Source organism: Cryptomeria japonica, chromosome 2 (genome assembly GCF_030272615.1).
Source record: "Cryptomeria japonica chromosome 2, Sugi_1.0, whole genome shotgun sequence".
Classification (NCBI taxonomy): Eukaryota; Viridiplantae; Streptophyta; class Pinopsida; order Cupressales; family Cupressaceae; genus Cryptomeria; species Cryptomeria japonica.
This window is the reverse complement of record NC_081406.1, coordinates 661,866,330-662,010,508: the sequence shown is the minus strand read 5'-3', so window position 1 is coordinate 662,010,508 and position 144,179 is coordinate 661,866,330. Positions and strand designations below refer to the sequence as shown.

The following is a 144,179-nucleotide window of genomic DNA, read 5'->3' as shown; positions in this document are numbered from 1 at the left end:
CATGTATTGCAAATCAACAAAATTAACTTTTAATCCAAACAAGTGTAGATTCATAATACCTTAAGGTATTCTTCTTGACCAAGATGTGTGTAAAGTTGAGCTATAGATAGACCCTAACGAAATAAGGGTAATTGTACAAATGGAATCACGAAGCAATTTGATTGGAATAAAGTAATTATTAGACCACATTGACTACTACAAACGTTTTATCAAGAAGTTTGTTATTTTATCCTTTAGGTGTTTTAACTATGACAAGGAACTCATTTGTCTAGTCTAACAAACAAGAGAACGCTTTCAAATAAATTAGTTCACTTATTCTTATATACTCAAATTGAGATAAAGAATCTCATGTACAAATTGATACCTCTCGTCTCATCATTGGAGATACCCTAACTTAAGTAGGAGCTTAAGAACTAGGTCACCTTATATTTTTTGCAAGGCAATTTTATCCAAAACAAGCAATAATCGAAGCACCATTGAACAAGAGGCTCTTGGCATGATGCATGCCATCTAGAATTTCAACACTACCTACCTGCAACATCATTAAGCTTTTCATTAACCAACAAAATTTATTGTAACTCATGAATAAACCCATCATTCAAGGCTAAATAAGGAAATGGTTGATGTTTCTACAATGGTTTAATTTTAAAATTGTTGTGAGGCTAAGGAAGAGGCATGCAATACTTGGTCAAATGCCTTAGATTAAGTTGGGAGAACCACTTGAGGGTGCAAACAAGGATTTTCTTGATGCTCATTTGTTTGAAATATGCATCTTACCTTCCTAGTATATAAATATTGGTGAATGTCTATATAAGGAATCATTTCCAATAGATATGAAAGATACCAAATAAAGAACGATAGCATTGAAGGCATGAACATTCCAATCAATAAAGGGGTTGAAGTACAAGATAAGACTTGTTCATGTGTTACCTCAATGTGTTATGATGAAGGAGATTTGAGATGTACTCTATGAATCATATGAGGGTTTGGCAAGGTGTTATGACCAAGCCATACACCTAGGACATTGGCCAAGTGAACAATTTCTTTTTTGAAAGAACTACACGCAAATGACTCATCACTCACAATACAACATTGACAAGTTGCATTTCATGCTAATGCATAAACAAGTGGCATATTAAGCACAATGATACAAGGACACTTACAACTTGAACAACCTCATCATTGCTCCAAGCAAGGTGGCACAAGTAGAAGACTTTCCAATCGTGAGACAAAGTAACCATGGTGAGCCTATGACAAAGTGGGACTACACCACAATAAAAATCAACTTCTAACCCAGATCACATTCTCTCACAAACACAACACAATGATATAATGAGAGAGTCATCTATCTCAAATTCATCCTCTACATACATTTTACATCATTCATGACATAAAGGAAAAACCTAAGAGGTGGGTCAACTAGGAGATATCACATCTCTATTAGCTCCGATGATCGCCATTTTTTTGGATATTAGACAAATTTACCAGAGCAAAGGCACCTTATTGGTGATTATGTGATTTATGTTGCTGGTGTGAATGATGGGGAATTGTTTGGTTGCTCATTAAAACAAAATTGAAAAATTTATGCTAATATTTTTCCATTGCATATACAATCTAGCAATATTGAACAATAATACTTGTATTCAGGGATCCTACTAATTCTATTTGTATACGTATATGAATAGAAATCCTATGGATATAAAGCATGGTTGTTCTCCTTCCCACACTTATTGAATACATTAATGATTATTACTCATTAAATTTAACCTCCTTGTGTACCTTTCATCATTTCATTTTATGAGGAGATCCTATTCTTTTCTTCATGGTCATTAATCTGAAGGTATTCGCATTGATCTAGACAATTAGTATAACATATGCATAGAAGAATTTGAAATAATTGAAAACTTAGCTCAGACAATTATGTACATATAGGTGTTTTTCTAAACATAACCAAGGGCATTCTAATGGACACTTTAGGGAGTATTGTCTTTCCTCTAGACACTTTGAAAGCTATATTGGACACTATCAAGGACATTTGTTATGACTATAAGAATAAAGAACATTAACTAAATGTTTTTTATGAACACAAAAATTGAATTTATTAATTATACCAATGAATCTACAAAAAGGAACCAATAAAAAATGCCAAATAAGGAGTAGTTCAAGCCCTCTGCATTGCCTCTTAATGCTCCTAAGACAGAAACCAACTCTTGTTATTTACCAACAAAGCAAGAGAAAGATACTTTCTTCTTACATATATTGTTAGAACTGATCAACGTAGAGCTATAGGTTTCATCCTCATATTTCACCCCTCTTATCCTTCATTTCATAAACTTAGTGGCCTAAACCATATTTTCCATATCAATGAATTCTTGGGTTGAGGATCTCTTATTATTTTCATAGACATCCAACAATGGGTTGTTAAAACTAACCAAACCTTTGAGAACCTTAAATATTTAATTTCTTTATCCAATACCATGAAGCTATTCTTAGTGCCATGAACAATACCAATAGAATGAAACCAATGGAATACTTTAGAGTATAGCATTAGGATACCAAGGTTCACTTACAATTATGTAATGTTTGCAGGACTCTTGCATCTATTGAGCCAACGAATATATGGTCATTAGTTTTTTAGATCTAGACACCTAATTAAACTAAGTTATATAAAATGCTTTCACGTTCATAAGCATAATTTAAGTATATCAAATATACTTGGGATTTCACACTCATAGGGTTGGTCTTTGAGTCATTTTAACAAGGTTGCTTGGTATTATATTTTTAGGAATCAAGTTACATTATAAGTCTATGTCTTGTGAGGATTGTGAACACAGGTTGTAAACCATAGCAAGGTTTTGTCAAGTAGGTTTTTGTCCATGATTTGATGTCTCCATTTAATTTGTAACCATTCAAGAGATCCTTTGAGCCTAGCTACCAAACTTCTCTTGCCGCATTTTCTAGCATAGTGTATTTATTATTAGAGAAATGTGATATCCTTGCAATAGATTACAAAGATTTTGTGATGATTATCTTTCCTTGTATATGGTATGTCATTATCTTGAGATGGATATTTGAAGTAGGTTTAGTTGTGTGATGTCTTTATTCTTTCTATTTGCATTTGTATGCACAACTCAATATTCTTGGTTATATTACAAGTGTGTTTCTTTTCCCTTCATTATCTTTGACTATATTGCCCAAAGGAATATAAACCGGTTTGATTGGTAAGAACATGTAATTTTCAATCAAAGGTTCTCTCAAGCTCTTATGATTTAGAGATAGTTTTGAGTCTTAGATGTTGTCTTTCTTAAAACATGGATATATAAAACCAAGTGGATTCATTTACCAGGAAGCAATAACATCTTAGGGTGCATATGTAATGTTTCTCTTTTTACTAAAGTACTAATAAGGTTTTTTTCAACCAATGTTAAGGGTATGTGCACAAAGATGGTGGTCAGAAAAGTGGACACCACCCAAAAAAAACATGAAAAAACACGCAGCGCATACGCGGTTCTAAATTTTGAAATGACCGCATACGCGCTTAAGTTTGTTGTTCTCGAGCCTAGAGAAGGTAGCGCGTACACGTTGCTTTTAAGGAAAGTAGTGCGTACGCGCTACCTCTAGGAAAATAAGCGCGTACGCACTACTTATAAGAAAATGAGCGCATATGCACTACTTATAGGAAAATGAGCACGTATGCGCTAATAATCCCAAAAGAACCGCGTACGCGGTGCCTGTCAAAAAAAGTTTTTTAAAAAAAACTGGGTCTTATTTTCCCGTGAATAGTGCATTTTTAGTTTGTTTTTTCTTCATTTTCTCTCCTAAATCGTGAATGGGGTGCTAGATTTCTCCTCTAGACACTATGGATCAAGGTTAGTTTTTGTTTATTTTTGTCTTTCTTTCCCGTTTGTTCAATTTGTTTTACATTTTAAATTTAATTTCATTAATTTTGATTAAGTTTTTTTATTTTTTGTTTCAAAAACCAGATTCTTCTAATCCACAACAAGAACAACCAAATGCACCTCCTAAAACCTACCCGATACACCCCCAATTCCTCTTTTTGACCGCACACTTGAAACACATGAGCAATTAATTAATCAGTTAGGACAAAATACGTCTAAAATCAATAGACTGATTGTTAAATTGAAAACATCCGAACTTGAGCATCATCAATCCCTCGCCACTAGCCTAGAAACATTAGCTAGTGGTGCCATAGTTGTTTCCACACAAATTACCAAATGGGGAAGCTTTAGGGATAGGTGTCGTCAATTCTATGTTGATGGGCTATCATACGAGGGAGTAAAAAACAAAAATATTAGTAAACAACAAATAAGTGCCCTTTTCATTGATCCCAAAATTGGTTAGTCATTACCTCTTAACGCAAAGAGGTTTCTCATACATTGGTGTACCAATGTGCAGATGAAGAATCTTTTTTGGCAGAGGTGGTGGATGGTCTTTGATGATCCATCTTGTAATAATTATGAGGTGCCATTATATTTTTTGAGAAAAGTATATTGTGAGTTTGTTCTCAATGTGCACCCAAACTATTCTGACATGAGAGAATTTCATGGTAGAGGTGGTGGCTCTGCTCAAAATAGACCTGGAGCCCGTAGGTGATTACCCGTAGAGAGTCGCCACCCCCTAGCACCCAAACCCAAGGTGCAAAGTTGTCCCAATAGAGTTGAAAGAGTTGATGGAGCTATAGACTCTTCAGGCGGCCATAGTGTTGATTGGTGCCATCATCCAGCATGGGACGTCGTTAGCACATCCTATTGTATTGGATGATGAGCCATTAGTTGCTCCAGGTGGCGACAAAGAGCCCATCCAGCATATGTGTGTCAGTTGCTCGGGGATATGCTCGGGGATAGATGATGCAGTCGGTGCAGATGGATCCACATCTTATCCATGCACGATTTGCGGGAGTAGATGTCAGGCCCGCACAACTGAGGATTTCATGCTGACAGATGAGTTGATGGACATGGTGTTTGCCCATGAGCAACAGACACGGGTGTGTTGATTTGAATTCATAGCATTTTATTTATCAGTCACTTTAAATTTGTAATTACATAAATGAGTTTTCATTTATACATCAATTTAAATTGAGACAAATAATATGTATTTCAGGATGCAGCAGCGGTATCCCATACTCCTCCCCCGGTTACTACAGCTGCAACTTCGATGCCTGAGGTATAAATTTTGTAACATGTTAAAATATAATAGTACACTTTGAATTAAAAAAAATACAAGATATACTAACTATCTTTAATGCTTGGTCCAATTTTTGGTTTGTAGGTGTTGACAGGGGACCAAATGTCCCAGATTGATGACATCACACTCTCAACGATCGATTTTGGCCTACAAGGCTATACGGTATCATATTTTGTACAACCCTTTTTATGTATTGTTTTGATGGAATATACAAGTCATTTCATTTTATATTTTTTAAATTATGTTTAATTTCTTATCTATACTAATATCTCATGTTAATTTTGTTTTTTTAGGGTACCCCCTCCGCATCTAGGGCTCGTCCTAAGAAAAAGAATTCCTCGAAGACGCCAAAACGTGGGAAGAAGGTAATTGAACACATTTTCAATTGTACAATTGTTTGAAAATGTTGAAATCAAGTATTAGTTGGGGTTTGTAGATTGATTCGTGTTTTTTGTCTATTTTACATGTACAACAACCATTGAGCTATGTGGATTTGTTGAATGCACCTGATTCGCTCATGGATCAAGAGAGAGCGAAGGTATGTATCTCTACTTTATTTTCTTGATTTCATGATTATATGCACGTGTACATGTGAACTTGTGATATATTATAATCTTATATTTTTTTCATACAAGAAATATCCATACCTATTTCATCAATGGTGAACCCTCCTCCGTGCACTGGAGAAGCATCTCAGGATCCGGTACACTTTTGTTTGATATATAAAATTAATTGTTTTTAACCTACAATACTTATCATTATATTAATTGTATTTAATCTTTGAACATTTTTTGTATAGGTAATAGCGACAGCTTCTCCATCGATGGTGAGCCATCCTCAGTCCATTGGAGAAGCATCTTAGGCACAGGTATGTCATTGTTCTGTATATTATAGCTTTTAAGTGTTTTTGATATATTTATATTAGTACATTGTATTAATTATACATTTAATCTACAATAGACCCCTTCGCGGTACGTCCATAACATGGATCCATTTAAGTATATCTTCAAGAAAACTCCTAAGAGTGACAAGGAGAGGAGAGCAAAGACATTAGCTCCTAGATCAGCCAATGAGGTAATCTACATTTCAATTGTAAAAAAATTATAGTTAAATGCATAGTTATGTTGTTAATTGTAAACTATTTTCTACAAAAGAATTCTAACTTGGCTTTTGAATTGTGGTTTTGCAGTCATCTACAAAGTCACGTACTGCATCGAAGAGGCTTGATTTTGATGATCCACCACAAGTTTAGGATCATATCGTGTTAGTTTTGGCATGTGGTTCACGATTTGTAGACCCAATTCGCCTTCTAACAACATCTCTTTGGTTGAGCGAAACTCTTGTGTTGTCATGCCAAAAAAATTTAATTAATGTTCTTGGTGCATCAACAACAACCTTGTCTTTGCGTGGTAGTCTACTCGAGAATGCTCAAAGAGAATTATTGTTAGGTTCCTCTATTTTTTCCCGCCTCTTTAATGCTTTACTTAATGTTGTTCTACTAACGTTTAATGACTTACTTGTTTTGTTTATCAAACGATCTTTTTTTATTTTCTTGCTCATTATGGTTGATGTAATGACACATTGAGTAGCATTAGAATCTTTAGTACGTGATTTTAAACTAATAGCTTGATATGCATCAAATAGATTTCTCACAATAGTTCTTTCACTGTTACTTTCAGATGATCTTAGGCCTAGAATTTTCATTCTCTCTAAAATTCAAATTTTTAATCATTTGAACAATTAATTGACATTTTGCGGTTTAATTTAAGTTTTCAAAATAGTTTTGCCATATTCTTTTAACCATTCTCCTACAAGTTCATTCATTTATTTTATTGAGCTTTAGCTTCAATATATTCTCATCAATGTCAATTAGATATTTGGTTTCCTACGAATGATTCTAGGAGGTGTTAACATCGGTGCATTATGTACATTCAATTCATCAAATAGAGAAGGTGTAAATTCATCATTTAATTGATTATTCAATGCGGTATCTTCTTCAATTGCGTTAGGTTCATACAGTAAATCAAATGTCTCTTCTTCAATTGCATTAGGTGCATTATGTTCATTTGGTAAATCGAATTGAGATGTTGAGGATGACATACCTTCTTCTTCCATTGTTCTTATGTCACGTAATTTCTTCATACGCTGCATTTATCTTTCCTTTTCAACCTCTCATTGTTCCATCGGTCCTCACTTGTTCTTTCCCATGGTTGATATCGGTTGTCCTAAATATAATCATATTACATATATATGTAAACAAAAGTTCATAAACAAACAAATAACCATAAATATGCATCTTATCACTATTTTTTGGAATCAAACTATTAAACAATCACAATACTATTGACAAAACTAATAAGAACAACAATTCAATCATTTGAAATCATGCAAAAACAAAAATTCACTTAGTTCTATGTATAAAACAATGATAGAAATGCAGACAGTTCCAGTGGGGCCTTCAACGACCTCAAAAACTTCTTTTGAGGCCGTTGAGGCTCTTGGGCAACTAAAACTATGTCTATGTACTACGTACGCACTACATTAATAACTGTGTGCACGTTGTTTGTCCATAAAATGTTGGCAAGCCCAATGGTATTTTTTTCCCATTTTGTACTAATAAGTAGCGTGTGCGCGCTCCTAAGCTTAAAAAATGTTATCGCAAGGTAGCGAATAATGGGCTCAGTACCTTGTATGCGCTTACAAGTAATAAGTACCGTGTATGCACTCCTACGCCTTAAAAAAGTTATGGCAAGGCAGTGAACTAATAGGTTAAGTGCCCTGTACACGCTATTGGCAGTAGAAAAAATGTGAATGAAAAGGGAGAGAGAGAGAGAGAGAGAGAGGAGAGAGAGAGAGAGAGAGAGAGAGAGAGAGAGAGAGAGAGAGAAGGGGGGGGGGAGAGTAGGGGGAGGGAGAGAGGAGTGGGGGCGGAAGGGAAGGAGGGAGAGAGGGAGAGAAGAAGGAGGGGGGATGGAGAGGAGAGGGGGGAGGGAGGGGGGGAGAGAGGGGAGAGAGAGGGGGGGGGGAGGAGGGAGAGGGAGAGAGAAAGGATGGAAGGAGGGAAAGAGAGAGAGAGAGAGAGAGAGAGAGAGAGGGGGGGGGGAAGGGAAGGTAGAGAGAGGGAGAGAAGAGGGGGGAAGGAGAGAAGAAGGGGTATGGAGGAAGGGAGAGGGAGAGAGAAGGAGGGAGATGGGAGATGGAGAGGGAGAGAGAGAGAGAGAGAGAGAGAGAGAGAGAGAGAGAGAGAGAGAGAGAGAGAAGGGAGAGAGGGAGAGAGGTAGAGGGGGAGAAGAGGAGAGAGGGAGAGAAGAAGGGGTATGGAGGAAGGGAGAGGGAGAGTAGGGGGAGGGGGAAGGAGAGAGAGAGAGAGGTATGGAGGAAGGGAGAAGGAGGAGAAGGAGAGAGAGAGAGGGGGGGGGAGGGAGGGGGGAGAGGTAGAGGGAGGGAGAGAAAGAGAGATCGAATCCAGGACACAAGATGACCCTTAGAACACAATTATGACCCTTGACAACATCTAAGGGGTCATAGGGTGTCCTAAGGGGTGATATGACACTATTATTCCTTAGCACACCATAGGACCTATAACGACACCAAATAGTGTCCTAATGGGTCATAGAACACCATATGACCCTTTAGAACACCATATGGTGTTGTTATGGGTCATTGGTGTCTCGAGGGGTCATATGACATCTTATGACCCCTTAGGACACCATATGGTGTTATTATGGGTCGTATGGTGTCTTAAGGGGTCATATGGTGTCCTAAGGGGTCACAGGGCACCATATGACCTCCTAGGAAACAATATGACCTCTAATGACACCTAAGGGGTCATATGGTGGGCTAATAAAATGATATATTAAATTTAAAGTTATGAATAGAACATCAGTAGTTTAGTTTTGATATAGCTAAGTTAGACCATTGTCAGCATAAGAGAGAGTCCAAGCAAACAAACAATGAGACTTTGCTAAAAAGCAAGTGTAAGAGCTTGACCTAACCCTAAGAGTACTGCCTAAGTTCTAAAACATATGATGCTATTAAATTTGCAAGGTTATAGGACTGATCTTGATTGTGACTATAGGAATTACAAAAGAAGAGAAAGAGGGAGGGAGAGAAGAAGAGAAAGAGGGATGGGGTATGGAGGAAGGGAGAAGGGAAGAGAGAGAGAGAGAGAGAGAGAGAGAGAGAGAGAGAGAGAGAGAGAGAGAGAGAGAGAGAAGAAGAAGAAGAACGGGGGGAGGGAGAGGAAGAGAGATCGAATCCAGGACACAATATGACCCTTAGAACACAATATGACCCCTAACAACATCTAAGGGGTCATAGGGTGTCCTAAGGGGTCATATGACACTATATTATCCCTTAGCACACCATAGGACCTATAACGACACCAAATTGTGTCCTAAGGGGTCATAGAACACCATATGACCCTTTAGGACAACATATGGTGTTGTTATGGGTCATATGGTATCTTAAGGGGTCATATGGTGTCCTAAGGGGTCACAAGACACCATATGACCTCTTAGGAAACAATATGACCTTTAATGACACCTAAGGGGTCATATGGTGGGCTAATAAAAGGACATATTAAATTTAAAGTTATGAATATAACATCATACAATAGAACATCAGTAGTTTAGTTTTGATATATCTAAGTTAGACCATTGTCAGCATAACAGAGACTCCAAGCGAACAAACAATAAGGCTTCGCTAAAAAGCAAGTGTAAGAGCTTGACCTAACCCTAAGAGTATTCCCTAAGTTCTAAAACATATGATGCTATTAAATTTGCAAGGTTATAAGATTGATCTGGATTGTGACTATAGGAATTACACACTTGATTTCTTTCATGGGTTGTACCATTCCAAGTCGTTTGACAAGTGATGATCACCATATACTACCACTGCCATGCATACAACAAACTTTAATTTCTTTAGGTGACAGGCATTGTGTAACAACATGGAAACTCTCGCATACCCACCACTATCATTCTCCGGGACATCATCTGTGTTACTCTCCCTCTTTCTCTTCCTACCGGTTGTTTCCTTCTGAAAAACATATTGCAGGTACTCTGACTCATCATGTTGCTTTGTTGACACTATTTTCCACATCTGCTCTGCTCATTAAAAACACATTCGAGAAGAATATTGCTGCAGGTTTCCTTGTTTGTCACGGTAATGCACCCGTGGTTCAATTTCAAACCTTATTCCTCCTATTCAATATACACACACAAATTTATCAGTCAATTTTCTTAGGAGAGCATACATGATAAAAATCAAAGAGGAAGTTGCAGACAAGAAATAAATTCACTTACTTCTATAGAAGTGCAGAGGCAGTTGCAGTGGGGTATGGAGGGAGGGAGAGAGAGAAGAAGAGAAAGAGGGATGGGGTATGGAGGAAGGAAGAAGGGGAGAGAGTGATAGAGAGAGGGATGGGGTATGGAGGAAGGGAGAAGGGGAGAGAGGGAGGGAGAGAGGGATGGGGTACGGAGGAAGGGAGAAGGGGGAGAGAGGGAGAGAGAGAGACCTTGTATGCGTTTGAGAGGGGGAGACAATACATTTATATGTGTATATATATACTTAATATATTATATATTATTATATACATATACATATACATATACATACATATATATATACACATACATATATATATATACATATATATATATATAGCGAGTACGCGTTGTTTATAGTAAAATGACCGTGTACGCGCTTCTTACACCATAAGTACCCTACATGCGCTTTTTATACTATAAGTACCCCGTACACGCTTTTGACTGTTTAGGCTTGGAAATAGACATGGATGACAAAGCTACGGTTTGGAAGTTTGATTTCCCTCCATTTCTCTCATTTTTGACGTGTTTTATTTTATCAACTTGGTTTATCGACTTTGTCATCATGAGGTTTACACTTCATCAAGTGGGTATTTCTAAAATTGCCACCATATTTTCAGCCATCTTCTGAGCTTTCTAACCATATAATTTTTTAAAAATTTGAACAACAATAACATATTATTATTGAATTTCTTTTACCAGTGTCTTCATAGTTCTCACAGACATAGGTACACCATTTTTTTAATAATTTTTGATATACTTATCCAAATTTAAAAAACTTTATATATTATTGTAGTGCATTTGATTTTTTACAATTTTTTTTTTTTAATGTATTTTCGATTTGTTTAGTGCAACTTATGCTTCACACACGAACAGGTACCTAATTTCCAAGATGTGCTCGATTGGAAAAATCATTAAAAAAAATTGTTCAACAAAAAATTACAAAAAAATACACATCTTCTAGTGCTCACTCTTAACTATCTTTCTGTCAAAGTGTTTGTCAAAATACTAAATCTAACTATGACTTTTTTGATGCGCACGTCAAACACTATGTTATGTTTTTCAGAAAAAATCAGGGTCTTTTTTTCATGCGTGAAGGATTTGACCCCCTTAATCTTATCCAATTTTGAAAAAATTTAGTAGTTTGGAAATTAGATTCAGAGCACTACAATATTTGTTGTTTGATTATCTTCATATCTTGAGTGGGTGACTTTCAAATTTTGCCTCCAAGTTCAGGTTCACCTGATTAAAGAAATTTTAAAAAAAAGTGTCCACTTATACCCCCCTTTTTGACCACCATCTTTGTACACTTACCCTCAACATGAGTTTAGTGACAACCTTAGGGATTGATAACAATGTTGGTATAACTATTAGTATCTAATATTTATCATTTATTTCTCTTAAATATCTTATATTGGAAATGCTAAGAAAATTCTCCTTAGCTTAGCATATGTTAAAGATGATGTTGATTTTACCCACACAAAAATTGGTCCAACCATACCACTATTTGATCAATAGTCCAATAGTTTAGTCTTTGGTGATAATCCTTGATATTAGGTTTTGGTACATTACCTTTAGGTTTTATGGAGTTACATGTTTGAAAGGCAACATAATTGGTACCATCGTTGGGGGATATTCAAAGGTTGTGTTAATCCTCATACTTCAAAACATAAAGATTCTATTAATAAGAAAACTCAAGACCAATATAGCAGCTTGAAGATCAATGTGCTTCAAGAATTTTATCTTTCAAAGAGGTTATAAATATGTTGTTGGAAATTAAGTTTATGATATTTTTATAAGGCTTACTAAAGTGAATCAAAGATGCAATCAAGTGGTTTAGAAATTGGTGGTTAAGGTACATATGTTTTATCTTCTCTATTAGTGATGTAAAGTTTATTTCATAATATAAAAACATACATTTATAAAAGAGGCATAGTTCAATCCTACAATGGTAGAATGTTGTAGTCGTGGTGGGTCTTGGTATGCGAATGATCATTCTAAGGTTTATCCCTCACATGCATCTTCTTGTGGTTCAATTGATAGATAGTGTGGTAAGGAATATAATCCTAATCATCATAGTAATTCCTCTTCCTAACATCCAACTAGCCATACATCTTATACAAATCTTTCCCAAAGCTTACATGTATCCAATAATGAATACCATGAACTCATAATAAAACAAGATGATCTCATAAGATAGAAAAACTAATTTGATAATCAAATCAAATACTCAGGTCTAGATTACAATTCAAAGCCTAACTTGCAACTACAAAGTTCCAAGAGATTAGGCTTCACTTAATATTCCCATTGTTGATGTATATGAGAAGTTAGATTTGTTGCAAATGTGAAGTAGATTGATGTATCAGTATGGTTGTCATTGATGTCAATGTGTTGATTCTATTTCAGTGTTTGGTTTTTTCTCTAGATGTTTTGACTTATTGTAGATATATTCTTGTTATGTTGGCATGTTGTTGGATATTACTTTGAGATTCTTCTTTTGTGGAAGTTGTGCTCTGGAAGTCTATGCAATGATGATAAAGATTATTTGGCAAAGTTTGTAGAGCTCCGCATCTTCAGTTCTCATGTTGCGTTTTTGACTTTATGCTTCTCATGCATATATCTTTATTATTCTAATCCGACATGTGTTGATGTGCTCCGGAATTGTGTTTTTGGCCATGTTCTTACCTGGTACATTTAACCCCAGATGTTCTATATTTTGGTTCGATGATTGTGGTGTTTCAATAGCATGTTGTTGCATTGTGGTGTGGTCCACTTCTCATTCCTTTCCATCACGAGAATGCTTAGTGAAGACCTATTTTGTATTATGTTTCATTATCTCCTTGGCCGACTTGGAAAATCTATTTTGGAGATCAATATATAAGGAATGGTTGTAATGAAATATCACAAGGAAGGATTCATAGAAGGAAGTTGATTGTAAAGGAAGATCTATTTTTTATGCGAAGTGGTTGATTAGTGTGGTTGTTTGCTGATGTTGTTTGGTACCAGTGGCAGTGAGCCTAAGGTTTCTTTCGGCATTGAAGTTGTTTGGCAGTTGTGCCTTTGTGGTGAATTCTTTCTTTCTTCCTCTGAGCAATGAGCCCTCACTTTTCTGGCTATTTTAGCCAAGCAGTGAGCCTACCTGCATTGAGCAATTCTGGCAGTGAGTCATCTTTGTAAAAATCAACTTAATAGGTGTCACCCTAACAAGTGTTTTCATATTGAGAACTAACATTCTCCATGGTTTTTCCCTTCACGAGTTTTCCACGTTCATATCAGGTGTTTCATGTGTGTGTTCTTTCATGCTCATATCTGTTTATGGTTATGTAATCTTTGTTGTGGGAAAAGCAATATATTTGAATAATACAACTGATTCACCCACCTCTCTCCCTCTCAAATGTTTAGAATATTCATCAAGATTTATGATGGGCGACTTATGATTTTGAATATATGAAAAAACTAATTTGATAGTCAAATCAATATACTCGAATATAGATCACAATTCAAAACCTAGCTTGCAACTACAAAGTTTGAAAATATTAGGCTTCATATTATTCCAATTGTTGATGTACATGAGAAGTTAGATTTATGATAGGTGACTTATGATTTTTAATATATGGAAAATGAAGTCTACAATCAATTTCCTACTTTTGGTATTCAAAATTCTTCATAAAAGGAAGCGTATGTGTAGGTTTTTCTAATTTTATGAATTAATTTAGTTTGAATATGTAGATGAGTTTCTTTACTAGGTCTCTTAATGGGAAATAAAAGATTTGTTAAAAGGTGTAGTCACACAAATCTGTCCAACTTAATTAAATAAATATTTGTTATTTATTTGATTAAAAATTCACTAGCCATCAATTAATTAAATTAATATTTAATTAATTTATCTCCAAACATTCTCCTATTTAATTAAATAAATTATTCAATTTATTTTAATTAATTCATCAAATAAAATTTCAATCAATTAAATAAATAAAATCTATTTATTTAATTAAATCCCCCTATTCCTCTTTTAAATAAATTAAATAAAACATTTATTTAAATCATTAACCCCCCCACTTGCATTTTCCTACAAATGCAACTTGCACACATTTATTGAAATAAATAAATTTTTATTTTTAATAAAATCCTATTTTTCCTCACCCACCAAATCCACTTGCAAAATCTAATCCCCTTCTAGATTCTTCTAACCCCTTCCTAATTAGCCTAATCCATTCCCTAATTATTGTCACATTCCTAAGCAAAATGGAGTCGCTTCTCAAAGACTCCAAAGTCTTTGAAAAGCATTTAATGCTTTGTGTGTTCAACAAATTAACCCCCAAAGTCTTCCAAGACCACTAATGGCTCTTACATGACCATTTATGGCTCTTACATAACCATTTATGGTTATTTCAAACTTGTCTCCCCAAACATTTATTGTTTTAACCATATTCATCCATTTCACATTTGCACAAGAGTTTATCCATTGGATAAAAACTTTATTCTTTGAATAAAGAGTTTATTCATTCAACCAACCTTGACTTTAACTCTCAAGGTCATGTCAAGCATTTAATGCTTATTCCCCCTCCTCTCAACCTGTCTCACATTGACACTTGTCATCCTGGGATTGGGTCGAAAGCCCTTACATGGATTTGAAATCATTCAATCCTGACCCTTGTTGAGTTTACTCAATCTCAACCATCCATTGCTCCATTTTTCCTATAAATAGAGCCCATTTCTTCATAATCCAGATCCTAAAAACTTGTATGCATTTAAGCTATAGGCATTTTAAGAGAGCATTTAGCATAACAAACTCATGTATTGTCATTTTGGTTAAAATAAATCATTTTAGCATCAATAGCTTAATATTAGCTTTTCATTTTACATTTAGAGCAATATTATAATCTCAATCCTCCATAAGCATCCATAGTGCAAAAAGCTGCTGAGAGCTACACTATTTTGGAATTTGGAGAGGAGAAGAACAAGGGAGAAAGAGCTAAAGGCATGGTAGGAGGTATTTGGAGATGTCTCATCATATTTGCTTCTTTAGTTAAATATACTTTCATGTTTTTAGTGTCTCTCTTGATATGCCTGTTTAGAATAGTTTTTGATTAACTAACACTAATGATTTTCTTGTGTCTTGTGTGTTGTGTATCATTGACTAACCTTGTCCATTTTGCAGGGCATCAAAAGGTTCCTTAAACTATCATTTATCTTCTTAGGAAATTCATGCCATTTCCTTTGGTAAATGGTAGACGTATGTCATTAATCATTCTCTTCTTTTACAAGAGCTGGCAAACATTAGAAAGCATGTGGGGGGCAGGGGGGTCATTCCTTGTTTTGCAATGTAATATAATCTTGATTTTTAATTAATTATATGCATAATGTTTCCACATGTGTTGACTACTTTTGTGAAGCACTTGCAATTGGTACAAGCTTGTTGCCAAGTGTGTTTCCCTTAAAAGATAATGCCTACACAATATATCTAGCATTATTTTTGATTTAATTTCATTTAAAAAAAATTATTGTTCTGAATTTAATATGAAAATTCATCAACATACTTGGCTATCTTTTTTATAGTTTATTTGATAGAATAAAAAAGAACAATTTATGTTTAACCTTTATTGATATACAGTGATTCTATATTAAAAAAAGGTGTGTTTTACCAAATCTTAGTCTTAAGTTATAATCTAATTAGTGTGAGTCCAAATTTACCTAGGTAGAGTTTATGAGTTAAGATCCACCAATGGTGGTATGATTGTGCTAGGACAAGTTTTGGAAATTTTACCTATTCTTTGAAACAATATATAATCACTTTGTAGCAATTAGATTTGTTTATAAATCTATCAAATTTTCCCATGCTTAAAAAGAAGATATTATTTGCATTTCACATCCTCTACAAAAAAATTTCATATCTTGTATTTTGTATATACATATTAATTTTATGTAAAATAAAGCAATCCCATTATATAAAACTAGGTAATTTAACTAAATGAAGTCAATTGGCATGCTATCTTGATATGTTTTAACGTTAGATTCCACACTCTTATATCCTTAAGAGACAAAGGGATAGATTCTATTACTAATTGTAAAAAACACCAACATAGATCTTATACCTTGTGCTTAAAATTTGTGTTAATTTCTATGCAATGCCCTATAACGCCTATGACAGTTGCAAAATGAATGATCATTGTATGCTTAAGGAAGTGGTTAACTAGTATCTGATAGACAAATGAGAGGAAGTGTAAGCAAATTAACACTCATGTAACTTCAAAGTAGATTAGCAATAGATTATTGAAGCAAGTAGTAAACTTCCAAAAAAATTAGTTTGAATGAAGGAAAATAAGAAGTAGCAACTTGGTTTATATAATTGAAAATCCAAACTTAAAGAGATTACATGATAACAAGTTGGATTTTATAATAGATTATTGAAGCAAGTAGTAAACTTCCAAAAAAATTAGTTTGAATGAAGGAAAATAAGAAGTAGCAACTTGGTTTATATAATTGAAAATCCAAACTTAAAGAGATTACATGATAACAAGTTGGATTTTATAGTTTTAACATGTGCATACAAATCCATGAAATAAATTTAACTATTTAAATGCACAATGTCTTGTATTGGTTTAAGAATTTTCTTAATAAATATGCTTTTCAACTCCAAATTAGGTAACAAGTTGATCAATTTATAGCATAATAATTGAAATTAATAACATAATCGCTAATATATTCATTGGACCCTTGGGAAGAATTAAATATATAAACCTACAATTGCTACTCAAAGACCCTGTTATTTTTAGATTACTTTAGGAAAACTTAATTAAGATTATAAAATGAATGTATATACCCTCGAGGAAGCAAGATAAATCACTTAATAGCATAATCTTTCCAAAGTGCATAGATATAACTTTGTTGAAAATTTATCCTCATAAAGAAATTCTACACATGTAACAATTTATGATCTAAGATGATTGTTAGGTTGATCTTTTCCATCATATATTAAAGTTTGAAGTGTAGCAAAAATCATAAGAAATAACTATGTCACAATATCAAAAGACAGTGGTGGGTGTATAACATCTTTACATTCATCACTATGTTGTCCATTTGTTTTGCATCCACACTCTTTTATACTTTTATCTACTTTGTGAAATGGTGCATCTAGGTTAGAGGAAGGGATGACAACTAGTGAGGATTGAGAACCACTATGAGGTGTGTGCGTATATGTATGAGATGTACGAGGGTGGATGAAGTGATGACTTGGGACAATGTGATGAAAGGGGAGAGGTACTTAAGGGCATTCAAGTTACATAAAATAGTATTGGGTGTACAAGTAGATTGACAAGTGGGATAATAATAGGCTTCATGGTGGTAAATGAAAGATAAATGTAGGCATGATACATCATTTGGATGATAAGTATCTCATGAGGTATATATTTGGGAGTGGGACTATAAAGGGGAGAATAAATGAAAAAGTGGGTAGTATTAAAGGGTGAGAGAGTAGTAGCCATTGTAAAAAGGGGACGGGAAGTGGTGGAAGTGGTATAATATGGAACTATAGTAGAGGTCGAAGCATGAGTAAACACACTAGTCACAATATACAAAGTAAGCTTAGCATAAATCACTTCCAAAGTCTTACATCCATGTAGTTTTTAATGAATATGTGCATCATAATATATATTTGCTACTTGTTTATGATTTTTCACAATAGCCAAATTAATTGGACTCATTTGTAAATTCTCAAGTGTTCACACAAGATTTATCATCACACTCCTCATTATTCTTAGGTATTATGAATGCCAAAATAGACTTTAGTTTCATTGGTTTGAGAAATCTTAGGGTTTAGATGAGCATTCATTTGTAATGTATCTCAAGGAGCTTATTGCATGAACACAAGATAAGAAAATGCAATTCAAAAGCACTTTAAATTAAAAAAAAATTAGAAAATCAATATCACATCAAATCTAAGAGTGAAATCCTAATATGACGATCAAGGGTCTAGAAAAATGATGGCTCCATAAAGCTCAAAGCATTAGTAGAAATATATGTAACAAAGTAAAAACAACTAAACAAAATGATGTAAAGGATTCCAAATCTAAATATGAGATGTAAATACCATAAAAGTTAGTAGAAATATATGTAACAAAGTAAAAACAACTAAACAAAATGATGTAAAGGATTCCAAATCTAAATATGAGATGTAAATACCATAAAAGTGCATATCTAAAAACCCCAACGTGGATAATTAATCTTAGAAGAAGACAAGGTCATGTAATATTGAAGGCATTCAACGAAAAAAATGTAATTGGAAAATATGCTTTCCTTATATTAGATTAGATTAACTAAATTTTAGATTGAATTACTAAGTTTGATAATTGCAACAACTAAATTAAGAAAGTAAATGCAAGAGGACGTAGTACGTAGCTCTATGACTAAATAGTTTGTGCTCATATTGAAGATTCTAGAATTGGAATAATGTATGCCTAGAAATCAATGCTTCTTAGAAGAATATCATAGATTTTTCACAAGTCCTCTATTCTCATAAGGGTCCTACCTAATGGTTTGGATTAGATTTATAATTACAAACTTGTCCTATAATTCCAAATTTCACCTTATTTGATGTAATATTGTACTCTTTTGTTCATTTGATATATATTTGTTTTCCATGACCTCCTTGTTAATCTAAGGACCTGTAGTATTGAAAAATGCCTTGGATGGGTGGTTGTTTTGTAGCAAGTACATAGGTTCTCCTAGGTAAACCCTTGAAAATGTGCACAAAATTTGAAAGGCAGCATGTAAGGGCCCCAAACATGCATATTCTTCACTCTCATTTTAAAGCATTAAAGTTAAGTGCATCACTATTGATTAATCCCTCAATGCTCTACGATGAGCGAAAATGCTTGAGAGATGATGGATATGAAATGACTCTAAGTAAATGTCTTTAAATACTAGCACATAGCAATAATTTGTAACAAATGTGTATTTAGTTGTCTTTGGGTGGTAGGAAAATTAAGGGATTGACCAACCAATTTAAAATTTGAATTTTGAAAAGGATGAGGCGAAGTTTGGAACCATGGGGTCAACCGCATGATTGTAGAAATTTTCTTAAGTGATTAAATGGTTAGATCTAAGCGACTACAAACTATATGAAGATAGGTGCAAGGACAAATGTTATAAATGTACAAGTAAAGGGAAGATCTAGGAGTATGTGCATGTGAGAATAATGTAAGTCTAACTGTATGGGTATGTATGCATAAATGGATAAGATGAGTAAAAAGTTAGGGGAATGACTCCAAATTTTCATATTATTGAATTTTATTTATTTATTTTTTGATCGGTAAACTACAAGATGAAGGCTCACTCCTTTATAAAAAAAATATCAAATAAAGAAAAGCTTCAAACCTCAAAACATGGAGGGATGGCGTCCACGCTGGTGCATGCAAAAGCCAAGCTAGGGTTTCGCGGCCCTAGCTCGCAAGCAGCACTGGTGTGGCTTTGTGCGGGAGGGAAGTGTTGTGAGAGGGGGGTAAATGATGGTGGAAGGGCTGGAGGGCTCGGGGGTGGCTGCAGGGTGGTCGTCGGGGGGTGTGAAGGCTGCATGGGGGCGGGGTCTTTGCTGCTACGACCGAGGATATCCCAGGAGCTTGGGATTGTAGGTGGGCCGATCTTTGGTGGTACGGGTGAGGGGAGGGGCCCTGGGTGTCGAGCCCCCATGGGGAGACCTTTGGGGTGTGGGCCCTCGACCAACGTCCTTGTTTTTTCTCTTTTTTAATTCTTTGTGAGCCCCGATGGTGACTTTGGGTGGGGAAGCCTCGCAGGCGGTCCCAGCTATGGATTTTCGTGCTGTGATGGGCTCAAAACCCCCATTTCAGAATGTGAAGACATTTAACAATAACCTATTCTCTTCTGACTCGGGATTTGGGAGTGCTGGTAGCGCTCGCATGGTGAAAATTAATGGGTGTTTGGAGAGATGCAGTGAAAGGCCGAAGCTGATCATCCCTCCTGAGATAATAGCCGAAGACATTGAATATTTTTCAAATTACTCGTTGTATTGCAAGTTTTTAGGAATGAGGGTTTCGGTGCAGTTTTTGAAAAATTGGGTGCAGCGGACATGGGCACCGGAAGGGGAAATGGAGATTATGCTTTTGGAAAATAACTATTTCATGGTCATGTTCAACTGCATGGAGGATCACAATAGGGTCTTTGAAGGAGGTCCGTATTTTTACAACCAGGTGGGATTATTCATCAAGCCATGGCATGCGGGGTTTAATCCTTTAGAGGAGCTCCCAAATAGGGTTCCCACCATGTCTTCCAGTGGAATGCTGTCGGGAGGATGTGCTACGGATGCTTGCTACTCTGCTTGGGAGGCCAGTGGGATCCTTGTCGCAAACTCTGGGGAGAAAGGTAATGACCTTTGCACGTATCTGTGTTGAAATAGATCTTAGTAAACCCTTGCCAGATGTTATAGATATATGTGCAGGCTCTTATTCATGGGTTCAACAACTAGATTATGAGACTCTACCATTTCGTTGCCATCTGTGTCATGAGTATGGTCATTTACAGCGGAAGTGTCCTAGATACAAACCGGTAGTGCGACAACCTCAGCAGCCAGAACTGAGCCTTGATAGGGCTGAGAAAGGGAAAGCTCCCATGTCGGGTGTGGTAGAGGGTGCTGATGGTTTTGTCTCAGTAAAGACAAAGAACAGGAACAAAGGACAGGAGAGACGTGAGGAGGATACCTTCAACAAATTTGAGGCCTTGGATGACCTGAGCCATCAGGAAGTAAATCTGGGGTTAACCCCTCTAGATCAGGGTGCATCTGGAGGGGTGTTGGAAAGTGTAATGGAGGAATCTTCCCAAGCCCTGCTAGTGGTTGGAAGCCAATAGATGGAGATGGACCAGATAGTAGGGGTTCAGTTGGGTCTGGCTCTTGGGATGGAGGTGAACCTGGTTGAGGGGGAGGGTTCCCCCATAGCTTCAAAATTGGAACCGGGTGGGGCTAAAAGTAATAAGTCAGCCGTTCACTTGGGTCTACATCAGAGAGATATTAAGAAAAGCGCTTCAGAGAAGAGCTCAAAGGACAGCAGGAAGAAGGATCTGGATAAGATCAAATTGATTGGGGAGAATTTGGTTGAGTCAGGATCAGTGAAGACTTTGGATTCACACTTCTCCAACCCTCCTAAATGATTGTGCTTTCATGGAATGTAAGGGGCTTGAACAACGGCCCTAGACAAAAAGTTGTTCGGGATTTGATCAGGAATCATTCACCTGATGTCCTTTTCTTGCAAGAAACTAAACTTTCAGTGGAGAGTATGATGGGTCTCGTGCCAAAGCTGTGGGGGTGAGGCGAGTGTCAGTGTGTTGGGGCAGCTGGTTCCTCGGGAGGGGTGGCCTGCCTTTAGAACCCTTTAAGGTTTTGCCCTGTCTGGTGGGTTGCTTCCAGATCCTCATTATCCGAGGTGCTATCTAGTCTTGAGACTAGGGAATTCATGTTGTTTTCGAATATCTATGCTCCCACTGATTTTCAGGGTAAGCAAGGCTTATGGTCTCATGTTTCAGGTATGCGAAGGTTGGCCCCCTTTCACCCTTAGATTATGGCGGGAGACTTCAATGCCATCCTGGAGTTGAGTGAAAAGAAGGGGGGTGTAATGCGGTTGGAACCTTCTTCTTTCCTTTTCTAGAATAGTATCTCCCTGCTGCAGCTAGTTGACATCAAGCCTAGCAATGGTTTGTTCACTTGGAACAACAGGAGGGTGGGAGAGAATTGGATTGCTGAGCGACTGGATCATTTTCTGGTTTCCTGTTTTTGGATCAGTGGGGGGTGGTCCACAAGTTCTAAGATTCTCGACTGGAGAGGGTCGGATCACTGGCCCATCAAGCTGGTTTCATCTTCGGCTCAGGTTGCTTGTTCGCCTTCATTCAAATTCCAACTTATGTGGCTTCGGGACCCTTCTATGCAGGTCCTTGTTGCGGACTAGTGGAGGAAAGGGAGGCCGGCCTTTGGCACTGCCATGTACTCTTTTGCCAAGCAGCTGCAATTTGTAAAGCTTCAGCTTAAACTGTGGAACCGACAAGGCTTCGGTAACATTTTTCATGAGAAGAAAGATGCTCAAATTGCACTAAATGAGATCACCAGGGAAATTAGGGAGCATCGGTTGTTTGAGGATTTGCTTAGAGAGGAAGATAGGGTTGTCAAGGTGGTAGAGGAATGGGAGCTTCGGGAGGAAATATATTGGAAGCAAAGAGCTCGTATTGACTGGCTGAAGGAGGGGGACAAGAACACTGCTTTCTTCTTCAACTCAGTGAAAGCAAGAAGACACATAAATTCCATTCCTGTTCTGGTTAATGACAGAGGGGAGCAGTGCTTATCCATGTAGGAGATGTCTAGGGAGTCTCTCCAGTTTTTCCAGTCCCTCTTTAGGGAGGATTCTCAGGGGGAAACAGTGGAGGAGAATCTGGTTCTGGATTGCATCCCTTCTCTTGTCTTGAGGGAGATGAATGAGCAGCTTTTGTATCCTATTTTGCTGGAGGAACTTGAGAGGATAGTCTTCCACATGAGGAAAGGAAAGGCTCCTGGACCGGATGGGTTCCCCGTTGAATTCTTTCAAGAGTTTTGGGATATAATTAAGCTGGATTTATTGGAAGTAGTCCAGGCGTCCCAGAGGAATAAACAGATGCTTAGGGCATTGAATGCAACCTTCATTGCTCTAATCCCCAAGTGTGCAGGGGCTGACCGGTTAGGCCAGTTCCACCCAATTTCCCTCTGCAATGTGATTTATAAGATCATCTCGAAGTTGATAGCAAATAGATTGAAGAAGTGTTTGGGGAGTGTTATTTCTGAGGAGCAGAGTGGGTTTGTGGAAGGGTGCCAAATTCTAGATGGGGTGGTCATTGCTATAGAGACCATTTATTCTATGGCAACCTCCGAGGAAAAAGATATGTTTATCAAGCTGGATATGGCAAAGGCGTACGATAGAGTCCATTGGTCCTTCCTTCAGAAGATCCTCAAGGTTTTTGGTTTTGCAGACAAGTGGATCCAGTGGGTCATGAGTTGTGTTACGTCCACCTCTTTCTCTGTGCTTATCAATGGAGACCATACCGAGCTGTTTGGTGCCTCTAGGGGTCTTCGCTAGGGAGATCCCCTCTCCCCTTATTTATTCATTCTGCTTGCCAAGGGTCTGGGGAGGCTGATTAAGCACAATGTGGGCCGGGGTTCTATTCAGGGTTGCAGATGGGGTAATGAATTGCAACCGCAGTCTCACTTGCAGTTTGTGGATGATACAACCCTTATGGGGCTAGCGCGGATCAATGAAGCTACGAATCTGCGAAAGGTTCTGGATGTTTATCTTGTAGCTTCAGGCTAGATGATCAACGAGGATAAATCTTCTATCCTCTTTTTCAACACTTCTGAGTCTATCCAGAGGAGGATTGCTCTTATCTTGAGATTCCAAGTTGGCTCTCTGCCCTTGACGTATTTGGGTATCCCTATTTCTCCTGGCAATCCCCCTAGGGAGTCGTGGCAAGGGATCTTGGATAAATTCCACTCCAAGGTTGAACACTGGACTCATAGATGGTTATCCTTTGTGGGGAGGGTTCTACTGATTCAGTCGGTGGTCCAGGCTCTTCCGATCTATCGATGTATGCTTCAGGTGGCTCCTAAGTGGTTCTTGAAGGGGTTGGACTCTCTGGCTAGGAAATTTTTATGGGCAGGTAATCTCACCTCTTCCAAATGGAGCCTGGTCAATTGGGACCTGGTTTGTACCTCGAAGCAGTCCGAAGGGCTTGGGTTGAGGCAGTCTATTCTTTTTGGGGAGGCTCTTGCAGCTAAATTGTACTAGAGGTGGTGTGTTGAGCAGGACCGAGGCTGTGCCAAGATTTTGGCCAACAAATATATGCAGAAGATCTCGATGGAGGAAATCCCTAGATATCCGCTAGAAGGGAAGGGCTCATCGATCTGGTACACTCTCAAGAGGGGAGCTTCTCTCATTAAGGCAGGGCTTTTTTGGATCTGCAGAAGGGGGGAAAAGGTTCTTTTCTGGAATGATTCTTGGGATGGGTACCCTCCCATCCTTGATCAGTTCCCTAACCTTGGAAACCTGGGCCAGAGGTTCTTGGAAGCTGGATGGTCAAGGGTGAGTGACTTTAAGGCTGTCTATAGGTGCGGTCAGCTGGATCTGGAGCGGTGGAAGACTCCTAATGAATGGTCGGTTGTTGGGCTGGAGGAAGAGTGTGCAGAGTTGGAGGGCATTTTGATGAATAGACACTGTAGCTCCCTTAAGGGTAGGGATGGACTGGCGTGGTCTCCAAATCCTATGGGCGTTTTTTCTTTGGCTAGTGGTTACCGGGAACTGTTGAGACAAAGACTTGAGAGAGGAGAAGTGAACTGGTGGAAACAGGTGTGGAATAATGCTTCTTGGCCAAAGTGTAACTGCTTTGTCTGGACTGTGGCTTGGAATAGGTGTCTAACTTGGGACAATATCCACGAGCGGGGATTCTTGGGGCCTTCTATTTGTGTTTTGTGTGGTAACGAAGAGGAAGACGCCTCACACCTATTCTTCAGATGCCCCTTCTCTATGCTTATCTGGCACTATTGGTGGGGGGTGTGGAAGCATCCTTGTGTCCATGTAGACTCTCTGGTTGAGTTTTGGAGCAGTTTGGGCAGACCTCCTATTACATCCTCATTCCTCCAAACGGTCTGGTATATTGGGCCTATCTTCATTCTGTGGCAGATCTGGCTTGAAAGGAATAAAAGGATTTTCAGGGAGGCCAAACTGTTTGTTCAACAAGTTTGGAATAGGATCACTATTATGATTCAGGAGACTATGGAAGCTAAATGTGAGGTAAACTTCCCGTTGGATAGAGATGAGGCAGATTTCGTGAGTAGGCTTGGCTTGTAGGAGCTATCTCCTACCTCTGCTTGTGTCAGGAAAGGTAGACGAGCTGTGAAGAAGGTGCACAGGATTGGAAGGTGGGCACCCCCTCAGGATGGGTATATCAAGATCAACACTGATGGCTCTTCTAGAGGTAACCCAGGCCCTGCTGGGATAGGGGGTGTTGGCAGGAATAGCAGGGGGAGGTTGTTTTCTTCTTTTCGGTGCATAAAGGGTGTCAGTCTAATAATTTTATGGAGGGTTTTGCGACTCTTTATGCACTTGAGCGGGCTTTGGAGTGGGGTTTTAGGATGGTGATTTGTGAATTGGATTCACAAATTGTTGTTAATTTGTTGTCTAATCAGAAGGTGAGTGGGATTCAGTGGCAGTTGGCCGGGATTGTTCAGTAGATTCTCCAAATTAGCTCCTTGATGGAGCAGGTGTCCTTCATTCATATTCCTCGCGAATGGAATGGAGTGGCTGACTGTTTGGCCAAGTGGGCCTCAGATCATGATAGTGAGTGGAAAGTGGAAGGCTGGGAGCATCTCTCTGGGGATTACTATCAGGAATTGCAGAAGATTATCACTGAGGACACTTATGGCTTTGAAGCTGGTTGATTTTTCTCTGGGGCCTTAGGCCTCTAATTTTTTTTTGTAATGCTTGTTTCTGATTCTCATAAAGTTTTTACCCTTTCTCCAAAAAAAAAACCTCAAAACATAGAGAAAAAGAGAAAAGAACATGAGACAAATAGGAGCCCATGAAACAGAAAATACTGCCATGAAAGTACCAAGGAGGAAAGGAGACTAAAACCCATAAGAAGTTTTTGATAAAATGAGAGCTACAAGAATCAATCTGATCTTGACCAGTAGTTCAATTTTACTAAGCTTGATGCTGCCATGTGAGAACCCTCCTCCATAGGTTCATTGCCTTCAATATGAAGTTTCTCAGCTTCAAATTTGCGCTCCTTCTTTGGTTTGGATTTGTTGCTTGTTATTTGGGCAATCAAACAGTTCCTGGAAGGAGCTAGCACTATATCATGATCAAAGAATTTAGGGGACACATCATCCAAGTCCTCCATGAATGGAAAGGTGCCCTATGAATCTAAGTTGTCTTCCTCCACCACAGGAAGAACCTGAAAGATGCACAGGGTCTAGCGTAAAATCTGGTTGGGAATCTAGGAACTTGCCATAATTGTGCCATATGAGGTCAGCATCAGGAGACCTAGGCTTTTCGACCCATTTCTTGAGACTGTTATTCATTGATCTAGACAATCTTTAGAAGTGTAGGTCATGACTTTGTGACCCCCCATATTGCAGTGAAAGTATCTAAACGAAAGGCCTTCAAAGTTTAATAATCGAGTCCGGGTGCCAGAAGAGGAATGAACCCTAACCGAATTGGGATGCGTGATTTGTTCCTTGTAGAATTCACTACAAAAATGGTGAGGGTTTGACTTGTTTTTGCAAGCCAGTAGGGCAAAATAATCTTTTTGAGGGAGAGCCGCCCTAGGAGAAGAGAGGTGAGCCTGTCAGAGGCAAACCACCCAAGGCCATCTCGAGAGGATCAAATGCCGCTTGCGTGCCCTATGACGCCAATGGGATAAATGAAGAAGTGGTTCGCATGTAATAGCATTTTATGCCCTTTCGAAGGACCGTCACCATTGTCTGATGAAGGCCTGAAACCCTCGCAAATCTTCCTCGCACCAATGCCCTTCTGCGCCACAGCTCCATTGCCTTTTTCATGCCCTCGCCTCTCACTCCTTGCCCGCGCACAAATGCAACTAATATTTGAAGACCCGTAATTTTTTTTTTTCTCATGTGGTAAGAATTGCCTTGGACCCTTGCCTTCTAGCGTGATTGTTCCATTTATTGATAAAAAATAAAAATAAAAAATGACATGGGTATAAGAATTTTACCGTTGAAATATTGAAAGACACGACAATCGATGCAAGTTCAAAGTTTCTTCTGGTTAAATAGAGCTGGTTTATCCAGCCACATCTAGGTGGAATATGTGGGTTATCCTAAGACTTAGAGGATTAGTCTCGCCTTATAAAAGTCGAGGAATATCTATGAGATAATTAAAAAAAAAAACAATTTCACCACTACACATGCTACAATAGTCTTATAAATATAATTTATAAATAAATTTATTTGAATATATTAATAAAACATTTAAATAATTTGACTTGTTATCTTTATAAAATAAAATAGAAAATAGTTAATATTTTAAATATTTTATACAACATTTAAATGTTTGACCTCTTTCTACTCATCAAATTTATTGGTGAGTAAAATAGAAAGTACTTTAATCTCAATCACGAGGGAATACAAACACAAAGGGAGAAAAGAGGTAATTGAGATAAATTTAACATTCAAATCAGTATATTTTTGAATAATATTTAAGACTTAAATTAAATATTTGATTTTATAAATAATCAATTTTTTAACCTTATCTTGTTTTGAAAAAAAAGAAAAAATAAAAATAACTTTATAAAATTTGTAATGGTCTTATGAAATTTCTCCTTTTATTTGATACAATCTTCATTGATGATAGTTTATGTTTTCATTGATTAAGGTTTATGTTTCAGAAAAAAAATGGCCATCAGATTTAGGCCCTGAATTGGTAGAAGAAGAAGATGAAATTTTATCGTCCACAAGGCCAAACATAACCTATGGGACACTCCACCCAGTCAAACCAATTCTACAATTCAATCATTTTCCTATGCAAGGTGATGATGGGCACCCCCAACTTCTCAACATACCCCCTGGTTACTAAATAAATTATACCAAGAGTTAGCTATCAAGATATTTTCATACTTGTCCTTGAAGGCATCACACCCTAAATGAAATGTTTTTTCTGTTTCCATTTTCCCATAAGTGCAAAAATACACTCTTTCTTCCCAAGCTTCTTTTGGTCTTTTTCAATGACCGGTTTCACAATGGAGTTGATGATAGTTAGATATTATATGAGCAATAAGAATATTAGCTTTCCACAAAATATTAGTGCCTATGTATATATTTTTTAAGATGATCACAAGTGGGATAAAACTCATTGATAAAATTTTTCTCTCTCCTTAGCTCTTCACCCCAAATACACCTGTGAAACTTGTCCATAACAAAAGCCTTTATCGCTTTACTATTTTTGAGGCATTTATTTAAGTAAATATTCCATTTACTCATCGATTTGATGTTTTGCTACATCCAAGTCATTTTTCTCTTGCACAATATGTCATTGAAAATAACCTTAGGCTATTTGCCTTCTTCCATTTGCTCAATTCTTTTTAGATATCTTAAGAGACACACCATAACAATTGCTTCAATAGGAGTAACCCTGATTTCACTTACCATGATATCATAAGAAACCGTGTTTTTAATTTTGAATTTGCTTGTGATCAAACATTTTTTAATTTGTTCAATTTGATTCCACTATGAATCTAAGGTATTGCAGACCCACAATTGACATCCATAAAGTATAATCAAAAGCATTAAAAGACCAAAAAGACTTTGGATAGTTTTCCAATCCCATAGCTTTGCCTCTCTACATATATTCTTAAGGGCATAAAATGCTTTCCAACCTCCTAAATTTCTCTTCTTTGTAATATGTAACTTCTTCAAGAATATTGCCTTCCAAGTAGAACTTATGTTGCTTTTGTTTTCTTCTATTAGAGAAAACCATGACTTTTGTCTTGCTGATATTGACTTGCATCCTCACCATCTTGCAAAAATCTTCAAGGGCATATAAGTGCTTTTGCAAACCAAGAGCCATTTTAGTCATGAGGTCATCTACATAAAGAAGAAGCCTTATCACAAATTCACCCATGTGGACACCATCACCATCATGTAGATTTGACCTCTCTTCAAGCTTGTCAATATATAAGCCAAAAAGGGTAGGAGATAGGGGCACTTTTATTTGACCCCAATATCACTCCTAAAGCTTTCTGAAATCCCTATTAAGGTTCCAATTTTAACTTTAACCTCTTCATAGAGCCTTTGGATAACCGCTCTAAGACGCACAATAATTTCAAATTCTTTCATTTTGTGCCAAAACTTATCCGTAGGGATCATCTCAAAAGCCTTTTTGAAATCAACAAAGCAATAAAAGCCTTATTCGTTTTTCTCTCAAACTTTTTCAATGATGTGCCTCAAAGTAATACCATGATCAATTGTAAAATGCTTAGACCCGAAACAAACTTGCTCTTTTGCACATTTCTTCTACCCACTTGCCAATTCTATTTTCTATCATGTTGTCAAATAATTTTACAAACAAATAATTTATCATTATGATCTTGTAATTAAAGGGACTATTCAAGGCTAATTGTCCAATCTATGGAAAACCTTATTGATTAATATTTTCATAATATGCAATGCAAGAGTTTTCATACTCAATTTTAAATATATCCGAATTTTCTAACAACCAAATTCTTAACACCTATCCCGGTCTCTTACTCAATAAAATTTCATGTGTCAGATAGAGGAAGGAAATTTTCGAGGTAAAAAATACGTACTTTATTGTACTTCAGGTCTAAAAACATGGAAATACTGTCATATAGCCATGAAATTTATTCCTGTAAGGTGTTCGTCAGGTTTATTGCAGAGCTATTAATTCCTCAGAATTCTGACGCTCTGTAATAAATCGTTGGAGTCGTCTGCTTGCCGGGAAAATGTTGATGGCGCAGTTCTCAACACAAGTTGCCCATACTTTAAGCAGTTTACTCTTCTTGCCGACTTCCCGAATCCCGATATGAAGCAAAACTGCCCAATATTGTTCTCTGCAAAATAAAAGCGAATGTTCCAGTCCGCGCTTCACCTTGTCTGGAAGACTGAACCCACCGTGGCCCTCCCTTTAAACTGTGGCTCGCAAAACTACTACGAAAAGCGAATAAAATCAGACGAGCTGGAGAAATTTTGAATTTTTTGTATGAAGAAGAATGTAGCTCCTTTGTTCCTCTTATATTTTACAGAGTAGAAGATTACGGAACCGAGGAGAATAATATTGGAGTGAACGTAATCCTTTCACTCTGCAGAACAGAGGAGGTTCAATTATCGATGGTGGACACCTGATTTCTTCAAGGCTGCTGCCCCTACCCTGTTATATAGGTAGGGCTTCATAGGCCTTTAGATACTAGTTTAACTACTACCTACCCCAGAATTCAGAGAACAGAACTATTTACCGTCTTTAGTCCTCCAGATTCAAATCCATCCGTACGCCGAAAATACCGCGGGTGGCTTACTTCTTCGGAGCTGTCCTTCATCAAGGTTTATACGAGTGGTCTGCCATTTAATCCGTTGGCGGTAACAACTCAGAGCTCCACAGACACTTAAATGTGTCTGAGAATAATCCTTTCTCATAGCCAAAAGCTGCTTCTACGTGTAATTTTAGGCAGAAAGGGTTCAAATATTCAGCAAAATATGAGAGTTTGTAGCCACAACCTTCTTCTGTAGAAGAGGCGGAAAGCAAGGCTTGAGACTTCGCCAGTTCACACTGGAAATAGGCTACTGACAAGATATAAGGTGAGACACATTAACTCCAAATTTCTTAAAATATGAGTGCCTATAGACTACTGACATTTGAGCTGCCAAGATGAGGCACGTTGACTCCAGAGCTCTTTAAAATATTGGTGCCTTTAATGTGTTTAAGATATGAACCCTTCTGTGCAGAGGATTTGCGGACAGTTGGACCTAAACCCTAGTTAAATAAGGCTTGCTTAAAAGAATCTTAGATTACCTGTTCTTAAAAGTCAAGGGTTATGGTTGGGAACGCCTTACCTTGAGAGCGTTGGGTGGTTTACCTGAAAACTTTCATATGTATGCTATTCTACCCCATCTGCTTTCGCTCCATGTTCGATATCCGTTTCTTGCGGGTTTTGGTGCCGTTCATCCGTTTATTTATTTTTGTCGTGGATTTTTCTATTCCATTAAATGAAGTTTAATCTTTATTCAATGATGTAGTTCGAACTTCCCATCTGATCGCAAAAGTCTGCACGTAATATTGTCGTTGTGTGTATTCCCGGCCCTTGTTCATTCTCCTTCCACACATCTGTTTCTGGTATGATATAAGGTCGAGGGATCAAACCTTATAAGGAAAAATGCTGTATATTAACTGTAATGCTGTAGCATGAGAATTGTGAAGCGTTTTGTCTGACTGAAAATAAAATTTGTTAATACATCATAATATCTGCAACTAAGCTTCTGGAGTAACAAGATTTGGGCTTGTAAAATTAGGAAAGAAGATGGAGTCTGGGCTAGAACGCGGAGAGCGCTTTTCAGTGGCGTGTGCGGACTGCATGTCGGACACGTGTATCGGCCAATCGTGCTCTGGAACGAATCGGATGCTGGTCCGTTTCCTGTATATGGCCATTTTCCTTGTCAACACCCTGATTGCGTGGATGGTGCGAGATTTTGGTCAAAATGCTTTCGCTCATCTCCGTTGTAAGTTTCTTTTATTTCTTCTTTCCTGCTCTTAAAACTGCGTCACATGGTTGGGCTGCCAAGTTGTTATGTCTTTTTGATGCATCAATTCTTCTCTGTTACTCAGTTTTAAATTAAGAAGAAAAAATCAAGAATAAAGATGCGCTTCTTATCATTTATTTACAAACATGGCAAGACAATTGTGTTCTCGTTTAAGGTGATTTAAATTAGATTTTGACGCCTTCTAATTTTCCTTAATCTAGTGTTTTCTCTCAAATCGAAGGCCAACATACCGCCAAAAATCGATCAAATCAAACAGAGTATGAATGATTAAGAAATTTAGTATAAAGTACCATTGACAGTGATGCTCTAGGATAACTTTTAAAAAGTAGTCTCGAGTTGACATTTCATGGTGGCAATGGTATCTAGGAACGTTATATAAGCAGTGGTGTGGAGGGTGGGGGCTTGATTTTGTGGCATATTGTAAGGAACTCGTAGGCGCGTGTACTCCATTAATGGAGATTACATGTTCAGAAGATGGCAAGCTTTTTAGTTTGAAAATAATATAAATTTAATGGAAGAACTAATGCTCTTGTGGAACTCTTGAAATAGGGGATATGTAACAATTCGGTTTGACAATAATCTAAAAGTAAAGTTTACTTTTGTTTAATGTTTTATCTATCGTTATAAATAAAGTAAAGCATTCGTATCAATACTTAAATATGTCATTAAAGATTGATTATGGGTGGTGTTGTCATTGTGCCTGCCCACCCAAATTCAAGCCCCTGCTAGATTGTTGAGTACATAGACTTTATATCCGTACTGGATTGATGTGCTTGTAAATTAGATCTGCTGGTTATTAAGATGAAAACTTGTCCCATCAACTAAACCGGGTTAATGTCTAAAATGATATTGAAGGTCCATTTCAACCTTTAATAATTCATATGTATATATAATATCTTTTTAATAATATATATAAATATATATATATATATATATAATATCTTTTTTATTATAATTCAGTTAGGTTGGGGTTCATGGATGGAGACTTCTTCAAAAATTTCATTAAGTGCTGTTGAGGTTTTTAAAGAATATTTTATAGCTGGTGGTCTCATAAATTTAAGAGCTGTGAATGACTGTAAATACAGATATAAAAATAAATAAAGATCATTTTTTCTAAATTTGTTTTTCTGGTGGGAATCTAAAATTTCAGATGATTGATAAGTGTCAAAAAAAATAAAAATTCCTGATCTGATGGAATAATTTCCAGTCCTACCAATCAAATCTATATCTTAAAATATAAAAACTACTATTATTCAAAAAAAAAAAAAAATAGATTGTAATTAATCCTGTAACATTTTGAAACCCCTGTTCCTTGAAAATAAAAACTGAAACCCCATAAAATCCCATCCTAAATATCCTTGAGATTACCTATTAATAGCTTCGTGTCCTGCGAAACCGTTTAGAGTACCTTTGAGAAACTCGTTTGTAGCCCCACAAAGTGAAACCATTGAATGCCTTGAACGAAGCTGAACGTCCGTTTCAACCTTCAACTTCCCGATAAAAAGAACAGAAATACAAAACCTTTTTTAATGTGGTTTAATAAAGATACTTAAATTAGGCACGAACGAAGCTTGTCATGGCTTGTTCCGTGGTTCCTTGGATGAATAATTCAATATCTCAACAAATAGATCATATCAAAATGGCGTGCTTAAAGATACTCAGAGTCGTCCATCTGTAAAGAACTTTGAATGTCAGTTTTGTCCTATGATAATAAGCTTTAAACGGTAGAGGCTTGGTTCACTTAATAACTTACTGGCTCATGTAATTATCAAGTACTGCCGAGAAAACGACAAAGTTTTATTGGAAAATGGCTCTATAATTAATTATTATTATTTTTAGGTTTCCTTTGTAAGGGTTTTGGGAATCGCCGTGAATAACTGTCATTAAATATTTTGTAAGAAAGTGGGCGAAAATATTTAAAATAAATTCAGCTACCAGGTGGCAAACATACTTCTTACAAGCTCTTGAAATGGGTGTTACAAATTCTTTGCGTCAAACCACCATGATATGCTGGAAATTTCTGGCTAAACATGTTGGGTTTCATAATTTACGCAGGAGATTCGGCATGTTGTATGGGGCCTTAAATCAATCGAAATTAACCTAAGATTAATGAAAGATATTGAAAGTCATCAAACTGTTTTTATCCAACACAAACACGGGAAACAATCTTTCAAATTATGGACAATGAATACGAAATATGTATATTGATTTTTCCTGAATGAAAATTGCAAAACATGTCAAAGACTGTATAGAAGCCTCTATAAGACACATATTAAAACCATTCCACGGGACAACAACTGTCGATTTATTAATAAAGTCCAAAACAAAACTTTAAAGAGAACTTAAAATCTAAGGAAAGGTGTGTCTCGCTAAGGAGAAGTATTGTTTAACAAAATGTATTAAAAAATATAATAAATAATTTGGATTAGAAGATTTAACATTTTCTCTTTGATCTATTTGTATTAGGAGATTTAACTTTTTTTCTTTGATGTAAAGGGGAAATAATATGAAGATTTGGACAATTTGAAGTAACTCCACAAATTCAGTTTTCTGTCATTGTTTTTGGGCAATTTGAGCTTTTCATCTTGACACAGTCATGTTAAATTATCAATAATTCAATTGACCATCTACACCGTACATGTAGCCGTACTTATTCGAACATAGTAACCTTGTTTCATTGATCAATCTACAACTATAATAATTGAGTAACATCCACCTAAGATTAACATCTACCAAATATTACTTGGCTCCCTTTGTTCCTTATTCTTTTGTGAGCAATTGCTATCAATCTGTTCCAATCGCCATGAATGATTGTTCACCTAAACCTCTCCTCAGTAATTGTTGGGAAGAAAATATAACATGTACTGCACCTTCGCTCCTTATAATCAAAGTTCAAAAACTAGAGACAAAAATGGAAATACACAACACTGGAATGCCAAAATTGAAGCGTATACACGAAAACTCTCTTAAGTAGTGTACCCAATCTCTGAACAAGAAGTTAACTGGAAATGATAACGATCCTCCATCCTTTGATGGGTTTTCTAACCTCCTCCCTACCGCCTCTGTGAAAATTCTATTGCAGTTACTGATTATTAACCTCCTATCTTTAATAGATTATTTGATCAACAAATATTGGAAAATAACACAATTACAACTTCACAAATAAAAATAGGCGGAAAGAAATATGTAACACAATGACACGATATTTCCGGACAATTGTCCCTAGAAAAACCCCGAAGGGAAAACTAGTACTGCAGATGAGAAATATATTAACTTCAACAAATTAAGATATACAAAATTCCTTGCCTCTCACTGGCAGAACTCCGACAATCTCCCAATTTCTCTCGCTAATATTCCTGCACTGCTATCCCCAACGCTATCACTGTGCCCCTTGCTATCACCGCAAGACTAATTGCAAACTCTGCAAATGATTCACAAACTTCATGTTTTCCAAATGACCCATGACCCCTTTTTATACTACTCTGTTGGAAAACCAACGACCGAGATTAATTCAAATCAACGGCTGAGATTAAGAGAACTCAATAACCAATAACTAATTTTGGCTATGAGGTGTCACCTAAAAAGAGCCACTATTAAATAACAATTGTTTTTATCCTAACAATAGGATCTGACAAAAACAACCATTTTCTAATTTCTCGGTTAGGACGAACAACTGTCCAAGCTACCCATAATTAACACTCCCTCTTAGCGAGGAAGCTATTTTGCACGACACCCAACTTATCTCTGAAGAAGATGAATTTCGCCGTCCCCAATGCCTTTGTTAGAATGTCTGCTACCTGCTCCTTTGTAGGTATGTACTGTGGCTGAACAATCCCCCTCTGTACACAATCCCTGATGAAGTGATACCTGATGTCTATATGTTTCGATCTATCATGAAACACTGGATTCTCAGTCAACTTGATGCAACTCTGATTGTCGGAGTGTATCACCGTAGTCTTAACGTTCTGACCAAACAAGGCTACTAGCAACTTCCAAGCCATATAGCTTCACATGTCGCCATGCTAGCTGCTATGTGTTCTGACTCTGCTGAACTCAAAGCCACAGACTTCTGCTTCCTGCTGAACCAAGAGACAACCCCTGATCCCAAACTGAAACAACACCCTGAAGTGCTTCTCTTGTCTGTTGTACTGCCTGCCCAATCTGCATCAGTATAGCCCATCAACCTGATTCCTTCACCTCGAGCATATCTAATCCCATACTCGATTGTACCTCGCAAATAACACAGCACATGCTTTGCCGCTGTCCAATGCACTCCCTTTGGCTCAACCATGAACTGACTAAGAGAGTTAACTACAAATGTTATATCTAGCCTGGTATTGACCAAATACATGAGAGAACCAATCAACTGCTTGTATAAGGTGGGATCTACATCCTTCTCTCTGGATGTGTCTACCTTCCTCCAATTTGTGATCGTAGGTGTAGACATGGCTTTGCAATCTTCCATCTTGAACCTCTTCAAGATTTCGATGCAATATTTCCCTTGCCCAAGGAAAATATCTCCATCTGTCTGCCATACCTCCATGCCTAGAAAGTAGTAGATAAGTCCCAAATCTTTCATCTCGAACTGCGCTGCAAGGTCCCTCTTGCACTCCTCTATGAGCCTTAGTGAACTAGTTAGAAACAAGTCATCCACATACAGGACAAGATTGAGATCTCACCCCCAACCACCAAGTAGTAGAGGTTAGCATCCGCCTCACTCTTCACAAAGCCCATTTCCTGCAAGTAACTATCAATGCGCTCATACCACGCTCTGGGAGCCCGCTTGAGTCCGTACAAAGCTTTCTTTAATCTACACACGTGGGTCTCTTTACTGTGTGCTACAAAGTGCTCTGGTTGTTCTATGTATACCTCCTCTTTCAACTCGCCATTTAGGAACGCTATCTTGACATCCATTTGATGGATCTGCCATCCCATCTGTGCTAAAACTGATATTACATCTCGTATAGAAGTATACCTGGCCACTGGAGCAAATGTCTCCTCATAGTCTATTCCCTCCTTCTGAGAGAACCCCTTTGCCACAAACCTTGCCTTGTATTTCTCGATGCTACCATCTGCACCGTGCTTGATCTTATAGATCCAACGTGATCCAACCACAACCCTATCCATTGGTCTAGGAACTTCCCACACATCGTTCTGCATTATTGAGGTATACTCCTCAACCATTGCATCTTGCCACACCTGATGTTGTGCAGCCTCCTGATAGCTAGAAGGTTCACTATCTACCAACTGACCAACTAATGCTACATAGTCATCATACCTGGCTGGTTGTTTCCGTTGTCTACTACTCCTCCTAGGAGTACCCACTAACTCCTGAGTATTCTTTTGTGTCGGCTGAACCTCATGATTCCTACTGCCAACTGTAGAGGATGAAACATCAACCTCCATGTCTTCTTGATGCATCTCCTGCTGCACCAGTTGCTCCATACTCTGCGAACTCTCACTACCTGAGCCTATGCTTGTACTAGTAACTGTACTTGAGCTTTGTTGCCCTTGACTCGATTGAACTATCCTTGGAGCTTCTATCGGTTGCTCACTCTGATCATCTGCTGGCAAATCTTTGGACCTTCTAAATGCCTTGTCCTCCATGAACTTGACATCACGCTTGACTATAATCCTCCTGGTCCCTGGAATAAATATTCGATATGCCTTTGAGGTTTCACTGTACCCCACAAAGTACCCCTTTTCTGCAGTCTGATCTAACTTGGTACGTGTATCCTTAGGAATGTGGCAATATGCCAAACTTCCAAAGATCTTGAAGTGACTGACATCTGGCTTCTTCCCAGTGAATGCTTCCTCTGGTGTCATCTTCTCCAGTACCTTATGTGGAACTCTATTTTGTATGTATATTGTTGTACTGCATGCCTCTGCCCACAGATAACGAGGCATATCCTGGTCATGCAACATAGCTCTTGCTGCCTCCGATATAGACCGATTCTTCCTCTCAGCAACTCCATTTTGTTGCGGATTGTAAGGAACAATCCACTCTCTCTTGATTCCTTCGTTGGTGCAGAACTCCTGGAACTCATTTCATTTGTACTCGCCTCCATTATTTGACCGAAGAACCTTTATCTTCTTTCCTGTCAAATTCTCCACAAGAGCTTTGAACTCTTGGAAGCGACTGAAAACCTCATCCTTGGTCTTCAAGAAGTATATCCAAGTCTTCCTGGAGAAATCATCAATAAAAGTAACAAAGTACTCATACCCTCTGAGAGACTTCGTCGACATAGGTCCACATACATCTGAATGTAGTAGATCAAGAACACCCTCAGATCTTGTCACTTCTTGGAAAAGATGCTTTCGCAAACTTCCCCAACACACATCCCTTACATATATCATCATGCTCTGTGCTCACCTCTGGAACACTTGTCACAGTTTCATGAAGCAATTTAAGTGCTCCATGATGTATATGGCCCATTCTCCTATGCCATAGCTCTCCAAGATCTCTAGGATTACTACTGCTCAGGAGTGCCTTAGGAGTATCAAACTGCAACCTATAAAGTCGACCACTCCTAACTCCAATTGCTATGGGTGATTTCCAATCCTTATGCTTGATCAACACATGAGCCCCTCTAAAGAGTACATTGTAACCTTTATCCTGAAGGACAGATACGGAAATCAGATTCATACCTAAGCCTGGAACATGTAATACATCATGAATGGAAATCATCTTGCCATTCTCCCTCTGAAACTGAATAGTCCCTTTCCCAACTGGGTTGAGTTTGGACAAGTTCCCCATAGAGATCTGGATTCTGGTGTTCTCCTCCTTGTAGCTGGAGAAGTACTCTCTAACTCCTGTCATATGAAATGACGCCCCACTGTCTATATACCAGACACTCTGTGAGGTTGAGCTAATCATAAAAGCTATGAGTGCAAACTCATCCTCCAATCTACCAGAGAGCTTCTCTGCACTTGTTGAAGCTGCCACTTGGTTCTTGCCCTTCTTATCTTTCTTCCTTTGTGGGCAATCGCTGACATAGTGGCCAAACTCGTGACATCCAAAGCATTTGATCTTAGACAGAGCCTTCTTCTTCTTCTCACCTTGTGGATTTGATCCTTTACTAGATCACTTCTTTGCTTTCCCTTTACTCGCTAGGGCAATGTTTTTCTATTCCACCTCACTTTTCTGACTCTTATTGTTGGCTCCATTGACAAGGCTTAGTCTAAACTCCTCTTGAGTGAAATCACTCCAAAGTCGATCCCAACTTGGTAAGGTGTCTCGTCCATTAATAACTTGAACAAAGATATCCCACTGCTTAGAAAACCCATTTAGGGCTATTCTTACTAGCTTGTCATCATCTAGTTTATCTCCAACAACTGCTAACTCATCCTTGACAAGTCTAAGCCTGGTGAGGTAACATGTAACGTCTTCTCCCTTGTTCATCCGAGTATTCCTCAACGTTTCTCTGAGAATCAGCTTTCGGTTGGTGGTTGCATTTTGGTATAGATTCAGGATGGCATCCCACATTGCTTTCCCTTTATCCAAATCTGAGATATGAGGAACTATGTGATCCTTAACACCATCAAGGATTATCCTCCTCGCTTTGGCATCATCCTTCTTATATGCTGCAAGAAGGGTTGCATCTGTAGGTACAGTCAAAACAGTGGTAACATATTCCTTGATACCATTCTCTTCTAGCAATAAAGAAATTTTGGCTTTCCAGACAACAAAATTTGAGGCTCCATCTAATCTATCCTGATCTCTTAAACCTGCTGAGGCCATCTCAAGGGATAAAAGAAATAATAATTCTAAAGAAGTCAATCTAGATTTTATAACCCTTCAATTTCTTTCCTTGCCTAGGGTCAACCTTTTCTACCCTCAACTTAGCTCCGATACCATGTGAAAATTCTATTGCAGTTACTGATTATTAACCTCCTATCTTTAATAGATTATTTGATCAACAAATATTGGAAAATAACACAACTACAACTTCACAAATAAAAATAGGCGGAAAGAAATATGTAACACAATGACACGATATTTCCGGACAATTGTCCCTAGAAAAACTCCGAAGGGAAAAAGTACTGCAGATGAGAAATATATTAACTTTAACAAATTAAGAGATACAAAATTCCTTGCCTCTCACTGGCAGAACTCCGACAATCTCCCAATTTCTCTCGCTGATATTCCTGCACTGCTATCCCCAATGCTATCACTGTGCCCCTTGCTAACACCGCAAGACTATTTGCTAACTTTGCAAATAATACACAAACTTCATGTTTTCCAAATGACCCATGACCCCTTTTTATACTACTATGTTGGAAAACCAACGATCGAGATTAATTCAAACCAACGGCTGAGATTAAGACAAGTCAATAACCAATAACTAATTTTGGCTATGAGGTGTCACCTATAAAGAGCCACTATTAAATAACAATTGTTTTTATCCTAACAATAGGATCTGACAAAAACAACCATTTTCTAATTTCTAGGTCAGGACGAACAGCTGTCCAAACTACCCATACCTAATGCTGTTATTTCTGGGTCAGGACGAACAGCTGTCCAAGCTACCCATAATTAACAGCCTCGCTCCCTGCCGTTTGCTCCCCTGCCTTTCCCCCATTTGCTATTTAAAATGCATATTTTACTTTTATCTTGTATGTGGGGTTCATCTTCAACAAAACAAGTTCCATTCTTTTGTGAAGGAGAAATATAACACCCAAATGTTTTCCATTTTATTTTCTTTCTCGAGGTACATGATATATCATAAACTCTTATTTTTCCACATATAAAACACTTGATTGGCTTATTGTCCATCTACCTAATTAGGAGGACTTTCATCATCAGTGCTAGAGGTGGAAGAAGAAAAATCTGTAAGATCATCACGATAAGTATGATGATAAACTTCCGTATTTTGGCTATTTATGTTTTTGGAGTTTTGTGTTGTGGGGCTACGACATAATCTCCTTCGGTTTTTTAAGAATTCTTTTTCTTAGCAAACTGCCACTCCTGTTGAATGAGAAGTTCGAATCAATGTTTAAAGTTGCCTCTTTTAGATTTTCTATGACCAGGAGCATTTTCAAAAACTTTGTGTAATTTGAATTGGGACAATTAAGGATGATAGAAATGAGCATGCCATTTTAGGGATTCCCACTTGTTGCACAATATGCCTGCTAACTTGCTAAGTGTTTTTAAACCTAGACGCAGTGTTTGTAACATCCTTTCTGTCGCCCAATTTTGTGTTAAGAAGTTGCAGAATAAATCCATTTTCCAATGGGCAGATTGTTTATCATAAAGATCAAGCACTGTTTTTTTTTTCCAAGTTTTTGATTTCAGGGCTTCATTGTGTATTACAAATTGGGCTGAACATGTAGATTTTATTAAGGTCAAAGCTTGTCTATCCTTTTTGTTAAACTGTACTAACTTCATAGCATCATAAGAGGGTGTCTCAACCATTTCTCCAAGATCATTACATATTGGAGTGTTTTCCATTTTCTTTATAATTTCTTGTAATTAGTTTACTTGTACCGGAAATTAAACTTTCTTTGCCATTTCTTTGTAGCATCCTTTCCCTCACCCAATTTTGTGTTAAGAAGTTGCAGAATAAATCCATTTTCTAATGGGAAGATTGTTTATCATAAAGATCAAGCACTGTTTTCCATTTTTTCCAAGTTTTTGATTTCAGGGCTTCGTTGTGTATTACAAATTGGGCTGAACATGTAGATTTTATTAAGGTCAAAGCTTGCTATCCTTTTTGTTAAACTCTACTAACTTCGTACCATTTCTCAAAGATCATTACATATTGGAGTGTTTTCCATATTCTCTATTATTTCTCGTAGTTAGTTTATTTGTATCGTAAATTAAACTTTATTTGCCATTACAAAAGATATCGACTAGAACTCTCTTATGCAATTCCCTTTTTATTTTTGAAGAAAACTATCAATAAGGAAAGCAAAGCAAAAAGAAATCAATCAAATGTTTTGCCAATCAACATCCCTTCTAGAATTCAATTTAGCGCCACGTGTGAAGAACAAAACAAACAATGAGGGTGCATGTCGATTTTTAGCCCCTATGCTTTTTTAATATTTGTAAAGGGCACAGATCTGCCAAAAATAAAAAACGCTGCACGTATGGAGCGCATGTTTATAACCTTTATGCCTTGCTTGCTAACATAGTTGGCACTTGTAATCAAGGTGATGAGGGATAGCAGAGAGCCAAGGAAGAGAGAAGATTAGGGCAAGTTAATGTTATCAGATTTCCACAATCCATGCTAATATTTCATTTAGTTGCTTCCTGGATTTGATTGTGTAACCAGAAACAACTAAATGATATTAGGGCAAATTGCTGGGTTCTCTAGGCATTGGGAGATGTCATGTGAAGTTACAGCAAACTAAAGAGAAGAAAAGATGCTAGGTTAGACGAGATGAATATTGACCAAATTGATGAGAGATATAAATATGCTATAAGTTTTGAGACTGAGATTACAAATGATGTATTGTAAGTGTCAACACACAAACATGCATGTATAAATCTAGGAAAGGAAGGATGATTAGAAAACTTGAGAGAGATCAAGACAAAGATAGCCCTCCAATGATCAGATCAAGAATTAAACTCTTCTCCTTAGACAATATTAAAGAAGGAATTCGAAAACTTGCGGTGGCTAAAGCTCGAGACATAGATGGCATACAAGCAGAACATTTAAGATGGGGATTAGAAATCCTCACGCCTCACATCAAAAGAATATTCAATGGAGTCATCCAAAATGGATTTCTAACAAATTGGTCAACTAGTGTGGTCATCCCCTTGCTCAAAAGTGGTGATATCAATAACCCCTCAAATTACTGTACTATAATGATCAATCCTCTCTTCGGTAAACTTTTTGGGAGCATGATAGAAAGGTGAATCAGTATTTGGGCTGAAAAGGAGGGAAAGAAAGCAAAATGGCAAGCGGGCTTTAGACCAAAGTATTCTACCATTGACCATTGCATAACACTTAAGACATTTGATTGAGAAGGCATGGGATAAACAAGGAGGGGAAGTCTTTTGTTGTTTTGTGGATTTCAAAAAAGCTTTTGACATGGTACCGAGAGGCAAATTGTGGAGTAGAATGGAAGAGTTGGAAATTCCAGTACAATATAGAGCTGTTGTTCATAGATTGTATGACCAAGTTTGGGCTAAGATACGAATAAAACAAGGATTATCAGAATGTTTTAGAAGTGACATATGTTGTAAAATGTGGATCAAAGAATAATGACAGCGATTTTGGAAGATTGATTGCCGTGAGTAATTGATCGTCCCCACCATTGAATCCGGTTTATATATAAGAGGAAAGGTTGCCTACGTAGGGACATGTCCATACGTGGCAGTTGCCACGTGAGGCAACCGTTCATAACAATATGTTTGTTTAATGTTTAATTTGCTGAACTACATGCTCCGTTAGTTTAGTATAATGCGATCGATAATCAGTTATCGTGCCCACTGTGATTACATTACAGTGCATACTGCAATGTAATCACAGTGGCACTATAGATATCGTGCTCACTGTTATAATCATCGCAGTGTATACAATGTTACTGTCCATTTGCATACCGGGACTATGTGTTAATATATCACTCTCCAGAATGACTTTCAGGCATCGAACTAATAACCACATATATATAACAATCGATTTGCCATCAGTTAGATTCACGAGGGCTATATCTTAACAACATTGGGGTCAAGTAGGGCTGCCCATTATCTCCTACCCTATTTGGGTTATACAATGACAAGTTAGAGGAATGGATAGACAAGTTTGGGGGTGGGGGAGTTCATCTGACCAACTATGTAATCAAGCTGCTTTTATATGTTGATGACCTTATTTTAATGGCAAAAACAACACAAGATTTGAAAGAACCCTTGATGGCTCTAAAACGTTTTTGCTAAGAGGTGGGGATGTGGGTGAACACTAGCAAAACCAAGGTTATGATCTTTACCTTGAAAAGAAAGAAGGTCCATAGAGAATTTGTCTTTGAGGGAAACATCTTACAAGTGGTCGATGAATATAAGTACCTTGGCCTAGATTTCCACAATAAACTCAGTTGGGAAACATGTAGAACAAAAAGGATCCAAGGAGGATAGAAAGCCTTATACTCACTCCAAAATAGATGTAGAAGAGCAGAATTATGGGATTGGAAAAATAAGAAAACTCTTTTTGGGTTTCTTGTGGTTCTGATGGTATTATACGGATGTGAGGTTTGGGGCAGTAGCACTTCAACAAGGAAACAGAGGCAAATAGAGAGATTACAAAAACATTTAATTACAACCAGTCTCAAGATTAAATCATCTATCCCATATGAGATTGTCCTAGCGGAGGCGGGGACTTTCCCTATTGAGGCATCAGCTATGTTCCAACTGCTAAGTTACTTAAGGAGGTTAGAAAACATGGAGACTCATCATTGGCCAAAAATGGCAGCAAGTGAGAAGTTAGACAGAAGGAAGAGCACATGGACTGTAAAAATCCTCAACTAATGTGTTTGTTGATAAATGAAGTTCTCAGAGTATGTAAGGATGTGCTTGGAAAAAAAATTAAATATTGTTTCATTGGAACTCAAACATTAATATTTCACAGTTCTGTAACTTTAAATTGATCAATTCATAAGGTTTAATTCTGTATAAATTTTACAGTAGGCATACATTGTCTTTATACTTATTGCACATTAGGAATTTGTACATTTAAATTAAGCATTCGAATAGTTAATTGAAAGGTTCATGGTGCACCTAGTAAATAAACCGTGGTTGCCAATTATAGATTAGATGTTGGTGCCAAAATTTGTTGCAGAACTCAACAATAGGGGCGTCATATATTCTTCAACGAACTTGATAGAGGAAAACACCCACAGTTGCAGACAGATTACCTGGTGAGGGAACTACACCTAGTAGCACTCTCCAGAACCTCCACACGATGACTGCAGCCTCCAAGTCACTTCACGACATTACCATTTCAGATCAAGCTTCAATTTTTACATGCTATAATTTCAATATCGGGTTAGGACACACGGTTTGTGTTGAGTGCCAAGTCCGGTTCATAAACCTAGGTCTTCGACGGTATTATATCTAGTCTCGCGGTGTAGACAAATGCACATACCCGCACCACAACACATAGGAGTCATTCTTCCAAGAACTAGTATGCGTTGCTTTAGTGAATATTAATTCCGCTCTAGTCAAGGATGAAATCATACGGACCACTAGGCTAGTCTTCCAATTGATGAAAGGCAAATTAGACTAAACGTGTATCCTTACACGCAAGCTTCTATTTGCAGATATCATCCCCAAATCTTCAGTCTGTCAACCTCCCGTGAAAGACCTTCCTAAATCCAACCCAAAAGGTAGTTCGAAGAAACCTATTTCCGAACCGAATAGAACTAAATCGAACCAACCAATAAATCCAATTCCATTATTTAAAACTATCGATAAACTATCGAATAGTTTAGGAATTAATTAATTTATATTAACAAATGGACAATTAATATAAAGTAATTAATATTACAAAAATCATTTATTAATTAATTTATATTTGTAAATTGAAAACTAATATAAAAGAATTAATATGCTAGTCTAGTCTAGACTTAGACTAGGAATTTATTAGGGAATATTACATGGACGAAACAAAACATTAAATGGATGAATAAATTGAGTATTAACCTACAAGACTGCCCAAATAACAAGGGAGAAATAAAAAAATACATACAAGAAAAATTCAAAGAAAGCATGTTAGATAGATGTAATTAAGATATCTATGCTAGTAATGTTTCACTTATTGTCAATTTCAAGAATGATCTTAATATGCGCTATGACATGTGGTGCTTGGTGATGAACATTCAAATCACTTCGGCCTTAGCATCCATTTGTTTCATCTAATCAATTTTGTGATAATCTCTTGTAGCATAAATTTGAGGGAGCGGATAACACAAGGTGTCCAAAGATGTGTGAATAAAACTCCTTGACCAATAAACCATTTTTTCTACAATTTTTGGTGTTTTTTGTTATGACTTGAATAATATTTTGATGCCCTATTTTCTCAATGACTATCATGAGGATATTAGCAATAAATGAATCATCCTTCACCTTTGCCTTAGTCTATTGCTATTGCTCTTAAAGATATTGCCCCCTTGGGGGACATTGCAACGACATTGATCAATGGCCAAATTTTTGCTTCCATCCATAAAATATGGTCACCCTTGTTCGCCCACAAATCTCTTACGGGCTTTAATGAATCCTCTACAATCTTTACCTTGCCATTGTTGTCAATATGGTGAGTGAACAACATTGGAAGCCAAACCATTTGCATAGATACATCTTACAATGTGTTGATCAACATTTTCTCAAGACAAAGATCATAGGTTGTTCTTCAGGTGTTGACAAAAATGGGTGGTTCTCTACCACAAGATTAGGATTAGATAGAGAACGGGGCATCATTCCATGAGATCCTTTTTTTGCCAAAGAGTGATTTGATTTATGGATTGTTACTTCATTTACTTTCTCCCTCTAACAAATACATGCTGTGGCTTGCTTTGGTGGAATGGATACACCATAATTTTTTGGGCAAGCTTTGATGTTGTGGCCAAGATGCCACACACGTGGACTTTCACTTGACTAGATGAGCTTAAATACTTGATGCCACATTGGTTTCAAAACCAAGCACAATCCCCACCACTTGGAATTGGCTATGTTGTGAAGCTAGAATTGGTTGCCCTTGTAATTCCTGTGGCAACCAATTTGAGAAACAACACATTTGAAACAAATGGAAAAAAAATGTAGAACCTAACTCATAATTTTTTTAAACATATGCCTGAAACTTATAGAAGAATGAAACAAAACAAGAGATTTCATTTCCCAAAAAAATATGGAAAAAAAAGGAAACCATTAAAACTTATCTCTTTTTGATGCAGTCAAGATTGAGGGGTCTTATCAAACTACCAAATCTTACAGCCTTAACTTTTCATCCAACCTATTATATGGAAGCAAAACCTTAAACATATTTTTATTGCAACTGTCGTGTGCATTCATACAAAAAATACTTCAAAAACAATTGCATATGTTGAGAATTTCAACAAGAAACATAATTCAGAAATTTTACAGGAGTTATAGTCACATCATGCCTTCTTATCTTCAATCTCTCTTGCCTTAAACTTTCTTGGCTGCACTCCTCGTTGAAAATATTTTTTTCCCTTCATCCTACAGCTCTCATGGCTGCCTTACACACCACTAACACACCTGTAAATTCATTCTTCTTGCATCTGTTCTTCTCCTCTTGGCAAACTGTTTTCCTATGCTTTTCTCATCCAATCCACTAGAGCAACCTGCAAGTTCTTTTCTCCAACCTTGCTGCTGTTGATTGCTGTCTCTTAACACCATTAAAGGCTACATTTTATAGAGGTTAAAACCTCTGTGAGGCATTAGAAAGAGGCACCCAAATCTGTTTTTTCATTTCCCTCCAGTTGTCTTTTGAAATTCCTTTGTATATGCTTGAAATTCTTCATTAAATGCTTCCAAATATGAAACTCAATTTTGCTGCACCACATCCCACAACTTTTTGCTGTATATACGTTTAAATAATGAATAAAAACATAAACCAAATTGGACTCCTTTTAATTTGAAGAGTCATTAATAATTTTTCCAAAAATCACTAGCTTTTTCCTCCATTTCAGGCACCTAAAATGAAAGGATAGAACAAGAATGGGATGCCAAAGGTCACTTTCCTTATGAACACTTATCTAAGCATCCAAATTGAATAAATCAGTTAATTTTCAATCTATAATATTCCAATTTATAATAATGTAGAACTTGAAAATAAAAAAGAAATTAATTTTTTTGTGATGCAGGATTTGCTTGTGAGCCCAAATGCTCCTGCATCACGTTTTGCAAAAATACTCCTCTACCATTTCCTTGGTAGTGAATAGGTCCTTTCATGTGCTTAGGAATAAGTTAATACCAAACCAACCACTAAGGAATTGTCACCAAGTAATCTTCAACTCTATTCGTGCGATGGCAAGCAAGACTATATATTTTTATGTTTTGCATTCACAATGAGGTAAACTAGTCTGTTTTAGTGTTTCAAATGCTTTAGAAGTCGCTTTTTAGGGTTAGGGGTTTGTTTTTATTGGTCCAACTCAAAATCAAATGCCAAAAAAACTAAAATAATAAAAAGAGGCCAAATCATTTGCATTTTGTTCGAGTCCATGGAGTTCGAGTTGGGTTCACTTGGGTTTGTTTGAAATTTGTTATTGACCCATAGCAAAAGGTTGCCTTTTGGATGATTCCTAATTAAACAACATTGGCTCAACAATTGAATGTGGATCTGACCTAGATCTAGAAGGCTAAGCAAAGAATCAATAACATAGGTTTTGGTGGAAGATTCTAGTGTTTAGAGGCAAGTGATGTGGGTGTTGGAGCTGTTGGGTTTATTAGACTAGATTCTAGTGCGCGAAGTTATATTCCGAAAACACATGGAGAGAAAGGTGGTTGGTGTTGTGATGTTTTCACACATCACCCCATTGCATATGGGGACCCCCACTTTTTCGCTTTCTTGGTTAGTTGTCTTAGCTTAGCTTTCGGTAGTTATCGAGTCTTTGCTATTAACCTTTGTGTTGAAGAAGCCAGTGGGTCAAAAGTTAATCAAGTTACGTCTCTCTCTTTTGGATGGAGTAAAGACAGCCAGTTATCAAGACTTTTGGAATGGATGACTCATCTTTTGCTTGCAGGGCTAGAAATGAAATGAATGACTAAGGCATTGATTGCCTTCCTTTGCCCTTCTTGTGAGATGTGAAATGAAGCGATGTGAGATGAGGTGTCAATTAGAGAGGGTTAATTGCACTTTGTTGAAAGGCAAGTCGCATAGGGAAAAATTTGTGTAAGTATGGGAAAATTTCCATTGCCCTCTGACGGGAACGATTTCCATTGCTTAGACATTGGAGCGATTTTCTTGCTTTGCCTTTGAAAAGGGTTGCTTGCACTTTATCAAGAGGTAGGTCGCATGAAAGAAATTGGGCTGAGTTTGATGCGACTTCCATTGCTCATGCTTTGAAGCGGACTGCACTTCCATTGCCTAGGTCTTGAAGCGAACTTTTGATGTACTTCCATTGCTCCTCCAAAGGAGCAACTTCCATTGCCTATCCATAGGAGCGAACTTCTTAGTTTGCCCATGAAGTTGTCCAAATTCCTCCTTATGATCACGCTAAGCAAAGCAATAGGAATGAACATTTTGGTGATTTCAAGCAACTTCCATTGCCTATCCTTAGGAGCGAACTTTTAATGCATTTCCTTTGCTCCTTAGAGGAAGTCAACTTCCTTTGCCACTTTGAAGGAGCAAATTTCTGTAATGTCCCCACTTTGAAATAAAATTCAATAATAAATGATAATAATAAAATTAAAATATTTAAAATTAAATTAAAATATAAAATAAAATAATTAAATATGATTAAATATGATTAATTAAAAATTAATTAAGTTAATGAAAAGTCAAAAGAAATGAAAGGAAAAGTTGTGACTCCCTCAACAATGAGATATAAAAGGGAGAAGAGAACCTCATTTGAGAGGGGGAATAATTTGGAAATGAGAAGTGCAGATCTGATTTAAATGATAAGTGCAGATCTGATTATGAGAGGTTGTGTCCCTTTCAAAGGGCAGAAATAATGAAGAGTTGCACTCTTTCAAAGGGTGCTAATGGTGAAAGGGTGTGTCTCTTGCCAAAGGGTATACATGATGAAGAGGCGTGACCTCTCCCTCACATTAAGAGATATAAAGGAAAGGAATCAAAAGCATCTAGTAAGATCACCATTGATCAGATTAGATCAGAATTGTTATCAAGTTAAAGGCAGTAACATTTGTGTTCTTGGTGGTATGCATCGGGATGTGCTTAATAAGTATGCTTAATATATGAAGCCCAATAATGTTCTTATGCAGAATTAATAGTAATGCTAATATGGACTGCAATATGTATGACAATCATACTTAATTTCATATATATATTCATAATACATAAGAAATATATATACTTATAGTCTAAATCATGTTATTACTTTCCGTATTTAAGAAGATGGGATTGAGATGTTCTAAAGAGGGGCAGTCTAAATCCAAGCAATAGGTTAAGTCCTAAGATAGGGTTAGGATCAGTGACCCATAAGCCTTGAGGGTATAGACCCAAGATAGGTAAGGGCTTGGATCTATAAACTTTGAGGGAACCTACTGTAGTTGGTCTCTAAGCACTTTGGTAACATATGTAAACCCTTCTCCCTTAAAACTGAAGTAGTAGCAAGGTTTGATATCTATATCAAGAACTATGAATAATGAAATTAATCAGCTAATGAGGAAAATAGACAAGCACTTGTTAATAACTTATTGAAGAAAATCTATCAATTTTAGTATATTTAAATAGATCAGGTAGGGGACATTACAATTTCCTTTTTTGCTCATTGAAAGAGATCAATTGATACAGAACTTGATGAAAACTGCTGGAGATAACAATTTGAAGTCACTTCCTTTGCTCCCTCCTAGGAGCGAAGTGTACTTCCTTTGCTCCTTCTCAGGAGTGAATTTCCTCCCCAAGCCTTCTATGACATCTAAAACACCCTGTGGTCATCATATGCTGCCTTTGTCAAAAGATGAATTCAATTCTCGACTAGCAACCTTGAATTTGACTAAGTATGAGGTCACTTCCTTTGCCTCCTCTCAGGAGTGAACTTGACTTCCTTTGCCTCCTCTTAGGAGCAAACTTGACTTCCTTTGCTCTTTCCTAGGAGCGAATCTGGCTTCCTTTGCATACTTAATGGTGATTTGATGAATTTCAACTAATGCAACCTCGTTTTGATCATTGAAGGGGTCAAATTCATCACGATTTTGATAAGGAACAGGTGGAAGATGGTGAATTGATTTCACTTCCTTTGCTCCTCAATTGGAGTGAACCTGCCTTTCTTTGCTCTTTCATGAGAGCGAAATATCTTCCAAGGCCTTCCTTGAAGGTAATTTGATGCATTCTTAGTTGATGAAAAGAGGGCAAATTGATGAAACCTAGCTAAGTGGCGAATTGAGGTCACTTCCTTTGCTCCTTCTTAGGAGCGATATTCACTTCCATTGCTCCTTAATTGGAGCGAACTTCTCTTCCTTTGATCCTTCATGAGAGCGAAAGGGCTTCCAAGACATGTTTTGAAGATGATTTGAAGCATTTCCACGCAAGAAGGATGAGAAACTTAAGCTATGAATTGGTGACAAGAGACTAATTGATGAATGGATGGCTAGAAGTAAGCTAGATGGTTGGCGAAATTCATTTCCTTTGCTCCCCTTTAGGAGCGAATTTCCTAACTACGCCCAACAACACACACAAACACATTTGGTGCCAAAAGTCGAATTCAAAAAGGGAAAATGTATTAAGTGATTGACAAGTTGGCCACCTTGGAAAAATGATTTTAATTTTATTCAACAAAATTAGGTCGGCCTTTAGCCCAAAAGACACATCCTTTCCTCCAAGAACATATAAATGCTAAGTCAATTCATTCATTTGGTCACAAATTCTAAACATTTTCCTCTCAAACAGTGAATTAAAGTGCAGAGCAGCAAATTCTAAGAGCAGAAGTAGCAATCATAATCAACAGGGAAGCAAACTTACTCAGCAAAGGAGCAAATTCAGTCATCCAAAAGGGCGAATTTCATCAAGTGTAAGGCAAATTCATTCATCTACCTCCAACATCAGCGAAATTCCTAAGCACTATCAGACATATCTTTGGATCAGGCGCATCAATTCAGGGTTAAAATCGTCCTAATCAAACAAAGTCAGAATACAAGGAATAAAAGAGGGTGTGTAAAGTTTATATATTATGTGTGTTTGATACTTGTTTGTTTGTTTTGCAGGTGGTAAAGGAGGAAATTAAAGGGACCAGGTTGGAGGAAGACCGAAACAAGTATCCCAAGGAGGAAATTTCAACATCAAGGTCAAGATACAAGGAAGATGTCTTCAAGAGGAAAGATTTCATTGACAAGCATAAGGGTATCATGGAAGGTGCTTTCACAAGAAGGATTTTGAGGTATTTGTTGTCCTCATTTTTGTTTCCAAAAATGAAGGACCACTATAATAAATTTTTTGTGAAAAAATGAAAAAATTTACTCTATGGCAAGTTTCCCGAGGCAGAATTTTGATGAATCCTTGGACTGGCTTAATCATCAGTCTATCCTCGAACTACGTTTTGAATTTCGTCAAATTCTGGGTTCGTTTGCTATGCCTTTCCTTCAAAATTGGGTTTTAAAACCCCGATTGCAAGTGGAGAATTTTCTTCAAACTACAAGTTTTAATGATATTCATTGTTTTGGTTATTGTAGGGGAATTTTTAGCTTATTACATGTGCATCTTTATCAAAAGATGTTACTTGCAATTTGTTTTAAATTTCCCTTTCTTGTTTTTGTCTTTTTTATTGTTTTTTGGTATTTTTTAGTTAAAATAGGGATATTTTGACTCAATTACAAGTAAACTTGCAGTTTGGTCAAAAAACCCCTACTTTAATGTTTTTTGCATGTAATAGGGATTTTAAATCCCCATTGCATATGTGCAAGCATTTCTAACTACTTGTAGGGATTTATTTCCCTTTTACAAGTAATTAAAACTTGCATTTCTCTCCAAAAAACCTGATTTTATGCACAAAGTGCATTTTTGACATTTTTAAAACTTGCTATTTGGTTCAAAAAACCCAAATTTGCCTTGTAAGTGAAAAAGTAAAAAATAAAACTTGCTATTTGGTTCAAAAAACCCGATTTTGGCCTAGTGAGTGAAAAAGTGAATTTTAGAACTTGTCATTTGTTCTAAAAACCCAATTTTTATTCCCTTATGCATTTCGAACTTGTCTTTTTCTTCCAAAAACCCGATTTGCAAGAAAATCATTTGTTGAACTTTTCAAAGCAAATTTTGTGGAAGATTTGTTGGAGGAGGAAGGCATTTTTGTTTCTACCCTATTTTCATGCATTCTTGGACACTTTTCACGCCACATGGAGGTTGTATTGACTGGTTTTTTGCCCCAAATCAGCAAAAACGTGTTTCCAAAATGCCACATTTTGGGGGATTTGAACTTAATGAAGCTGCATTCTTCTAAATCGTTTTGAACTATCCTACCTAGGCATGGAGTTTAGGATAAGTTTCAAGCTATTTAATGGGCCATCAAAGATGCAATAGTTGCCACATTTTTTCCACGTGATTCCTTTGGCTGCATATTGGAAGGGTTTGATGCCACGAATCTTCAACAATATGAATCGTTTTTGCATCTTATACTAAGGCGTTGAGAATAGATGAGGATTCTTTAGATTTTCATGCCACTTCTTTGGGGTTTGCTACCACGTTTTTATGCAAAAGGTGTTTTTCCCAAAAACGTGGCAAGGGTTTTTGCATTGCGGTTTGTCTTATTTTATTGGTGTGTCTTCTCCATTCCAAAGATTGTTGCATTTTTTGGAGAAGTATTTTCAGTTTCAAGAAAGGTATGTCCTCTTTCTTTTCTTTCCTTCATTTTGTTATTTTCTTGCTTTCTTAGTTTTCTTTCTTAGTTGCATTTTTGGATATGTGTTGTTCTTCCCCCAAAAAATCGGTTTTTGTGAGAGAAATTTCCCCCTTGGTATGCAATTTTTGAATTGCATTGTTCTTCCCAAAATTCCCTCTTTACTTGTATTAGGGATTTTTAATCTCGATTACAAGTTCGCTGGAAATGCTTGTTCTTCCCCTACGGTTAAGGAATTTAACCATTTTTGGTTGAAATTCCAAGTTGAAAAGTGTGAAATACCCCTCCCTTGCAAATTCGGGTTTTGAAAACCGGATTACATGTTGAAGAGTTCTTCCCATTTTCATGAAAATGACTTTCTCGGATTTTCCCATTTCTATCCATTCATGTTCCCTATATCCGTACTTTCCATTTCCATCATTTCCCGCAAGTCAAAATCTCATTTGTCGTCCATTTCTCCATTTTTGAATTTACAAGTGTACTTGTATTCGGGTTTTAAAACCTCGATTGCATGTATGTCCTTTTCAACTTGTATACTTGCGAAAATTCTCCCAAGATCCGAAATTGGTCAAAGTCAAGATTTTCCCATTTCTACATATTTCTCCTCTTCCTTTCACAAAATCGTGAAATTCAAGAATCAAAGTTTTACCCATTTGAAGAAGGAAGAATGATATTTGCAGCTGACTATGATGTTGCCTTAACTCTTTTAAGTCTTCATCACAACATTCCAGATTCACAATCAATGTCAGATTTGTCGGCATCTCCAACTCCAAAGAAAATGAAATACAAATATGACAAATATCAGAATGAGGTTGCATCTTCCCAAGTTTCTTCTCCTTTGGATCGCATCAGAGACACAGAGATAGGGCACGTTGATATGGTAGAATTCATCAACAAGGTAGAAGATCCATAGGATAATAACTTGCAGCGGCTGTTGGACAGCCATATCCATCATGCATCTCCCTTCCTAGTGGCTGCCCTAGAACCTGAGTTCGTTCTTGCATGCGCCCATCATTTTGACAAGGAATCAGGAGTCAACAAAAATGATGATGGTGAAGCTATAATTCGTCTTGATGCGGATACAATCGAGAAGGTCTTCAGAATACCTCCTGGAAATCACCAAAGAAAGTGCAGCAGAGTATTATGTGAAAAGGGAAAAAGATTGCAAGCGACACATCAATAGGTGGATCCAAGAGCCACGACCTTCCTTCTCAAGGTGGGCAAAGTTGTACCATTGTGATTTCAAATGGGAGATAGGAGACACCATCACTCTTCTCAGCAGGATGATGGGCCTTGAACATTCTAATGTCTTTGAGCCATGGATGTATCAGTTCATTATGTTCATACGGCAGTCACATCACATTTCATGGGGGGAAGTCATCAGCGATGCCTTGTGCAAACAACTTGCAGCAGTTCCTACCACTATGACCTTCTTCATGAATTCTTATTTGGTATATTTAGCAGCATCATTTAGACACTTTCCAGGTCTTTCTACCAAGGGTTATCGCTCGCTTATACCAGTTTGGGAATATTATGACCAGTTGCCATCGAAACCCAGCAAATTGCATTTTAGAAGGGTCCAAGATGCATTCTTCGGATATTTCATGTGTCAGTTTGACATGGATCTCAGGAACAAAAGAGTATCAGATGAGGCATGGGTCAAGGTGTCTGAGTATGGGTGTTTGTTCCTTCAATTTCCCACCTTCACTTATATGAGGATTGGATGCTATGATAGTCAGCCATACATGCTTCCAAGATACCCAACCGATAAGATAATTCTTATGGAGTTGGGAAGACAGATCATGGCTGTTCATATTTTTCAGTCTACTAGACACAAGGTTGGAATGGGGATCTCTACCACAAACCCATTGAAAATTGGTCGATACTCCCTTGTCACATTTGTGAAGGCTAGGCCATGGAGGCTGAATTGCAGGAAATCAAGCTTAAAAGGTTCAAACCTAGAGCTGATTTTGATTATAGAGGTATGAAGGAGACGATCAAGAAATCCTTTGTGCATGTTCATCGCATTGAAGACATCTGGGTAGATCTCCACACAGAAGCCGAAGTCCTCAAGATGGATTACTGCAGGCTCACTGTTGAGCAAATTGTTGACTTGAACTTGGCAGATATCCCACAAGGGATGATTGATGACGGGCATATACTTGATCCTGAATACACTTCACAGAGGGTTGAGGAAGCTCCACTTCCTTTGATCCAACGGTCACACAAGGAGTGCATATCCATCCTTGACAGATTTCAGCCTATTTTGGCCAACACCAATGCATGGCTGAAAAGTAATGCTGTTAGACTTATCAAAATCAAAGTTGGTAAACAAGATGATTCTACAGGGCCTCTTGGACGGAAATTTGAGATTCAAATCGACAACAAGGAGGGTGCTTCATCTTCGGGCACAAGGATCAAGTTACGAGTCAGTTGTGCAGTAGTGCTCCCTCCTGAGGAGACGACTAATCGTGGGAAGGAAAAATCACGATTCCATGTTCAGGTGATCGATCTGGATAATCTAGAAGAGGGGCAACAATTTGACGATGCTCCTAAGTCTCTAGTTTTAGACTTGCCTCATGAGGTCATTCCTCCAGTTTCCATTGAGACGCCTCTTTCTCCTCCTGATTTGCTCGTGGATGAGTCTCCTCAGAATGCAATTCCCATTTCAGCATACGAGCCATCTCTTGATCATCAACAAGAAAGTGTGTTGAAAGTTCCTACGGATATTCCTACTTGCATCCAGTTATCAGAAATTGATACTTCCACTTTTGGTTTTGAAGAATTCATGAGGCAATCTTCATGCCCATTGGTAACTGAGCAAACCGTGGTTGCTGTCCCAATTGATATTCCTCCCAGGGTGACCACGGTGATTCAAACAGAAACTGCTTCTCCTTTGCCTACAGCTGCTATTGGAAGTGAGTTGATGACTTTGCCTCCATGGCTTAGTTCTTTCACCCTGAAAAGGAAGAAGCAAGAGATCTCACCTGATGCCTTTGACTACTAGCAATTCAAACAGTCGAGATCCAAAGTTGCTAAGAAGCCCAAGACTATCTCTAGGGTAATTGTTGATAGCAACAAGATGAAAGTAGCTAAAATTGTGGAACCTATTGCAGATAAGCCACTTGATGAAATGTTAGCTGTTGATTATAAGGCTACGAGGATAGAGTTGGGCAAGCAAATGCATGAGGTCATTAAACATGATGCTCAGTTTTCTGTTGCTTCATTGGTGCAAAGGTGTGATGATCTTTTAGCGAAAAAAGACAAGCTAGAAGAGGAAAACCGATAGCTTATGGCAGCCATTCATAAAATCACAAAACCTGTTGCTGAAGGGAGTAACTCCATAGGTTCTTCTGGTTCCCAAGAATCAATCCGTGGAGTGGAAAGGGCTGCTCAGAAAGTACAAGCACTTTATTCCTGGGTTGATCAACTTCATGATCAATGTGTACAAGTAATGAAAGACATTTTTCAAATAATGTCTAAGTTGGAAACCATTGAGGAGAAACTGGATCAGACTTCTAATACTTTCAAAAAGAATTTGGAAAGTGTTGAAGAAAGTTTGACAATCTGGCGTACCATGCCCCAACAACAGTTGAGTATTTTGCAGGAGCATTCCATCATCCCTTCCAGGGTCATGTACTTGGAATTTGAAGAACTCCTGGAAAACAAGACCCTTGTTCTTAAATCCCTCATTGAGGAGATCGGTGATGCAAGGAGATTCCGGGGTGAAGTTTATCGAGGTATTGTCTCACATTGTGAAAAGGCCTCTTGCAACATAGTAAGTCAGGATGGAGAGCTAATTCCAGAAGAAGTTTTTGCTGATTTACAAATGAGGATTCATAATGAATGGAGGAGCGAACAATTCTCGGCAGCTTCGATTCAAGCATTGATGAAACACCAAGCCTTTATGCATGAAATCCAGTCTATCTTGAATAAAAACAATTCTGCGCTCCTCCGTTGTCACGACACTATTGTGAAGACTATGGTTGTTGCCAAGAACACCCATGAACCGAATCCTGAGGAACTACAAGCGAGCATCCGGAGATTTCAAGGATTTATGTCTTCACAAAATGCAACTTAAGTGTTTTTTAACACTTAGTTGAATTTTCCTTTTTTGTAATTTTTAGTTGTAATTTAGTTTTGACAAGTTGCATGTAAAAGTATTTTTTTTTGTAAAATGCAAGTTACACATTACTTGCGCTTTTTTGATTACATGTAAATCAACTACGAGTTGTGTCCGATTAGGACTGTAGTTGGAATAAGTCTTAGTTAGTTGGAGTAACTCTTACTTAGTTATTGAATGAGTCTTGGTGGTTGAGAGAATCTCTCAAGTTAGTTAGGATCCTCCCACCTTTTTTTCAAGGCTCCTCTTCTATAAATACTTGAGGAGTCTATTGTAATTGATATCTTTTGGGAAAGCAAGCAAATACTTTGCCAAATTTACAGGAAGAAGTCTTTGAGCTTATGTATGTGGATTGAAAGTTTTTGAAGAATAATAAAGAAGGATTACTCAAGTTTTGAGTCTTTGAGCTACATGTTTGAGTTTGAATCTTTTTATTTCTTCTATGCAAAGTGTTTCTAAAGGAGCTTAGTCCAATCTGATTTGAAGTCTTTGAGCTGCAAGTAGAGAAGATTAATTAAAATAGGAAACTCTCTTGAAGGAGCAGCAAGTCTTTGAGCTTGCGTCTATTCTTAAGGAAAAATTACTGTTTGATAAGAAATAGCAGCAAGTCTTTGAGCTTGCATTATTTCTTGTCTTTGTGTTGAAAGAATAGATTATTCCAGTGTTTGAGCTGTTATCTTTTATTCGTTGTAAAATTTAATATAGCAAAGGGTAGATAGGACTTCCAATAGTCAAGTCTTTGAGTTTGGTATTGCTGTCCAGTCCCGAAGGAAGTGACGGAAGTCTTTGCGCTTTCAGGAAACTTCATTTCCTTTCTCTTATATCACTTAAAAGTGGTTACTGCTGTTATTCAATTGCTATCCTTTTCTGTGAAGAGAAAAGGATATTGTCTTTCTTGAAAAAAAAGAAGAAAGTTTGCTCTCCCATCCCATTTTATTTTCCAAGTTGTAGTTAGATAGGGGGAGCCTTCCCTTAATTAGGAGAGTTTTTACTCGTGTGCTGTGGTTGAAACCACAATTTTGTATATTTTCCCAAGTGTACAAAATTTTCAACCAACAGTATTCAAGAACTCTCATTGCACCATGATGACATGTAGAGGTCAAAACCTTGAAGTGTAAAGGAGAGGTCATACAACTATCTCAAGGCGAGATTATCAAGCAAAGATGGAGGATTGACTCGACCATAACAATGCTTCCCACCATCATCACCACATTGAGTGAGCTTGAGATGTTGAGTATCAAGAGATATTGCTCAACGCTCATTCATGATGATGAATCAAATCTACAAGTGCAAATTGAGGTGGCATCCCAATCATTGCTCACCCAATAAGAAGATTTCACATTAGCATGTTCGGATACAATGCACCCAACGCATCATATGGAGGCACAAACTCCAATGTACCTACCTCCATTATCTATTAGTCAAATATTCTAGAAAGTACATGTGTTTAAATATTGTAATTATTTCATTGGCTAAGAAGAGTTTGTTGTAACAAACCCTAATTAGGGTTTTCATCTTGTAATCTTGGCCATTGGTCTAAAATCAATCTTGGCCACTTATTGTAGAGGGAGCACTATAAAAGGCTTCTCCCTCTCATTTGCAAAGGTGAATAGTGAATAGTGAATAGTTTAGAAATAGTTAGCAGTTCAAGAATAGTTTGATCGCAGATAGCAGCTAGAGTAGAGTAGTAGGAGAAAGTAGAAATTGTTGCCAAAGTTGTAAATAAACTTCCTTTTCATTGAAGTTATGGTGGAATGTATTGTTTCTTTACAAGTGCATGGTTTCTTGTTGGATCTTCATGTTGGATGATGAATAATTAGATTAATGATGAAATTCATATATCCATACCACTAGTGATTTGCTGATTGTAAGTTTGCCTTGCATTGTCAACTAGAATTCTTAATGAGCTTAATTTTAATTGCTACTTGCCTCATTGATATGCATCGTCTTGATGGTGTCTATGTCGTTGGTAGTGATTTGAACACCATTTTGCTCTCCTTAGAAGATTGCACTAGATTTGTGGAGTTGTTCTTTGATTGCAAGCGGATCTTAGTTGAATTTCACTCAATCATTCATCATCTCTTGCATTCTTAGGAGTGGTGCAGCCCTCTTGAACCCTATCTCTTTTGCACTTTTTTTTTATTTTCCAAGGAAGTAGTTAGAATCTAAGTTCCAGCAATTCAAGCATTCATGTACAACGTAAGTCGCCTTGTGATTCCAGCATTATCACATCAAACCATTGAGTTTATCCACACGTTGTGACTTGACATTTGGAACCTTGGAGTTGTCTCATTCGATCACGAAGCATAGCATTTGAGAGACTTTGTTCAAGAGAGGATAAGATACCTTGGTATTTTATTCTGTGTTAGATTGTGTCTAAAAAACACATCAACAGTTGGTATTGACAACCAGTAGATACAAGTAATAGTGAAGGTTCTCAAGTTTTTTGGTTAGATTAGAGAAATTTATATTTTATCAAGTGACAACTTACAAGTCTGAGATGCTCTTTGGGATGAATGAAGCAATCTTGCAATTAAGACTTTTTGTCATAACCTTGTAGAAAAAAAGAAAAAGAAAAATTGTTGAGCATCTAGGACATTAATTACGATAGATCCATCATTTTGAAGGCCTTCATTACATATATGACTATTTCCTTTTAAGAGCGACATGATAATACTTGTAGGCCTACAATAAGCACTAGGTGATAACATATTTATAATGAGATTGCTAAAAAAAAACAAATCCCTATAAACTAGCTTGGGAAATAATTATTTAAGGAAGAAAGCAACATAACAACATCATATGAAAATTGCACAATTGTAACATGGTGGAGATAACATCCATCTTTATCAAAACCATGTTTCCATCCTCTCGCATTATAAAAATATTGGGGTATAAAGTTTTTGTGTTGTCAAGAATTTGTTGCCTTGGCCTCAGACTCAGCGTTGCATTCCAATGGTTGCACTTATTAGGTTTCAAGTATGATACACATTTACTAGGTTGGAAGGTGTCCTAGTGAGATTTTGTTGGTGCATTCTCTTCATGCTTGCTTGTTGCAGTGAGTTATAATTAGAAACTCTTTCTTGTGTTCAACTCTAACTTGAACAAAACAAAGTAGTGAATCTTTTCCACAATAGGTTGACAAATAATTGGTGAAGCAAACGACATTAGCAACAATGCAAAAAATTGATATAGCTGCGACATTTTATAGATAATGTTTGCTTCCTCCAAAACCTTGACCATTCTCTTGTAGTATAACAAACTTTGATATGTGAATTTATTGTGCTGTTGTATAAGGCTACCTTTTCTTTGCACCCATCCTTGCATTGCAAGGCTTATGTTTGGGTTTCAAATGTATAACAAGTTTTCTAGGTTGGAAGGTATTCCAAGGAGAAAAGTTGTTTGTTTCTCCTCCTGTTTGTTGTGGAAGTGAATTGTTATTGGAAACTCATTTTCTTGTTTGACTTTAGCCAGAACAAAGTGAATCCTTTTTGAATTCTCTTGTAGTATAACAAACTTTGATAAATGAATTTATTGTGTTGTTGGATAAGGCTACCTTTTCCTCGCACCCATCCTTGCATTGCAAGGCTTATGCTTGGGTTTCAAATGTATAACAAATTTTCTAGGTTGGAAGGTATTCCATCGAGAAAAGTTGTCTGATTGGTCTGCTTCTGTTTGTTGTGGAAGTGAATTGTTATTGAAAACTCATTTTCTTGTTTCACTTTAGCCAGAATAAAGTGAATCTTTTTTGACGATAGGGAGATAAATAATTGGTGAAGGAAGAAAGCAAGGTAAGCAACAATGCAAGGGGTCTCAAACGAAACTCAAAATGTTGAATAAAAAACATTACAGTGTTATTTGGATACATGATATTATGTTTGATTGTGGAAATCTAAAATCTTTAAAGCTCATAATAATAATGATGTGGAGACAATGTTCTCTTATTCAAAACTTTGGCCACCTGCTTACAGTAGAACAAAATCTTGGATATGGAGACTATGCTCTCATATTCAAAGCCTTGGCCATCTGCTTGCACTCGAACAAAATTTCGCTAAAGATTTTTGATGTCATCAAAGGCACTTGAACTTGGCCTTGCAATCCATTGTTTGTGCTTGGGTTTCAGCTTTCAAGTGCAATACTCATTTGCTAGGTTAGACGGCATCCCATAAAGAACAGTTGTACAATCATGTTCCTTCTGATCCCATAAAAACAATTTTTTATCATTGTTTTCCTATTGTTTTCTGTTGTAGTGAATTATTATTGGAAACTTATATTTCTGTTAAGTCTAACTTAAGCTTCAAATGGACCTGTATATTTCTGTTATTAACCTACTGTTTCGTTTTCTCTTATGTACAGTTGCTGCAAAATATGCGTTTGCTTTGCATGTCCAAAAAGACTATGGTTGTTGGCATAAGAAGCTCTAGCATTTAGTTTTCATATATAGTTTGATACACTGCAATAATTTTTGTGAGATATAATTTCATATATAGGTTATTCACATTCAGATTAGTTTATGTTGTAAAATCTAAGTTACTTGCCTGCAAATTAATTATTGCATATTTAGATTGTCTATGATGTGCATCTATTATTTCCGAATTCAATAACATATTTTTTTCCATGAATAGTCCTAAATAAGAGTTCACACACCAATGTTTTTGGCTTACTTTCTTTTAGCAGGAAACAAAATCTTTTGTAGTTAGTAGCAAACTTTCTATTCATTCTCTTTCTGCATTATCATATCAAAGATTTTGTGCTCTATCATACACCAAGAAGGAACAATGGTGTCTCTCATTAATCCATTAAGTAATTAAATCCAGTTTTGATAGGAGAATGTATAGAAATTGCTTACAATTGAGTTTATATTTGTAGATATGAGATACTGCAGAGGAGATCTTATTTGTTTGGGATCGGAGGGTGTTCTTCGCATCAGCTTTGGTTGTTTTGTATCCTTTAAACAAAAAATATTCCAATACTATGGCGATGAGTCTTGTTTTTGGAAAGGACATCTTATATTACTCTAGAGAAAGAATGATATACAGCTGTTGAGTATTATAAATATTTTGAAAATTTCACTTTATAGTAAAGGAAAGAAAGTACCTGGATGCATGTTCCGACTGCAAAAGATTTCACATCCTTCCAAAACCACTCAGAAATGTTGTAACATCCTGATGTTGAGGGAGTCATCTTCTTGAAAAGTAACTTTGCATCTTTTGGTCCAAACATAGCTGATTGCTGCTACTTAAATTGGCTACATGCTTTTGCAATTGTCCATGACCATCCAAGAATCTTCTACTAGAAGTGGTCCTCCCCAAGAGAGGGGCAGTAAAAAGGTAATCAAACTAAGCTTAACCAACCCTAAAACCCTCAATCTATTTCACACTTCCAAAATGTATTTTCAATTGTCTTGTCTCTTCACAAGCAATGCACAGGCATTCACAATAACCACCTCACTAGCTGTACTTTGACAGTTGAACCTTGATGTATCTCTGGCTATTCTAACAACTTCAAGTAGGATCGTACTTGCCAAATGACTGGCAGCCCTATTGCTATCCCACTTCACAATCATTGACCTGCCATTACCCCTTAAGTTTTGGGGAGAGAAGTGATGGAAGTCAGTGCATTGGGAAGGGTCAGTTGGGAGCAGTAGCATTAGATGGTCTCACTTGATTATATTTGATTTTTGCCTTAAATTTGGAAAGGGTTTTTTCAGTGCTCCACTTTGAATCTCTCTATCACAGTCCTACTCCTTGTAATTGTAATATTAAGACAAGCTCTTAGGAATCAGCTTTAGAGTTCTTGTAAAGGAATTTTATTTGGTGACATCAAAGTTGTGCTTTGATAAATCCTGCGAAGAGTGTTGTGGCTGCCTGATGTTGCTCTGGTCTCTTTGGGATCAAGAGTCTTTGCTTAATCATTCCAATCTTATTAATATGCAGAGGTGTGCAAAAAACACATGATGCTAATTATAAGTTCTGGTTAGACATTATTTTAATAACTTAATTTTCATTAATGTTTTTACCTGATTTGAAATGCAAGGACTGTCTTCATATTATTGATGCTATCCTTAACAGTTTTGCAAGGTATTTTACTTCATTATGTATATGAGTACTGTGGGTGTCACTACAGTTAATGACCCAAGAGATGCATGGCATACTGGATTTTGGCCAATAAAAAGTCTAATATGGATTTCTTGTCTTGTTGTACCCTTCTTCATACCTACATCAGTAACAAAGTTCTATGGTAAGTAAATTCATAGTCTTTGGCATGCCAGAAACAATGTTAGATAGCTTTCTGTTGTAATGTATAAGGTATTTTATGGGTTGGATGATATTTTTCAAAAGGTCTTTTTGATTTTCAAATTTGATTATAAGTGCTTATGCATACAAATTTAGTAGAAAAATATTTATTTAATTTTTGAAAAATGCAGGTGAAATTTCCAGATTCGGTGGTGGGTGAGTTTCTTATCTCTCAGGTTTTTCTTTTAAAGTACTAGAGAAGCTAACCTTAATATGATATTATTTTATGGTTATGTTTTTCATTTAATACCTTATCTACCAATTGAATATGTATTTTTCAATGTGGGTTAGAAATGTTCAAGTAAGCTATGTTTATTCTTAACCATGATTAAAAAAGTTTGAAAAGTCAAGCCAATTCATTGTAGTAGATATTTCACATCAAGACATTTGACTTTTCTATTGACACAATTTCTTATTTAAAAAATGCAGATCTTTTTAATATTATCCTGAAAATTAGTCAACTAGAAAAATAGGAATCATTTTTTTATTTTAATGTTTGTAATTTTTTAAACATAATTATCTTGAACAGCTATTGAAGGAGTTGTTGAAGTCATATTTATGAATAAATTACTCCATATTATAGTGTAAGACCATAGATGCTTTCAATGCAAAAGATCGATATATGCTAGGCATGCACACACACACATATTTATATATTGAAGAATTGCATCATATATTTTACATGAAAATTAGAAGATTTGCATGAGTTGAACTATTAGGAATGAAAATGCATTCTTATAAAAGCAAGAAATAAAGCACCTTAGTTTGCTCCCAACGGACATTTATTCATATCTCTAGAGAACCATGCTAGTTTAGTCTTAATTGTCAAGGCAATGTCATGTTTGAAAGCCTTTAGTTTCCTTAGATTGAATATGGACGTTTCTTGAAAATTTCCTTTCACATAAATCTCCACTATAAATTAATTGCATTTCTTTGAATGATTACCAAAGAGGTCAAAGAGTTCACAATTCACACTACATGTATGATATAAGATTACATATTGAAATTTAGAACTCTTGATAGCTTGATAGGTTGACATGCAAACAAAAAACAAAAATCAATGTCTACATTGCTATGTCATGATCATCCATATCAAGGTCTTCAACTATGTTGCTTTCCAATTACTCATCACTCTCAAACTCAGGTTCCTCTGTTGGTAGTAGAACTGGAGGTAATTCACTAAGGCCATTTGCTTCAACCACTTCATCCGCCATGGCTGCAACTTCTCAATCAAGAGAAATTTGGTCCCATTTTTCTAAAGGATCCTCCTTGTACCCAAGATCTACATGAGAGAGAAGAAGTGAGTTATGAATGTAAATCAGGTTCTCTGCTTTCTTTGTCCCTAATTCGTTCCTCTTCAGTGAATGAATAAAACCATAAGTATTACAATTTCTCTCACTAGATGGAGAGTTGGCTACTTGTGAGGGCAATCTTATTGCAAATGATTGCCACTCAGGGGTGTAGTGTTGTAAATCCACACACCCCATTGCAGATGGGGACCCCTCTTTTTCTCTTGCTAGCTTAGGTGTTTTGCTTTGTTTAGTTTAGGTGTGGCATTGATTTGTAGTCTCTTGCCTTAGAATGAGAAGGGTTTTGTTTGTCAAGTCTGGGACCGAGTCTAGGAATGAAATTGCAAAATCAAGTTTGAAGGTGAAAATTACTAGAAATGGGTGAAGTGCTGATCAAAGTGGTATGATATCCTTGGAATCGCAAGGATCATATGCATTTCCCTAGACAATGCAGGCTCTCCTTGTAATATTGTTTGGAATTGAGTGCAAGGGTTTGTCCTTGGGAAGGTATAATCAAGATAGAGTCTTCAAGTCTAGAAATTTGATGAAATTTGGAAAATTCCAAGCTTGATAAGGAAATCACAAGAAAATTCCAAGGTGTGAATGCAAAATGCAAGAAGAATTCAATGTTTAAACAACGGTAAAGATGAATATGAGAGAAATTCCAAGGAAAACCAAAGAACAATGAGAAAAATTTGACCTCCTTGAACAAAACAGAGGAAAAAATGTGAGATAAGGGAGGACTTTCGCTCAACAAGCTTTTCACAAGTATAGAATTTGTGGAAAAAAAATGCAAAGTCTCTAAGTTTCAAATGAAATATTAAGGAATAAGCAACATGAAGATTGAACAAACCAATATCATTTTCCTTGGATATGTTGCAAAATCCTTATAACTTGGAAAAATCCAAAAAGGAGAAAAATCCATGAAAATTTGGGAGCATAATTTTTTTTTCCATGGAATGCTGAAATCCCTGAAAACTGCCTTGAATTTTTCCTCAAGTGCTTGAAATCCATGACTTTTCAATGGCAATAATGTCAATTCTTCCATGCACTACAAATTATAATAATCCACAAAAAATTGATCAAGTGAAAATTTTTCCTTGATACCTGAAAATCCTCGAAGAATTGCAAGTAAGCAAATTTTTCCTTGACATGCAATAATTCACAAAAAAATGAGGTTGCAATAATTTTTCCATAAGTCTCAAAAATCCACAAAATTCTTATGAAGGGCAGAATTAATGCATGCACAAATCAAAAAATTTGCTTGGAAAATGAAGCGCTCAACCTTACATATATACCATTCAAGGCGGGGAGAAATAAAAGCATCAAAATCATGGCCGACTTAGCACAAAGTGAAATTGTAAGGAGAGATCGGCTTGGAGAATAGTCCAAAACATGTGAAATAAGTGAAATACAAGTCAAGGTTGGCTGGGATAATGAGTCAAACATGTGGATGCAAGGTAAAAATGAAATTCAAGGCAAGGAGGGTTGACTTCGCTTCCTCAAATGTGAGGGATCCATATAAGAAGAAGATCAATGCCTCTCATCATTATTCAAGCAAATTTGAATTCAGGAACAGACCTGAAGGTAGTTTCCAGCAACAAGCACAATTTTCCTGAAGAAAATCACTTCCAAATCCAAGTTGTATACAAGGAGAAGATAAATTCAACAAGAGGAGTAATCAGATTTGAAGTGGAAAAAGGTAATTTTAGTGAGAACTCAGGCAGATCTGAATGAAGGGTGAGGCATTATCAGGCCTAAGCTTAAATTCTCAAATTAAAGAGGAACATTTCCAGATTTCAAGAGGGCTTGTGAGACATTTTGGGAAATATTAATGTCGTCTTGATAATTTTTGTTTCATGATTTAATCTTGAGGAAGAAATGTCATGTAATATCTTTCAAATTTTCTCACCATAAGTTAAAAAATTTAACATTTAGTTATCGTTTTCATATCATGATCATCTTGCAACATTTTTTAAATTGACATAAAGGTTTCATCCACTTTCATGATATCTTTTTTGTCATTTTAGGTATGATTGCAATGGGAATGAAGAAGAACTTCATAAGGAGAAGGACATCACAACGTGGAGGAGCTCACAATATTCATGAGGAAGACAAGGCGATCGAGGAAATGAAAGATTTTCAAGATAAACATTACAACACGAAGGACTCAACAACATGATAGGGAGATAACATCAAGGTTCACTCTTCTTGATCAACATGTTCAAGAAGATCACAAAGAAGGATGGCTTCACATGATAGAGATCAAGATAGTGATGGAGAAGAAGAAGAACATCATGAAGAATTTCAAAAATGAAGAAGAAAATGCTCAATGAAGCCCAAGGACAAGGAAATTGCAAGGGAGATAGTTTCAAAAGAGTTAATCAAAGTTAGAAACTCATTCGATGGAAATATAAATAATGATGATTGAGTTGATGGAATTTGGGAATATGAACCATCACAATTAGTCAAAAAGACCAAATAATGTTGAGTATCAAGAGATATTGCTCGAAATGTAAAGAATTCTTTGTGATGAAGGCAAAAGTTTACACCAAGTGCAAGTTGAGGTGGCATCTACTCATCATCAACTAATCAAATGGTTCAACGTCAACATGTCTAGATTCATTGAACCTAACTCATCAACAAGTGGACATATGGATGCATTGAATGAAGTGTTGTCATCTACTCCTTGTAAATTGTGCCAATGGGGCTATCTTATTTTTCATTGGTCCCTTTTCTTAAAAGGATATGTATTCAAAGGATTTGTAATTTTCCCATTGGAGGATATTAAATATATGAGGTGTTAGTTATAACTACCTCACTTTAGGATTTCATCGAATTATCTAAAGTTTGCATAAAAAAAGAGGTCCAATAGAATGACGCCTAGTCATTAAGCAGGGAATCTTCTAGAAGATTTCGGCCTACATTTCTCTCTCTCTCTAGTAGCATATTTCATGAATTTGGCTAAGACTGAATTGAGTTCCTCCATCGTGACACTGGGTAAAGCTTCATGTTATGCATCGATCACATCCAAAGCATTTGAGCAAGCATCAAAGACACTTTTCCAATCTAGCATAAGCTTTCGTAAATTGTGGATGTGAACCACAAGAGAAACCAAATCATCTATCTAATTCTTCTTCAAAGATTCTAACTGGCTGAAGTAGATAAACTTCATCTTTTCTTTTGATTCTTCCAAGTTCAACCTGTTGGAAGCATGGATGTCTAGTCCCAATATGATGCCAGCCATAACCGATAGAAACCCTTGAAAGAGTCAACTGGCTTATACAGCAAGAGCAACACCACGAAAGCAGCAAGAAATGTAACAAATTCACAAATAGATCATATTAAAGCCTTAGAATTTCCAGCAATCATCATATTATCATCAAAGAACATCCGGTAATTAACCGGTTACATGCAGGCTTCAAGCCAAATACAACCCAACCAGAACTCCAAGAATCAACTAGATCACAATATGCGAATCTCAATCCTTATTCTAAGTTCTCCTTCCTCTGCCCTTACAAATAATTACATAAATTCATATTTATACCCATCGGAACACATCTGGGTCGGCCTCATAAGATTACATTCACCAATGTAGGAAAATGAAACGTGTAATTAGGTCGACCCTAAGAATTAGATAAATCTTTTTGGAAAATAACAACCAAGTGATGCGGTTCAGTAGGAAGGTCGGCCACACGCCAAAGAACATCGGACAAGACGCAAGATGGATCCACACGCCAAGAATCATGCCGGTACAGAAGGAAAACCAATCGGTAAGCACAAGAATTGTCCCAAAATCCAAAAACAGTCAACCGGAAGCGATATCTGACTGGAAAAGAACCCAAATGAACTGAAAATTTGGAGTCAAGCACATGAAACCGCCAAGAAACCAAAAATAAGATATGCCACAAAAAACGAGCAACTATCGGTACCAACTGGTAAGAACACAAAAAACAGTATAAAGAACTAGACAAGAACAAAACTGAAAGGAAATATTTTTGGTTGATGCAAGATTGCTCATCGATCAAGGATGCTCTTGCATCACAATAACTCTTCAATGGATGTAAGGATCTTGGATCGATCCTTCCATTGCTGTGCAATCCTGTCTTTCATGATCATAAGCTAACTTTCGTACAGACAATGAACAATACTATCCCTAAAAATCATAAACATCTCCCTCCTGGATCAATGTGGGCGTAGGGATTCGGTTCAACACCCTAGACGAGGTATACTCTTCTCTTGTACTAGTTGGAAATCATCCCAAACTTCTCCCAAGTATTGCATCCTAAATAGGAGCATTGATGTCTTATCAAATGCTTGGACAAATTGAGCTAGGAAATCATCTGCTTGCTTCGAAATACCTTCAATCCACTTTCCAACCTCCTAAGCAAATCAGAAAAAAGTAGGGCTCCCCATTTGCAATGTGGTGATGTGTGAAAACGTCACAACAAGCCCCAATAGTGTTTTATATTTTAATGAATGGTTCAATCTAATATATTAGGTGGAATACCTCTTGCAACTCAAGCATCCTATCCAAAAGATATGGAGGAAGTTGGGTCACAAAATATAGTCCAAATAGTGATCGCCCCCAAGAAAATACAATTGGCTCTCGATTGTGGAAGCATCTGTTGAAGAACCAACTGGGTGGTCGATAAGTAGGAAAAGCTCTAGATTCAGTGGTTATAAATCAACCTAGGTTGCTTATGCATCTATTGGTGGTTATGAGTCAATAGGATTTGGTGCTTAAGCTGTTATCTTCGCCTTTGTCTATGCATTACTTTTGGGAACACTTCCAAATACACAGATAAAGCACGAGCTCCAACAAAGCTCCAACCGAATTATTGATGGGTATCTTGTTTATCACACACAATGTTTGTGCAGGTATCAAGAGATTGGTGTACAAGCATATTGATTTTGATGCAAGGCAGTATCTAGAGATTGATTGATTGATTGCCAAAAAATCCGGGCGGCCCATGTGTGCAAAGTTGTAGGGAAGTTAATCGAGGCAGCTTATAGACACATTTGATTTGTTGTGTGTTTGCCATGAATAATGCACTCAAGTAAAATTGATTGGATCAAAATAGTTGCTACCAATGCTTGAGATGTGCAAATGTTTATTTACAACCACTACAATTTACATGCACTCTTCAAACCTTCTCTAAGGAGGAATTCTTGAAACCTCTAGAGGTTAGATATGCATTGTATTTCATTCTCTTGGAGAGGATGCTTGAGTTGCAAGAGGTATTCCAACTAATGATTATGACAACATAATGGAATTGGTGGCTTGAGTCTAAGACCAAGTAGGGGAAGGGGGTGAATGATGTGATGAAGAGAGATGTTTTTTAGAGTGATGCAAAATATATTAACTCGATCATTACACCAGTCTTTAAGTGATTAGGGGATGCCAATGCACCTAGCTTTGGAAAGGTGTATGAGTGCATTGATATTATGTTTGACCAAATGAAGGCTATTGTGCAATAGAAGGAACCTGCATTGCAATTCTACAATGAACATATGCAATCAATCATTCATCACAAATGAGAGAAGCTTACCACTCTATTGCACATGGCTTCTTGTGCAAAAGCCTAGCCAAATTACAACTATACAAGATGTTGAGTTGAAGGTAGGGTTCGTGAAGGCCATTCAAAAGATGTATGATTCTACAAAGTTTAACATCATTAATACTGTATGGACAAAATTTGTCACTCTTAGGGGATATTTTGCAGAGTCCAAGATAGATAGGTAGACTATGGTAGAGAAGTATCCAATTTTGTGGTGGATTATGCATGTGCCTACTTCTTCTTTTGCTAAGAGGAATCGGTCTATAGTCTAATTATAGCTTCACCCACTCTATTAAGAGGAACAAGCTGACCTTTAGGAGGGCAAAGAAGCTTGTGGCTATACATAGCGCTTTGAGTCTCGTTGATTGAGACATATGTACAAGGAGAGTCCAACATCATGATGGGATGTAGAGCTAGAGGAGCTAGCACAAGTTGATGATGATGCTATGCAAATAGTGTCAATTAGTATTGGTTTAGAGGAGCTTGAGCATATGGTGTCTAGTAGTTCTAGTGATGAGGAGTTTAGAGATGATTAGAGGCATCACCTCAGGCCATTTCGTCATTTTGAACATCTTTGTAATCATTGTTATGGAATTTTGAATATAATAAAAATTTCTAATTCAAATTTTCATTGTTAATGTTCACTTCAAAGTTCATAATTCAAATGTTCAATGTAATCATCGCAATGTATTACTATTTAAAACTTTACTATATAGTAGTTTACTAGTATGCCAAATTTTTATTTGTAATTCTAATGCATCTTCTTATAACTACTTTTTCAAATACTATATGTATTTGCACTACCCCCCACCACCCAAGCTGTCGTTCCCCCTGCCATCCCCAAATTTAGGCCCTTGATCCCCTTGCCCCCAAAATCCATCCTCTTGTCAAGAAACTCTGCAGGACTAGGATAATTTCAGAAATTAATGTTGTAATAAAATTGAATGATAATTTTATAAGGAAACAAAAACTTGCAAAAATCGCTGCACTCATGTCCAATGGTTCCCAATGCCACTTTTTGTTGTCTAAAGGCTTCTCCTTGCTTGCCTTTATTGTCTATTGGCACTCCATTGCTGCCCTATGTTGTCATTTTTCTTTGGAATAAGCCTTGTGTCCACTCTCTTGTTCCTTCTTTGTGCTCTTTATTTCGTTACTGGTAACTTCAATTAAGTTCTAGATTTAATTTTCATGATTTCTATTGTGTAATTATGTGCGAAGCAGGCTTTTAGGGTTAAAACTGTAATTTTACCTTTTAAAAGTTTATTGCTTGCGTTTAAACTTAAACAGATATGTATGGGGTATTAGGCCTCCTTTGGAATTAATGATGGCTTGGAGCACTTGGCCTGGAGTCTTCATTCTTGGGAATGAATGGGGGATGCTGATGCCCTAATAATGAAGAAGATGGCTAGTAAATATTTTGTAGCCAATACTCTGTACCAATTGAATGTGGGGATGCAAACTGGTGCACCCCAACCCCAAAATGTATGCATGTGTGAATGGGTACTTTGGTGATGGTTGGGCGAAATGAGCCTGGAGTCTCTGGTCCACGGAACAAGCAAGGGATGTGGATGTATTGTAGTCAGAGAGGATGGCTATGAAATATTTTGTATGTAATCTATTGTCTCAATTGAATGCACAGACAAAGAACTTGGACATCACCTCCAACAATGCACGTGTGAGTGTGAGCATATATACCTGTATGTGTATGAATGTGCATGTAGGTGTGTGGATGCACATATTTGTCTGCTTCACATGGTCTTGTTTTTACGATTCCTTTGTGGTTTCCCAGCTCTTTAATTGCAAGGCTTCAATTTTCTATATTTACGGAGTGCTTCTGAAGTATACTTCTGAGTTGGATGCGTGTCTTGCTTCCCTACACTCTTCGTTGATATTGCCTACATTTGATAGCTTTGTGGTAGATGGATCAATGTGATGAGCATGTCTTGGATGGAGGGTTGACTGATTTTTTCTCCCATTCTGTCAAATTTGTGTACAGATCATATTTAAACTTAACTAGATGCAATAATATTGTTATTCCATCATCAGTTTTTCATTAGCTTCCTTGAGTTCTATATATGTGATGTCCCCTTCTAGCTAGAGACATCCCTCTAGCTTGTGATTAGCCTATCAAAGACCCTCGTAGGCTAGTAGGATTGGATAGAGGGTCACCTTGGCGTGGAGATCTTCCGGGGACAGAGCAGAGTACACTTCTGGGTTGCCAGAGTTTGTTTATGATGAGTTTTGCTTTGAGTTTGGCTTGGTTAGGCTTTTTTTAGCAGTTGGAGATGGACCCCTGCTATTTTTAGCAGACATCACGATCATATGGGTGGTCAACTGGTGAGCTCCAGTTTCAGATGGCATAGCTAAATTCAAAGTATTCGTGGAGTTAGACAAGTTTGAATAACTTAGCATTTATTATTAAGTGATTTAATAATAAAGTTATAAAGTGACTTTATATTATAATCACTTAACTTGAGGGTCAACTCATCATTAGACGGGGCCATGTTTTTAATTAAATTATTTGAGCCAGACTATTGAAATATTAAAATTAAATGCCCATTTAATGATTAAAATCGTTTCGACACCCAAAGTGAAATTAAATGAAACTACAAGCAAAATTGTAATTAAGAGGATTAGGGTACGATTTGCAAAAAGGATATATAGCATTGAGTTTGGAAAGAAGGGCATGGATTGCTATTTTGCTATTTTGACATTGTGAAATTGAAAGGGTTTTGCTCTGGAGACTAGGGTTTTCAGTCACCATTGGAGGACATAGTTGCTTCAATGTTCACCATCTGAGCTGATGAAATATTCAGTGATATTTGGTTTCAAGAAGACTTCATTCAGAGGTCTTATTTGCATCTAATTGTGCAGAATTGAAGAATAAATTCACGGGAAATTATTGCAGATTTATTGAAGAAATTTTGGTGATTAACAAGTACGGTACGGATTGTTATAGTACCACCGTACAGACTGCTACAGTGCCGCGTGAACAGTAAAAAAAATTTAAGATTAAAATTTGCAGTTTGCAGATTTTCATCTATTGGGACAGTAAAAATCAGGTTTTTATCTTACATTGTAATGAATTTGTTTTTCAGGCATATTGGCCATAGAACAGAACAAACATTCCCTTGATAGTCTCATAAATTAATTCCAGCAGTAATATTATTGTTTCAGTATTATTTTAAGCATAGGAGTTTATTTCAGTATTGTATCATTGCTCATCATTACCAAAAAACACAAAAAGTCCATAAACATTCAAAAACCAAAACAAATTCAAATCAACTGCATTCAAAAGAAACAGTCAGCAGAGGAGAGCCAAGTTGGGTTCTTACAATATAGAAAATGCTTTTATCTCTTTTCAAACATTGATTTTTTACAATTTAACAAGACAGTTGATATTGTTGTTCCATCGTTTGGTTTGTATATACTTCTTTGAGTTTTATTATGTAGGACTTGCTTCCCTACACTCTTTGTTGATATTGCCTACATTTGATAGCTTTGTGGTAGATGGATCGATGTGATGGGCATATCTTGGATGGAGGGTTGACTGGTTTTTTCTCCCATTCTGTCAAGTTTGTGTGTGGATCACATTTAAATTTAACTAGATGGAATAATATTGTTATTTCATCATCAGTTTTTTTATTTGCTTCATTGAGTTCTATATAGAAATGCTTTTATCTCTGTTCCAACATCAACCTTTACAATTTAACAAGACAGCTGATATTATTGTTCCTTTGTTTGGTTTGTATATGCTTCTTTAAGTTTTATTATGTAGGATGAATTTGCCTTTTTACTTAGAAATTTAGTTTAGTGAAATTCAGCACAACTGATATTACAGAGATTCAGTTTTAACTTTTGTCTAACCATGGCTTGTCTATGTTGTAGAATTTTCTTGTTTGTTCAGCTTCTGGCAATTTTGAATTTTGTTTATTGGTGGAATGAGAATTGGGCATCGGAAAACAATACACGTAGGTGGTATGTAACTTGAGGCTTCCTTCAAAGCACACCACATAATCTTTTACCCTTTTTTTCTGCCTCGTATCTTAATGGAATGGTAAAACTAATATGACTGAACGATTAATATTATATTGTTTGTTTGTGCAGGCAGGTGTATATGCTAACTGTCTCTGTTGTAAGCTCTGCTGCTTCTATAGTAGGCCTTATCATGATGTACATCTATTTTACACCTCGGGTGTCCTGTGGGGTCAATATCTTTCTCATCACATGGACACTAATACTTGTACTGTTGATGTTTGGCATCTCTCTACATTCAAAAGTGAGTTCTATTTTTGTCTCTGCTTATACAAAGACTAAACGAGTGGAAATTGCATAAACAGGATTTGAACAGAAGCATTTACCATCTTCACAGCATTTAAATAATTTCAGCTGGATTTACTGCTAATGATACTCACAAAATTCCATATTGGTTTTTCCAACACAAGCTTATAAACCATTTGCAAGTTGATATATAATGATTAAGCCTTGCGCTAAATCTGTTGTTGCAGGTTAATGCAGGGCCCATGATTCCCGGATTGATATCTCTGTATGCAGTTTTTCTTTGCTGGTCTGCATTGGTAAGGTAAGGTCCCTGAACAGAATTGACATACCCACCATGATTTTACAGGTACCAGATTAAAGATCAACTGCTATATATATGCTAGTTGAGGCTGTAGCTTTTAGTCTATGATTGGCAAGAATAAAATTTATGCTTGATTTTAAGTGACTGTGACATTATATAGTATCTGATACATGATAACTTGGATTTTGGCAGTGAACCTGATTCAGAAGTTTGTAATCTTCAACCACAGCTAACTGGAAGGGGTGATTGGATAACTCTCCTGGTATTTCAAAAAAGCCTTTTGTTTTCCTAGGTCATGTCATATATTATTAGAGCATCACAATTTTAGCCTTTAACTTGGTTTCTTTGTAGTGTTGTACTAAAAACTATTTAGAGCTATGGAAAAGTGAATCGAGAACATTTAGAAGTAACCTTAAACTGTAGTCTGTAATCATGAATTTGAACCAAAGGAGCAACAATCTGCAATAAATTGCGATTATACCCAATTAATCATGAATCATGGAGCCAGCCATTTTTTTCCCCAAAAAATCCGATTCAGGAAAAAATCATTGACCCAATTTTCAACAATTTTTTGGATTTATATTGCGTTAAAATCCCCCATAAAACAGCAAAAAACTTGAAAAAATCATTGCAAAAACCTACAGAACTCTTAAAAAACTTGTGAAATTACCAAATCGCTCAAAAATAGAGCCGATTCAGGGACGAAAGTCAGTGCGGAATGCGAAATCAGCATGGAAATAGTCTGTTATTTTGTCCCTTGGTTTTCTTTCTGACCTCTGAAAAATCCTAAATGAAGGAGCAAGAGGAGCAATAGCAGTCATCAACCGAATTTGAAAGGGCCTCAATTATCCTAAACCGTGGGGTGCATGTGAGATAGTGTCAAAGAAACTAAGGAATTTGCTCTAAATCATGGCTTCAATATGACTCAAGCTCTCTGCACGCCCTACCCATGAATTCTGATGTGAACAAGTATATAATAATAAATAAAAATATTAATATTATACACTAATTTTAAAATTATAACTATTATGGATGGCACTTTGATGGGAAGGAGCCAACCCCTATAGTATATAATTAATACTCTAAAGTAGTTTTAAAATTTAAACTATTATAGACTATTAATATATATTAATAGTTATATAATAAATTATAAATTATAAATAATTTAAAATTTATAATATATATTTTTAATATGTAATTAATATTTTAATTAATAATATATATATATTGCTCAGAAAAAGACATACAATTCATTATATTAGCAATATATCTGAAGTGCTCCATGAAATAAATGTGAATGATAACAAACTAACTTACATGCTTGTAATAAAACAGCCTCCAACACATAATCGTTTAACATTTCTCTCCACCTAATATAGTAGTTGCAAGCTAGGTATTGCTAAAACCAGTGGCTTGCTTCTCTTTTACTTGAACTAAACAAATGCCTTTTGTTGAATTAGCTAAACTTTTTTTTTTTAGATAATTGCTATCTAGTATGGTGATAGCGCCCTATATTGATAATAAAAAGTATTACATATGCACCGGACCCCCAAAAAGGATATGGCTTATACCAGAAAAACAAAAAACAAGCATCAACCAATCAAAGGCCAAAGACACTACAGAAGCCTCAGAATAATCGCAATACGAGCACCCAAAGTTGCCACCTTTTCAATGATGTTGTTTGACAGCTAGCGCAGATCTTCATTCATCATCCTTCGAAATGGACCCATTTCGCCAGTGGAGACCTGTTGATGCGTTTTTCATGCACATGCGAACACAGAATAAAATACCAAGGTATCTTATCCTCTCTTGAACAAAGTTTCCCGACTGTTGAAGATCTCGCTGAAGGATTAGTCGGAGTAACTCCAAGGTTCTGATATGTAGGTTCTCTACATGTGGATAAGCTCTTTGTGGTACGATGTGATTTTGCTGGAATCACAAGGGTACTTACTTTCAATGACCTGAACGTCTAATTTGCTTTGGATATTACTGGAACGTGGAAGTTCACCGGCCCTTGATTTTGAAAAAAAGGAAACAAGGATAAGGGTTGGAACGAGATCTATTTCTAACACTAAGAACGTAAGAGCAATGAATGACCTTTGGTGAAATTCTAACTAAGTCTTGCTTTGACATCCTAGGATCATCTCCACAAGATTAGTGCGATCTTCTAAGGAAAGCTTTATGATGTTTAGATCACCACTACATGCATGGACGCCGTCAGGTTGATGCATATCAATGAAGAAGCGATAATTGAAGTTAAGCTTAAGCTGAATGATTCTAGTTGACTACGCAAGGCAAGTCTGCAATCAACAAACCTCTAGTAGTATGGATATATGAATTTCACCGTTGATCATACAAATTTCTTCCATTCACCTAATAACATGAAATCAAATTTGAGAAATATAGAGACCATGCAAATTGTTGAATCGACCCATAGAATTCACCATTTCTTCAATGAAGTTTACAAGTCTTTTGCAACAATATCTTGGCAACAATCTTTGCCTTCTCTTTCTACTCTACTCTAACTATTTCCTACTCTCTAACTATTCACTATTAGCTAACTATTAACCTTTACAAATTAGGAGCCAAGGCTTTATATAGGGAGCCCTTTAAAAATTAACGACTCTGATTGACTTAGAATCAACGGCTAGGATTACAGGATAGAAACCCTAATTAGGGTTTGACACAACAAACTTCCTCTAGCCAATGAGAAAATTACATTCCAAAAGTGAGGACCAATAGGAAGCATTGGTAGGTACACCGAAGTTTGTGCCACCTCCAATAGATTAGATACATTGAATTTGGACATGCTGAGGTGGACCCTTCCGACTGAAGGAGCAGTGATTGGGATGCCACCTTATCTGACGTTTGTGCCTTGGTTGATCTTCCTTCGTCCTTGATGTACTTTGATGAAAAGCGTACCTCCTTGACTCCCATATGCTTGATGAGGCTTCCTCATTGTCAAGTCTTCCTTCTCCAACAGCATATCTCCGCCAGGAAGTGCTGGCAAAGCCCTTTCTTTGTCATCATGTGAAAGAATGAAGTCTTGAGGCTAACTTGAACTCCTTGAACACTCCTAGTCTTCCAATGCTTCAAAGCACCTTGAGTCTTCCCTTTTGCCTGTGGAACGTCCTTGATGACGATGGTTTGGAAAAGGTCGTCCTTGCCCTGACTGATCTTCTTCTATCTGCAAAATAAACCAAAAGATGGTTAAGGACACATAATAAATTCATTCAACATAGCATTTTCTACCTTAAAACATCAACAAGAGTTATCAAAATGAATTTCGCTTGAGATCCTTCCCAAGGATAGGACTTATAAGGGATTTCACCCTGGACCCTTTGGAAAGGTCAGGAGTGAAATTTGCATTCCAAGACAATTCTATCACTCCTTTACTCCAAAATTCCTCCCAAGGCAAGCATATGCTTAGTTTTCTCTTCTCCAAAGCCTAGGGATCCATGTCCTGACCTTGGTTATGGGCAAGTTAGGTGAAATTGAGAATTTCGCTCGACCCTTTGGAAGGGTCAGGAGCGAAATTCAAGCTTTAGACTTATTTTTTGACTTCCTTCGCTTCAATTCACCTAACAAGGCAAGAATACCTCACTCCACCTTCAACCATGCCATAGGAATCAATGTTTTGGCTTCACTCAAGGAGAAAATGGTTGATTTGGAGAATTTCGCTCTGGACCCTTTGGAAGGGTCAAGAGCGAATTTCTCTCTTTGCTTGTTTTCCCTCACTCAACTCCATTTCTTTCACTTTGTTATTACTTGATTCTCCATTTGAATCCTTCTCTCAACTTGACAATACTTACTTGGCCTCAAAAATGGCTAATAAGGAGAATTTTGCCAAAAACCATGGCCAGGGACAGGACCTATTTAGGATTTCGCCCTGGACCCTTTGGAAGGGTCAGGAGCGAAATCCTTGTCCAAGCTTAAAATATTCATTTCTGGAGGTGACAATCCATTCAAGGGCAATCCTAGGGGCATCTCCCAACTTCTCCCACCTTGGTCTAGGCTTAGCTTGGCATAAAAATGAAAGGAAAAGGTAGTTTTAAGGAATTTTGCTTTGGACCTTTGGAAGGGTCAGGAGCGAAATTCATATTTTGAGCTTATTCTTTCATTCCTCTCACTTCCATCCACCTTCAAAGGCAAGGTCACGCCACTTGACACCCATCCAAGCCATAAAAACCAAGGATTTGACTTGGCTTTGAAGGGAAAATAGGTGATTTTAGGAATTTCGCTCTGGACCCTTTGGAAGGGTCAGGAGCGGAATTTGACATTTTGGTTCAATTCCTTCAAATTTGATAATCACTAGCAAGTCAAAGTCACACCTAAGAACACTTCCAATCCTAATTCACCTTGAACCACCCTAGACTTGGCATAAAATTGAGGGAAAAGAGTGGTTTTGTGAAATTTCGCTCTGGACCCTTTGGAAGGGTCAAGAGCGAATTTCTCATTCTAGACTTGACTCTTCATCTTTTCAATCCCAATCTTATTTGCAAGGTAAAATTCCATCACTCTTCACCCAAGGAATAAGGTTTGAAGCCCAAGCATGGAAGCAAATGAGGTTAATAAAGAATTTTTCTCTGGACCCTTTGGAAGGGTCAGGAGTGAAATTCATGTTTTAGGCAAAATCTTCATCTTTCAAAGCGTCCAACTACCTCTCAAGGAAAGAACATACCAATCTACCCTCCAACATGCCAACGCCTAGCCAAAACAAGGAAGAAAATAAGAGCTATAAGGATTTTCGCTTTGGACCCTTTGGAAGGGTTAGTTAGGAGCGAAATCCTCTTTCTAGGTTGATTTTGCACTTCATTCATCCAATTCTTCTTCAAACGCAATCAATCCAACTTCCTTTCATCGTAATCAAGGCAATTCGCTATCAAACTAGCTCCAGACAAGGTCATTCTAAGGCCTAAGGCAAAAGAAAAGGTCAAATGGAGGATTTCACTCTGGACCCTTTAGAAGGGTCAGGAGCGAAATTCTCCTTCCAAGTTGATTTCCATCATTTCATCGCCTCAAACCTCCTCTCCAAGGTAAATATGCATCCAAGTCTTCCAAACCATGCCTTAGAAGCTCCAAACTTGGTCAAGTTAAAGAGCAAAATGGAGAAAAAATGAATTTCGCTTTGGACCCTTTGGAGGGTCAGGAGCGAAATTCTTGTTTTGGTCAAAAATCCTTCATACTTTCACATTCTATCACCTCAAAAGGCAAAGACAATCATTCTCCTTCCAACTACGCCCAAGGAACAAGGTTTGCGTGCAAACAAAGAGGAAAAAGGTCTCTTCTAAGAATTTCGCTCTGGACCCTTTGGAAGGGTCAGGAGCGAAATTCTTGTCTCGGACAAAGTCCACATTTTCCAATGCCTTAAATCACTTCCTAGGGATAGAACATACCAATTTGCCCTTACCATGCCCAAGGAACAAGACTTTTAGTGCAAACAAGGAGAAAAAAGGTGTCTAGGGATAATTTCGCTCTGGACCCTTTGGAAGGGTCAGGAGCAAAATTCACATTTAGGCTCAAATCTTGACTTCATTTCTCACATTTCTTCGTCCAAACAAGCGTTTTGCCCTCAATAATGCCTGGGAATGAGTTAGTTCTAAGTTTGGGTCAAAGTAGAATGTCTTATGGAGAATTTCGCTCTGGAAACGTGGAAGGGTCTGGAGCGAAATTAAAATTCGCTTTGGACCCTTTGGAAGGGTCATGAGCGAAATTTGACATTTTGGTCTCTCCGTCAAGATTCATGTATGGAATATATTCAATATAACATTCAAGTATAAGTGACATTTCCTTATATCTTTCTCCTTTCTTATACTTTAAGTTATATTCCATATATACGGTCAGGATGTTTGAGAGTGGTTTTGGACCTCCAGGAGTTATAATGCAAAATCTAGTTTTTGGAGGATTCTTCAATTTTCTAGACTTGTCAAATTTCAGGATCAGGATGACATTCCAGACAGTGCCAAATTTCAAGACATTTGAAGATCGGGATGACATTCCAGACTTCATCACTCACCAATTTGACTTAACTCAAACCTTCAAGGATGATATTCACTCACCAAGCCTCATTGACCTCCTCAAACAAGACACAATTAGCAACAAGAGCAAAACCTTGTCCTAAGGAAGACTTTCAATGAAACCCTAATTTTGGGGCCCTGTGGACTCACCTTGGCTCAAGCAAAGCCTGCTATCTTAGTGATCCCTCTGGCAACACTCAGCATGCAAAGGCTAATAGACAAAACCCTAAAAGACCTAGATACAAACCCTAGAAAGCAAAAAAAAAAAGTAGGGGTCCCCATTTGCAATGGGGTGATGTGTGAATATGTCACAACAAGACCCCTGCACAAAAAACATCCCATGCATTGCCCATAAAATTCTCCTTCTTTGTCAGCAACTTTGTCGCAGCAACCTGGTTCTCATCTTTAGAATCTGAAACATCCACATCTGAGAGTAAGCACTTAGGATTGAAGAAAGGAGCCAAGATGCTCGCCCATTCCTCTTCCAGCTCCATGACGGCATTGCCTACTGCATTGGCATCCACATCCCTGACAAACCCGTCCATTTTCTCAATGCATGCCTCCTTGGAAGGAAGAATGTCCACTAGCAGGCAAAGAATGATCTCGTAAATGAAACCATCGCACCAGTGCCTTTCTTCGTTGAGCGCATCCTCAACAATCGCAAAAATCACTGCCTGCTCTTCGACATCAATGTTGAACAGTCGGTTACATTGCTCTGCCAGAGACTCATCACGACACATACAGCTCAGCCCAAAGTGATGAACCATGATTCTAAAACAACTGTGAAGAAAGCCTCCTCAAAAACAAACTCGGTCATTGCAAGAAGTTACTAAACTGAAAACTGCTCTGCAAATCCTCCAAACATCCTAAAATAGCCAGTCGGGAAACAATTTTGAGGTTTCCGCCCGAACGAAATCCAAGCAAATTTGCCTATGTTGTCTAAGAAAAGAAAGGAGAGCATCGTATAATGTGTGTGTCATCACACACCCCACATGATGAGACCCTCGAACTCAACTTATCTCCCAATCATGCAAAGACAAGGAAATTGGATCTACCCAATCCCTGACCTAGGGATTGATGATTTCTCCCGGATCAAGATCTGTTGTAGAGCATCCAAAATCTCATACGCCGAAGACAATTGTTTGGAACATGAACTAGATATTCCCATGTTGGCTAGGCAATCCGCCGCTGAGTTGCCTTCTCAGTATGAGTGTGTGAAAGTACTTTCAGAGATGAGCCCTGTAAGGTGTTGAATCCTAGGGATCCAACAATCTAGCTTCCAGTCCGTGAATCGCTGATTGGATATGCCATTGAGGATAACCTGCGAATCACCTTCAATCATAACCTTGTGAACTCCATTCTCCACACACCATTCAAGACCTGCCTCGAGTGTTGTTACTTCGGCAATGTTGTTGGTCGATACACCCATCGGGCCATATTTAGCCCCCACCATATCACCAAACTCATGGATAATTGCCCCATAACCAAACTCACCCGGATTCTCTCTGCAAGCCCCATCAAAATTCATTTTCAAACACCCAGAGGGAGGAGGAGTCCACTTAATATTTTTCTACAAGATTTCAAGTCAGAGAATTTGTAGTCACTGCTCTTCGACAATAGCCAAATGTTTTCCATAGCCATATCCCATTTTGTATATGATTTATAAGTTCTACCAAGAGTCTTAACATTAACCACTTCTTCGATGGCATGTTTGATCTTTGGAATGAGGACATCAACTTCCATAGCCTCGTCATTAAAAATACGGCGGTCTCCTTCCAAAGGTGCCATGTCAGCATAGATGGACTCACAACCCAAAGAATACCCCATTTGTGGAAGACTTTGCCTTATTTGGCCAAGAGCAGAGAAAGTCTTTTTAGCGATTGATTCCTGACCAAATGACACTGCAAACAATCAAGAAGCCAATCCCAACATCGCTTTGCGTAGGGGCACCAAAAAAGTAAATGCTCGACCATCTCTCCATCCTTCTTACATAATGTACACACGCTGGGTCCTGAGATGCCAATCAATTTTAGTCTCTCCCCTATAAGAATACGTCCATGCAACACGATCCACAAAAAAACACCCGCCTTAGGTAGAATGCTTGTTGGCGGCAATATTAAATAAAACTAGTTAATTAAGTTGTAATTGTCTTTGTTAGTTCGGTAACCGGGGGATGGTAGTTACGGGTGCGATGGTTGGCACTCGCACCCCCTCGGTACCTTTATATACCTTGGAGGTAACTTGTACAAAAAGACATGATGATGAATGGAATAGCATTTCTTATGTTTTATATGATATCTATGGCATTATTATTCAGCATTGAGTGTTCTGTTTGTATGTTCTAAACCGTTCACCCAGAGGGTAAACAATGCTTTTATGCCAACACAATGCCCCGGGCCAATCAATATCTTTCTCTCTGTGTCTTTGTAATTCGTATCCTAGTTGCACTTTATACATTCCTGATTTGGCCACACACCACAACAAACTGTCATCTTCACAATTGTAGTGGATCTTTTTGTTACTGCATAGCAATTCATCCAGTTTCTTCCAATTTTCTTGGTTCCATTCGCCCACCACTTTCCAGACTATCAGGGCGGTAGAGCTAGGCACGTGTTGCATATAGTCTGCAACAAAGGGGCCGACTGTAGCTTCCACCCAATTGACCCAATCTTGGTCCTCGAAAGCCTCAACCAAGGGAGTGTCTCCATTCCACGAGTCTCCAAAACCTTGCCTTTTTGCCGTTGCCAATTTTCCAAGTCAAATGCTCCGTAATGATTCTCCTACTTTCCCAAATGAATCGCCAGATAGGGGATCCTCCATCTGAGTTTGCCAATGTGAAGATTCTTTCTGGATCTGGAGAGTCAAGATATTTTCTGGATAAAATTTTGCACCAAATTTTCTGTGGGTGCATGTATATTTTCCATGCCAGCTTGGCACAAAGTGCCAAATTGTGCAAATTCATTTTCCTCAGACCAGGAATTAGCTAATATTTGATCTAAGACTTAGACAATATTTGGTGCATTGGTGACTGCCCTCTTTAAATGTTTACCGAATATTTGCCTATGTAATCAGCAATATGAATATGAACAACAAAAGTTTATTTTCTGCAATTCATGGGTTAAACTATATTTTATTTGTTCTCTACATCTCTATGCTATGGAAATGCCCTTAAGTTTTTAAAAAAAGTAGTTTATGTTCTTTTTTTACAATTTTCTACGTTTTTTCTAAATCCAATTTTTTCTGATTTTTTCAAAAAATCTTATAGTTCTGGTTTGCTGATTTTTCCCCCAAATGATTTTTTTATTGGAAATAGTCTCTGTAGCTAAGCAAACAATGACCCAAATTAATTGATGGGAGAGATTGGAGTGAAAAACAACCACCTTTAATGCAAAACTTGAAGATGATATATCACATTTAGGAAATTATGAGAAATTTAATTAAAAAATCCGCTTATGCTTGGATGTTACATTTTGAAAAGTGTGGAAGAAAACCAGAGTGATGGATGACGCTTTCGATTTATTTTTTTGGTATTTAACATTAGGTTTCATATGTGAAGTTTAGAATATAAGTTTATTCCCAGATATCTTCTCTTGACCACTTACAATATACTTATTGAAAATTCTGAAGCAGTCAAGAGATATTGGTTTGAATGGATAAGGACTATCGAGGTGAGCATATTTAGTCATCTCTTCTAATGCACCTTGGCAATCTCTTAATCTACAGTGGTGCTCAAAAAAATCTGAAGGTTCAATACTAGCAGTTTTTGGTGTGTCTGATGCTTCTATAGTTGTTTTGGCCAATAAGGCTCTAAAATATTATGGATTGTATTTTTCATATTCCTCTGGTTTTTTATTAACCAATAAGCTAAGTTACCAGTTCCGGTTCGGATTCGGGTACAGATTCGCGGATTCAGCAAAAAAAAATAAAAAAATCTTGGGTACGGGTACGGGTTCGTCCGTACACACACATATATATATATATATTATATACATATGTTCAAACATCAAAATTATATATGTTCACAGTTCCCAGTCCATCAACAATCTAGCCAACTTTAGACTAGTTGTTTTGAATGAGAGAAACCAGTTTCATAAGGTCGGCCTATCAAATCTATCCAGCACCACACCCAAAGAAAAATCATGACCCTCATACCTGAGGCAAGCACATTCAATAACCCCTTGTTTACACTTAGCTAGGCAACTGAGGACAGTAGAAAATATTTCAGATCAAGGTATCATCCAGCTCAGCTAGGAGACTGTTCATACATCTCATTACAATTTTTTAGAGTACTGTAAAGGTTTCCATACTTGGTCTAACTTTGGATCTGCAGAGCAACAGATAGTTGTAATTCTGTTATTCCAGAGATAATAATAAAACAGTTAAGTTGTCCTCATTTTTTTATCTGTTCCTTTATAATTAATTTAAGTTGCAATCTAGCTATGTGAATCCAGGGGGAATAATATCTATCGGTTGTAGTTTGTTGTGTTGAAAGGTCAGTGAAGTTTGGATAGTGTCACAATAACCCTAGGACATTACACCCGGGTCCTCCCTGGTTCGATTTGGGTCCCACCTGGGTCCTGCCCAAGCGGCTGGGTTCCCTGTGGGCAACCTGGGCCTCACCCGGGTGCTACACAGGCGGCTGGGTTCCCTTGGGTTAACCCAGCCGCCTGGGTAGGACCTCGGTGGGACCCATGTCGAACCAGGCTCGGACCAGGACCAGGACCTGGACATTTTAGGGAAGAACCGGTAACTGAGCTAATAAGGCTAATGCCAAGCCTGCAAAATTTGTTCTAGGATCTTGAGCTCACCTGTTAGGGGCTTTATCTTAATAAAGTATTTTACCTTACATAATAATAGGACTCTATCCTAATTAAGAGTACAAACTATGCAATATTTAAGAAATAGTACAACAGTAGTAAACTATAACCAAGTGAAAATTGATTCGAGTCGATTCAACCTCTATATTCATAGTGCCTACACTTGAAACTATATACTAAAGAGGCCAACAATAGAGTGGTTGAGTACCATCAGTAATCTAACCATATGTATTGTAAGCAATAGATAAGAAAGAAAGTTAGAAAACAAATGCAAATAACAAACTTCCTATTCTGTTTTACTGCAAACATAACAAAGCACAAAGAAAGTTACAATAAACCGTTGTAGATTTGCTCCAAGATGTGTGGGTGCTCAACTTCGTAGCATAACACTAATTATTTTATAGTGATAAAAACGACAGAGTTATTTTGCCAAAAAGATTCATGGTAAAAATGGTGAGAGAAGGAATCAATCTATAGATTTTTTGAAGATTGAATGGACAGTGGAGATTTGATCAAGGATTAGGAGTTAACTCAACCGGTTGTGGAGTTAGCTTGAAGAGGTGGATGAGTGAGCTGAAATTAGTAAGGTAAATTTTCATAGAGGATAATAATGAATTTTTTGATTCATTAAATAGAAAAATCGATGAGGACATCATTAATTCTGAAGAATGAGTTAAACTTGTGTGAAGATAATTATGAATTTTTTAATTTAATAAAAAATGGATAACTTAGATTGTATTAATTAACTAATAAAGAATCGTTTAATTAAATGATTATAATGGGATAATGATGACAATTAATAGTAATAATGGACGATAACATAAATAAGTAATGATAATCAGAGGAATAACTTTAGTGTCTACACGTATAATTAGTGAAACTAGCAAGGAGCTAAAATAATTGAACTTATTCTGGAGTAAAAAATAAACCTTGCGAACTGTTTGAGCTGGTTACAAATATTTTGAAAAGATGTTCAGTGATTCAATTACAAATTCACCCACTGAAATAGTAATTATAAATTCACAAACAAAATTTATGTTGGAATCAAGAATTCAGGGACAATATTTATAACCCAAGGAAGGTGTTTCTCTGTAAATAGAAGTGAATAAAAGAAAAAGGGGTTTATACATAATTGTTTTGCATTGTGTTTTTTAAGGTAACTTCTTTTAACTTTACTTGAGTGACTGTTGAAAAAAGGGCTTTTTACATTACTACATATCAAAATTTACCCCATAAGTTCAGTATTTAGCGCTTATTCTCATCTTACTATCGCCCATCATTGGCTCAGAATTAGTGTTTTTTTGCTGTTCAATACTAACTTGATACTATGATAAGCTCCCATCTGTATATAGGAAAACTATTCCTCATAAAAAAAATTTAGAGCGCAAACATTTATACATAATAAATAGTTTACTTTTAGGAAAAGCAAAATGGCACTTTCCTATCTTACTGAAACTCAATTGATAGATTGTGCATGCCTGTCCAATATAAAGATCATTAAATCTGCCAGCCAGCATGTTTATCCATGTAGTTGATGAATTGGTGTGAACTGTGAAACTCACAGCTGCTTTTGCACTTCACAAATGAACTGGCAACAGTGTTTGGAAGTGGGTAAACATTTACTTACCCTTGTCTGCACTCGCTTCATTTAACACATAAATTGCCATAAGTTTTGGCAAGCTGATGTTTTGTAAAAACATAGGAGATAGTCTTCTTTTGATGACCAAGATATGAATATTTATCTCTATGTCAACCCTATCTACAACCTTCAAAACTCTTCTAAGTTTTAGACACCTTAATGAGGATGCAATATATGGTAGGTGTATTCTACATGATGAAAAGTCAATGGAAACATGAAAACAGAGTATAAATTTGCAAGAAAACATAGACACATGAATGTAATGACATGATATCCTGGAGAAACCCCAAAGGTTGAAAACACCAGCAAGAATGAGCATTTTCCTCTTGATCCCACTATCTCGGTCAAACATATAGATTTTACAAGGCCAGTGAGGCTAATTGTAGCCATTACAATGTGTTTAAACTCTTTCACACCTGCAATGAAACTCTACATCTTAGATCCTGTCTTGTTTCTATTACAGTCACGAATGAACATAGAGAATGAAGGTTACATGAAGAGCCTACCCTCCTAACTTTGTGTTACAGTTTAAAGTTAAACAATATATGCTACTCCTCTATCCTCTCATGGTGCCAAAATGGAAGAACAAATGCCAAAAGAATTGATTTTCGCTGCTTCAGGTATACTGGCATTCTACCATTTGCTGTCTTGTTTGTGTTTTTGCTGGGGCGTTTGTGTTTTTACCATGGATGTTGTTGCCTTTGCTGCCTGTAACAAGCAGCAAATTCATCATTCTTGCCTTTGCAGTTAGCGTTCAAGTTTGGAACTTGCTGCAGAGACTCCCAAGATGCTCCTAATCACCTCACACAACCCATCAACATGTTTACAACCTTTCTTGCATCACAACACAATGGTTTTATGTCAGTTTCATGTTTCCAAGTCATTAGTCACCTTTGACTGAAGTGATTCTCCTTGACCCTGCTGGTCCAGCTTAGTTTGACACAAGTTTTGGATCAGCTGAGCCGGTAAAAATTGTAGCTTGACAGCTCAGCTCGGTGCCTTGAGTCTGATAGCTTTGCAGAATTCCCAACTCTATGGACTTTGACCATCTCTGTCCATTAGGGGGAAGATTCCATTGCAGCAACCATGGAGTAGTACTAGTGATCAATTTCTGTGACTTTCATTGATATGGGCAGTGGTGCTAGCTATAGTGCAGGAGCTGTAGGATTCTGCACCTTGATAAGAATGTTTGCCTGGCATTCTTCATTCTAGTTCCATATTCTCCTGTGGAAGTTACACTGTTTGTCCATATTTTTCTCTGTTTTCTAATTTAGAGATGCGTTGTTTGAGGGAGTCTTTAATGTGCTGCTACTTGATGCTGGTATTTTCAAGAATATTTTTTTTCTTGCATATGCATTTAAATGTTTCTTAGTTGTTGACTGCACACAGGTAAGATGTCTGTTCCTCGGTGTAACTTGGGGTAAGCTTCCATTGCTATCATTTAAATGAATTTCAACAAGCCATGGAATGTGCCGATATGGTATTGTGCTAGTTGTTCCTGTACTTGAGCCAATTGTGTGAAGTATTGTAATAGTCATGATGATTCTTTAGAAGGTAGAACTTGTCTCTAATAGTCCCTGCAAATTCTGACTAGGATTTGACCAAGGCATCCTTGTCTAGTGTTAACTCATCTTTGTCTTCACCCTCCTCTTGGTTGTTGCACGATTCCCACCATTTTTTAAATGACAAGCAATTTTTAAAGGGTTAACCTGGTAATGGATTTACTTTTTGTCGTTGAAAACATTATTTAGAGAGAAATTTATTCCACATGGTTGAGCCATTTGTCTTGATTTGCTTTGATTTTCCCTTTCAAAAGGAGGGATATTGAAATTCACTTGTAGTTTTAAGGATTTGAGATCCCTGAAGGATATGCTTGACAAAGAGGTGGATGCCCTGAACATTGTTTGAGAATGGACATTAGCTATTTGCTCTATCATCTCCCTCCAGTACTTTGATGTCTGTGTCAAGTGACAGTTGAAAGGATCTTTCAGTCCCTGTAAGATTGTTTGAACCAGCAAGGAAGATAATCTGACAGTACATGTATCTTTAGAATGTACTTAGAGTCTGATCTTATTTGATGGGACGTTAAAACATCAATCAAATTACTTTGTTATCACTGAACCAGATTGGTTGGCAATACAGAGGACAGGCATGAAATTGTTTGAACTTGATTTGTTATTAAAGAAAAAGAAAATGGATATAATGAATGCATGATATGCAATGTAAATAAATGTTTTGTTGGAGATCTACAAAAGGTAGCACTTTGCAAAAAGATTTTCTGCTACAAAACTAAGCTGCTTCCTTTTTGGGCGAAGAACCTAAGTATGTACAATCAAGTATGTAAAAGAACTGAAGACTCCAAGGTCCTGTCAAAGTATTCTGATTATAGAATGCAAGAAGCTATCTGTTAGGGATGGATGAGGACAAAGTGGGTTGGCAGATGCTGACAAACAGAGTTGATCAGTGTATTTGGCTTCAGGTCAGTCCATTTTGCAACTGTTGGTCCTTCTGGGGTGGCTTTTGGCATATCAAGCTTTGATGAACAAAATTCCATACCCTTTAATGGTTTTATATGGTTGCCAATGTATTTTGCGGGGTCATTCCAGGCTATGCTTTTAAATTTCTGGTACCAGCAAGCTAGTTGTCATGATCAGAACAATTGCTTTATGCCATATGAATCAAGGTTGAGCTCAAACAATTTTGATTCTTTTGAATTTCTAGATTCTAATGCATGTTAAATATCATCAAGTGGCAGTGGTCACGAGTAAAAATCACTTTATGGAGGTAAACGGTAAAACCATAAAGGTAAAGGAAGACTTATTAATACAATAGTGTGGGATGTGACATTATGAAGGACTTTGTTTTGCTGTTTTGCTGGATGTGGCATTAGGCTAAGGCCTAAGGCATTCCATTTTGAAAGACTTTGTTCTATGTAAGCCTTTCTTTATACATTTAATTTATACATTACTTGGTTGCGGTATTGGCACTCTGGATTTTAGAGAACGCAAATTGTTAACTCAGATATATTGCAAAAAGAATTTTAATTTTGCAATCAAAGTTGGTGATTTTTTGGGCATCTATCCATATATTATATGTGATGGTTATCTGATTTGTCAACCCATTGTTGTTAAATGTTATACTTTATATATGGAATGCATGCTGTTCAATTCAACTTCGATGGGTGTGTTGATGTCTACTGGCCATATTGGGCATGGAATAGTACAGTATATTTGTGCTATTCTGAGTATGAGTGTTATTACTATGTCTCTGTAATCTAACTCCGAGTGTCCATCTAAGAATGCTGAACAGTAGAGAGCCGATTTCAGTTAGGATAACAAATTCGATGGCTTTGGCAGTTGGCAGCATACTGGAGAATAAAAATAGTTTAATATTGGACCAAGGTTTGATAAATTTCTTGGCTGTACATTTGCATGGCATTTGTACGGAGGGGTAACCTATAATTATATACATCAGTTTATGTTAAAGCTGGGTATTTGGTTTTTTAATCAAAGATCAAGGCACCTAACAAAAAAACTATGACAGAACTCTTAACTGGCTGAATTGTTCCTTGACGCTAGCCATTTTTAAATTTCCATTCCCTTTCACCATCAATGTATAAAATACACCATAGTGCTGAATACCATGCGAGTAAACATTTATTTGGACGGTTCCTTTTTGGATTTTGAAAACTTAATCAGGGAATATCTTTTCATTGACAATCTTTCCATTGTAATTTTTTTCGCCCATTATAAAGAAGTTCGTGTAACTCTTTACAATTTGGATCTCATATTTCGATCTTAGAATCTTAATAAATTTCGATTTTCAGAGCTTTGCATTTGGAGCTTTCACATTAGTGATGGCAACACTTTCTACAGGAATTGATCCCAAATCCTTGTCGGTAAGATTTCATTCTAAAAACTTTTATGTGAGTACCTAGCCATTTCTTCAAACACAATACAACCAACACCATTTACTGATTTAGGCTTTGGGATCAAATTTGATGCAGATGGCTACAAAAGAGAGCAGTACAGACACTAAAATTCCGTATGGATATGGTTTCTTCCATTTTATTTTTGGCTTGGCTTCAATGTACCTTGCCATGTTATTTCTTGGTTGGAATTTGCAGCACACTATTGAAAAGTACGTTGAAATCATTTGCCGTGTCATCCTTAGTTCTAGAGCTTATGAATTGGTTTATCTGCATTAGAATTTCAATTTTCACTTATCAGAAAATGTTTGTGGTGCATATAATTTATAAGTTATGACATGGATTTTGACTGACAGTGGTTGATCGCCTTGTCTGTGTAGGTGGACACTTGATTTTGGCTGGGCAAGTGTATGGCTGAAAATAATAAATCAATGGCTTGCGGTTAGCTTTTACGGTAAATAATCTCAGAAACCTGTTGTAACCAAAAATTTCTTTCTGAATGACTCCATTTAAAATTTTGGTTAAATACATTACAAAATCACAGGACTAGTGTGATTGATAAGATAGCTTCTAGATTCACCTGTGTATGTTTTTCATATTTTAAATCATTGGATAAAGGAGAATGAAGGACTAGTCTGTTTCCATGGCTCTTTACATCCTAAGTTGAGAATGTTTTGTTTTTTTAATTTATATAATTTTCCATCTCTACGCATTTGAACGAGACGAATTATCTCACATCTGTGGCCTTCAAGCACATTGCATATTGTCGTTATCAGGCATCCCAGTAGTTTGTTCTCATGTTCTATAGTTTCCGGCAATGATGCACACAAACACATCTGGCAAACATGTTTTTTTTTAATGTATGTTTCATCGATTTTAGCCTTGATCCTTATTTGGTTGCTTTGTTTATCTGCAGTATGGACATTGACTGGTTCATTGATTCTACAGCGATGAGAAACGAAATTTAGACACCAACTGCTGCTTTCTCGCTTGATTGAGGACCGCTGCCCGTGGCCTTTATCCATATCATTGTATGGATTTTGTTTTATAACGGGGCACAGGGGGGCTCTTGATGAAATTCATAGTTGCCACCATACTAAATGTATATCAAGACAAGCATGGTGGTTGGTTCCTCGAAGCAAATGGAACTGAGATGGTCAACTATTTAAATGGGTTATTCTGCTATCCGTCAACTGTCGAAATTTTAATTTTTTTAAGAAAAAGCTTATGTGAATATCTGACTTGCCATATATCAGAAAGTTTGCTGGCATCGTCTAGACTTGGATTGGTCAATATACCATATTCTCTGTAATGGGAAACAATAGAATCTAAGCATGCATGATTAAATGGAAGAGGGTCTTTTATTTAAATTACATTTTCCCATGTAAAGGAAAATAACCTTTACGAAAAATGTGTTATTTTGATTACTCAAATTAAAATGTCTTATTTAGATTAATCAATCAATTTGAATAATAAATGAATGAATCAATTTAGATAAGGATATACCTATTAGAAATAGTAAAACATTGTGTTCTTAATTATAGAAATTAAATATTAAGGGAAAGGTGTTTAGCTTTACGATTGAAGAATGCAGATTTGGAATTTGATTCAAATTCCATATCTTGTAAAAGTTTCCTTTCTTATTAGCTGAATGCTTTGGATCTTGTGCTGAGCCTTTACTTTGTCTCAAGTTAAGTTTGTAGGTTTGGATTTGTTTTGTAGTTGTGTATTCGTCCTCTGTGCATATATTTGACCTTTGTTAATATGTACTGCTGCTAAGCAGCTTGCTTGAATGATTTGTTTGCTATGTTCTTTATGATATTTGGGGACTATTGGTATTTATAATACCTCAATTTGGGGACTATTGGTATTTAAAATACCTCAAAAAGGATTGTTATGTTGCAAGGGATATGCATACCTTATTTATTTTTCATGACTGGTGGTGAGTAGGAACTAGGAATTGATTGGTGTCAATGGTTCTATTAATCATCAAAGCTTTAACTTTACATTACTTAACTATTTATACACAAAACTTCATCAAAATGAAATTATGAGTACCCATTGAGCCTTTAGCCAACCACTTGAATTTTGCACGTGCCACACTAAAACTAGCTATGTCAACAATTTGGGCCCCATCAAGAGCAAAATTGGTAGAAAAGGGGGTTTTGAGAACCACATTGAATGCTAATGATGGTTCTGAAATCAATGGTAAGTGTTTACATCTTCATTTAGAAACTTTTTTTTTTTGTGAATGCACAAGCAATGAACACGAATAGGAATGGGAAAACATGAGCAATTCTAACGATTTTTGGATTCATTGTGTATGCCAATGGAGGTTCTTAAAACCACCAAAAGTGTTAACTAGTCATAACTTCTTCATTTGAAGCCCAATTTTCCCCAAATTTGAATTGTGGACACCCATCTGGCTATTTTACAAAATATAACGTTCAGATAAATCCTAGACTTAGAATTCACTATTTTTTTTTAGGAATTCACATTGAACGCTAATGATGGTTTTGAAATCAATGGTAACTGTTTACATCTTCATTTAGAAACTTTTATTTTTTTTGTGAATGCACAAGCAATGAACACATATAGGAATGGGAACACGAGAGCAATTCTAATGATTCTTGGATTCATTGTGTATGCCAATGGAGGTTCTTAAAACCACCAAAAGTGTTAACCAGTCATAACTTCTTCATTTGAAGCCCAATTTTCTCCAAATTTGAATTGTGGACACCCATTTGGCTATTTTACAAAATATGACGTTCAAATAAATCCTAGACTTAGAATTCACTATTTTTTTAAGGAATTCACATTGAACGCTAATGATGGTTTTGAAATCAATGGTAAGTGTTTACATCTTCATTTAGAAACTTTTTTTTTTTGTGAATGCACAAGCAATGAACACGAATAGGAATGGGAACCCATGAGCAATTCTAACGGTTCTTGGATTCATTGCGTATGCCAATGGAGGTTCTTAAAACCACCAAAAGTGTTAACCAGTCATAACTTCTTCATTTGAAGCCCAATTTTCCCCAAATTTGAATTGTGGATACCCATTTGGCTATTTTACAAAATATAACGTTCAGAAATCCTAGAATTAGAAAGAATTCACTATGTTTTTTTAGGAATTGGTTAAGGAAAAAAGAAGGTAGCATACAACCATTAACACATATGTTGTAACCTTTACCAATTTTTTCAAATCAGTTATCAATAGGATCATGATACATATGTAAAATTAGGCATTGATAAGTGAGGTGCCAACAAAATCTTGTCCAAGAGATCAATCGTTGGTACTCAAAATATTGTTGGTTCAACCATGTAGAGAGATAGCCAAACAAGTTCTTAGCGAGCTTGACTCAAGATTCCACAGACAAGTTAGTACCAAATATATCTTCTTCTTGTAACTAATTAAAAGGAAGTTAGGTATGTGAAAAAACTTCTTACGATATTACTCTAAGGAGAGTGTTGTGCAAATTTTAATCTTTTAACAATTATTGAAACTAGAAACATATTTAAAGAGAAATAACAATATATACCGTAACATAGGTGTGCATGAGTAAAACCCTTTTGAGAGAAAACTACCAAACTCTAAAGCAACTCAATATATTATCCAATAATTGCAATTATAGTATACTTACAAAGCAAGCATTAAAAGGAGTTTCGCCAACTAAGGATCTAGAGGAGAATACTTATATAATATCTACAAAACTCTACATGCAATCTCCATCTCAAGCACCTACTATATAAGAGATACAAAACCTAAAATCACTCTATAGTGGTGCCCATCTAGAGGAATTCTTATGGCTTAAATAATATATACAAAACTCTACACACAACTTCCATCTCAAGCACCTAATATATAAGAGAGACAAAATAAAAAACCATCAAATAGTAATTAGAAACCTGCAATCTAAAACCACCCTAAAGTGGTGCCCAAACTATGCCCCAATCAAAGAGGTTGCATCATAAGTTGGTCAATGGGTGTAACTCCCCATTACAACTCTTTTATGCATCCAATAGCTTTTTACATTTCTTACACAAAATTTTGAGGGCTAAAACCTTTTATTTGGTTTGAAGAGATCTATGCAACAAACACCCTTGTAGGCAATGTTAGGCAACCAAAAGTTTTATTTTGGGCAAAAACTAAGCTTAGAGCCCAAAAAATGAGCTGGGCAAGGTTGAGACACTTTCCTAACATTCTCCCGTTGATTAAACACCTTGTAAAAGCAAAAAGAGTATCAACGCCATTATCTAATTGTTAAGGGTTGAGAGGCCCATAGACTCATAGTTGAATATTTCCTTCCTTGTTACTTTTGTTAATTATTCAAAGTATCATTCTTTTTGGCATCACCCTCCCATCCTCTACCATGCCTCAAATAAAAGTGGTATTGGACATCAATATGTTGCATCCTGAAATAAAAGGTTGGGTTCCTTGCTCGTATTGCGGATTGCTAGAAAATATTAGAACACACTCATGTCTACTTTGTCATAGCCCTAGATTGTTTCTTAGATTGTATATAAATACACTCGAATACAATTGTTATGTAGAAGAATACTTAAGAGCTAGAGGTAGTTAGAAAACATCATTTGACAAATTGTGATTTCAAGAATATCAATAGATTAAAGAACAATATCGAATAAGTTAATTGTTTTCCAACATATATATTTAGATATACTATCTACATGTTAATTGTTTTTCAATATTTTTATTTCTAATTGTATTCTAATCCCTAGACCATTCATTAATGTTTCATATTCATCTTAAGCTTTACATGTATTGTGAAGTTCATAAAAAGAGTTATTTTATCAACCAAATAAGAAGGAGACTAAACAAACAATGATAGTTATTTTGATATCAATATTACTTAGCCTTGACTATAACATATGTACTAGTGATCACATTATGATACTATGGGAATAAAAGTTATATATATATATATATATATATATATATATATATATAGACAATAACTTGTGTGATTTTATATATATATATATATAGACAATAACTTGTGTGATTTTATATATATATATATATATATATATATATATATATATATATATATATATATATATATATATATATATAGACAATAACTTGTGTGATTTTATATGTTTATAGGAAAACATGGTAGTGAGGGTGTTTGGGCCTAAGTCAAATTAATTATTGGATTATCAAAAGGATTTTTTAGGATAATGGCTCTAACAAAATTATAATCAAATAACATCAAATCTTCATTTATTATACTATTTTTTTTTTTTAATAACACAACACTACTCTTAGGAGAGAGCCTACAACTAGATGTTCATTTGTTAATAATAAATCTACAAACTTAAACACACACGTGTTTAATTATTGTATTTATGTATCTTCCTATTAAGTTGGTTTTTATAAACAATAGCATTCCCTTCTTTCTTTGAATATATTCTTCATCATTGTCATACAATAGTTTTGTTTTGTATTCTTTGAGGCTTGCTTTATAGTTGTTGTTGGTCGTCATCTTCCCACATACATAATTTGAATATTATTAGCAAATCTTATCATTCCTTGTGTTTTTTAAAAATTCTCGGTGCATGATTACACAAATATCACTTTATTTCAAGGACACTAGCAAAGGCACCCTTTCCTTAATAAATTTTAGTCAATAATGAATATTGTATGTCATGTTGTGCATGCACTTTGGGTGTTTGGCACCCAAACAACTTCCCTTTCCAACATTACATTCATTCCCCCATGTGTCAATAGGAAATGAAGCAAGATCTAGTTTATTTCTTCTACATAATATTAATCTTGTAGATATTGAATCAAATTTTGTAAATACATATATTGTTAATTGTTGGCAAACATTATCTAATGCATTCATGTATATTTTGTCACCACCCTAGATCACCATCTATATTATATATAAATACATGTGTTATGTAGGAGCATTCAGGTCCACAAGTGATCCTGCATCAACCAAACAAAAAATGTTGGTTTGTTTTATTTAAATTTTGATTTGCTTTGGTATTTTCAGCCATCGTTCAGCATAATAAAAGTGTCCATGTGTTTAAATTTGTGAATTTGAATTTTTTACTAAATCATAGTTATAATATATGTTGTAGGCAATTTTACAAGAAATTTTATTTTTGTTAGAAATTTATGAAGGTTGGAGTAAATTTCTTCCACAAGGGATCTTGATATGTCATTCCAAGCATACTCGTTAAATTTTGCGTGAAATGGAAAACTTCAAATTTTCTCACCTATCATCACCCAATTTTGCACTTGCAAATCACCACTTTTGGCTTTAAAATATGAGAGAGACAAAATATATAGAAAATAAAAAGAGATTAAAGATGCTAAGTTGCAAAGGAAGAAGAAAAGGTAGAGGAATGCGAGGAGAAGAGAAAGAGGCACCCATTTGGGATTTGAAAAATTACAAAAATTCAAAGACAGTGGGGTTGTAATTATAATAGGTGTAGTCACATAAATCTGTCCATTTTAATGAAATGAATATTTTCTATTTATTTGATTAAGAATCCACTAGCCATCAATTAATTAAATTAATATTTAATTAATTCATCTTCAAAATATTCTCCTATTAATTAAATAAATGATTCAATTTATTTTAATTAATTCATTAAACCAAAATCACAATCAATTAAATGAATAAATTTTATTTATTTCATTTAAACCCCTTTCCTCTTTTAAATAAATTAAATAAAACATTTATTTAAATCATTAAATCCCCCCCCCCCCCCATTTGCATTCTCCTAAAAATGCAACTTGCACCTATTTGTTTGAATTAATGAATTTTATTTTAACAAAAATCCTATTTTCTCTCACCCACCAAACCCACTTGCAATCTTAATCCCCTTCTAGATTCTTCTAAACCCCTTTCTAATTAGCCTAATCCATCCCCTAAATATTGTCACATTCCTAAGCAACTTGGAGTCACTTCTCAAAGACTTCAAAAGTCTTTGAAAAGCATTAAATGCTTTGTGTGTTCAACAATTTAACCTTTAAAGTCTTACATGACCATTAATGGCTCTTACATAACCATTTATGGTTAAATCCACTTGCACCCATGGTTAAAGTCTTTAACCCCTAACTCAACCCTCATGTGACCCATGTGTCTCCTCAAGCATTTAATGCTTTGACCATGGTTATCCTCACTAACTCTTGCACAAGAGTTTATCCATTAGATAAAAGCATTATTCTTTGGATAATGAATTTATTCACTCAACCCAACCTTAACCTTAACTCCCAAGTTAACTCTCAGGTCATGTCAAGAATTTAATGCTTATTCCCTCTCCTTTCAACTCATCTCATGTTGACACTTGTCATCCTGGGATTGGGTTGAAAGTCCTCACATGGATTGAATATCATTCAATCCTAACCCTTGTTGAGATTATCTCAACCATCCATTACTCCATTTTACCTATAAATAGAGCTCACAATCCTCATTTTCAAATCCTCAAGCATTCTCAAGCATTTAGCATTCATAGTCATAATCCTGAAAACTTGTATGCATTATAGTGAATTTTAGAGAAGAACATTTAGCATAAATCTCATACATTGTTTTTTATTATTATTTAAATCCTATAAGCCAAGCAAGCTACTCTGTCTACACAGGTACATCGACTCACACACACCTAGACTATCAACAGATACTCTAATAAAGTATCTTTGGGTCTCAACAGGTAATCGATCATGGTAATCCTAGACTACATTAGGCATTTATCACAATGACCTAGTCTCAACGGGGCTGCTATGATTCACCACAACCATCCATCACACACACACACTATCAATTGATCAACCAATCAAACACAATCCAACAAACAATTACACCAATTGTCTAAGTCTCAACGAGTATTTTGCTTCATACACCTTGACTTCATCGAGCAATTACATCAATTGACTAAGTCACATCAAATCACTTTGATTCACTTACGCAGACTTTATCTTGTCTAAGCAAACAACTAGCATCAATTGTCATGCTTTGACTCGCCCGGGGTAATTAAACCAATTGCACCAGATTGTTCAACCAATTTTGATTAATTATATAACATCACTTGAAAGCACAACCACCACATTTTCAATGTATCTCCTGCATTACCTAAGGGTACTCACTGGCTTGATGTTTGTCCATATTCACTCTAATTTCTTCTATTCTTTCACTAATATTACTTATTTCTTCTCTTCTACCTCCCCACCAATTTTCATTCTTTTTCGAGAGATCGCTCGATTTTTCGAAATTTTCGGCCCATCTCTCAAGGGGGCATACCACCCATTAAATTAACATTTTATGGGGCATATTTCTTCACACCTATTTTTCTTTCTTTGAAACGACGCGATAAACTGCACCGTCTCAAAGAGGGGCAAATGTAGTCACATAAATCTGTCCATTTTAATTAAATGAATATTTGTTATTTATTTGATTAAAAACCCACTAGCCACCAGTTAATCTTAAAATCATTCTCCTATTCATTAAATAAATTATTCAATTTATTTTAATTAATTCATTAAACCAAATTCACAATCAATTAAATGAATAAATTCTATTTATTCAATTTAATCCCCTTTCCTCTTTTAAATAAATTAAATAAAACATTTATTTAAAATCATTAACCCCCCCCCTCCCCCCACTTGCATTCTCCTAAAAATGCAACTTGTACCTATTTGTTGAAATAAATGAATTTTATTTTAATAAAAATCATATTTTCCCTCACCCACCAAACCCACTTGCAATCCTGATCCCCTTCTAGATTCTTCTAACCCCTTCCTAATTAGCCTAATCTATCCCCTAATTATTGACACATTCCTAAGCAACTTGAAGTCACTTCTCAAAGACTTCAAAGTCTTTGAAAAGCATTAAATGCTTTGTGTGTTCAACAATTTAACCTCTAAAGTCTTCCAAACCACTAATGGCTCTTACATGACCATTAATGGCTTTTACATAACCATTTATGGTTAAATCCACTTGCACCCATGGTTAAAGACTTTAACCCCTAACTCAACTCTCATGTGACCCATGTGTCTCCTCAAGCATTTATTGCTTTGACCATGGTTATCCTCACTAACTCTTGCACAAAAGTTTATCCATTGGATAAAAGCATTATTCTTTGGATAATGAATTTATTCACTCAACCCAACCTTAGCCTTAACTCCCAAGTTAACTCTCAGGTCATGTCAAGCATTTAATGCTTATTCCCTCTCCTCTCAACTCATCTCATGTCAACACTTGTCATCCTAGGATTGGGTTGAAAGTCCTCACATAGATTGAATACCATTCAATCCTGACCCTTGTTGAGATTACTCAATCTCAACCATCCATTGCTCCATTTTACCTATAAATAAAGCTCACATTCCTCATTTTCAAATCCTCAAGCATTCTCAAGCATTTAGCATTCATAGTCATAATCCTGAAAACTTGCATACATTATAGTGAATTTTAGAGAAGAGCGTTTAGTATAAATCACATATATTGTTATTTGGTCTAAAATAAATCACTCCTCATTTCATAGCATCTAATATTAGTTTTTGTTCACATTTGCATATCATTTTGAGAACAATCATTTGTCAATCTTGAACCTCCATAAGGCATCCATAGTGCAAAAAGGTGCTGAGAGCTACACTAATTTGGAACTTGGAAAGGAGAGGAACAAGGGAGGAGGAGCTACGAGCATGGTAGAAGACATTTGGAGATGTCCTCTTGCATTTATATTCATAGTTAAATGTTTTATTTTTTTTTTAGTCTCTCTTGGTATGCCCGCTTAGACTAGTTTTTGGTTGATTAACACTAACTCTTCTTTATTTCTTGTGTTTTCTTGTGTTATACGACCACAGATTCTTGTCTAAACATTAACCCCATTTTGCAGAGCGTCAATAGGTACAATGACATGGAGATATGAAAAGAGGGGAGATAAGATGCGAGTTTGAAGGAAGAGAAGTTGCATAGAGTTGGGGAAGAAAATGGAGAGAAAGAGACGAATTGTGAGAGGGCCATGAGAGGCCAAGTTTGTAAAGTTATTGCAAATTTGTAGTCTATTATTTGATGTAATGAAACTCAAAATAATTGACTAAATAGATTGGAAAACAATAAAAATGCTAGTCTAGTACATCTAAATTAATATATTAGAAACAATTAAAAAAACTCTTGTTCTTTAATCCACTTATATTCTTCAAGTTGATATTTGTCGAACAATTTTCAACAATTATTTCTATCTCTTAAGTGAATCATTGTTTATTTTGCAATTAGTTGTGTTGTGTGAGTTTTTGTTATGATCATAGTGTCTCTACATCAACATGTGAATTTTATTAGTTCTTTCCTTGTTTGTTGTTTTGTTGATTTTTGTTGTGGGTTGGCTGCTTGTTTCTTGATTGTTTGTTGATGACTTGTTGATGGCACCATTTCGTAATTAGGGTTTCAAGTCCCTTCAAAACCCGTTTGACCCTTAATAAAAAACATGTGAATACATTTATTATGAAAAAAAATGCTTAAGAGAGAAACAATTATCAAACATTGTTCGAAAATATCAACTTGAAGAATATAAGTCGATTAAAGAACAATATCAAGAGTTTTTTATACAATTTCTAATATATTAATTTAGATATAGTAGACTAACATTTTTTTTCTTTCAAATATATTTAGTCAATTATTTTGAGTTTCATTTCCAACTTTATACATGCTATTATCAAATGTCTATATTTTTTTCTTGCATATTATGTACATTTTATATATTTGATATCCTAGCATATTCTAGGCATAGATCATTCATATTCTTTCATATTGACATTAAACTAAATACACACAATGTAAAAAAGTTAAATAGGCGTGTTCTTCAATTAAACATAAGAAAAACATGAATCGAAGTAATATATATACTATCAATAACTTGTATGCTTTTATCTATTTATAGAAAAACATGATAGCAAAGGGTCCATGCCTGAGTTGAAGGAACTATTGGGTTATCAAAAGGATTTTTCAAGACAATAGATTCACAAAACTTGTAATCAAATAACATCAAATCCTCAACCGATTGTGCATTTTATTTTTTGAAATCGATGTAGCATGACTTTTAGGAGAGAACCTACAACTCGATGTTTGTTTTCTATTAAGCAATCTACAAATTTCAATGTACAAGAGTTCAATTCTTTTAGTTAAGGATCTTCTCATTAAGACAAATTACATAACATGTAGAATATGAAGACTTCCCATCCTCCTTTGAATATACTCTACCATTATCACATTAATTTTTCTTTGGCCTCTCTAAAGCTTTCTTTTGTAATTGATTTGCACCATCATCTTCTCAGCTATGTAACATAAATATTCTTAGCCAAACTACTCATTCCTTGTATTTTTAAATTATTTTTTTTGCATGATTATAGAAATATCACCCTACTGGGAGGGCATTAGCCCAAGGGACCTTCCCTTGATAAGTATCGATTAGTGATTAATACTGTATGAGATGTTGTGCATGCACGCTAAGGATATGGCATCTAAACAACTTACCTCCAAACACTAAACCCACTACTCTTGATGCTTCTATAGGAAATAAAGCAAGATTTGATTCACTTGTTTTGTATACTATTGATATTTGTATATATTGTATGAAATAGTGTAAATGTATATTATTCATTGTTGGCAAACACTAGAATACATTTGTGTTTTCTATGTCATCGCCCTAGAACACTAGGATACATTTGTGTTTTCTATGTCATCGCCCTAGGTCACCACCCAATTATATATAAATACACCTAAATACAATGATTATGTAAAAGAATACTTAAGATACATAAGTAGTTCGATACCATCATTTAATGAATACTAATTTGAAAATATCAATGAATTGAAGAGCAATATCAAGAAAATGTTTATTATTTCCAATATATTTATTCAAAATATTTTCCAACTTTACATATGATATTTTGAAATTTCTAGGTCCTTCTTTTGATACATATTTATAACTTCTATATCTTAGTAGTATTCTAATTCCAAGGTCCATTCATAATATTTCATATTAAGCTTAATTTCTTCACCTGCAATGTAAAACAAATAAATAAAGGAGCTTTCAATCAACCAAAAAAACTTGAACAAGCATCTATAACTATTTTGAGACTAATGGTTCTTATCCTTGACCATAACTTATGTACCCATATGATCCCATCATAAGTAAAAAACCATAAGCATATAGCAATCAAAGTGCTATATACTTATATGCTAGCAATAATTTATATAGTTCTATGTGTTTATAACAAAACATGATAGCAAAAGGGTTTGAGATATGAGTTGAACCGACTATTGGGTTGTTAGAAGGATTTTATGGGATAAAGGGTCCGCGAAATTACAATCAAATAACATCAAATCCTCGTCTAACTATTCCTTTTTCTTTTTCAAAAATGGCACAAGACCACTCTTAGGAGAGAACCTACAACTAGAACTTCATTTAAATTTATAATCAGTCTACAAAATTCAATGTACAAGAGTTCAATTCTTTTAGTTAAGGATCTTGTTGATAAGATAGTTGTATAACTTGTAGGTTATCAAAAGCCTTCCTTTCACCCTTTGAATATACTCTTCACCATTGTCACACTAATTTTTCTTTTGCTTCTCCAGAGCTTGCTTTTTATAGTTGTTGCCTACTATCATCTTACCACCTACATAATTTGAATATTGTTAGTAAAGCTTTTCATTCCTTTTTTTAAAGTATTGATGCATAATCATGGAAATATCACCCTATTAGGAGGGCCTCGACTTGGATACCCTTCCCTTGATAACCATCTATAAATAATTAATATTTTATGGGACATTGTGCAAGCACTCTGAGGGTATGGCACCCAAATAACTTCCCTCCCAACATTAAACATGTTGCTCTCCATGCTGCCACAAGAAATAAAGAAAGATTTAATTCACATCTTTTATAAAATATTGATCTCATAGATATTGCATGAAAATGTGTAAATGTATATTGTTTACTACTAAAAGACATTAGAATGCATTCATGTAGATACTTTGCTATTGCCCAAGATCATTGTCCAAATCGTATATAAATACATTTGAATATAATGACTATGCAAAATAATACTTGAGACAAAAGCAACTGCAAAACATTGTTTGGCAAAAAAAAATGAAAAATGTGAATGGATCGAAGCGATAACAAGAATATGTTTATCTTTTCCAATGCATTTATTCATAAATATTGTCAACATGTTCATTTAAACTATCTTTAATTCTATTTCTAATATTTTAAATGCTATTTTGATTTTTTAATATTCATTAGGTATTTCTTATACACATTTATATCTTCCATATCCTAACTATATTCTAATCCTAAACTATTCATAATCTTTCATATTAAGTTCAAACTTTACACGCAATGTGAAGTAGACAAATAGAGTTAGTCAATAATGAAAAAAATGAATAGACTAAATAATCAATGATACTTATTTTAAGATTTGTCATTCTTAGCATTGACCATAACATACATAGTACTGATCCCATAATAAATAAAATAAAATTAAAAAATAAACATAAGTAGAAATCAAAGTAATATACACTTATATAATAATAAGAATAACTTGTATATGTTTATATTTTTATAACAAAATATGGTAGGGAAGGGATTTGAACTTGAGACCATGCACTTTTTCTTTTTCAAAAATGATTAAACGCTACACTTAGATGAGAGCTTACAACTACATGTTCATTTGCTAATAGTCAATCTACAAATTTCTATGTACATAACTTCAACTCTTTTACTTAAGTCATCTTCGCACCTACATAATCAAAACTAAAAATACTTTCTATAATAAAAACTAAATATAGATATGATCAAAATCAACAATAATACTTGTTGATTGCATTCTTATTATATAAATGTAATATTTTAAAAAAAGAGAAAAAACTACAAGTTTAGAGACACCAATCAAAAGCAATGACAGTTTATTAATTTTTTATGTAAGTATATAATCATAAAGAAAAACATTTAAATTTTACCGTCAATTTCCTATTGTCATAACCTTGCATCTCCTATGGATACAAGTGCTTAAATTTGACGGGTTCATTACAAATTAGGGTGGGATTGCTCGTCCCTATTTTAGGGTTTGAAGCCTCACACCCCGTATAGAGGGCATAAATTTAGGTTTTCGCGAAGAGAAATCATAGCTATAAGGTTCCTTAGTTTTGTCTCTGCAGCAGGCAAGTTATACTCTTTTTACACTTCTGTATTTGGATTTTGAGGTTCTGTTTAATTCAGTGAGAACAATTTAGGGTTTACTTTGAGCTTTGTTTGGTAGGGTTGCCCAATGCCTAGGGATTAAGATTTTCTGTCCAATCTAATACCCTGACTTCAATAACCTTGAGAGTCTATCTTATCATTTCATGCCAGCTATGGATGCCAATGGTTACGGTTTATGTGCAAACGATTAGGGTTTAAGGTATGTATTGGGTAGTTGATAGCAATGACGAAACAGTCGCGGTGAAGTTTTTGTTTAATCTCTATTTGCTTTTAAAGTAACCATAGGGTTTGCATTTAGTTTTATCTTTTGTTTTCTGAAATGTGCGTTTGAACATTTTTTCACTACCAAATATTTGTATTTTAAAAGAAAATGGCTTCTTACTCTAGTCAGCGGGCGATGTAATCTATGCCCGCTAGACTCAGTCCCTTGAAGCTAAATTGACCTCTTTCACCCTGGACTTATTCTTCTGTCTCAATTTGTGACAGTGGGAAGTTGGGTTGATACATATTTCATTGTATAAGCTTCTGAAGAAATCAACTTTTAGGGTTTGATTAAAAACAGTCGTGATCAACATATGAAACTTTGAATGACTACGAACTTGATATATTTTAAAAGAAGATTACAGGGGCTGAGTTATGGTTTTGCATGTTCTTGTTTGTGTTTTGCGTTTCTATTTATTGTGTTTTTTCAATTTTTGGGATTGAATCTTGTATATATCGCTTCTGAATATCTTGTCGACAGTTTTGAGGTTTTAGGTGGGTTAACTTATTCGCAATCTAGAAATGTTGATTGGATCAAGAATTAGGAAGTTTATAAACATGCAATCTGAGAAATCTTGGTGTCTGCATGTTAAGAGTATATAAATTTCATTTTTTGTTTCACCTGATCAAGATCTGAGAATGATATTCCACTTTGTTGAATATTTCCATGTTAAAATGACATTATTTTTACACGTCAATTCTGTAAGCGTATATCATTCATTCAAATTTAAAAAGACTGGTATGCTATTTGTTATTTTATATTCAAAAGCATCGCACTCTGGAAATATCGTTCTATGAAGCTTTGTGAAGTTAAAATGAACAGGTGTTTTGGCTGGCATTGCACCATGATGACCTCAACACAAATAAGCTTGGTAAAAATTCCTAATCTATTAAAAATAACAGTGCAAAACTGTAGCACTAGTGGGATGAGTTAAGGGATAAACCATAGAAGGCTACAGCGGGATGAGTTCAAGGGGTAAACCAATGAAGCACAATTGACTCCAGAAAGAAAACTGATAACGTCAAACTTGGTCATTTTATTATAAACAAAGAATAGCTACAGATATGGTTAAACATTTGAATTGTTGCTCCACCAAAAAAAAATAAAAAAACAGTCAAATTAATATAAGAGCATAAGGGCACAGGGAGCTGTGATAGTTGTAGATGTTATAGTTCTAATTTATTCTGTGTACTGGCCTTCCAATTATTAAGTTTTAAATTAACTTTGAAAAATATAATTTAAAAGTTAAATATATTTCACATGTATTAATAGTTGTCTTTTAGTATTGGCAATTTAATCGTACAGTAAGTGGGCCATTTGATTATGTACATTTTGACTCTTGCACTCATAACAGATCCCACACTATGTATTACATGTAAGTCGCATACAAAGAAAGCAATACTTTTAACTTTCAAACAGTAGAGTTGACTGAGTGTTATCCATACAATACTTAACTTTCAACTGTCTTACTGTTAACTATTTTGACATACAATCAGTAAAATAGCAAAATTTGCAAGTACCCAAAACGTTTGCAAGAAAAAAGAATTAACATTTTTGTAACTTATATTTGCCCCATTTTTTTGTGTTTGGTTTTCGATGTGTTCAAGTGACTAACAATTTATCTTCATGTGACCTTACATAAAACAATACCGATGGTTAAATTTTTTGACTCCAGATTTTGTCATTTTGCTAGATTTTAATCTTCTGTTTAACCTTCCCATGTTATTTTGATTTCCTTAAATTCCTAAAGCATCTCTCAATGAAGTCTTTCAAATGATTTGTGATGTCTCCACTTTCTTTTCTCGTACTTGTTTGATAGACAATCTCATAATCCTTTTGTTGTCTTTATTAAGACATTAAACAAGACATTGCTAGATGGTGTCGGAGTGATCTTTGGCCACCAACTTTTGATCTAGTTTGTCTTTATCTTCATTTGACATTCTAGTTGGCTTTTTCAATTTTCTTTTCAATGTGATCAAAAGGCCCTTATGGATTAATAGAGTTTGAAGTTGTAACTTGCAAATCTTGAAATTTTTTGTTGAGAATTTCTAAAATGACATGGTTCACTAATTTGGCTATCGTGGAAAGGCATTTGCATTCATCAAGCTCACAGATTTTGATTCACACATAGCAAATGCACACCAATATTGATGTTAGAAAGCGTGGAAAGGCTTTGATTCACACATAGCAAATGCACACCAGTATTGATGTTAGAAGTTCAAGATGACCTAAAAATAAGAAAGACCAATGTGCTAAATCTTTTGCTTCCATACCTCTTTATCCATGTTCACTTGTGTCACTCTTGTCTTGTGTACCTCCAAATGATCAGAACAAACTGTGAGCATCTAGCATCGTCTTTCATGAGCTGGATGTCAATGCACTTGAGATCCTTTCTTTCTCCCAAGCCACCATCTCCAGCTCTTATTCCTTGCTCAGAGTTTGGACATCTTTATAAGATCCAACCATTTATTGAACATCTCAATAATTATTATGTTCCTTTGAACTTGGTCCAACATCTTTTGATTGGCCGAAGATTTGGGATCAAATGATACTAGTATGGGGGTTTGGATTATGGATGGCATTGATATACTTAGCCATCTGAGTAATGGCTTGCTTCAATTCCCTTTTATCTTTTTCATCTTTCTATGTTCTTGAAATTATCCCTTTTGTGGATGACTCCAAATGCTTAACATCTACGACATGTGAAGTCCTCCTCAGTAGCTTTGTCTCCATCTCTCCTTGGAATTGGTTTGGCTATCTCAGCGGTCTAGTGACCTGTTGCTTCATCCACTTAAAGCATTGTTTGCGTCTGGAGTTTTTTCGGCTTTGAGCCTTTCCCAAACATTTGCTGACCATGTCTTCCATAGGGATTGTAATTGGCACTACACTTTGTGTCTTTCCAACAATAGCTTCCAACCATCGTGGTGTGTTCGCAAGCTCTTTGGGTGGAGGAGTTGTCTGTATATCAGGTGAAGTGACAATGACCAAGGTGTTCATGGGGTCTTGTTTACTTTCCACTTCTTTAACCATGTCCATTTCCTGCATCATAGGTTCATCCAAATCTTGTTGATCCATTGTTACTTCTAACTCTTCACTAGGGTTTAGGTCTACAACAACTTGTTTTAAAATGGGAGATTGAGTCACAATGTGTGAATCAACTCTTAGTTCATGTGAGGACATGTGAGATCCATCTTTAAACTTCTGATTCTTCAGCCATCTCTCTATTCGTCTTATAACATTAAAAGTTCTGGCTTGAACGATGTCATCCTCCTTTCTATCACGATCAATCTTTGGAATTGGCTTTCCTTGAACCTCTGTGTCAAACTCTGGGTCTAAGATATCTTTCGCTATATCTTCTTGTACTCTAGATATATTGATTGGAACCTTCATGGTAATTATTTGTTGCAAAGTGAACCTTGACCACAATCTTTTCCTTACCTCAAATTTGTCACTGCAGTTCATGACAAAAATGGTTGTACACATTTAGATTTTCAATGGCATAACCTCTCCTATCAAACTTACGTCTTGCCACATATGGTTGGAGGTTCATCCTTTTGAATTCCAATTCCAGGTTCAGAGCGTCAGATATGGATTTGCAGCTATAGTATCCAATATCCAAGTTCAACAGAGAATACAACACTAGACTCGCCGTTTGTTCCCAATCTCTTATCAATGTAAGCTAGCTGCCTACTCACCACTATAAGTACATAGTTGTCGAAGGCATACCTAGGCAGCTTGAATGGTTGACCCTCAACCACCTATCTGTAGGTAAGTGAACTTGAGAAATTGAATAAAGAAGCTACCATATATGCTTATGAACTCCATTGCTTCAACATATATTCTCCTGTTCACATCCCCGCGAAGACACAATTTCGTCTATCAATTTGCTCAACATGTCTTTGTTGTTGTAACATGGGATAATAATTATACACTCTCATCCCATTTACCCAAGGTTCATTAAGCAAACCAAGTCAATCCCTTGTACAAGCTAGTACGTAGAAAATGTAAGAAGACATATAAAAACCTGACATTTCCACAAAATTACTCAACCTTTCATGAAGTCTTTCTGCAATTACCTAAGACCAATCAAGATACTTGTCATCAGATAACAACACCTGGATGAAAAAATACATCCAATCTTCCCAGTAGAAAGAATGTGAGTTTCCCTAGTTAGGAGTTTTGGCAGTCGTGACCCTCCTTTTTGAACTTTCAGGAGCCAATTCTTAGCAATCACACTCCTGTACTTACTTTTTTTTTTTCTGAGAAATAGGCATACGAGTTCCCAATGGTCCAATCCTCATATTCATCCTTGTGCAGAATTCTCATTGTCGCCATTATTGTTTCTCTATTGATACTAATTAGCAACTCACCATTACTAGTTCTGATGCATCTGTTCTCTGTATCATACCTATTCATGCAAGCAATCGCCAAATCCGAACATGGTGCGACAAGCGGAAACGCAGCAGCTTCAACAAGATTGCTTTTCACTATTTTCTCCATCATTGAACCAATTTGAGGGTTCTTGGCTCTCTCTAAGAGATCTCCTAAATCAACATGAATCAAGGAAGTATCTTCTAGCTCTGGTAATATACTCATTAGACACGAGGTTCGACCAAGCTTCGGCAATATTGGTCTCATACTTGCCTACTTATACTTCTAACCAATAAATTCTTAAAACAAGGCAAAATTTTACTCCAGCAATTTAGAGATTTTCTTCCTATACTGATAAATCTTCAGAACTAAAAGAAACATAGCTTAAGAGGAGTCGTCTGAACTTACCCCTTACCACCATGAAAACTGGAAACTTTCTCAGGAAATCAGAGCCGGTTTTACCTTCAGCGCCTCCAATTTGCTCAAGTATAGTAGCTGCAACCCTTACAAACTATGAAATAAATTCATACATTCCTTTTGAACAAACATGAAAATATCTATAAAGCCGCACACGCTTCATAATAATTCACTCAAGTGTGCGAAGTAACTGTGAAATGACTAAAATCTGACACCTTCTTAATTATCCATCACTTCCGCACAAATAGTTGATGCACTTATGATTACTTTCCATATTTAGAATTTTAAATTGTTGAACGTCGAGAATATTCCTTCTTGCCACACCACTTTCATTATCATCAAGAGCCTTAGAATTAGTTTTGAAGTGAACTTATGAACCTTGAACCATTTCACAAAGAGTTCAACGGTTCAAGTTCATTTAGGAAGTACAACAATGAACAAGCGACACACAACAATATCGGGAACGAACAACAACAAAGATTATTAAGTAGAATCCTTAAACCATTTGAACCGCTTGAAAATTGGTTCAAAGTTCAAGTTCGGAAATTAACTTAAAACATATAGACATCCGCTAGTTATACAACAATACATTGTCACGACTTACAAAAGACATTTTGAACCTTGAATCAATTTGGTTCACGGGTTCAAAGTTCAAAACGCATAACAATAATGTGCTTGCTTTCGTGAAGACAAAGACCGCTAATGACTTCTTTTTTTGTTTCTTTTTCAAAAATGCGCTTTGAACCTTGAACCTTGAACCTATTGAACTTTTTAGAAAGAGTTCAACAGTTCAAGTACGAAGGAGAACAAAAGACCCGACATAAATAAAGGCACAATAAGGTAACCCGCAAGTATGAGTATTCAAAATGGAAAGTTGCAGGCGAGGTTAACAGCTACATAGATGGAGAAAATCAATATTTAATTCTCTTATGTTTTACAATAAACACATGAAAAGTTTTGTGATCTAAGGTTGCATTTCCCCAAATTTATGCATAATTGGCCAAGGTAGACAAAGAGACTAAAAAATGGGGAATATAAATGTTTGGTCAATGATGTAATGAATGACCAAACTTCTCATTCCAACATTATGTTAATGCAAAAGTTTGTAAAAGAATGTATTCTATTTTTTTGCACAAGTAAAAGGACCCTAACGATTGGCTTCATATAAACCATCATTAATAAGCACTAACAATGACTTGCTAAGTTGTTACAAACTTCCAAGTGATATGGGAGTTCTCAATTTGAAAAATATTGATATTGGACCAAATACTAAATGATTAAATTCTAGAAAGAGCTATTTAAGCTTGTTGGTATTACCTTGATTGCTAAGGACAAGTTTGGCTCACCTTGAAAAGGTGCATAGATGAAAATAAACAAATGTCCACAAGGGTACATTGAAGAACATCAATTCACACACATCGATAAGTTCCATGGGCAAATGGTTGCATTTGGTAGAAAATCAATACAACATAACATGTCATTCATCTATTGACTTGTCATCTAAATTTCAATGCTCTTTGTAGTTATAGCCCTACTTTGTTGGTGAAGTTCAAATCGATCGTAGGTGGGATCAGGCCTGGAATTTGACGGTCACCCCCACCTGTCATATGAATTTTTTATGACGGTTTAGTCATTTCAATGTCTTTCATTTGACGTTTTATGAAAAATATTAACTGTAAAAAAATATTAAAGTAGAAGATTGATAAATAATGAGAAAATAATGATAAATTAGTAATATATGCAAAAAAATCTTAAATTTACTAAATAAGTTTCTAAATTAATACACTAATATTTATTATATATTAATCAATTAATAATTACTAGTTTAGTAATAATAAATATTTTAATTTTAAAATTATATATATAATGAAAAGTTTCTATAACAATCTTATTAAATATATTTAAAAAATTAAATTGACTAAGTTTCTAAATTCATATATAAAAAATAGAATATATTGTAAAATTTCATATTAAAATATTTTATCAATTATATCAATTATGACAAGTTTCTAAATTCATTTGAAAAAATAGAACTATTGTAAAAAATCATATTAAAATATTATAAAATTAGAAACAACTACATCCTTCCATATTCTAAATCCTTCCATTTCAAAATATTCTAAATAAATTTGTATTTTTATAATAAAAATTCTAAACTAATATATTACCTACTAGACTTTTTTATGGTTTATTTATAATTTGAAGTGTCATCTATACGGTTTTAGAAAAAAAATAGCATGTCAATGCATACGTTCTACTAATTTTTTAAACTGTCAAATACGGTTCAAAAGTGAAAAAACGGCCATTTTGCCTGTCAAATTCCAGGCCTGAGTGGGATAAAACTCCAAGATGATGAAGGTTTTAATGAGTAGCATTTTGAAGTGGGGATTGGGTTTTCATGAGGTCGAAACATTGTAAAGTCGAGCCTCTTAAAGGTAATGGGTTCCTCAAACTACATATGATATACATGATAAGATTTTAACATGTGTGTTGCATGTGGCATACACTTTTATATATTGTCACCCTACTATCCAAAAAAGTGGCCTCCTTAATTGTTGTCCCATACCAACTCCATTTTGTAAATATTGTCAAACATAGCTTTTAACTAATTGAAAAATAATGACAACAACATTATTTTGAATCTTGATGATTTTAGATGGCTATCTATATGTATGCCATCATACACAAAATATAGCAAGGATAACTATACATTAGTTAATGTGATAATATATAACTGAAAAATTAATGTTATGATTCCAACTTTTATTTTTGACTTCATACAACAAAATGTAGCAAGGATAATTATATGTGAGTTAATATGATAATATGTAATGATGTATTATTGCTATGATTCCCACTTCTATGTTAGTTATATAAGCTTTTAGATATTTTAGGAAACTTTAGTTGTCTTCATAAGTGAAAAGTGGTTGTTGAGAAAATTTTAGAATAGAATTTGTGTTGGTTGCAAAGTGTAGATAAAAAATTAGAACAATGCATAAACCATGAAAAGGCAACCACAAAAACCCTTAGATGTATGGTAAAGATCAAATCTACCTAATGAACAACGTAAATGATGAAATTATACCTTCCAACAACCATCTCGATTTATCTCCATTGTTCTTCTCAACCTTTGCAAATTGAATGTTTGTTGCTCTCAAAATTACGCGCACAAATTCGTAATATCATATAAAAGCTCAAAAGGTCAAAGATCACAAATGCTTTGAAGATTGTGGTTTGATTCGAATGAGGAGGAAGATTGGTTTCATAGATAACTTGATATTAATCAATGGTAGAGATCGCGTAGAAGATGGACAAAGGAGATTTGATGAGAGAATGAGCACTTAAAGTTGCCATTCCAGAAGTGGATGAAAAGAGGAGAAAGAGGTATGCTAAGTGGAAATAGAAATGAGATAAGTGAAAAAAAAAAAATCAATCGAGTTGCCATTTCAAAAGTGGGGAAAGAAATATATTAAGTGAAAATAAATAAAAGAAATTATTTATTTTCGACCGAATGAATAAGTAAATAAATTGACGCTTTTATTTAATTATAGAATGATTTGGATAATTAAATAATTAAAGCAATTATTTAATCATAGGGAAAATAGAGGAAAAAGAGATGAATTAATTAAAAAATTAAAATTGTTTAATTAATGAGAAATGACAAAAAAGAGAATTAATTAAATAATATAAAATTATTTAATTAGAGCTAGAGGTAGAATTAGAATAATTAAAATTATTTAATTATAAGGGGAAAGAAGAAAAATAATTTTGAATTTGAAGAAAGGTGTTAGCCTAATTAAATAAAAAAATATTTAATTAATTTAGAAGAAGATTAGTAAAAATGTCATTGTAGGCATTGGACGATTTTTAGTGCCTACAATAGTTTCTGTTTTTAATTAGCTTGCTTTAATCTTTTGTTGTTTACTACCTATAGTTGCATAAAATCTTCCATTATAGAAGATAAAAATTTGTATTAGTTTTGGCATGAAAACTAGGAGAGAAGTTGGACACAAATGGAATATTGGAGATAAATTGCTGAGGAGGGAGATGAACAAAAAGAATGAGGGAGCTTTATTTTGAGAATCTGGAGCGTTAGATCCCATGGAGAGGTTGATTGAAGCTATTTCACAAGGGACATGTCTTAGATTTTAGAGACCTAACCTAAATTGCAATGTTCATTGGTTTACTACAAGGATTGGAGTAATGGGTGGTGATATTCCCTAGAAATATCTTCAATGTGACCTCCAACTCTCTTTTAGTTTCTTTCTTTGCTCTCTCCTCACAATTAAGCTATATAAACCCATCCACAATAATAACCCATCTCCATCACTAAAATCATTTATCATCTCTTGCAATTCCTCCTTGTTTGCCTCCTCAACCACAAATGCTAGAGCGCTCTACAACTCCACCCAAGGTTTTTAAAATAAATTATGGTCTTATTGTTTGTTGAGTTTTGTACAATTTAATAGGAAGCCATTGCTTTCCATTTGTATAGATTTGTCCTTGAGATACTTTCACCCATGAAGACACCATGAGAGGGTATTGAAATTCAATTATAAATTAAGGGACATTTATTAAAGGCATTGTTTATTGTTGTGAATGAATTTTTCTATCGGTTTCTTGATTTTGGATATTCAATAATAGTCTTATCATATGCTAATTTTTGCATGATATTTTTAGAAATGATTCATTTGTGAGAAATGGGAGCATGAAGAGTAGTAAAAATTATTTAATTAGTTTAGAAGAAGATTAGTAAAAATGTCATTGTAGGCATTGGACAATTTTTAGTGTCTACAATAGTTTCAAAAATAGTTTCTATTTTTAATTAGCTTGCTTTAATCTTTTGTTTTTTACTGCCTATAGTTGCATAAAATCTTCCATTATAGAAGAGAATAATTTGTATTAGTTTTGGCATGAAAGCTAGGAGACACATAGATGGAATATTGGAGATAAATTGCTTAGGAGGGAGATGAACAAAAAGAATGAGGGAGCTTTATCTAGAGAAAATGGAGCGTTAGATCCCATGGAGGGGTTGATTGAAGCTATTTCACAAGGGACATGTCTTAGATTTTAGAGATCTGACCTAAATTGTAATGTTCATTGGTTTGATACAAGGATTGGAGTAATGGTTGGTGATGTTCCCCAGAATATCTTCAATGTGACCTCCAACTCTCTTTTAGTTTCTTTATTTGTTCTCTCCTTACAAGTAAGCTATATAAACCCATCCACAACAATACACCCATCTCCATCACTAAAATCATTTATCATCTCTTGCAATTCCTCCTTGTTTGCCTCAACCACAGATGCTAGAGTGCTCTACAACTCCACCCAAGGTTTTTAAAATAAATTATGGTCTTATTGTTTGTTGAGTTTTGTACAATTTAAATGGTTGTCATTGCTTTCCATTTGTATAGATTTGTCCTTGAGATACTTTCACCCATGAAGACACCATGAGAGGGTATTGAAATTCAATTATAAATTAAGGGACATTTAATAAAGGCATTGTTTATCGTCATGAATGAATTTTTCTATCGGTTTCTTGATTTTGGATATTCAAAAATAGCCTTATCATTCGCTAATTTTTGCACGAGATATTTTAGAAATGATTCATTTGTGAGAAAATCCCCTTTCAAAACTTTTGATTCTTTATTTGTTTTTGTTAATGGACAAATGATTTTTCTCATTGAAGGATTTGGAGAGCATTGTTAATAGTCATGAATAATTTTTTTTATCTTTTGTATTTAACCATTTCAAATATTTCAAAACCAACAAAACTCTTATTGTTTGTTGATTTATGCTTGAGTTAGTGTGAGGTAGTTAGTTTTTAAAGATTTTTCATTTGACATGCTCTTGAATTTTTGTCAAAATTTAATGGATGTTTAGTAGACATTATTTATTGTTCATATATTCTTTTACTTGATCAATGAATAGTTTCTCATACACATTGTTGAAATATTTGTATTCTTCTGTCATGTTAATCAACAACAACAATGTGAGGCACAAGCATAGGACAAGGACAAAATCCAATGATTTCATCTATACCATTTCTATGTATTTCATCTCTCAAATCTCATATTAAGAAATGGGTGCATGAAGACTAGACTATAATCTTATCTGCTACTATCTAATTTATTGCACAACTTAAAGGTTAGTTTTCAATAAAGTCAAGTGGATATATCAACAAAGATGTACATCATATTAGCCAGTGAACAAAAAATCACAAAACATGTACACAATCAATTAAGGATGGGAAAATAATTGGGTCCACTTGGTTCAAAATTTGAATGTGAAGTTTTAGAAAGGACAGGGTCAAAATTACAATTATAGTGTTCACCCCATGATTGTGAAAATGATCTTGCACACATAAATGGTTAGAGTGAGGTGGCTAACAACTAAATGTTGAAACTCGTGAAATCATGACAGTTTGGTGTTCTTTGCTTATGATTTAGAAAGTGATATTTTTGGTTAGCTAATTTTTACTTTATTGATACTCTTCTTAGTTGTTTTAAATATTAACTCTAGTGATTGTTCATAAATGTTAATATATTTTAAAGTTTGATTAATTTAGTTTTTTTTAAAAGTTATCTCATTATTTTTATATTTAATATTATAAATCTTTATAATATTTTTGTCAACTATTATGGTTGGAAATGCTCCAGCAGGTTTGCATGCAAAATATGGAAGTACAGAGAAGGCACAAGAACTGTTTGATAGAATGCCTCAAAGAGATGTTGCCTCATGGAATGCAATGATCACAAGATTTGTAGAGAATGATGTGTTGAAAAGGTTTTATAATCAAACAAATGTAATTGGAAGGTATTGCAGTGTCATAAAATTGTGACCCTAGCAATTTTCAACTACAATAGGGTCCACACGCATGCAAGTTCGAATCCTCTAGCCTAATTGGAGATCGGAGATTGCTCAGCTTGCAGAAACAATTTCTTCCTTGGCCTCTGCATCACCTCGTCCACACTCTGCCCTGGAGAAAGGGGTAGGACAGGGGCATGGCGCCACTGTCCCCCCTTGGACAGGGGTGTGACACCCCTGTCCCTGCCCTATTTTGGGGCAGGACCCTTCCTAGGGTTGCATTGTTGGTTGTGCATCGAGCGGGAAAGTCCCTCGATGTCAACCTATGACGAAAATCACATCCACTAACATGTATTTAAGGGGGCATTCGTCCTCTCATTTGCATAAGTTGGATAGGTCGAAGTTGGAGAGATTCAAGTTGCACAACCGATCAAGCATTCAAGCATTCTTTTCCAGCATTAAGCATTCTCAAGTCTTCCTTCAAGGCTAGGTGTTGCATTCAAGTCAAAGATTCAACCATTGAAGAGGAGATTGATTTCAACATTCAATTCTGCACAAGCATTTCTATCAACATTGCTACTACAACCTTCCTTGAGGTGATTTACAATTCAGTCTTTCATTTACAGTTACTTGTAAGTACTTTCTTTCATTACTTGGTTAATTCCAAAATTGGGGTTTGATCTAAAGGTAAACCCCCAATCCCAACCCAGTTTCCTCTCTTTTTTTTGTGTAGGTTGCAGGTACATAGTTGTACTTTTGGATTCACACTTCATTTGCAGAGGCAGAGAAACCCTTTTTGTTTCGTGGATTTTTCGAAGGACCGTGTACATTCCCGCCACGATCTAGGCAACTTTTCCTCAAATTCGCAGGGCGACTTCATCTCGACATATTACTGCCAGATCCAAGTGTATAGCTTCATCCCATATTCCGATCTCAAGTTATAATCAATTCTTTGTCACTTTTGCACTACATAATTCAATCAATTCCTTTCCATTTCCAACAAGGAATAGGGGATCAACTTAACATTCCTAATTCATTCAGAATTCAATCTACCATCTTCATGTGGAGAGATTGAATCTAGTGAATTATCTTCTCCTCTTCCTAATGTAACATGATGAAAAGTGCTTGAATAGTAATCAATAGCGAAACTCTCATCTCTCTTTGAGGGAAAGGGTAGTTTCCTTCTTGATCTATCATTCACCATTTTTCCACCATTACATTTTGGTGAACCCGACATCTTTCATGCTTTTCTTTGAACAAAATTGCATATTTTTCATTTACAAGTTTCCACTTTCTGTAAACTTAGTGGTTAAATCATCAAAACCCTAGTTTTTCAATTTAAAATTGAGCTTGTGATTTGTAAAACTTGCTTGTGGTTATCTTAGATCTGAAAAATTGCTCTATTTGTCAAATTCAATTTTCTCTTTGTCTTGTTCAATTTGCAACTAAAATTTACAAAATTAAGAGGTTACTTGTTACCACCCTAATTTTCACAAATCATCTTGAACTTGTGAAAAAATTGGATTTCTATTTAATTTTCAGATTTCTGATTGTTCTCAGATTTGTCTTCAATTCTACAATTCAAATTTTCAATTTTCCCCCTTTTTCCCAAAATTCAAATTTCAAAATTAAGTAGTTAAGTCATCAAACCCTAATTTTTAAAATTAATTGGATTTTGTGTAAATTTCAAATCAATTTCATTTACATTCAGATTTCTAAACATTTTTCAAGGTGTCCCTATCCATTAGGTTTGACCCTTTTCAAAATTAGAATTTTAATTCCTCTTTTTCTTCAAAACCCTAATAGGGTCCTATTTTCACATTTACACCTTCATTTCGCCTATCTAGAGATCATAAAATTCGCCAATTTTTGGGGGTTATCTTTAAAATCATCATAATATCCATCCTTGAAAATTTTAACAAAAGTTGGTCGGACCATGTGCGTTCCCGCCATGGTCCTCGACTTTTTTCTCAAAATTTCTAGAGAGTGTTATGACTGTATTTATTAGCCTAAATTCGGATGATTGACTGATTTTATTGATTTTTGATCCCTCTAGAATTGAAAATACCTCCAAAATTCAACATTTCAAATTTCAAGAAATTTTTTTAAATTAAGAGTTTAATAATTGTCTGCCCTAATTTTTTAAATTTCAATTTTAAAATTAAGTGGTGTTCCCTTGGCCCTAATTTTAAAATTCCAATTTCCTTTCATTTTTAGAAATTGTGTCATTTCCTTCCTCTAACAAAGTTCAAATTGTGTGATCATTATTTTCTTAAATTTTACATTAATCAATTTTGTAAGCTTTGTTTCACAATTCAAAATTCAAGTTTTCCCTCTAGTGCATGAGTTTTACCACTATTAGTCTTACCTATCCTATCCCCGTTAGAGGAAGCATTAGAATTAAGGTTTCCCAAGCTTTAATTACCGAGGAGATGGAGCCTTATTTGGGTGACTTCTTTAATGAGGATCATGCTAATTCTTCCCATCCTAATCATGTGCCTATTCACCCCATTGATGGATCCCATGATGAAGAAGAAGCTTTAACTAGGGTTTCTTTAGATCAACTTTCCACATTGGACAATCAATTTGATAACTTTCAATAATGGATGTCCCAAGAATACCCTAATAATGAAGCTCTTCCATTAATTGAAGGCCTTAAACGTATGCTTCAAAGTGATAAGAATGGAATTCATATATTGCATGTCATTGCACATATTGTTGATTCTAATGTCATGCCTATCAAGAGTTGTGTCGAAACCCTAGGTTACTCACAACCTTCAACACAAGTCAATTCTTCTATTCTTTTGACTACTCCTATGACTAGTATTCCTACTTTCACATCTAACATCATGGCTACTTCAACTCAAAATGTCATTCCTACAACAATTGGTCATGGGGGCAATCCCTCTTCTTCATTTAATCCTCCATCTTTACCTATGTCTTCCATGAGTATTCCTATTATTCCTCAACCAATAAATGTGACACAAAGGGGCAACTCCTTCAATAACTTTATTCCTCCTTTAAGTGTCTCTTTTCCTACCCAATCATCACCAATGCCTACTTATCATAATGTCCCACCATCTTATTCTCAGTCCATGCTTTCTTTCAATAACGTCACACCACCTTCTCAATCACCTATGTCTAACATCAATTCTTCTATTGAAATGACAATTGGCAATCTTGCTCAAACCGTGTCTTCCTTACAACAACAAATTGCTTCCATGAGTCAATCCAAGTTTAGTGTGCCCACCTTTGATGTTGTGAGACCACTTTCTCTTGATATTATTAAAGTTGTGCCACCTAAACATGTGGATATCCCTCAGTTGGAACTCTATAATAGAAAAGATGATCCTCTTGCACATGTCAAAACATTTCAAACCTTGAGTACTGATTTTGTTTATCATCAACGATTGTTTGCAAATTCTTTACAAGAATAGTAAGAGATAAGGCTTTACAATGGTATTGCTCTCCACCTTCTTATTCTATCACTTCCTTTCAACAACTAGCAAATGCTTTCATCCAACAATTTCAAAACAACATTGGTCCTAAAATCACTTTGACTGATTTAATGCATTGTAAACAAGGTGCTAAAGAAAAATTGACTGATTTCATTGGTAGATATAAGCATTTGTGCACTCAAATTTATTTTCATGTACCTGATAATGATATATCAAAGAATTTTCATTTCTAATTTACAAAAAGATATCAGGGAAAAGCTTCTTTTATCTGAGTTTACTTCCTTTCCGCAGTTGTGTGCAACACTCCACAATTATCAACTGGTTGTGAGTCAAATGGAGCAATCCACTCCTATGGCTCTCAGTGATAAGGAGGAGAGTGTTCAACAACTGTTTGCGAAGTTCAAATCAACAAAAGGCTTCATCAAGTTCAATGATCCAATAAAAAACAACCATGTGAATGCTACAACAAGTGTGCCTTCTATTTCTAAATTTTTCCAAAGAGAAAGACAATTTACTCCTTCGAATGAATCTTTACATAGTATTATGTCTTAGTTGTTACATAGAAATGTTATCAAACTTCCTCCTATCAAACAAATTGATCCTTCCAAACTTGCATCTCCTTATTTTGATAACAATTCCTTTTGTCAATTTCATCGTCAACTTGGTCATGATACTGAAAAATATTTTGCATTGAAAAATAAGATTCAAGATTTGATTGATAATAATACTATATTTGTGGCAGGTGTGAATGATAAAGGAAATAAATCAGTAGCTCTTCCTAATCAAAATCTTAATATTTTCACTGATCCCTTACCATCTCATACCTCTAATGTTATTGAGATTGTGCCTAATTCTCTCTCTTTTGAAGAATTCACCTCTATGGCTCCAAACTTGGTTAATATGGTAGAAACACAAGATATGCCTAAGGATCCTTGTATTACATTTGACCCTAGTGAGACCATTAGAGCACTTGATGGACCTTTATACATAGTGGCGAAGGTTGAGGATATCCCTTGTTGCGGTGCTTTGATTGATCCCTCTTGCATGGTTAATGTCATAACTGAAGAGTATCTTTTCACTTTACGAGTGCATAAACCAATATATGATGCTTCTAATGTGCTTATAAAGTTATTTAATGGCTTCTCTTGTCCCACAATTGGTTCTATCACCCTTCCTGTTGAAGTTCATACTAAATCCATGGATGTTGACTTTGTTATCATACCTTCTTCTGAGCAATTTTGTGTGAAGTTGGGCTTCCTTGGCTATCTTCCATGAAGGCTATTGCTTCTCCAATCCACAAGTGTCTTAAATTTCCTCACAATGGAAAAATCATAACCGTGAACCATAGCTTATTTCGTCCATCCAAAAGAAGCCCTGGTGTTCCTATTGATCTCTTTTGGCCTAAACAATTTCATTCTCTTCCATCAAGGAGCGATGCTCTTTTTCAATCTCATCAAAAATGGAAGAACAATATGATATTATCCTTAAGTCAACCTAGATCCCCAACACTTGACATCCCTATTATTCTTCAAGATGATGTTCTTCTCCTCACGGATAGAACTAATCTCCCTCCTAAGGAAGATTGTCCACCTACCCCTATGGATGTGACTTTACCTTCTCTTAAAAAGAACACCAATATTCTTCCTACAGTTAGACCTATACCTCCTCCTCATGATGGACCTGCTCTCCTTCCTACACCTAATATTCCTCCTTTCTATAGCACAGTTCCACCTCCTTCCTCTTATCGAGAGAAGAGCCCTGCTTCTCCTATTGTTCAACCAAAATACCTCAACCTAAACCTTTGACTATCAAGGAGAGAGACATTCCTACTTGTTCAAATGTTCCTCCTCCTTCCTAGCCTTCCACTAAGACTCGATGGAATCGTAGTGTGAGAGAACGCTGACGAAGATGCCGTGTTTGAGCTCATGAAGCTATTCATCAAAATATTCAATCTCCTCAGACTTTGACAATTGACATGATTCCCTTTTCTCTTAAGCAAGATGTTCAACCTACATCTCCAAATCATAAGTTGCATAAAACATGTGATGTTTTTACTCCTATTCGTGTTCTTGCTCCTCTTTTTCTAAACTTTGATGAAGAAATGGGTGAAAAATGGGTGAAAATGTTATTCATAATGGCAATACAACTCCTAATGCTTCTGACAGTGAGTATGAGTATGTTGATGTGGACAAGCATTTATCATATGAGTTTTCACAAACCCTAATCCTAGCTCCTAGAATCGAACAAAGTGACTTACAACATGAGCATAGTCCTTGTTTGGATCTTGTGATAGCTCCATCTGTTGTGCTCGATATTGCTCCTCTGGCATGTTTCTCGCCTTCCCGAAATAGTGATCAACAAGATTGAGAGGTGGATGTCATGCTAGATTAGCAATATTAGCACTACAGATCTTTCTCCCTCTCCTTTCTTTCTCTTTTGTGACCATTCTTCTATGTGTATCCATGTTCTTCTATTGTTCCCTTAATGTATACTTGGGGACGATGCAAAGCATTGAGATATTTTCTTGGTCTCTTTCATGTTGACTCAAAAGACATCCTCTCTTCCCTTTCTTCGAAGGTAGTGTCCTTCTTTGGGGAATGAAGATTATTATATGCATATACATACACAATATACATGAGTTCTCATACAACATACTGATCTCGAGGAAAGCGACACTACCTTGTGTTTTGTGTTCATTATCCTTGGGTTTATACCTCGATTGAGGGCTAAATCCTTGCGATAACGTGCTCCCTCTCTTCTCTCTCTCTTGGGTGTATCCCACCTTAAAGAAATTGCTCCCAATAAGGCGTGTGTGATCACTTTAACGTGGAAGCATACACTCCACTCATACTTTCCTTCTTGTGATACTTAAAATTACTTAATGAACTTTGTTTTGCTTTGTAATCTTTAGTATCCTTGCTTTCATTACTCATAGTGAAGTGAACTTTGCTACTTGCAGTCATGGTTCTCCCCTTCTCGATCTTCCCTTTTACTTTGTTAATCGAAGTCATAAGATCCCAAGTCCATTGGGGGCTTGGCACATTTTGCCTCCTTGACGTGGTAAAAGTCTTTCAATCTTGTTTCCTTGTACTTTATTGACAATATTGGTATATGCTTATACTCCCGCTAAAGTGGGGGCTAAATGTAGTGTCATAAAATTGTGACCCTAGAAATTTTTGACTGCATTAGGGTCCTCACGCACGTGAGTTCAAATCCTCTAGCTTGATCGGAGATCAAAGATTGCTTAGCTTGCAGAAACAACTTCTTCCTTGGCCTCTACATCACCTCGTTTGCACTCTGCCCTAGAGAAAGGGGTAGGACAGGGGCATGGCACCACTGTCCCCCCTTGGACAGGGGTGTGGTGCCCATATCCTCCCAGGATAGGGGTGTGGCGCCCTTGTCCCTACCCTATTTTAGGGTAGGACCCTTCCTAGGGTTGCATTGTTGGTTGTGCATCGGGCGGGAAACTCCCCCGATGTCGGCTCGTGACGAAAATAAGATCTACTAAGATGTATTTAAGGGGGCATTTGTCCTCTCATTTTGATAAGTTGGATAGGTCGAAGTTGGAGATATTCAAGTTGCATAATCGATCAAGCATTCAAGCATTCTTTTCCAGCATTGAGGATTCTCAAGTCTTCCTTCAAGGCTAGGTGTTGTATTAAACTCAAGGATTCAATCATTGAAGAGGAGACTGATTTCAACATTCAATTCCACACAAGCATTTCTATCACCATTGCTACTACAACCTCCCTTGAGGTGATTTACAATTCAGTCTTTCATTTACAACTATTTGCAAGTACTTTCTTTCATTACTTGGTTAATTCCAAAACTGGGGTTTGACCTAAAGGCAAACCCCTAATCCCAACCCATTTTCCTCTCTTTTCTATGTGTAGGTTGCAGGTGCGCAACTGTACTTTCAGATTCAGGCTTCATTTGCAGAGGCGGAAAAACCCTTTTCGTTTCACAGATTTTTCGGAGGACTATGTACATTCCTACTACAGTTTGGGCAAATTTTCCTCAAATTTGCAGGGCAACTTCATCTCGACATATTACTACCAGATCCAGGTGCACACATTCATCCCATATTCCGATCTCAAGTTATAATCAATTCTTTGTCAATTTTGCACTACACAATTCAATCAATTCCTTTCCATTTCCAACAAGGAAGAGGGGATCAACTTAACATTCCCAATTCATTCGGAATTCAATCTACCATCTTCATTTGGAGAGATCGAATCTAGTGAATTATCCTCTCCTCTTCCTAATGTAACATGGTGAAAAGTGCTTGAATGGTAATCAATAGCAAAACTCTCATCTCTCTTTGAGGGAAATGGTATTTTCCTTTTTGATCTATCATTCACCATTTTTCCACCATTATAGGTACAAAGCCAACTTTGTTGCCAATGTCCTCCCTGCGTGTGCTAAAATGGGAGCTTTGGAATGGAATATGGACATACCTCATTGAATGATGGTAGGGAGTTTTTTACGCTCTGGTAGACATACGTGCAAAATGTGGGATCATAGACAATGCCCAAGATCAAAGGTGGTTCTTCAAAAATCTATGCAAATCATCTCAAAGCAAATCAAAACTTTGCTTTTTCACGATGTGTGTGGGTGATGGATAGTTTGCTTCTTTCTGTAGTAGTGGGTGATGGACATTTTTCTTCCTTCCGTAGCAGCTTTGCTATCTATCGTGGAAAATATTGACTCTCATAGGAACCCTCTATGCCAAGATAGAAAAAATGAAGCTCTTCCTCTCATGACTCATTGCTCACTTAATTTTTGACCTTTGCCCATTATTTCACACTCCTTTGTATATTCCCCTTGATTTCTTTGTCTTCTCTAGCCAAAACACCTCACAATATTATTGGTTTTCCTCCTACATTGTTGACTACTTGTTGTCTTTTCTTACTTCGTTCCTTCCTTCTTCCTTTTTTCCCTTGCTACACAACTGTATTTGTCTTATGTCTTCTTTTTGTGTTTTTTCCCCTTTTCCCCGCCCTCCTCTATTCTTGCAGCATTTTCTTGTTGTTTACCAGCTCACTCTCATGCTGAATTTGGCCTATCACCTCCACACCACAACACACAAAGTCCTCTCCCACCTGCACACTCTACATTTGTTGTTCACATTTTGATTTCACCAAAAAATCTGACCTTTCACATTCTATGCAGTATAAGTCCATTCCTTGTTTTTTGGCATATTATCTTCTCTCCAAAGTTTCCTATGTCTTTCTATCTTCCTTCCGATTTCAACATAGCTACTCTCTCTTTGTTTTTGGCACTGAAGTTTGATTTGATAGGGTCTTTTATCTTTGAATAATGTTTGGGAGCTCTTTTCCAAATTCACAATATATAAATTTAGGAATTTATTTATTTTATTTACAACCTTCCCAACAACACCTTTTGGACTTTTCAAAAATGAAATCTTTGATATTGAGCAACATCACATTGGCCAGTAAAACTTAAAAATAAACTTGTCAAAATTCCATTATTTCCATCCATGTAATATCAAAATAAAAGCTTTAAAGTGATGAAAACCAAAACCACTAAATTATGCAAGGAACAAAAAAATTGTTTTGGGTGATATAGATTGCACATTCGTCCGAATGCTCTAGCATCACCATTTCACTAAATTTGAATTCACATGTCAAAGAAATTGCAAAGAGAAAAGAGCATCGTCCTTCCTCCAAAATAAAATTCACTTGTTTTCACAAACTATTTAGGCTAAAACTTATTACTTTTGAGTCAATGATTAAGTCATAATTAATTTCTTTGCTTATTTTTGCAGGCAAGCAACTTGCAAAAGACTACAGAACATAGTACCCTAATAAGGTAAATTAAATGTTTCGACGGTTACTTAAAGTGGGTGTAATTACATACAATATCTCTAAAAGTTTGACATTACAAATTAATATTTTCTCTATTTTGATAGTCAACAATAATAGAATGATATTGGCATGTATAAAGCCAAATTTTATAACCTTCACTAACATTATCCACTATAGACATGCTTCCAAATAATGGAAGGATTGGTCGGACACGTGGGATTGGGCTCTTCCTTTGGTAGGCTCATGCAATTAAGCTCATCAGTAGTAGCCACATGGAACCACACTATGAGAACAAATTCCTACTTTTAAAATACGAAATAAAAATAGATTACTAGAATTTCCAAAACAAAAATATATAATATTGAAAATTTTTAAAGACACACTAGCAAAATTGGGCTTTTTAATAAGTTGAAAGATTATAAAATTCAAAATTATGTTTCTAAATACAGTTGACTATCAAGTTTGAAATTTATTCTAAAATTCATGAAAATGGAAAATGTGATAATTAAAATGATAATTTTAGTACCTTTTTAAGTGATGGCCAAAATTTTTAGAGGGCCTTCTCTATAAAAATTGAAGATATTTATGCGTTTTAGCTTGGCTTAACACACATCTAAATATGCCTATTTATTTTTGGTGTACTAGGTGTTTGTATTTTATATTTCATTTGGCTTTCTTTTAAACCAGGTTCATTTCCTCGTGCATTTGGACCAATAACACTTGAGGACTCAAGGGTAAGAAAATGGAAATAGAAATGGATCCCTTTATAGTCACGAGTATTGTATAATTTATTCTTTAGTCTACAGATGGATTATGGTAATATGAGACTACACGGGCAAAAGCATGAAGTTGTGTCGCACTTAGGGCTAACTAGGGGTAGTCCAATTGACTCCCAACCAGTCATGTGGCGCCTCGTGTCGTTGCCGTGGCACCAAGAGTTCGACCAAACTGAGTTCGGCCATACTATTGGCTATATTATCCCTTTTTTGTGAGCGCTTGAGCTTATAATTTTTTTAAAAAAATCAAAATAGTTTGGCTGAGCTCAGTTCAACCAGACTAAGTTGGGCCAGACTCACTTATGTGGCATGTGATGTGGTAGCCAAATCACCTATTTTATCTATATTTCTAAAACTTTTCACTTTTGCTCAATTTTTGTTTAGGCAGAATATTTTTTTACAAAAATTAAAAAAAACCCTTTTGTAGAGCTCGAAATCACGAATCTAAACATGTCATTTTTTTAGTATTTTGATTAATTTTAATATTTTTTATTAATTAAACATTGTGATTAGGTTTTTTAGGTTAAATGATTAGAAATTAAAAAATATCAAATGATATTAAAAAAATTTAAAAAATATATTTTTCACTAGTTGAGAGAATCTTCTCCAAAAGGGTATAACTTTCTTTTTGATAATCATAAATTTAGTGGACAAAAGGTGACGCCGAATGAAAACTACCAAATTCAACTATGTAGAACTTTAAAATATTATTACGAGAAAAATAGACATCAATTTTTTTAATTTTTTAACATTGCATATATATGTCCTCTATTTGGAAAATTAAAATCAGTAAAAATTAAGTTCATTTTCATTTTGTTTGGTGACGCTAACTAGAACCCCTAATTTTCAATATTTTTGCAATAATTAAAAATCTGTCTTTGAGTATATTAAACAAATATAAAAAATAATAGACATAAATTTCATTAATATTTCTATATTTGATCAGTTTACATCATTTTGAAATTCAATTTAGAAATGTCACTTTTATGCGGTTGAAATTAAACTGTTTTAGTTGTGTTGGACACTTTATAAAAGTGTGACACGACATTGTGCTTTTACCCACCCCATACTCCATATATGAATACATAGACGAGAAGCTACTTGAAATACATGTACATGATTCAATGAATAAGGTTCTAAATAGTGCTAAAACTCATATCATTTGTTGCTATGTCTAATTCACAAGTGATTACAATATAGAGATCAAGGTTTTCAAACATAGTTATTCTTTCTAATTTATTCTTATTTGTTAGATTTCTTTAAGTGAATATCAAGGACACATGGGCGTGTGATTGCAATAGTAACTAGTATATCTATATTTAAAAAATATATGTAAAATATGCCGAAGATATCTTATAATAGAAGAGAATCATGTGCAAAATAAATGTTCTTCTAAAATACTAAACATCAAGAATGCAAATCCATTAAAGTCCATGCAAAAAATCATGTGTAAAATAAATGTTCTTCTAAAATACTAAACATCAAGAATACAAATCCATTAAAGTCCATGCGAAAAGCTATGAATCTAGCTAGAAACAAGTGGCGAGGGTTCTATTTTATTTGGACTAATAAAATAACACCTACACAACAACTTAAACATGACATATTTCATGCATTTACCCATCATTTGCATGTCAAATTGTTTCAAAAATGGATTTTTGTTTACGGACATTTTGATTTCACTATAGATGCCTCTCGACATAAAAATTATCCAATTAAAACACACTTAATAATATTATTTTTAATTATGTATTTTACCTTTTTCTAGCAGGGGTGGGTGGGAGGACAATATGGGCTAGTGGGAGACAATAATAGTTTAATAGGCCAATAATGCTTGCAATCTTAGCTAGATTCTATACATCTATGTTAAGATATAACACCAGTATGGCCTTCATCAACATGACTCACAATTCTAGAAAACAAATTCTTAACCCATCATGCTTGGACATCTTTTGAACTTGTCATGGCATCACATTAGAACCCAAAGTATGTCATCTAAAATTATCTCCAATCAAAATAATAAAATTATGTGTAACCTAATGATCCTTGTTGACTTGCTGAATGACTTTACATATCTTTAAAATTTTGACAGAAACCTCATTTGATATCTACCCTATCATCTATTTCATATCTAGAAAACAAATTCTCAACCTTTGAATGACAAACCCATACTCCAAGTTCCCACAATACACATGCTTCATCTTTGGCACTCCCTATCTTCCTAGAGAAACACTCAATAGGCATTCCTTACAAACAAAGAACAATTTTTGCCTATTTTTGTTTTGTTGCACAAACAATTCATAGCAATGGTAACAAAGCTTGAGAAATGAGTATTCCTAACAAGGATTATGTAATATTCCTATGGTCAAATGATTGAAATGTTGAAAAGATTTATGTTGTGTCATGTGGTTTGTGAATTTTGATACATTGTGACGAAAGTTGGATTGCATCTTTATGCAAACCAAGCATCTTTATGAACTTGAATATTGTATGGCAAGTTGTTGATTTTTTAGGTATAGATGAATCATGGTATTAGATTTTTGTTTCTCTTGAACTAGCTTGGTTGGACTCATGGTATTTATCAATTAAATTGAATTAGTATTAAGAACTAAGTTTCTTTTTGAATGAAGAACATGCCTTCATTTAAGTAAAAAAATTATATGATTTTGTTTTCATATATTGACTTTGTAGAGAGAGGACAAACCATCTCCATGAAGTTTTTTTTATTTTTACACTACTGATTTTTTTTTAGTATATTTGTATATTTACCTAAAGCTCTTTATATTGTATTGTTTCACGACTAAAAAAAGTATAACAATAAATGTACGTCCAAGGTTGTTTCTATCCGAGCAAGTAAATTCTAGCTACTTGAATGAAATCCATTCTTTAAGTTGCATGTTATATTTCTTTCTTGTTTTTACACATTGATAAGACTAGAGACAAAGGTTCTCAAACTTCATACAAGAAAGATTCATGCTTGTAGATCTATCGAACAAAACTCCATCACAATGTAGATTTTAATCTTTGATACATCTGTTCATATGCAAAATTTTCAGTCTAAATTAATGTCTTATATACACAAATTGAATTGTAATTTCTACTGTATTAACTTTAAAATGTTTTTCTATAGGGTTATCCTTGCACTCTTATGGGACAAGTGCTAGTTTAGTATGCACCCGTGAATGCCGAATACCCGCCGTCATCGGGGTTCATTTTCACCATCATATATAGTTAGACTAATACAGCCGTGCGAAGGACCTATATTTACTAATTAACAAGCCGCATTTCTTTCATTCTTCATATTTTCAGAGTTTTGAAAGAGCGTTTCTCTGCTTAAGCGCAATACTTTGACTGCCATGGCGGACGAAGATTACAATGATTACGAGGCAGCAGATGTTGGGTAAGAAATATGTCATGCTTAGAATGTCTGACGAACTTACAATTTTTTTTTAGGTTTTCTCTGTAGGAAGGCATAATATTTTTTTTTAATTCAAGATCATGGGATGGTTTTATGAGTGTTGGAACATAACTCTTAAGTGGGGTTAGATGTGTTCCTTTGCATTTTAAGGTTGTGCAACACTGGTAGAACGATGGTCTTATATTTGCATGGCACAGTCAGCTTGCTGGCTTGCCTTGCATATGTCTTAATTGACAATTCGTCACAAATTCACCTAAACCCAATTTCACAAATGGCTCATTTCTGTAAGTTATCCACTGTAAAACATTATCTTTCACACTAAAATTTCCATAAAAATGGTTTTGTAATAGCAGGGGTTTCTTTGGTTATAATGTCTCACAGATATCCTACGAGGTTTTTGACTTTTGAGAGTATAGGAGTGGGGAATGTTTTCCAATTTTGAAGAACATAGCATTGTTAATTTATTTACGAGGTTGTAGGAACAATTATTTCTCGGTGGAGTCTTTTGTTTTCAGTTTTCAGCTCTTAGCAGGGTCGCGAAAGGAAGATTCCCCTGGGTTAAGCTTTTTTGAATTGTTTTCAGAACATTTCTTGTAGACTCTATAAATATTCTATAGTTTTCTCTGTCTTCTTGGAAATGCAAACTTTTGTGCATAATTCTGTAGGAAATAATATCAGAGTTTTTCTTGTGTATATACCCTAAATTAAATTCTGCATTTACAACACCTATTCATGCTATGCGCTCTAAATAAAATTAGTCTGCGTACCTTGATTTTTGGGTTTGAAGGTCTGCATGCAGAATTTTTTAAGAAAAAAAAAAAGTTTTCTGAGGCATTTTGTCTAGCTTCATTCCCGTATTTGGCTCCTCCATGTAAGTTAAGCACTGTATGTTGCTTCTTCAAGGCCTTGATTTATGGTTCTGGGTTTTTGACTGTTTACAGATATGAAGAAGAGCCTGTTGAGCCTGAAATTGAGGTATGCTAGTGGTTTTTATTATGTCTCATTATCAATACTATTTTGTAAATTACTTTGCAATGAATTATTGCTACTGGCCTTTAGGTTCTATTTATCAGCCTAAGTGTTTTTTAAGCCATTTATCACCTCAAGTGTTTTGAGGGTCAGCTTGATTCCGAGCAATTATGTTTCCTTTAGGAGGAGGTTGGAGCAGAGGAAGATGTAAATGATGTCCCTGTGGACACTTTAGGAGGAGCTGATAAAGAACCTGCAGGGGACGATCGGCCCAGTGGCAAACCTCGGAAAACATCAAAGTACATGACTAAATATGAACGTGCTAGAATACTCGGCACTCGAGCTTTGCAAATAAGGTATGTTGGCATTCTGCTTTATTTAGGAAATGAATTGCATGCTACAATCCAAAGTTTATTTTTAAGGTGCCTCATCACAGAGTATGTTGGAAATCTACATGTCGAATGGTAAAACAAACTTGTATATTATAAGCTGCTAAATATGATTATAGAAGTCCATTACAATTTTTCCAATTCTGCAATCACAGAAGTTAGAACCATGAGTATGTTTTGTGGCTCTGGCTTTTTTATTTAATTTTGTCAATGACGACCTTTGAATCAAGGTTAAAGTTTAGGACTGATCAATTTTCTAGGATAATTGGGACATTTGCTTTTATTGTTCAAGCTTTTTTATATTTGTTTTTGATTTAATGTTATGTTGTGGCAGTATGAATGCACCTGTCATGGTTGAGCTTGAAGGAGAGACTGATCCACTGGAGGTAATGTCGTGCAACCTTGTGTTTTTCTTTTGAAATGGTTTTATGGTTAACATTTGTTGGAGTTATCATTAAAGGAACGCATTGATACCATGATAGAAGAGCATTTGGCTTGATCTATTGCTTATAGTTATTTCCTATACATGTCTGTGATAATTTTTCACATTGAATTCGAAATATATTTTTAATACATCCTAATGCTACTTGCGAATAATGACTTTACTGTTTGTGCTATATGTTCTTTTGCTTGGACAATGCACATCATGTATGTATTACTTATTTTTTAATATATTTTTGCATTATAATTATTTTAACAAAGTCTTAATATATGCTGGTTTTTCTTGTTGGATCAAGATTGCAATGAAAGAATTACGTGAGCGTAAGATTCCTTTTACAATCCGACGATATTTGCCTGATGGAAGGTGAGATCATTGTTAAATGTTTCTAGTCACAAGTGTTGATATTAATATATACTTTGGTGATGTGATCATATATTCTGTGATTCTTATGATATTTTGATATACTTCGTTGCAAGTGATCAAATGTCTTGTGATTCCTATGATAACTATAGAGATGTACTTTTGTAGATTATACACTATTAGAAATTTGAATGATTGGACTTGGTTAGAAGAGGAAGATATAATCTGTTGGGGAAATGAGAGTTACCTTGTGTTATTCTTAATAAATTATTTATTTGACTTAATGATTCACCAAAATGCCTAATGCATGAGTATTATTACTATAAAGTATAAAGTATACACAAAATGAGATGTGAAGTGTCTGCTGCCAATCTTCAGTTGTAATGTCAAACAATTGTTATAACCTCACTAGCAGTGGGACATTTAACATGAATAGACCTGTCTGTTACAGTACCCATTACATGTAGTTAGTGGCTAGTGGTTATATTTGATAGGTGGCCCTTCCTGTACATTAATTGTTTTTGCCACAGAAATCCATCCATTGTTACCTTTAAATTGCTGAAACATTTCATAGTTAAAAGAATAAAATATCAAAGAATAAATATATATTTTTTTATCATTTTGAGTTTGACTATATTTCCATTTTTTGGACTGTATTGTATGGCAAAAAAGTGCAAAATTGGTCACACAGCCATCAAGATAACTCCTGCCTGCAGTATTCATCAACTTAAGTAGCAGTATTCATCAACTTAAGTAGTATTATTTCTTATTTGTTTGGTGATTATATAAAGGTAAAAGCAATGGTAGCTTTATAGGTCAATGCCAAGCGAGAGGCCAAATTGGTGGATTGAGCCTTCCTTGTGGAATAGAGGGAAGTGTTTTCCCTTATATAATATATGTGTCCAACGAGGTGTCCCACTCAGAATTGAATGTGTGTTCTATGGGATTTCTCACTTCTCCATTATTGGACCCGCAGACTGTACAATTCTAACAAGCTCCACATGTTTTTTTAAATATAGTATTGGGGGTCTTTTAATGGGGTCCCAGCTCAACCATACCATAAAAGCTTATACAATATAAAATAACACTACTTTGACTACAGAACACAAAACATATAATGAAATTCCATATGAGCACCCTGCATATCATACTACTACCTACAGCCTCCATAGACAGAAAACAAAACACTTACAGGGCGCAGCCCAGCTACCAAAACAGGAAGACAAGCATAAGATAGACCTTGGACTACAAGCAGCATGAAAAAACACAATATACCCCAGACATATGTCAAAACCTAATCAGAATGACTGCCAAGAGGAGCTGCCTTCCAACTTTCTGCAACATATTCGTACACCCCATTACTAGGCACCAAAACCACCTCCATTAAAGTTGCAGAAACACCTAATGCAGGGACAGCCCCATGCTCCTGGATGTCATTGATAAACAATGACCTCTGAACTGCCTGAGTCAGTAGGCCATTTTCCAACAATGGCATCACAGAGCCACTGGACAACTCTAAACTCCAAAGTCCACATTGTTAAATGCAATTGCCATATGCTGCATAGCCATTTGCAGGTCCTGACAGAACTCTGATATTTTATAATCCATCCCCAATTCATGCACATCCTGATGCAACTGTAAAACAGTCACTTCCATCTTGATACTGGGAAATTGATGCCTTACCTGGCTTGGCACATAATATGAGCCTCCAGAGAAAAGTTCACTTCCTGCCACTCTATCTCCTTTGATTTTGACCGATAGAACTAGGATGGAAGTTCTAGTCTCTACATTCAAGCAGCCTTAGCCAGCCTCTCCTTAAAATTTTCAAGAATCATAAATGAGCCCTAAAACCCCCGGAATTAGCTTGATCTTACTTGACTGAGACAGCTTTTACCAGCTGCACATTGACCTCTTCTTCACAGTGGAAAATCTTTTTCAACCTATGATCCATGATTGGACCTTGTTGGGTTGGCCCTTGATTGATCTTCTTTCACCATTTCAAATAAATATACAAGGCTGCCTTGCAACAGAAAGCCAATACCTAATACTCAACCCAGAGACAAAGCTCCAGCCACCCAAGCCATATACTATAATGACACCTCCCAACATTATTAACAATCTAATCTCATAAAGGTTCCCATGCACCATCTCGTGCAATACTCTTTCAAATAAATAAGAAAGTCTCAAGCCTTGCAATCTCATTATAAACCATGACTATCAAGCACATAAGGCTGTAATGCCAACATTCCTTATCAATGATGGCATCTAAATTTACCCAATCGTTAATATACTTGCTTTTGATTAGAGAAAAATCTTGAAACAGTGCCCCTTGATTTGTCAAGAAGTTGGTGACCTGATTTTGGTTCCTATAGCAATGAGAGATTGAGAAAAGGAGAATTTTGAGCTTCACTCTCTGACTTCTAGATTTGCATTCAGTTAACAATATGGACAGGAATCTATAAGCACTGCATTAATCACTATCTGCGAATCCCCTTCCACTTTGCTACTAGGAAAACCTGTCACATAAGTGGGGCCTTGAGACCAGCAAGCATTGCCATCCATTCCGCATAATTATTCATTTGCTCTCCTAAGATAATGGATCTTCCTATGATGAAACCACTTTTTCTGTCCTGCAACACACACCCCCCACCTGGTCTACTAAAATTCCCCTTTGAAGCCCCATCAAAATTCAGCTTCAACCCCTGGCTTGGTTGGACCCTGACTGTTAACTTCCTTTCTAAACTTAACTTTACTTATAGACCCTTGAATGGAAATATTGCTTCACATGTTTGGTACCCTGTAATCTGCACATTCCTAACAATTTTCACAGAATTAACAAAGTGGCAACTTCAAACTGTGGCACAGCTTAAGTTGGTAGGTAACAATGGGTCCATGATCTGCTTTAGTTAGTATGGTACCACAATTGCCACTTTAGGTTGACAGGTAAAAATTATTAACTAAATAGAATTTTGGTATGTTAATAAAACCATAGTTGAAAAACTTGGACTCGCCACGGACTCGGCAAACCAAAAATTCGGGCTCGGACTCGGACTCGGACTCGTGAAAGACTCGTGAAAGACTCGGCAAGGACTCGGCAAAAAAAAAAAACCGTAGTTTTACAAAAAAACATAAAGAAATTGATGCATTTAGAGAACATAAGAGCCATAATTGAAACACTACACATGTCACATACTCATAGTTTCAAACTTTCAACTCTAAAATATATAATACCAAGATTTCTTCAATGCTAATTATGCTTTTATATGGAGCCTAATCAGACTCAGAGGTTAAATTTTCCCTACTTCCATCAGCGCAATTTCCCCCTATATTTTTCGACGGGGTTTTGGGGGCAGCGCCCCCAAGTTGGGGTCAAGGGGCATCGCCGAAGGATCCTGAAATTTGACTAAGTCTGGAAAATTGAAGAATCCTCCAAAAACTAGATTTTGCATTATAACTCCTGGAGGTCCGAAACCACTCTCAAACATCCTGACAGTATATATGGAATATAACTTAAAGTTATATTCCATATATGAATCCTGACGGAGAGACCAGATTTTTTCACATGTTAAACTCAATTTTAAAGCTTGCATGACTTTTTTTTCTGGGTTGCGCGAGTCCATCTGAAAGACTCGCGAGTCCTTCAGATGGACTCGTGGCTCCCATGGACTCGCGAGTCTGTGGCGAGTCCACGAGTTTTAAAACTATGAATAAAACGTTATAAATCTCCGTTCTTTTTCATTGTATCATTTTTTGTTAAACAAACTTATAATTTTTGGAGATTGTAGACACTACATAGGACAGAAGGGCATTACTTTTATTGAATTAGTGATTATAAGAGGAATGATATAGGGTACTAAGGCAGTCATATTAGTTTATGGCACACATGACTGTTCAAAGCATGGTGAACATAGTAGTTGCTTGGAAAAACAGTCCAATAAAATTGCAAATTGTACCAAATTACTACAGTGGTCACTCTGTCGGTAATTTTTTTAAGCTCCAAGTAAGTATCCAAATCTCACCTTAATATGAAGGGGGCTCTCAAAATGCATAAGGTCATATTTTAACTCTTAATTTCACTTTTTATGATCTGAGCTGCAAGTGCTTAGAATTATTATGTAAAGGTGGATTTCTAAGATTATAAAGGAAAGGCTTCTGATGATGGGGGAGTGGTTGAAATGTTTCTGACACTTAGCCTTCATCACCCTAATTTAATGAATATCGTTGGATACTGTGCAAATGGGGACCATAGTGTTTGGTATACAAGTATATGACATTTGAAACACTAAGAAACCATCTCCACCATTTTTCACAAGATAACGAACCATAGGACTGTCAGCACAAGGATGAAAATAGCAGCAGTGGAAAAGGGTAAAAATAGTTTGCATGATGAAGTCAATTCACGTGTCATTTATCAACGTGTAGAAATCCAATAGTTTGCTGCATGAAAACTTTCAAACTAAGTTTAAAACAGCCAAACGTGAGCGTTGGAGATAAGAAGCTTTGTACATGTGATGGAAAATCAAATTTATAGATATTCAATGCCAAGTTATGTTATGAATTATTACATATGTTTAAATATACTTATAGTTTAATGTTAGGTTAGTTTGTTGGCTTATTGATTGGTTATAGAAAATTGTATTAAAATGTTTGCAATGAATACCATTGAATATAAATATTCTGATTGTGTACAAATTGCTCCATCATTTAGTGTGAGAGCAAGGCATAAGACTGGTGATAGTTGTTTAATTATTTGGTGTGATTTTTATGCTAGTAATTAATTTCTATATTACTGGTTCTGGTACAGATCTTGGTTCCGATTCATGGATCCCACATAATTTCTTTTGGGGCTGGGTACGATTTGTGTTTGTCTGTACAAAAAAATTGTAAAACTCATATATAGTTGCAGACTAAAAACATGAATTAAGTTTAGAATACAACATGGCATGATATAATCACCAAAACCACCATAAACTCTAGTGTAATTTAAAACATAAATGATAAATACTATAAAATATTCATGGTTCAAACTTAAAGTTTAAAATCAAAATAATAATATCAAGTTTAACAATTGATTCTCAGCGTCATAAGGATTTTCTAAATCATCAACACGAACATTATTATTGATATTAGATGATGTAGGAACATATGAAGAACCACAAGTAGAATCGCTGCCACTCGACTAAAAGTGTGCTCACTTTCAAACTCAACTGTAACATGTTGGAAACTGGAAGCATCCAAGTCAGTTTGATTTGGCTCCATATCCCACAAGTTTTCCATTTGTGAGAGGTGATCCATTTGCCTATTATCTTTGCCTGAGATTTTCCCAGCTTCAAGAAATTAGGCCAGCAAGATAGTCATTTGTGATTTTGTTGTATCTTGACTTCACAGAGATTACTATTTTGCTAAAAAGCTATGAATGTTGGTTTCAGGTGCCTTTTTGATGGTTGAAAGTCAAATAAAACATTTTGAAAATTACCTGTCGCTTTGAATCACCTAGAGATCACCTTGACACAGCTGGAATTAGTTGGTTTAGAGTGCCTTTTGGATGGTTGAAGTTCAAACAAAACTTTTTGAAAATTACGTCTGTCACTTTGAATCACCTAGAAATCACATCGACACAGCTGGAATTACCTAAGGTATGCATAGGCATAATTCCAAATGAATCCAGGTGAAAAAACTCCATCCTTTAGTCAAATCTATAGGCAAATCAAACCCCTTTCTGAAACCGAATCATACCTGGAATAGTCTAGGGTTTGGTTGATTTGGTAAATGAGTTTTTTAATGTTCAATTTTTTTGCCAAGTCTGAGTCAAATCTGGGTTTGATGAGTTTAGGTGAGTCGCAAATTTTTAAATTATGGTTGACACAATTTTTGATTGAGTTTGGAAGTCCATTCCCACAAAGAATTTCATTACCATTAAGGAACTTGCCAAATCTATCAAAGAGAACTATTGCACAGTTTTTGGTCCTCGGGATCATTTGGATTGCTTTGGCTAGGTGAACCAATCTAGCAGGAGGCTGGAGGACAACTTTTAGTCTTGAGCTTGCTACTAGCTCATAGAGTGGATCAATGGTCTAGTAGCAAACTTGGTTTTGAAGGTCTTTAGTAAGGTCCATATCAACTGAAGACTAGTGTTTCTTATTGACGAGGTAAGTCCCATTTAAGAAGTTTAATGAGGTAAAGTCCCATCTAAGTAGTAGTTCAGATTGTGAGGTAAAGTTTACATTGAGGAGCGATTCTTCAGGAATTTCCACTCTGAAGAACAATTGAGTTGATTTCTAGTTCCCATGTAGGGAGCAGTTCAATGAGCTTGTATACTGCTGTGGAAGTGTAGTGAGGTCATTCCTTTTACTACTAGTAAGAATGATGAATTGTGAGTGTGTTCTAGTTCACATATAATGTTGATTCACTCCTAGTATATAAACTATGTGTGAGAAGGGAGGAATGTTGGGAAATATTACATATGTTCTAATATATATAGTTCAATATTAAACTAGTTTGTTGGTTTCATTTTGCACGAGGAAGCCTATTTACTTGTCATATACCAGGGCTTGAAGGATCAATAAATCGCTTGACAAAAGCCTCTTTTGTACTAAATGAACAAAGTTTAAAATAGCCAAACATGAACATTGAAGATAGTAAGTTCCAAGTTTCTATATAATGAAAATATTAAATATACAGATATTCAATGTCAAGTTATTTATAATCAGGAGAGCCAAATTATGATTTCAGGACAACCAGGGTCAAAATGTAGTTGTTTGAGCACATTCATTGCCCAAGAGAGTTTTTACAAATGGTTTGCTCTAATGCTACAAGGGTGCCATCCAATAGGCTTTTGGAAAGAATTGCAACAAAAAGACATGAATAAATAGAACAATATCACAGATCTTCAATGGCTAGAGTATGCAAAGCAGCTATATGAGAGAGTGCAAGTTAAAGACAGACCTTTGATAATGAATTCAAGAGCTAAGCTCTTTTCTTCAAAAACATTAAAGTAAGGAATAAAAAAAACTTGCGATGGGTAAAGCTCAAGAAATAGATGGTCTATAGGCAGAATAATTAAAATAGGGTTTGGAAGCCCTCACACCTCATATTTAAAGAATATTCAATGGGGTCATTTGGAATGGGTTTCTGACAAACTGGATGACTAGTGTTGTCATCCCTTTGCTCAAAAGTGGCGACATCGACGACCCTTCAAATTACTGCACTATAGTGATCAATCCTCTTTTTGGTAACCTTTTTGGGAGCACGATAGAAAGACAAATCTGTATTTGGGCTGCAAATGAGGGAAAGAGGGCGAAAGGGCAAGCAGGCTTTAGGCCAAAGCATTCTACCATCGACCATTGCATTACACTTAAGCACTTGATTGAAAAGGTTTGGGATAAATAGGGAGGGGAGGTCTTTTTCTGCCTCGTTGACTTCAAGAAAGCTTTTGACAGGGTACCTAGAAGCAAATTGTGGAGTAGAATGGAAGAATTGGAAATTCCAAAGTGTAATGCCCCCAATTTTTTAGGCTCTCTAGCTAGCTTTAGTAGCTGACACTCTGGGTTCACGTCAGCTTGTTCAGATGAGTAATTTGATGTTTCCGATGAGCTTACTTGGTTTAGTGGAGTTATATGCTACTTTTTAAAGTGATTGCTGGCCTTTGGATTGGTCTCCAAGAATCTTGGAGAAGCCGTCTATTTTTAGTAAGTCGCCCGATCAGCCTCGTTTGCTATTATTCGTCATTAGGATCACTCTGGTGTGATCGAAACTTGAGTTTTGACAAGTATTCGCAAATTTGGTGCATTAATGAGTTATTTTAATTATTTTACTAAGGTTGCTTAATTTTAATTAAAATATTTAACTCCAACATTAGTGTTATAGCTTGTTGGAACCAAGGCGAAAAGTTTTAAATCTTGGGCATATATAACAGTGACCTAAAGTGTCAAAATATTATTATATTATTGAAAGGGTCATTTTCAGAGGAAAAAGGGAGTTTAAATTAATAAAGTGACTATTAAATTAAAGTACATTTATTTATAAGGTCACTTTATTTTAAAAGGTGCGTTTTATTAAATTAAGAGAGAAGTGATATTTTTAAAAGAAGTTATTTATCCCACATTCGCGGTGTCTTGGGAAATGTGCCCAATGAGAGTTATAAATGAAAGCATTAAATGCAGATTGGGACATATTGTAAATTGTATCTTGGAAGTTGTGTCTTGGGATTTGTATTTCTGGAATTGTTTCTGGAAATCTTTTGGCTCTTGAGGATGAAATTGCTCTTGGATAACATCTCCTACACCTGTGCAATACCAGATCTGGGAAATAAATAAACAAAATGCAGTGACTGAAAAGCATGGCAATGAATTTATGCTTCACAGTTTAAAGCCCAGCCAAGGGAGTCGCAGGGATTTAATTGGCTGGAAGAGGTTCGAATTAATGAATGGAAGGGCATTGTTATTTGTAGTATTGACTTTGTTTGCCCAGATAAGGATATTGCAGGCTACACACAAACTCAGCACTGAAGCTTAACTCCAGTCTGCATGTATTTGGAGAGGAAATACTTTCAATGCCATTCAGCATGTGACTCGGCCTATGCAATGGAATGCACATAAATAGTTGGCGGATTCTAAAATTTCCAGTTTGAAGTTTGTTATGGCAGGGTGTTTAAAATCTGGAAAGGGGGTTATCTTCAATGCCAAACAGCAATAGTTCGACCTGCACCTTGGAACCTTCAGCACATCTTGTTGCTGCTGCCGCTAACAGTATCAAGCCGCCACAGACCAAAAATTCCAGCCGTGTGTTATACTGAATCGTGTTCATTGTGTTAGTAACGAACTGCTGTGAAGTTCGCAGGAAGTTTGCAGGGTAAATAGAGGTCAATCTGAACACAGTGGGACAGCAAACAGCCAGCCTGGGCGTGTAGAGAGATGTTGTCGTCTTATTAAATGAAATCATTTTCTGATGAGCATACAAATCTGTGTTAACTCAAAAAGAAAGCCTATCTTATTAATCATAGTTATCAAAGTTAAATCACCTAAAGGATCATTTATTTACACATGTTTTTTGAGTTTGCTTCTCTAAGCAAAATTCTTTGAAGGACAACCAATTAAAAAATACAGTTAGTACAGAAGTTCAATCATTGTGTTATTACTTATTAGAGACATGTAAAAGCATGCATAAATATCATTTATCATAGAGTCGGATTAAAAAAACCTAAATATAATCTGAAAGAATCTCTATTTTAGTATTTTACTAAATGGCAGAAAGTATAGTTTTTTTTGCAATTTTCAATCAAGAATAAGGCCACAATTTATTGAAGGCTTATTGTAGAAGTGATTCAATAAATAGCGAGGTAGGCTCTCCAATACTGACTGACTCATTCTTCAAACCCTAAGTTGCCGGTACGGGTATGGGTACGTGGGTACGGTACGCTGGTACAGCAATTTTTTTAGGGGGGGCTGGGTACGTATGGGTATGTCCGTACAAAAAAAAGTGAAAATCATAAATATATATACATATATACAGTCTAATAAGTAGAAACAAAAATTAAATTTAGAATCCCACATATCATCCATATGCTAAACAAAACTTGGAACTATCATATATGATTCATATTGATATAACTATAAGTCTATAAGTCTATAACAAAATTACAAATTTACTATAAGTCTAATCTAATATGAAATATCCATTTGTCAAACTTTGAATGTTATGATAGATATCGAATTCATTGTTCACTGGCTCAACCGTTCAACAATAAAATAACACAACTAATAATCAGCAATAGCATCATATGGGTCACTAGGAAGATCAAGATCAACATCATCATTGACATTAGATGATGTAGGTAGAGTACTGGAACCACATGCAGCCTCACTGCCACTTGCACTAGCAGCACATTGGCTATCAGACTCCCCAGAAAGTAAAGATTGTGTGGCAGCTGAAAAATCCAAATCAGTTCGCTCTGGATCTACATCCCAAAACTTTGTGCTCCCATCCTTATACTCATTTTGTTTATGAGTAAGAAGGCTCAAGTTTGAATGCACATAAATGAGCTCTTCCGCCTTACTTGCTGCCAGTCGGTTGCGTTTCACTGAGTGGATAAAGGAGTATGTGCTCCAATTTCGCTCAGATGAAGAGGAACTAGCAACCTATTGAATAATTGACACAAAGTGAGAGGGTGACAATTATAAAATAGTAAAAAATCTAAATTTAGAGAGCAATAAAAATTAAGAAACTTGCGATAAAACCTTGATTGCAAGAGTTTGAAGGTTTGGTGATGTATGGCCATTGAGGTACCACCAAGCATGAGAATCCTTTTTATACTTGTCATGGAGAGCGGAAACACTTTGACCATTGGAGGCTACAAAATCAGCAAACTCACTTGTCATTAAATCCTCCATTTCAGAATTTGGGAAGAGTTTAGTAAGTGCTGTCCTACACCCTTCATTGACTTCTGAATCTCTATATGGTGGTACCCTTGATGGCTTAGCAAGCATTTCATCACTATAAAATTTGAGAGTCAATGCAAATGCAAGAAGATGTAGTGGGGTGGTCATTTTGTTCCACCGCTCAACACAAATTGATTGAACCTCTTTGAAGAAAGTTTCTTCAGGATCTTGCTCTTTTGCATTGATGATGGCTTTCATTTTCTCAATCATGGAGTCAATGCCATTATATACCTCTCCCAAACATGGGTGATCCATATCAGTATAACAGATCATACTCATGATGGGCTCAGTGAAACTCAAAAGATATTCCACTCGATCCCACCAAGTGTCATCTAGGATCGTGCGCTTTACATTTGCTGCCCTTTCAGTATTGGATTGCCTCCATAGGGACCAACTTTGACTAATTACCATGCTAGCAAGTGGCTGTCGCACCTTCACAAGTCGCCTCAAGATGATTG

The 144,179-nt window shown here is 35.9% G+C and overlaps 2 protein-coding genes across 5 annotated transcripts in view; both read left to right on the top strand.

Annotated features, from left to right (window-relative positions):
- Positions 1–30,003: 30,003 nt before the first annotated feature.
- Positions 30,004–92,773, top strand: LOC131061464 (uncharacterized). 4 transcript variants are annotated; one of them, XM_057995173.2, is made up of 13 exons: positions 30,004–30,882; positions 31,594–31,800; positions 62,300–62,373; positions 63,511–63,670; positions 63,858–63,882; positions 74,465–74,554; positions 74,684–74,855; positions 75,085–75,158; positions 75,351–75,420; positions 91,458–91,529; positions 91,638–91,771; positions 91,940–92,013; positions 92,476–92,773. In XM_057995173.2, exons 2-13 carry the CDS (start codon positions 31,602–31,604, stop codon positions 92,511–92,513), a joined length of 1,182 nt encoding a protein of 393 aa, XP_057851156.2. In that variant the 5' UTR covers positions 30,004–30,882; positions 31,594–31,601; the 3' UTR covers positions 92,514–92,773. The 4 variants fall into 4 exon arrangements, with proteins under 4 accessions (XP_057851156.2, XP_057851150.2, XP_057851144.2 ...); XM_057995167.2 differs by having other exon boundaries at positions 31,574–31,800; XM_057995161.2 differs by having other exon boundaries at positions 31,030–31,800.
- A 38,170-nt stretch (positions 92,774–130,943) lies between these two features.
- The window catches only part of LOC131061453 (DNA-directed RNA polymerases II, IV and V subunit 6A), a 16,902-nt gene continuing 3,666 nt past the window's right edge, over positions 130,944–144,179 (top strand). Inside the window, exons 1-5 of the mRNA XM_057995153.2 lie at positions 130,944–131,107; positions 132,067–132,100; positions 132,278–132,450; positions 132,818–132,869; positions 133,221–133,288. Of these exons, the coding sequence (XP_057851136.1) occupies positions 131,064–131,107; positions 132,067–132,100; positions 132,278–132,450; positions 132,818–132,869; positions 133,221–133,288 (371 nt within the window). The 5' untranslated portion in view covers positions 130,944–131,063. The remainder of the gene's footprint in view (positions 131,108–132,066; positions 132,101–132,277; positions 132,451–132,817; positions 132,870–133,220; positions 133,289–144,179) is intronic.

What these genes read in the sequence shown, in the direction of transcription:
- LOC131061464 (XM_057995173.2), top strand. Translation starts at nt 31,602, where the DNA reads ATGGAGTCTGGGCTAGAACGCGGAGAGCGCTTTTCAGTGGCGTGTGCG. An exon ending in ATCAGTAACAAAGTTCTATG is followed by an intron (nt 63,671 to 63,857) that starts GTAAGTAAATTC and finishes TGAAAAATGCAG; the next exon opens with GTGAAATTTCCAGATTCGGT. An exon ending in GAAAACAATACACGTAGGTG is followed by an intron (nt 74,555 to 74,683) that starts GTATGTAACTTG and finishes TTGTTTGTGCAG; the next exon opens with GCAGGTGTATATGCTAACTG.